General features: G+C 46.9%; 2 protein-coding genes and 1 long non-coding RNA gene across 4 annotated transcripts; 2 read left to right on the forward strand and 1 right to left on the reverse strand.

The window, feature by feature from the left end:
• Positions 1 to 22879: 22879 nt before the first annotated feature.
• Positions 22880 to 23370, reverse strand: LOC133073695 (non-histone chromosomal protein HMG-14-like). Its single transcript, XM_061167555.1, has one exon. It carries the CDS (start codon positions 23281 to 23283, stop codon positions 22978 to 22980), a length of 306 nt encoding a protein of 101 aa, XP_061023538.1. The 5' UTR covers positions 23284 to 23370; the 3' UTR covers positions 22880 to 22977.
• Positions 23371 to 35496: 12126 nt separating this feature from the next.
• Positions 35497 to 51937, forward strand: LOC133073698 (uncharacterized). The gene is made up of 4 exons (XR_009697034.1): positions 35497 to 36605; positions 39249 to 39417; positions 45804 to 45993; positions 51359 to 51937. It is a non-coding gene; the product is annotated as an uncharacterized LOC133073698 (long non-coding RNA).
• An 18931-nt stretch (positions 51938 to 70868) lies between these two features.
• On the forward strand, positions 70869 to 114694 carry TMPRSS2 (transmembrane serine protease 2). 2 transcript variants are annotated; one of them, XM_061167549.1, is made up of 15 exons: positions 70869 to 71074; positions 81268 to 81338; positions 83944 to 84166; positions 90161 to 90247; positions 90936 to 91049; positions 93539 to 93665; positions 94772 to 94882; positions 103138 to 103181; positions 104514 to 104685; positions 106237 to 106412; positions 107077 to 107172; positions 110967 to 111109; positions 111303 to 111455; positions 112663 to 112769; positions 113181 to 114694. In XM_061167549.1, the coding sequence occupies exons 2-15, from the start codon at positions 81324 to 81326 to the stop codon at positions 113233 to 113235; spliced, it is 1623 nt and encodes a 540-aa protein (XP_061023532.1). In that variant the 5' UTR covers positions 70869 to 71074; positions 81268 to 81323; the 3' UTR covers positions 113236 to 114694. The 2 variants fall into 2 exon arrangements, with proteins under 2 accessions (XP_061023532.1, XP_061023533.1); XM_061167550.1 differs by lacking the exon at positions 112663 to 112769 and having other exon boundaries at positions 70875 to 71074; positions 113181 to 114693.
• The last annotated feature ends 3026 nt before the right edge of the window (positions 114695 to 117720 follow it).

The raw sequence follows: 117720 nt of genomic DNA on the forward strand, positions 1-117720 counted from the left end.
TTGACAGCTATTTTCTCAGTACTTGGATGCTGTTGGCCATCTCTATGTCTTCTTTGGAAAAATGTCTATTCTGGTCCTCTGTCCATTTATTAAACTAATAATTTGCTTTTTTAATGCTGAGCTGTATGTATCCTTCTATATTCTGGATATTAATCCCTTTTCAGTTATTTTGTTTGCAAATATCTTCTCAGTACTTGGATGATATTCTTGCATTTTCTTCTGAGTTTCATTGCTATTTTTAAAGAGCACCTGCCAGTCCAGTTGGCATTCACTATCTACTTTTTCCATCCACTGTTTTTGCTTTTAAACGGAACTATAATGTACATAGAGTGGATCAGTTTGATGCTATAGTTTGGCGTGTGTAACAGATTCTATACATTTTATATTTTGATATTTGACTACTGACAGCTCCCAAGCCTCATGCCTCCCTCTTCTCTTTCTGCCCCACATCTGGTCTCCTGATGAGAAAGTCTGGTCTCCTGCTCCCGCCTTTGACACCAGCAAGAGCTTCAAGCCACACAAGCCCAGTTCACATACAGGAACCATCACATGGGTTCTACTCCCTAATCATAGCAAACAAACAAAAAAGAACTTCATAGCAAACTGAATTCAGCAATACATCAAAAGAATCATACATCATGATTAAAGAAGAGATTTACCCTAAGATGCAAGGATGGATCAATATCTGGATATCAACCAATGTGATGCAATGTGCTGAGAATAAAGAATAAACATCATATGGTCATTTCAATAAATGTGAAAAAAGGTTTTGACACAAAATTCAATATTCACTTATAATAAAAATGTCAACAAAGTGGGCAGAAAGAGAACATACTTCAGCAATAATAAAAGACATATATGACAAGCCCACAGCTAACATCATACCTTATGATGAAAAACTGAAAGCATTTCTTCTAAAATGAGGGAACAAGACAAGATGCCCACTCTCATTTCTTTTATTCAATATAGTATTGAAAGTCCTAGTCACCACAGAGAAGAAAAAAAAGAAATCCAAATAGGAAAAGAAGAAATAAAACTGTCACTGTTTGCAGATGACATGATACTATACATAGAAAATCCTAAAAACACCACAAAAAATAAATATACTAGAACTCACCAATAAATTCAGTAAAGTTGTAGGATGCAAAGTTAATATATGGAAATCTGTTATGATTCTATACACTAACAGTTAATGATCAGAAAGAGAAATTAAGAAAAACAAATTTACAATTGCATCAAAAGAATAAATATCTAGGAATAAGTCTCACTAAGGAAGTAAAAGACATGTACTCATGATGTACATCTAAGACACTGATGAAAGAAACTGGAGGTGACACAGATGGAAAGATATATCATGCTCATGGATTGGAAGAATTAAATTGACCAAACTACCCAAGGCAATCTATAGATTCATTGCGATCTCCATCAAAGTACCAATGGCATTTTTCACACAAATAGAACAAATAATTCTAAAAGTTGTATGGGAACACAAAAGACCCCAAAGAGTCAAACATTCTTGAGAAAGAATAAAGCTGGAGCTACCATTCTCCCTGATTTCAGACTATACTACAAAGCAACAGACATCAAAGCAAAGTGCTGTTGGCACAAAAATAGACACACATCAGTGGAACAGAACAAAGAGCCCAAAATGAGCCAGCACTTATACGGTCAATTCATCTATGAAAAAGTAGGCAAGAACGTGCAGTCAGGAAAAGACAACCTCTTCAGTAAATGCTGTGGGGAAAACTGGACAGCTACATGCAGAAGAATCAACCTAGACTACTCTCTCACACCATACACAATAATAAACTAAAAAAGAATTAAAGACTTAAATGTAAGACCTGACAACAAAACTTCTAGATGAAAACATAAGCAGTATGTGCCTTGACATTGGTTTTAGTAATACTTTTTTGGACTTGTCTTCTCAGGCAATGAAAACAAAAGTAAAAATAAGGAAATTGTGCTATATCAAAGTAAAAGGTTTTTTTGCACAGGGAAGAAAGCTATCAATAAGATGAAAAGAACACCAACTGAATGGGAGAAGATATTTGCAAACAAAATAACTGAAAAGGGATTAATATCCAGAATATAGAAGGATACATACAGCTCAGCATTAAAAAAGCAAATTATTAGTTTAATAAATGGACAGAGGACCAGAATAGACATTTTTCCAAAGAAGACATAGAGATGGCCAACAGCATCACTAATGCTCAGCATCACTAATCATCAGCGAAACTCAAATCAAAACCACAATGAGATGTCACCTCACATCTGTTAGAACGGCCATCATCAGAAAGACAATAAATGACAGGTGTTGGTGGGGATGTGGTGTGAAGGGAATCCCATGCAATTTATCAGAAATGTAAATTGGTACAGCCGCTGTGAAAGACTGTATGGCGATTCCTCAAAAAATTAAAAATAGAACTACCGTATGGTCCAGCAATTCCATTCCTGGATACTTATCCAAATAAAATGAAAACACTAATGTGAAAAGATATTTGCACCCCTATGTTCACAGTAACATTATTTAAAATTGCCAAGATATGGAAGCAACCTAAGTGCCCATCAATAGATGAATGGATAAAAGATGTGACATACACACACACACACACACACACACACACACACACACACACACACGGACTTCCCAGATGGCTCAGTGGTAAAGAATCCACCTGCAATGCAGGAAATACGGGTTTAATCCCTGGGTCAGGAAGACCTCCTGGAGAAGGAAAAGGCAACCCACTCCAATATTATTGTCTGGGAGATCTCATGGACAGTAGAGCCTGGCAGGCTATACTCCGTGGGGTCTCAAAAGAGTCAGGCATGACTTAGCAAATAAACAACAACAGCAATATATATACATATGCACATATATAGAAATACTATTTACCATAAAGAAGAATGAAATCTTGCCATTTGTGACAACATGGATGAAGCTGGAGAGTTTTATGCTATGATGTAAGCAGAAAGATAAACACTGTATGATGTCACTTATACGTGGAATTAAAAAAAACCAAATAAAACAGGGTCATAGATACAAAGAACAAAAAGGTGGTTGCCAGAGGGGACGGGCACTGAGGAAGGAGAGAAATAGGTGAGGGAGATTAAGATACGAACTTTCAGTTACAAAATAAATGACTCATGGGTATGAAGTACACAGCGTGGGGAACATAGTCAATAAGTAAGTAAACTCTTTATATGGTAACAGATTGTTACCAGATCTACCATGGTGATCATTTTGGAATGCATAGAAATATTGAATCACTATGTTGTGTAACAAGAACTAACAAAATGCTGTAGGTCAATTACACTTCAAAAATCAAACAAATTCGTAGAAAAAGAGATCAGATTTGCGGTCACCAGAGGCAGGTGCATATGGGGAGGGGAACTGGAAGAAGGAAGTCAAAAGGTACAAACACCCTGTTATAAGGTAAACAAATGCTAGGGATGAAACGTACAACATGATAAATACAATTGAAACTGCTGTGCATTACATGTGAAAGCTATTAAGAGGGAAAACCCTCAGTTCTCATCACAAGCAGAAAAGATTTTTTTCTATTTCTTTTAGTTTATATCTCTATGAGGTGATGGATGTTCACTACACTTATTATAAAAATTGTTTTATGATGTGTGTATGTCAAATTATTATGCTGTCCTTAAACTTACACGTAATTATATAAGGTGAATTATAGCTCAGTGAAACTGGAAGAAAAATAAACTCTGTCCCGTCTGCAGACTTTGCTCTCTCCAGACATTGTGGACCTGACTGAAGGCCTGTCCTACCCAGGGACCTTGATTTTGTAGGCAATGAACTCTTTCACACCCTCTTTTGGTGGGTACATGTGGCATCGTCAGTCTTGACATCCACACCAAATTCTGGGTGGGAGTCCACTGTGTTTCTTCAGCAAGCCTGCCCCATGCATTCTGACAACAGTCTTACACTGTGAAATTCACATGCCATCAAAAATAGGATGTTTGCATCAAGCCAGAGAGGTTCCTTGTGCCCCTTGCCAGGCCATCTTCACCACACCACACGTGTGGTAGCCACCACACATACTTTTAGGACTGCTTTAATTTTTTCATAGTGGTTCTTTATGGGCTAAAGACTTGTGGGTAATTGTTTTCTTAATTTTTATTATAGTTGCTTTTGCAATGCTGTGTTAGTTTCTGCTGTATAGCAAAGTGAATAAGCCATATGTATTCCCTCATTTTTGGACTTCCTTCCCATTTGGATCACCGTGGAGCGTTGAGTAGCATTCCTGGAACTCTACAGTAGGTTCTTGTTAGTCATCTACTTTATACATAGGGTTTAGTCGCTCAGTCCTGACTCTTTGTGACTCTTTGAACCAAAGACCCCCAGGCTCCTCTGTCCATAGGATTATTTAAGCAAGAATACAGGAGTGGGTTGTCATTTCCTTCTCCAGAGGGTCTTCTCAACCCAGGGAGTGAACATGCACCTCCTGCATTGCAGGCAGATTCTTTGCCTGCTGAGCCATCAGGGAAGTATTTTGTATATAGTAGTGTACACGTGTCAGTTAGGACATCAAAGGAGCAGGCTTTCACAGTTCGTATTCTTTGACTTCTGGCTTCTTCCACTCACTGAAACGTTTTTGATACCTCTCCATGTTGTTGGTTGTCTTGATCGTGTGTTCCTCTTTATTTCTGAGTGATATTGCTTTGTACAGTTATTTCATATTTGTTTATTCACTCTTATACTGCTAGACAATTGGATTGGCTCCAATTTCTGGCTACTATGCTTAAGCTTCTATGAATATTATATTATATATAAATCTTTTGTGGACATCAGTTTTTCTTTGAGGAAAAAACCTGATGTCCGTGTAGGAGTGCAACTACTGGGTATATACGTGTTCAACTGACTCATTGGAAAAGACCTTGATGCTGAGAAAGATTAAAGGCAGGAGGAGAAGGGGACAACAAAGGATGAGATGATTGGATGGCATCACCAACTCAGTTGACATGAATCTGAGCAAATTCTGGGAGATGGTGAAGGACAGGGAAGCTTGGTGTGCTATAGTCCATAGGGTTGAAAAGAGTCACACATGACTTAGAGACTGAACACCACCAAAAATATTCGTATAGTGACTTCATGGTGGTGTTAATTTGAATTTTCCTGATGACTGAGGATGCTGAGCACTTTCTCAAGTGTTTTTTGGCCATTTCTATACTTTCTCATGTAAAATATTTTTCCAGATTTTGGCCTATAATTTTAAGGGGTCTTTTGTCTTCTTAATTTTGCATTACTTCATTCTATTACCACATTGCAGCAACTTTTTATTCATTTGGATACAAATCTTTTGTAGTTGTATGTGTTGCAAATATTTCTTTCCAGGGTGGCTGGTTCATTTCCTCAGTAATTTTTAGTTTCTATGAAATCTGATGATTGATTTTTTCCTATGTCTAGTGCTTTTTGTGTCCTGCCTAAAATTTTTTTTGCCTAGTCAAACATAGAAGTTTATACTTTAAGTTATCACATTTGAGTTAATAATCCACTGTGAGTTGATTTTTATGTTTCGTTCGGTTCATTTTTCTGATGTAAACATCATTCGTTCCAGCTTCCTGGCTTTCCTTTCCCACTGATATGTGTCAGTTCTTTTGTCAAAAGTCAGTTGACCAAGTCTGGGTCTGTTTCTGGATTCTATTGTCTCATTGATCTACTTGTCTGTTTTCAGGACCACTGTCCTGATTATTGTAGGTTTAAAGTCCATCTTGAAATCAAATAGTGTTAAGTCCCCCAATTTTGCTTTTTTTTTTTTCTTTCAAAAAACACTTGGTTATTCTAGATATATTGCATTTCCGTGTGAATTTGAGAATTAAAATTTATTTACCATTGTTTTTTCCAGTCACCCAGAGACACGACAAACCCACTTTAGAAAAAATATTTATTTATTTTCTATTGCACTGGGTCTTCCTTGCGGTACCTGGGCTTTTGATTGCTACACACAAGCTTTCTCTAGTTGCGGTGCACGGGCTTCTCATTGCAGTGACTTCTCTTGTTGCAGAGCACCGGCTCTAGAGCTCAGACTCAGGAGTTGCAGTGCGTGAGCTTACTTGTCCCATGGCATGTGGGGTCCTCCCAAACCAGGGGATCGAAACTGTGACCCCTGCATTGCCAGGCAGAGTCTTAATCACTGGACCATCAGAGAACTCCACAAACCTACTTTAAATTCAATTTTTTGCTGGAAGATTTTGTGGCCACACACACAGAGACCTTGGGCCATGGTGGTTATGAATTCACATAAAAGACTTTTTCCCCTCTGCCCAGAACAAGCCCATGGCAGGAGCCCTGGCTGGCTGTCCCCTCCTCACAGTGGGTTCACTGTTCATTCACCCAAGGGCATAGTCTTTCAAGACACCAGCTTTTCTGCCCAGGCCTCCCATCAGCCTCCTCTCCTTGGAGGACCTGTTACTGTATCTCTGCCTGGTGGCTCCAAGATGCTCCATCTATACTTAAACACAGAGTTCCTGTCCCACGGAGAGGGACAGTCCCCAGGGCTCCCCATTCCCTCTGCAGGAGAGATACACCATTTCCCACTAGGCTCAGATGCCCCCAGGCTGTGTGTCCATGATTGAGTGGACTCTAGGACCAGAGAGCCCCTCTGTTGTCCGGGTGACCATTAGAGGTGATTAGGAGAGGGGAGAGAATGGCAGTGCGGGTGGTTTGTGTGGAGGTGATGGATGGAGTGTGTGAGTAGCCCACCTTGCTCAGAGAGGAGCAAGACCAAGGAGCCCCTGAAGAGACTTCTCCCTGCAGCTAGGTGCCTCTGAGTGCCTCCCAGGTGGGGCTCCCAGCAAGCGTTTCCCCTCCTCCACAGTCCCCCCACTCCCCCTCCGTCCCATCAACTCCACCTATTCCTCCTCACCCGGGCTTCCTCATTCCCCTTTTCTGGAACCCCCATCGCAGGCGGGGCCCAGAGGTGGCACCTGCACCCGGGAGGGGCAGGGATAAAGCCCAGGTCCCGCCTGGAGCAGGCTGTCCCCTGGGCTTTGCCGACACTTTGGGAGCCGGCAGTTCTGGAATTTACATCTCTGCCTAGTTGCTGACTGGCTGTGTGACCATGATCTGGAGCCAGTGTTTGCTCAGTTCACTCTGTAAAATGAAAATAGCACTCTTGTCTCCAATACAAGAATGGTGTGAAATGAGTCCAGTGTTTTAAAGCCTTGTAAAATGGCCCGGAAGTCTCAGATACAATTAAAATCCTGCTAAATATAACGTCATTTTGCAAGAGCTGTCGTGATCCACCCAGAAAGTGCTAGTGAGGCAGAGGCCCTCCTCCACGTAGCTCTGTCCTCCTTCCTTGCTGGGAATCTCTCTCCAGCCCCAGCGGACCTGCACAGCTGCCCTCTGCCCTCAGCAACCCCTGCCTCCCTCACCTCACCAGGAGGAGATCCACCAACCCACCTGAACAGGTTCTAACCTCCTGGAAGCCTCCCACCACAGGCTTTATCCTCTCCTGGCTCCTGTCCTCCAGGCTTTCCCAGTGCCCCCCAACATTTACAACTGGCTTAGGGGACTTAGGGGCTTCCCTGTGGCTCAGATGGTAAGGAATCTGCCTGCAATGCAGGAGACATGGGTTCGTTCCCTGGGTCAGGAAGATTCCCTGGAGAAGAGAATTGCAACCCACTCCAGTATTCTTGCCTGGAGAATCCCAAGGATGGAGGAGCCTGATGGGCTACAGTCCATGGGATCACAGTCAGAAACAACTGAGCAAATTTCACTTTCTCTTCAAGGGGCATACAGAATACCCCAAATCAGGACCAATTGCTATACACAGAGGAGGTCAACATGTTAATGAAGTGTTTGCTCTCAAAGCTTAGTTCAAGGTAATTTATAGTCAAGTTAGGATGACACAGGCTGGCAGCAATGTCTGTGCAAAGCCTCACAGACGACTGAGAAGTGGCACTGGGATTCAGAACCTGCAGCTGTGATGGCAGAAGGGGACCCTCAGGCTGGAGGAGCTAGACTCACTCACGGGAGTCCCCACAACGTCGAGGTCCAGGCCCACAGCCTCACGGGCGATCCTGGCCTGGTAACCCAGCACGCGTTCTCTGAACAGCACTGGACTGCTTCTGAAATACATGCACACTCCCTCAAGTCCTCAGATGGTCTTCAGGACGGGTCACTCCCTATTGCGACATTCTGGTCCCAACACAGGGCCTGGCACATCAGCAAGTGCTGAGAGACCCTAACCACTTGCCAGGAGGAGATGGGACTCTGGGCCAGGCCACAGGAGCCAGAGTGGCCCTGGGCAGCAGAAGCGCTCCTGTTCTCTCTGGGGCTGGGACCTTGGAGCAGGTGGATTGTGGGCTTGCGTGGAGCCTCTTGGGGTCCCCAGAGGGCCAAGGGCGTGCACACCATGGCCCAGGGGCCAGGCTCACAGCAGCTTACTGTCATCTGTCCCCAGAGGACAGAGTATACAGGCGTGAATTGATCCTAAAACCAGACTAGGTCTTCCTACGGTCCCCACTCTTGGTTCTTAGGTACCAAAGAGCATCTCTAGGACTTACAAGGGAAGTAGGGCCAGTCCAGCAAAAGACTGGAAGTTGGACAAAGATGGTATCAGGACTGTTCCTTTCCTTCCTGGCAATTTAAATCCCTCAGCCTTTAGGAACTCAGGTGATCCACCAACCCTTCTCTTTTCTACACAGCCAGCTGTCAGTGGGTTGGAGGAGGGCAAGTTAAAACTAAACTCTAACCAGGGTCTCCCACATTGCAGGCAGATTCTTTACCATCTGAGCCACTAGGGAAGCCCCAAACATACTGGAGTGAGTTGCCGTTCTCTTCTCCAGCGGATCTTCCCGACCCAGGGATTGAACCCGGTTCTCTGCATTAGCAGATACTTTACCATCTGAGCCACCAGGGAAATCCAAAACTAATTCTCACTCAAGTGTAAAAGACTGATAAGGATTGTATGAAGTTGTGTTTCAAGAGGAATCCCCTTTAATCTCTGAAAGTGGCCACCATGTTGTTATCAGCATTGCTGATAGAATTCATGCACTCATTCATCCATTCATTTAGTTTTGCTGGAGAAGCAGAGGGAATCCTCATCCCCTCATGGCAGGACACAGGACAGGTTTTACCTCTGCTTGGGACAGTGATGTCTACTACCTCTGCTTCCAACGAGGTTCCCAGGGATGGGACCCTTTTAACTATTTTCTTGGTCCCTCCCTTCCAGAGAGCCCCACGCAGGTAACTGAATAAAAGATGGGAGACAGCTCATGGGCTGCCTATTACACCCAGGCATAGTCTGGAAGGACTGGAAGGGCTATCTCTTGCCCTTTTGCCCTTTGGGTTATAAATCGAGGTCCAAGGGGCTCTGAGGGAAGTCAATTATAGAATGATTGTCTGGATAAGTCAGTCAAAGCGAGACATAATTGAAGAAGAAGTTGGGGACTCTTTAGCTCAATAGAGAAAAGTCACTGGAATTCGGACTCTGCCCCTCACCAACCACTGGCCTTTAAAAATTTTATTTATTTATTTAATTTTGGCTATGATCTTCTTTGCATTGTGTGGGCTTTCTCTAGTTGCAGCAAGTGAGAAATACTCTTCCTTGCAGTGCGTGGACTCTTCATTGCAGTGGCTTCTCTTGCTACAGAGCACAGGCTCCAGGTGTATGGGCTCAGTACTTCTGGCACATGGGCTTAGTTGCTGCATGGTGTGTGGGATCTTCCCGGACCAGGGATCGAACCTGTGTCCTCTGCCTTGGCCGGCAGATTCTTATCCACTGTGCCACCAGAGATGTCCCAGCCATTGACTGGGATAAACTATCCGTAAGCCTCAACCTCCTCATCCATAAAATGGTATGGCGGTGGGTCCTCCGTACAGATTTATTGCACAAACTGACTGGGAGAAACTTAGGATGGCACTTAGGATGGTGAGGATGCCTTGTTCAGGATGCTCGACCTCTGCATGGTCTGTGCGGCTCACCTGAGCAGGAGCAGGTGGCGGAGAGAAGGCAGAAGACAGATGTCACCCGGCCCCACAGACCACCCGCAGGAGGCAGGGTGGCTGCTGCGTGAACTCTGGGGAGCTGAGTCCGTGGGGAGGGCAGAGAAAGCTTCACGGAGGAAGGCGGGCTCTGAGGCCAGAGCGGAGGTTGACTCAGCGGTGTCAGTTAGGCAAAGAGGAGGGAAGAGTGTCCAGGTAGAAGGAACAGCACACACAGGATCCCTGAGACTAGAGGGAGACACGATCAGCATAGGGGGTGGGGAGGTGCCAGGGAGAGCAGGCTTTGGACTGGAGGTGGGAGAAGCCTCCTTGGGGGTTTTATCCTCATTCTAAACCACGGATGGGCTTTATCAGGAAGTGAATGTGCTCAGACATCAGGGTTTATTCATTTTCTCCTTTCTCCCCGTATGTCTCCACGCGTTGAATTGAAAAGTCCATCCAGAATCGTTTTTCAATTATTCTTTGTTGGCTCATGGTGATCACCTTTATTACACTGAAATACATTTATTAATGTATAAATCATAACTTAATAAAGTTATGGGCTTCCTGGGTGGTTCAGTGGTAAAGAATCTGCCTCCTGCCAATGCAGGAGACATGAGCTCAAACCCTGGGTCAGGAATATCTCCTGGAGAAGGGAACGGCAACCCACTCCAATATTCTTGCCTGGGAAATGCCATGGACAAAGGAGCCTGGCGGGTTACAGTCCACGGGGTCACAAAGACTCGGGCACAGCTGAGCAACTAGAACAATGACCAAGTTCAGTTAGAGCAAGTGGGTCCCACACTGAACTTTGTGTCCTTTGAAGGGGGTCCCAATGACAAGCACTGAACGCTGCCAGCTCATTTTTTAATGAATTGGAATATTAATATAATTGCTTTACGATGTTGTGTTAGTTTCTGCAGCACAATAAAGTGAACCAACTGTACGTATACATATATCCCCTCCTTCACGGACCTCCCTCCCACCCACCACCATCCCACCCCTCTAGGTCATCACGGAGCACTGAGCTGAGCCGCCTGCGATTTAACACAGGGTCGTGTATATATGTCAATGCGCCTCTCCCAAATTGTCCCACCCTCGCCTTGGCCCTGTGTGGACATGTCAAATCTCTGTCTCTGTCTCTATTCCTGCCTTAGAAATAGGTTCATCTGTACCATTTTTCTAAATCCCACATACCATTGGATACATAATTTAAAAGAAGCAGTGGCAATTGTTTGAAAGACAACCAGAGATATCATACCAAGAAAATCTGCTTGCTTCTTTTTTCAGACTAACAGGCTGCAGGTCCCAAAACCAACATTTGAATGATGTTCTCAGAGGATCTAGTCCATGGCAGAATTTGGGGAAAGGAAAAAGATCATGAGAAATGAACGGTAGATGACAGTTCTAGAAGGAAACCTGCTGTGTGTCATGGGTGACTTTGCAACACTAGGAAGTACAGTTAAGTTGGCTTCGAGCTTCTGGGGATGATGAATCACGAGAGAGGCAGACGTGGGGAAGGAAAGAGGGGACACTCCAAGGAAGTTTACGCAACACTAAATACCCATTGAAAGCCATCAAAGAGAAAACTGTAAAAAAAAAAAAAAAACAACAAAAAACCCCAGCAGATTTAGCAATGAGGAAACAACCAGGCATCTGGGGACTATTCTTTGCTCTGGTTTTTAGGGACAAGTGATTCATGAGCCACACCAGTCAGCCCCGGAAACTAAGCTTTTCACTACACTGTGATGAAGAAATACAAAAAGGCATCATGGATGCATCTAGGCATTTCCGGTGATAGGATGACAATTATTCTAGTGTGGCTCAGTGAGAAACAGACTGGGAGAGGTGAAGGTGCCCGTGGTCACCTGCTGGAAAAGCCAGACGCAGAGTTCACGCTGAGGTCAGGTCTGATTGCAAACCTCGTGCACCTGGCTGGTGTGGTTTCTGAATTTCTGAATGCAGGTCACGAGCCCAACCCAGGATGCATCGAAATGTAGATTTGTAAATATTCACTGAACAGAAAGCCATGATCCTCAAACTGAAAATATATATCAAGTGTGCAATCAAAGAAAATATTACCTAGTATCTGCTGCTTTCCAGAAGGTACATAAAATGAAGTATAGTGGAAAAAGAAAATTTGGCATTGTCACTTTCCCCTAATCTTTCATCTCAGGAGAGAGAGAGAGAAAGAGGGGGAAGGGGCAGGTGTGTGTCTCAAATATTCTTGAGTGAACTCCCCCCAACCGCCCTGTGTACCTCTCTTCCTCTGTCACTGCCCTGTTTTGCCTTGCTTCTCCACGAGGCTACCGTCTTCCCTTCCTCCTTCTTCCTACCTTGGTGGAGCAAGCATGTACCTACAGGATTCTCCATCTTTGAGGCTCTTTTCTGACCTGGCTCCCTCTGGTTCTCAGAGCATCTCTTTCCTACCTTTCCATCAGATTTCTCAAGCCTGCAGCTTCTCCTTATCCCTGCTCCCTACGTCTGGCAAGACACTAGAACTTTCTGGAGGGTGAAAAGCTGACAAGACTCCTTCCTTCCAGAGCCACATCCTCCCCACCAGTTGGAATCCCCACGACTTATGAGGGTCCTTGAAACCTGGGAGCTGAATATCTACCAGAGTGGACGCCCAGGACCCGCTGCTGAGGCAGCAAGGAGGCCTGGCTGCCTGGACCCCAGGGCTGATGGAGGCAAAGCGAGGATGGAGAAGAGAGAAGAGACAGGCAGAAGGGAGATGGTGGCTCCTGGTACCATCATCAGGGATGAAGCTGGGATGAGTGGTCCCAGGAACAGTCTTCTACTGTCTCTCCTGAGCCCCTTGGAAGGTGTTGTCCAGCTCTCCTCCAGGCTGTCCCCTCTCTCTCTGATGAGCCTGGGTGACTTCCCACAGAGGATGGAGCAGGTGAGCTTCCTGGTCCCAAGGCTGCCTGAGAGACAGAGCTTGGGCAAAGAATGGGTGGATGGTCAGTGGTCCAGAACCAGAACGGGCCAGATGCCAATGAGCAGAGAATGCAAGAGGAGGAGTGAGGGGCAGAGAACCAAAACCTTTCCGGGTGCGCACTGTGCGGGCCTGAAGGAGCAATGACAGACTAGTTGGAAGGAGGGGGTGGGAGTGCAGACAGTCGAGGAGCTGCAGGTCTGGAAGGACGCAAACCATACAACAGTCAGTAAACTGAAGCTGGGTCCCGGGGCCAGCTTAGAGCAGTTTCCAGAGTTCTGGGTAGACACTGGGTGGCAAGGCATGAGAGCAGGAGGCTGGTGAGACGCTGTAGGGGTAGGTGCTATTCCAAGAAGTCTGCCCAGGAAGAAAGGAAGTGGGTGGTGAGAGACAGGGTCTGCCTTAGCTCAGGTTGCTATGACGAAACGCCAGAGATGGGGCAACTCATAATCAGCTGACAGTTATCTGTCACGAGTCTGGAGGCTGGAATTCCAAGGACAAGTTGCTGGTCTTGAGCAACGTCTGGCGAGGTCCGTCTCCCAGGTTCATAGACTGTGTCTTCTTGTTCTGTCCTCACCCAGAGGAAGGTGTCAGGGAGCCCTCTGGGGTTGTTTTTGAAAAGACCCTGATCCCATTCGTGAGTGTCCTATTCTCACGGCCTAATCACCTCCCAGAGGACCCACCTCCTAACACCAACAACTTGAGGGCAGGATTTAATGTGTGAATCTGGGGGACAGACACTCAGACCATAGCAGAGTCAGGGTGGACACAGTGGGCAGTGTCTTCCGCCTGCAGGTACCATGGCCTCATGTTGGTGACCCACAGAGGCAGTATTTCTTTGAATAAACCATCTGGGTATATTTCCAGGAGTGAGGGAGTTTGAGGTTAGTATTAAGAGATGCAAACTATTATATATAGGATGAATAAACAACAAGGACCTGCTATATAGCACAGGGAATCATATTCAATATCCTGGGATAAACCATAATGGAAAAGAATACAAATAAGAATGTATGTTTATGTATAACTGAGTCTCTTTACTGTCGAGAAGAAATTAACACAACATTGTAAATCAATTATATTTCAATAAAGACTTAAAAATAAACAAAGTAGAAATTAGTTTTTAAAACTTGGCCAGCTTGTATTTTATTTTAGTGAAAAAGTCTCACTTAATTCAGCCCAGAAATGCCATTGGTGTAGACAGCTGTGTTCATGAAGGCCTTGTTTTCAAGTCCCCAGTAAACAACACCCTCCTATCAGCTCGCTTTCTGAATTCCCATAGTATGATTGTCTGGGGTCTTGGACATTTATGTCTGCAATTTTCGTTCCAAAAATGGTTATTTGAGACAGAGCTCAAGTTTCACAGCTGGGATGTTCTCTTTCCCCTCCTGGGCTCATTTATGTCAGGGCAACAGGCTGGATACAACAGATACTCTGTGTAAATACCTGTGGAAATGAATTAAAACGAAGTGCTTGGACAAAGGTCAGCAGGCTTCCATGGAAGGCCCAGATAATCACCTTATCTGCCATAGGCACCTTGATCAAATTATTTTATAACCACACATACACGTGAGATTGGTCAGGCCTCCCCAGGAAGTAACCTCACCGAATACTGAACAATGAACTGATCTGTTCAAAGTCCTCCAAGTGAAACCACAGCTGAGATAAGAGTTCTAAACCACCTTCCAGGGCCGACAATAGTTCCAGTTGGGAGAAGCAGAAAATAGGCTCAGGAAAAAAAAAAAACACCAAGATTAGGCAAATCTTTAAATTGAGTTCTCTAGACAGTTCTGAAGTTCAGAGAGCATTCATGTGGCTAATGCACATTTTCTATTCAAGATAATTGGGGAAATAAGCCATATTTGCACCTTCTAAAGGACTCAGCAACCTGCTATTCCTAAGAGAACAGCTCAATGAACTCAATGCTTCTTTCTGGCTTCTTTTGTTTCTTTGGGTCTTCTTGGCCCATAGAATCCTTAATTCAGTGGCTCTCAAACTTGGCTGCCTGGCAGAGATTTGAAAGCTCCCTTCAGAGAGGTCTCACCCCTTATCGATTAAAGCAGAACCCCATCTTGCCTGGGAAATCCCATGGACAGAGGAGCCTGGCGGGCTACGGTCAGCGGGGTCGCAAAGAGTCAGACACGACTGAGGGAGGGGCAGGCGCTCGCCAGAGGCCCCAGAGCTTTTGATGGCAGAGCCAGGACTGTGGCTGAGGACTCCCAGCTCCCAGGCCTCCCCCACCAGATAGGAGCGTGGAAAACCAGGATCTAAAATACGCCTGAGGGCTTTCCCCGAGGCTCAGTGGTAAAGAAGCGCTCCCCTGCCAAAGCAGGGGACGCGAGTTCCACCCCTGGCCTGGGAAGACCCCTCGTGGCAGAGCAGTTGAGCCCGTGCATCACAGCCCCTGGTCCGGGGCTCTGGAGCCCGGGAGCCGCAGTACTGAGGTCTGTGGGCACCAGAACCCGTGCTCTGCAACAAGAGGAGCCACCGCTGTGAGAAGCCCATGGCCCCCACTGGAGAGCAGCCCCTGCTCGCCGCAGCTAGAGAAAAGCCCATGCAGCATGAAGACCCTGCACAACCACAGATAAATAAAATCATTTAAAAAACATAAAAAATAAAAAAATAAAGCAGAACCCCAGGGAGTGGACTCAGGTGTTAACAGTGGGGTTACACACTCCCTCCACCCACCACCCCAGTGTTATCTAGTTAGCAAGATCGCAATCCATTGCCTTCATAAGACCATACCGCCAAACCAGACTCTCTCCTCCAAACAAACCTTATTTACTTGACACATGAGAAAAATTCATTTGGGATAGAACAAACCAAATGAAATTCAAATTGTCCAACAACTGCTCACTGGAATCAATGAAATTATTGCCAGATTTTTTTATTTCACCAAAAGCAATAGTTACATTAACTGATGTCATTTACTGATCTCTGTGGTCTTGTTAACCTCTTCTATATTTGCTTTTCTTCTTTCTGAAGTTATTAGATAGCACAGTGACTTTAACCCTGTTGAACATCAGAATGACCCAGGGAGATAAAAAATAACCAATGCCTTGTTCTGGGGTGTGTGTTGGGCACTGGCATTTGAAATTTTTGCCCAGGTACTATAATGGGTGATATCCATGTTTGGGAGCCACTGATTCTGTAGTTCTTTCATCAAAAGACTGTTAACACTGCTATATTCAAAACGGATAACCAACAAGGACCTATTGTATAGCACATGGAACTCTGCTTAATGTTATGTGGCAGCCTGGTTGGGAGCGGAGTTTGGGGGAGAATGGGTACATGTATTGTATACGTATGGCTGAGTGCCTTGGCTGTTCACCTGATTAACGTATTAATCGGCTATACTGCAATATAACATAAAAAGTTACAAAAAAGTCTGGGTTAAACACTTTGGTCTTTTTAAGTGAGTATTTCTTCTGCATTCAGTCTTGAGAATCATTTCATTGTTCATAGGATTCCAGGTTGAGAGGCATTTTCCTTTCCTTTTTCAGTTTCCACTCACCACCTTCTCTCCTTAAGATTGAAAAGCCAGCTTTTAGTCTAATTATCATCGCTTTGTATAGCTCACCTCCCATTTTTTGCTCTGCTACCCTTTGGATTTTCTCTTTGTCCCTGTAATGTATTTTTACTGAAATGCGTCTGACAGCGGATTTATTTTTATGTATATTGCTTGCTCCTCTGTGTTATGTTTCGATTTGAAAACTCATGTTTTTCTTCAATTTTGGAAACTTACCTTCTAGTATAAGTTGGATATTGCCTCCAATTTTTCCTATATCCTCTAGTCCTAGAACACCTATCAGATGCAAGTTGGAAGGTCTCATTTTATTTTCCGTATTATTTAAGTCTGGACTTCTCTGGTGGCTCAGATATAAAGAATCTGCCTGCAATGCAGGAGATCTGGGTTTGATCCCTGGATCAGGAAGATTCCCTAGAAAAGGGAGTGGCAACCCACTCCGGTATTCTTGCCTGGATAGTTCCATGGACAGAGGAGTCTGGTGGGCTATAGTCCATGAGGTCATAGTCAGACAGTACTAAGTGACTGACCACACAGACACACACACACACACGCACACATATCATCTAAGTCTCTTTCATATTTTTCCTTTTTTAAAAAATCTCTCTGCCTGTTAGCATTAATGCTTTCATAAATCTTCTATTTCACTAATTGTCTTTTTAACTACATCTGTGTTAGGGCTGGGTTCGAGCCCTGAGTTGGGAAGATCCCCTGGAGGAGGGCATGCAACCCACTCCAGTCTTCTAGCCTGGAGAATCCCCATGGACAGAGGAACCTGGTGGGTCCATAGGGTCACAAAGAGTCGGACATGACAGAGCAACTAAGAACAGCACAGCACTTTAGGGCTTATCCAGTTTATTAATTGTTTATCTCAATAGATATTTAAAATGTTTTCTATTGTGATAAAAGTCACACAATGTAAAACATACTATTTTAGCTATATTTAACTGTACAGTTCAGTGTCACTGAGTAGGTTCACACTGGTTTGCAACCCTCACCATCATTCATCCCCCAAATTTTTCACCTTCTTAAACTGAAGCTTTGTTCCCATCAAACACTAACCCCATCCCACTCCCCACCCTCTGGCCCCTGGCATCTACCAATGTACCTTCTTTTTTTGTTTTATATTTTTAGGATGTTTAAAGATTATGCTTTCTAATACTTCAAACATTTAAAAATCTCATAAAAAAATGTATCACCTTAATAGTACTTTGCACATGTGGAATTTCATACCTAAATTTGATACTATTTTGGTTTATTTATCACTACTTACAAGAAGACTCAGTATTAATGTCCATTCATTGGAGTCTTTTTCTTTGTTTGAAACTATCGGAACCGGATTGATGAATTACTTTATGCAAAGGAAATGGTCAAATTCATGGCAATATGAATTATAAGCGTTCTCATTTAATGGCAATGAAACTTAAAAGGAATTTCCATATTTTATCCCCATTGTGTTTTTGGAAGCTAATATCCTATTCAGAGGTTAAAGAGTGTGAATAGCTCATACAATCCTGTAAAAATTTTAACTGGCTGCCCTTTAATAAATAAAGTCATTGTAAAGAATGACTTTACAAAGTAAAAAATTTCACTTACAATAGTGAAAAATGAATACATGGCGTTTCAAATTCAATTTTGGAAGTACTAATAAGTACTGACCCGTAACAATATACACTAGCTACCTTTTAAACTGTCCTTCATTAGCAACAACAAAGAATCAACAAAATTACCTTTATTCTCACATCTCAAAACAATTCTGCAAATTCTTAGTGAAGTTTAAGTATAGTCACTACCAATGCATTTTCTGGCTCTTATGAATTTGACTGTTCTCAGTACCTTGTATAAATGGAATCAAATGGTATTTGTCTGTACCCAATGGGTACTGGAATGCATTCTTAAGGTTAAGTTAATTTTTAATTTCCAGGATCTCCAATCAGACTGTTTTTAAATCTAATTCTTCTTGATTCACAGCTGCTTGTTTCATGTTGACATTGTTGTCATTTAGTCGCTAAGTTGTGTCTGACTGTTTGCGACCCCATGGACTGTAGCCCGCCAGGTTCCTTCTGTCCATGGGATTTTCCAGGCAACAATCTTGGAGTGGGTTGCCATTTCCTCTTCAGGGGGTCTTCCTGACCCAGGGATGGAACTGACATCTCCTGCCTTTGACAGGCAGGTTCTTTACTGCTGAGACACCAGGGAAGCCCACTTGTTTCATGGAATCCCATTTCGCGTGTGTGTGTTTCTAGTGTTATTCTTTCCTCTGTTGCTTTGAAGAGCACACACAGCATGTTAAAGTTCTCCAATAATTGATCTGTTACTTAGATTTCCTCAGGAGCATTCTTCCATTTGTTGCACTTGTGGGAAATGTTTTCTAGGCATTTGTTTTTTTCCCATGGTCTGAAACATCATCTTACAGCTCTTGTTGTTTTGCTTGTTAGCTCTCTACTTCCTTCTCTCATCCTGGTATGGCTGACAGACTCAGCGTTAACTCACCTGTCACTCCACCCCATCCAAGGTCAGGCAAACAACCCTCAGAAGCAGTCCAGCTTTTTGTGTGTGGGCGGGAAGGCATGCCCTGCTCTTCATTTCCTAGAGTGAGCTGGCTCCAGGCTTCATGCACACGGTGGGTGCCTTTGGTGTCCTTTCCCAGTTAGGATGTGTAATCCTGGTGGCACTGCCCGAGTCTGGTCCTGGACACCAATAAGCTGGCAATTTTTGCCTCTTCTCTGAGTATCCTCAATCACTTTTAAGCCCGTAATATGAAAAAAAAAAACCTGTGTAAATAAAATATTTTGTATATATGCTTTGAGCTTCTCTGGTGGTGGCTCAGACTATAAAGAGTCTGCCTGCAATGCAGGAGACCCAGGTTCGATTGATAGGTGGGGACTATCCCCTGGAGAAAGGAATGGTAACGCACTCCAGTATTCTTGCCTGAGAAATCCCATGGTCAGAGGACCCTCGCGGGCTATAGTCCATGGGGTTGCAAAAAGCTGGACATGACTGAGAGACTGACATACACACATGTATAATGACATACACGTATGATGTTTGGGTGGCAAGAAACAGAAAACCCAACTCAAAGTGGTTTTAAAACAAAGAATTACTGTGTCCTGCACTTGCATAGGTCAGGAAGCAACAGTTAGAACCGGACATAGAGCAACAGACTGGTTCCAAATAGGAAAAGGAGTACGTCAAGGCTGTATATTGTCACCCTGCTTATTTAACTTATATGCAGAGAACATTATGAGAAACGCTGGGCTGGAAGAAACACAAGCTGGAATCAAGATTGCTGGGAGAAATAACAATAACCTCAGATATGCAGATGACACCACACTTATGGCAGAAAGTGAAGAGGAACTAAAAGTCCTCTTGATGAAAGTGAAAAAGGAGAGTGAAAAAGTTGACTTAAAGCTCAACATTCAGAAAACTAAGATCATGACACCTGGTCCCATCACTTCGTGGGAAATAGATGGAGAAACAGTGGAAACAGTGTCAGACTTTATTTTTTTGGACTCCAAAATCACTGCAGATGGTGATTGAAGCCATGAAATTAAAAGATGCTTGCTCCTTGGAAGGAAAGTTATGACCAACCTAGATAGCATATTAAAAAGCAGAGACATTACTTTGCCAACAAAGGTCCGTCTAGTCAAGGCTATGGTTTTTTCAGTGGTCTTGTATGGATGTGAGAGTTGGACTGTGAAGAAAGTTTTTCAGTTGATGCGTTCAATTGATGCGTTTGAAATGTGGTGTTGGAGAAGACTCTTGAGAGTCCCTTGGACTGCAAGGAGATCCAACCAGTCCATCCTAAAGGAGATCAGTCCTGGGTGTTCATTGGAAGGACTGATGTTGAAGCTGAAACTTCAATACTTTGGCCATCTCATGCAAAGAGTTGACTCCTTGGAAAAGACCCTGATCCTGGGAGGGATTGGGGGCAGAAGGAGAAGGGGATGACAGAGGATGAGATGGTTGGATGGCATCACTGACTCAATGGACATGAGTTTGAGCAAACTCCAGGAGATGGTGAAGGACAGGGAAGAGTGCTGCAATTCATAGGGTTGCAAAGAGTTGGACATAACTGAGCAACTGAAGAACAATAAAAAGCCTAAAAAAAATGAAAGCTTACCCACTTTCCCTGGGGAAATCTTGACCCAGAGGATAGAACTGCTAAAAATAAAACAAAGAATGGCAGATGTGTGTGTGTGTGTGTGTGTGTGTGTGTGTGCATGTGTGATATCATGCTTGAGAAAATGTACACGTGTAAAATTAAGTGCATGGGTGTGTACATACATGTGGGTGTACAGGTGTGAGGGCATGAACATGCACCTGCATATGCATGTAGGCATGTGGGCATGTGTGTGAACAGGTGTGCATGTGTGTGTTCATATACAACTGCACTCTCCACCATGCATAGATATCTGGGGCTCCTAGAAACCAAAAGTAAAATGTAAAGATCAGCTCACTCACAATCTCTTTCGATCCCAATCTGGACTTAGAGCAAAAGACCCAGAGGTCTACCAACATCTACACATTTTTATTCTGCAGCAGAAAAAAAACTTGGTGACAACAACAACAAAAATAGAGAGAGGTAAATATTCAATTTGCCCCAGAAATGTCAAAGAACCACCTATTTACACCTGAGAAATGGAACCCTTCCTGCCATATCAGTAAACAAGGATGCCACAGTCATCAGCAATCACAGTCCTCCAATGTGAGCCAGGGAGTCCTAAAGAAGCTCAGAAATACGAATACCCACTATCTTTGTTCGGTCGTGAGTCGATGTTGTTCAGTGTTGAGTCCATGATGCCATCCAACCATCTCGTTCTCTGTCACTCCCTTCTCTTCCTGCCCTCAGTCTTTCCCAGCATCAGGGTCTTTTCCGTCTAGTAGCCATCAGACTACAGCCACTGCCTGCAGTGAGCCCCAAGGGAGCTCAGGATGTGAAAATATAGGATACTGGCTACAGGTAGGTGAAGTGCATACGAAAGGAACGATTTCAATGAGCCCAGACTCTTGCATCTTCCCATATATTGAAAAGTGCTAAATTCCTTAACTTGAGATAGCTGGTTTTCTTTAATTAACAATAATCTTTTGATGTTCAGACTACCTGTCCTTTGTTGCAAAATTTCTATGTAACTTGGCTCCTCCCCTTGCCTCCTCAGATCAGTTATCTCAGGGTTACTTGAGGTGCTGTCTCCTGGACTTGGAGTCCTAAAATTTCCCACTGAATAAAACATAACTCTCAACTTTTAGGTTTTGCATAATTTTTCAGTCGATACGTCTCCCTTAAAAAAAGAAAGTCAACTTTCATGTTACTTGATATTATGCATCAGCAACCCAATGGTCATGAGTTTGAGCAAACTCTGGGAGATGGTGAAGGACAGAGAAGCCTGGCATGCTGCAGTCCATGGGGTCACAAAGAGTTGGACCCGATGGAGCAACTGAAAAACAACAACAAATAAAATTTCAAACAATCCAATAGTTTCAGTGCACTGAACTTGAGAGAATTTTGCAGGTATTTTCATCTGTGCAGACTCACAGTCAGCACGCCGTCATGGCCCCTTCGAGCTCTCTGGGCCCTCCATCCACCCCTGCTCATCAAGAAGCATTCAGGTAACACATGAACCTCAGGGCACAGGTTTTAATTATTAGAAAATTCCAGACCAAAAATCCTATGGATGCATTACTCTTTAAATAACCAAACAACCCCAAACAAGTTCAGTTGATACTGAAAAGTCTACCAAAACAGTAATTTTTTTTTCTTTTATAACTGAGATTTTATTGGTTGTTTTGAGGATCACTACACAGACATTTCAATTTGTACACAATTCTTCACATACGTACCAGAAATCTAAAACATCATGTAGCTGTGATTCTTAACAGTTATTCCAGTGACCTTCCAGCTTAAAATTTGGAGCAAACTTTCCTTAACAGGATATCAAGTACCAATATCTTCAAATATTGGTATGTTGTTACATCATAAGTCCCACTGATTCACAATTTAATATCATATACACTACATACCCAAACTGTCAATTGTTCACAGCACATTAACCAAGTTACTAGGAAAACTGGACTACTATGACCAAAAATGTTATAGTATAGTGCACAAAATTCTGACCAGGTGACCCAAGATCAAAAAGTGGTTTGCTGTAGGAAATAATTCTACCAAAACAAAATGGGAAGAGAAGTAATTTAAAGTGTTCAAGACATTAAATGCACAACTGACTCCAAACTGCCATTTAGTATGCTTTTGTATTATAGGATATAAAAGCTACCCCCCATCTATGGAATGCTAAGCTGACATCCAAGACAATCAAAGCCTCCTGTATCCAATATCCCACTATTTTTTGGTTGTACCAAAAAAATAAACAACCAGCAAATGATTTCACCTCTTAAAAAGAGCATTTACACTTAAAAAATGGAATGAGGTGGGATTCCCTCCTTTTTAAAAATGTTTCCAGAGCTACTAAAAAACTTGCATTTACAAAATAGTTCATAAAAATATTCCTCTGGATTGTACAAGAAGGGAAACAGGGACCACTGACAGGACTGAGTGTGTGGTTATTAATCAGACTTGGCTTCTTTCTCTTCTGCTTCATCAGAGGCTGGGCTCTCCTCGTTTTTAGTCTCTCCATTTTCTGCAGGCAAGTCTTCTTTAGTTTCTTGGTTGGCCACTTCCGCCTGTTTTCCCTTTGCTCCTCTTTTCCCTTTTGTTTGCACTTTTTTGTCTGAAGATTTATCCTTTCCCGCCGCCTTTTTTGGCTTCGTTTCCACTTTCGCGGGAGCCGGTTTAGCTGACAACCTCGCCGATCTCCTCCTGGGCTCCTCCTTCGCCGCCCCCTCGGCGGAGCGGACCCTCCTCTTGGGCATCGTGGCCGCGGCGCGCCGAGAGCCTTCGCGAAGCCGAGTAGCCTGACCGCTGCCGCTCCTCCCGCCGCCCGAGCTGCTGGGACCCGCGGCGGGGGTCCAAAACAGTCATTTATAAGCAGACAGAATTACAGCCGCAACCGAAAGCCACAGCCAACTCAAAACACCTCTAAAGATGCCAAGAAAGAAAAATTTTCGGATATCACTGCACAGATCCCTAAATAAAGTGCTTTTCCTAAAAAACTCATCCCCCAATAAAGATAAGGTTGCTTCGGTTTAAGTTCTCATACTGTTTCTTTTGTTATTAATACAAGGTACTCATATTTGCTTTTTAAATTAATGTTTTTATTGTGAAATATATCACCGTTTTTTTTTTTTTTCCTGTTTTTGTTTTGTTTTGGTTTTACAAAAAGCAAGCTTCTTTCTCCTGAAAGTACAATAGCCTGAAATGACCTCGCTCAGGGCTTGGTTGCTGTGCTTCGAGTAACCACCTGGTTGAATCACTCACAAAAGATAAAGAAGAAAAGGCATTTAACAGGGATTGAATTATTCTGGAAGGAATGATCTCACACACAGAGACTGACCGAGGGTGTTAAAACAAGCCTTTTAAAAATCACATTAAAAGCAATAGGGTATCTATGTTATGTAAATTTGCTTACAAAAGGAATGAAAGAGAAGCAATGTTCTGATGTAAACAGATAGTTACCGTTTGGGATAAAGTTTCTAGTGACAGCATCCTGTTTGAGTTGACTGGCTGGATGGAGCTGAAGGAATTGAGACAAAACTGAAAACTATACAATATGCCCCGAAAAACTATGAGCTCAAAAGTCACAAGGAAACTGCATGACAAACAGGCAGGTAATGAATTTGAATGAAATGCTTCATTGAACAGGAGCATGGAAAATCAGCATGATGGTCATTTGAAATTGATATAGATAATACCAGGTATTTTAATATAAGTAAGGAAATAAATAAATTTTGTATTTCAGGGAAAGATTTGACTATTTAATCTGAGTTATTCATTTTTTTTTTTTTTTTTTGAGTTATTCATCTTTGACAGATTTTCTCCTCTGAAAACAACTTTAATGGTCAGGGTCACCATCTTCAAGGACATAAGGCAGCTTCCTGAATTTAGGTGAAGAAGGAGATCCAACCAGTCCACCCTAAAGGAAATCTGTCCTGAATATCCATTGGAAGGAAGCTCCAATACTTTGGCCACCTGATGTGAAGAACTGACTCATTGGAAAAGACCCTGATGCTGGGAAAGATTGAAGGCAGGAGGAGAAGGGGACAACAGAGGATGAGATAGTTGGATGGCATCACTGACTCAATGGACATGAGTTTGAGTAAACTCTGGGAGTTGGCGATGGACAGGGAGGCCTGGTGTGCTGCAGTCCATGGGGTCACAGAGAGTTGGACATGACTGAGCGACTGTGTGAACTGAGGGGACACTCAGGGGTATAACATCAACACTACTTTTGCAATTTTAGTAAACTAGCAATATGCTAATTTTATCCAGATGAGCTTCTCCAGTGGCTCAGTAGTGAAGAACTCACCTGCCAAGTAGGAGACACGGGTTCGATCCCTGGGTTGGAAAGATGCCCTGGAGGAGGAAATGGCAACCCTCCAGTATCCTTGCCTGGAGAATCCCATAATCCCATGGACAGAGGAGCCTGGCGGGCTACAGTCCATGGGGTCGCAAAGAGCTGGACATGAATTAGCAGCTGGACAGCAACAAAAACACAGATAAAGAAAAAAACTGTGCTGTGCTGTGATAAGTCACTCAGTCATGTCCGACTCTGCAACTCTACGGGCTGTAGCTGGCCAGGCTCCTCTGTCCATGGGGATTCTCCAGGCAAGATTATCGGAATGGGTTGCCATGTCTTCCTCTAGGGGATCTTCCCAACCCAAGGATCAAACGTAGGTCTCCTGCATTGCAGGTGGATTCTTCACCATCTGAGCCATCAGGAAAGCCCAGAAAACTAGTGGTTACCAAAAGAGAGATGGAAGGGTGGTGGGGCAAATTAGGTGTATGGGGTTAAAAGATACAAACTACTGTATATAAAATAGATAAGCAACAAATTTATATTGTATAGGACAAGGAATTATAGGCATTATTATATAATAACATTTAATGGAGTGTAATCCTTAAAAATAGTGAACCACTGTGCTGTACCCCTGAAACTAGTATAATATTATAAATCTACTATATTGCAATTAAAAATAAAAAATTTCAAAATTAGGAATAAATGAAAAATAAGCAGGCGAATTTTCTGCAGATAATTGATAAAGACTGTATTTTCTGGATGGTACAAACCATCAGACATTTAATAAAGTGAACTTCTATGAAGAGAAAAATTGTTTTAAGTTCATTTCATAGGCTATGAGTAAACAGCCTATTATTTTACACAAACACAAAAGTCGACATAATTAGATTTCTTTTTCTGGTTAGGACCCAAAAGAAGCCAATTCTTTCTGCCCACTTCAGCCTCCAGAGAAGGACAAAGTGAGATAAGGGGATAGAAGGGCTCACAGGTAGGGAGCAGAGAGAGGCCAGGGGGAGGGACAGAAACCACTGCAGGATGATCAAGGGCCCGCATCTGAGTGGTGGAGACAGCAGAGGTGGGTCTTCAGGGCTGGGGTCCCTTTAATAACCGAAAACTCACACTGCGTCTTTCTCACACAGTTTGCTCTTGATACAGCAGATCCCTTTGGGCAGAGGCACTCCAGTGGGCTCCCCTGGGAACCTCCTGGCAGAAGAAAATCCTCCGGAGCCCCAGGCCCTGCCCCCAGTGGTTCGGACCTGAGTGGCCCAAGTGTGGCCTGAGCACTCCTGGTTTCCCTGGAGCCTCTGGTGAGTGCAAGGTGTGGCCAGAGCTGAGCACCGCCTGGGGTGGGATATTGCTTCCCTTAGGGATGCAGAGGGAAGGTGGACGCTAGGCCAGTCTGTCCAGAAGAATTGCCAGCAGCTTGCAGGTCAGAGGGCTGACTCCCAGACTGACAGACCCGTCCCACTGACAGCCCCACACCCTCTCCTAAACTGAGGGGCTCCCCTCTTGACAGTGGGAAATCCACACCTCCCCACCCCCACCCCACTACTGGAGGCCTTTGAAAGTCACCTTTAAGACTCAAATCCCATCCACTCTTGGCAATGGTCTTCAAATTTTTACTTCTCTAACTTCTAAAATATTTTTGAGAGACCAGGTGCCCCCTTGCACTGCCTAAGCTGCCATAGAAACAACTGTAATACATCTAATGAGTGAAGCATGGAATCCACCATATTTTTAATAACAACATTTTAAATATACATTTTTTTTAATCACCTAAAACTCGACATTCAGAAAACTAAGATCATGGCATCCAGTCCCATCACTCCATGGAGGCTTCAAAATCACTGCAGATGGTGAGTGCAGCCATGAAATTAAAAGATGCTTGCTCCTTGGAAGAAAAGCTATGATCAACATAGACAGCATATTAAAAAGCAGAGACATTACTTTGCCAACAAAGATCCGTCTAGTCAAGGCTATGGTTTTTCCAGTAGTCATGTATAGATGTGAGAGTTGGACTATAAAGAAAGCTAAGTGTCAAAGCATTGATGCTTTTGAACTGTGGTGCTGGAGAAGACTCTTGAGAATCCCTTGGACTGCAAGGAGATCCATCCAGTCAATCCTAAAGGAAATCAGTCCTGAATATTCATTGGAAAGACTGATGCTGAAGCTGAAGTTCCAGTACTTTGGCCACCTGATGCAAAGTACTGACTCGTTGGAAAAGACCCTGATGCTGGGAAAGATTGAAGGCAGAAGGAGAAGGGGACAACAGAGGATGAGATGGTTGGATGGCATCACTGCCTCGATGGACATGAGTTTGAGTAAGCTCTGGGAGTTAGTGACCGTAAAGCCTGGCATGCTGCAATCCATGCGGTCGCAAAGTGTTGGACATGACCGAGCGATTGGACTGAACTGAAAATGTATCCAATTGAATCTAAATAACCTAAGGATCTGACCCCGACTGCTGACCACCCAGAAAGGACAAGAACCAGCTTTTCTTTTATAGTCAGGAATTTCATGTGGATTTTTTTTTCTCCTTGAACTTGCATTTCCATCCTACTGACCCTCTCAGATCCATCCCAAATAATCTGTTTAGTGATAATGTTGAATTCTGCCTGAAGGTTTAGACACCCCCTGACCCTTTCGTGTTCCAGTAAATGGCTTATTGCAAGGAACCCCCTCCCTTCTTCAAAAGACTTAATAAAACACCTAGGGCATGTGTGTGCTTGGTCGTGTCTGACCCTTTGCAACCCCGTGGACTGTAGCCCGCCAGGCTCTTCTGTCCATGGGATTTCCCAGGCTAGAATACTGGAGTGGGTTGCCATTTCCTTCTCCAGGGGATCTTCCCAATCCAGGGATCGAACCCACATCTCCTGTGTCTCCTGCATTGGCAGGAGGATTCTTTACCACTGAGACACATGGGAAGCAAGACACCTAGAGGCCTCTGTTGCTTACCTGGATAACGCTGTGTAAAGAACCCCCCACATTCCCATTCTTTGCCTCATAAATGACTACCTCAACCACTCGTCCCCACTGATCATGGGGACAAAACACTGGTGACCCAGAGTGCAGCTCCTCTCCACCCAAGCTCCTGAACTTGGTCCATGCTGTCAGGCAGCGCCCCCTGAGGACCCCCGCCAGAGCCCCTGTCTTTCATCTGTTTTGCTTCCCAGCCCCCTGTTCTTTTCTAGTTTTGTTCCCGCCACTCTAGGCAAGAAACCCCTTTTTGCATCATGAGATGTCTGTACATCTTTGCTCAGAGCAGCCCACCTATTGCAAGAGGCCCCTTTCCTTCCTTGCAGTAGCCTTTCGAATATAGTCTCTCCTTGCTAAGTCTGGATTTAATTTGTTTTTGATTTGACAATACGTATTTATGGCTTTTTGGATTAACCTGTCACACTTCCTTGGAAGAAAGTGTAATTTTTAAATTACCTGAGGCGTAGGGCTGCTGCTGCTGCTGCTGCTGCTAAATCACGTCAGTCGGGTCCGACTCTGTGCGACCCCATAGACGGTAGCCCACCAGTCTCCCCTGTCCCTGGGATTCTCCAGGCAAGAACACTGGAGTGGGTTGTTGTTTCCTTCTCCAATGCATGAAAGTGAAAAGTGAAAGTGAAGTCGCTCAGTCTTGTCTGGCTCTTTGTGACCCCATGGACTGCAGCCTACCAGGGCCCTCGGTCCATGGGATTCTCCAGGCAGGAGTACTGGAGTGGGGTGCCATTGCCTTCCATTGCCTGGGAGGCGTAGGGCACCGAGTGTCAAAAAAATCCTGAATTGTAAGTTTTGGTCACAATGCTTAATGCGATGTCACTGATGAGGACAACGTAAGTATATAGTATAGACTTTGATGTGATTGTAACTTCTATGTCTAATAGCTGCTTGTTGGAAATGCAACTATTAATGAGATGATCTGATTTGAGAATGGAAACGCATGCACCCACAGCTCCAACTACAGAAACCTTACAAACCCGCTGTCTTCATAGCACAATTTTGTCCCTCCTGGTGTCTGCTCCCAGGCAGAAGGCTCCATCTTTTCATTCAGGAAACTCTCCAGAAGCTCATCAACATGTCAATGGCAAGTGTCCACAGACAGCCGAAGATCGTTTTGAACCCCTCACCTCAAAATCGTCTCCTGGCTGTTTCTGCCCACCCTACCATCTTGCCCAGTTCTAATCAAACCCCTCTCCCTCCCACCAGCCCGACTTCCACACAAAATCCCGACCTTGCCTCCCGCTACACTCCAGTGACTCTCCGTCACTCCTGACTCTGGAGCCCATCTCCCCAAGCTTCTCCTGGACTTCTTCTGGCCCCATGGGGGCAGCCTTGCTCTGAGGCCCCTTTCTCCTTTGGAGGCAACAAAGGATGTCTGCATTCAAATACAGGTCCTTTCCCCAGATGGTAAAGAATCTGTCTGTAATGCAGGAGATGCAGGTTTAATCCCTGGGTTGGGGCAATCCCTGGAGAAAGGAATGGCAACCCACTCCAGTATGCTTGCCTGGGAAATCCCATGGACAGAGGAGCCTGGTGGGCTACAGTCCATGAGATCACAAAGAGTCAGACACGACAGATCGACTAACACTTTCACTTTTTCCCCAGAGCTGACTCCTCCCTGAAAACCTCCCCAACTTCTGAGACAGCCTGTCAGTTGTTTTCTCTTCTCGGCAGTGACCTGGGAGATGCCTGCTTGTTGTACATGTGAAGGCAGCCACTTAAATGGGGTGCGTCAAGGGATGTGTTTCCTGATCTGTCCTGTTGGAGGCATGGAGACCTAAAGAGCCCCTAGTGCCCTCAGTTCAGACCCCAGCCTGGCCACTTATAAGGTGTGCAGCAACCCAAGCTGCTTAGCATATTTGAGTTAAGTAAAATTGCTTGGTAAAATAAACATTCCACTGACCTCTTCAGAGCAAGACCTAGGCAGAACAGATACTCAGCTAGGTCTCAGATTGGGACCTGGCCACTGAACGAGGAAGCAGCTCAGTAAATGTGCCTGGATGAGATTCCCTGCCCATCACTGGCCAGACCTTCTTGTAGGTACCCCAGATGTGGAAACAGGTGTCCCCCACCGCCAACTCCCCCCAACCCCGAGCCTCTGCCCAGCCCTGGGCCCCCTGCCGCTATTCCTGTAGAGCTGTGAGTGAACAAGTTATTGCCTGCCATATCAGTAAACAAAGGAGGTTGTGGCCATCAAGCCATCACATTGCAGCCACCCGGACCTGTGCACCCTGAGGGAAGTCAGGATGGAACCAGGATGCGCCCCCCCGCCCCCACCATCCAGCAGTCAACTGCTGCAGCCACTCCCAATGGTGTACCCTGAGGAGACTCAGGATGAGAAAACAGGATTCTGGCCCCAGGTAGAACAGGTGCTCATCAAAGGAATGACTGCAGTGAGTCCAGACTCTTGCATCTTCCCACACCTAGAAAAGTGCTAAATTTATTATCTTGGTATGTCTAGTTTTCTTTAACAGCCATCTTCTGATCTTCAGACTATCTGGTCTTTGTTGTAAACACTCCTATATATCCTGGCTCCTCCTTGACCTTTTTGGGGCAGTCTGTCAGAGTGATCTGAGAGGCTGTGTCCTGGACTTATGTCCTCAGACTGTTCACTGAATAAAACATAACTCTCAACTTTCAGGTTGTGCTACTTTTCAGTTGACAGAGTCATGCCTGTCAGTCCAGAATGAGCTTGCTCTTAAGGAGTGGGGAGTTTTGAGGGTGAGCAAACCAATAGCTTTCTTCTGCTGCAGTTCAAGTGGTTCCAGCTATCAAAACCCACTGTCTCCCCAGCCCATTCCCCTCCCCAGGCCAGTCCCAGGGCTACTGATGAAATGATCCCTCAATCCCAGCTGTTGTCAGGACACCTCTAACCTATATCAATTGCCCACCAATGTGTGGGGGCAGTTCTCTTGTATTCTGTTCTATTACACTGGTCTGTCTGTGGTTCTCCGAACAGTCCCAAAGTGATGTAACTACTAGACCTTTAGCAATAGTCTTTTTTTAAACATACAGACATGAGTACACATTTCCTTTAAAATATAAAGAACACCAACTTTTCTATTCCAACCCTGCAGGAGATGTGGACACTCTGACGCCCAGCCTCCAATGATTACTGTGGTCACCTACAGCTTACCCAGTTTTAAACACACAACAAAAGTGTGTATGTGAGTGTGTGTGTGTGCCCACACATGCCTCTCTCTCCTTTTCAGTCTTTTCCTCTATTGTGGCTCTAACAAATGACCACACACTTGGCTGGTTAAATGTTGTACCTTTGTTATATGAGAGTTCTGGAAATCAGAAGTCAGACATGGGTCTCGCTGAGCTAAAACCAAGGTGTCAGCAGGATCATGCTCCTTTCTGGAGATTCTAGGACGGAATCTGTTTTCTTATCTTTTCCAGCGTCTTGGCATGTGTGGCCCTTTTCTGCATCTTCGAAGCCAGCCACCTGTGTCTCTCTGATCCTCCTCCATACTAACAACTTTCTCTTATCTGGCTTGGAAAGATTCTTTCATGATTAGGCTGGGTTCACATGGATAACTCCCCATCGCAAATTGGGAAGGAGGCAGGTTTCGGGCTCTCAGCTGACTTGACCCTTGGTGACATTGCACCCACTGATCATCACTGATCTCACCCCCACAGTGCACAATTTCTCCTGGGTCTCCAGGACCCCACCTGGAGCAGTGCAATCAGGGCACAATTTCTCCTGGGTCTCTGGGACCCCACCTGGAGCAGTGTGATCAGGCCACAAAAGACCGCAAACCGGGCCGCTTAAACAACAGAAATGTATTTTCTCATTGTTCTGAAAGTCAGAGATCAAGGTGTGGGCAGCGTGGGCTTCCCCTGCAGCCTCTCTCCCTGGTTTGCAGACAGTCGTCTTCTCCCTGTGTCCCCACATGGTTGGAGGGAAGCAGAACACAGCCCCACAAAATATGCCTGTTTAACCATGTGGATTATTTCAAGTGGAAGGCAATCAAGACCCAGTTGACTTATGAAAAACTTCTACCTCTCCCTGAACTGCCTGAAAGATGTTGACAGAGGGTCTGATTTGGGCTTCCTGGATGGCGCAGTGGTAAAGAACCTGCCTGCCAATGCAGGAGACATGGGTTCAATCCCTGGGTCAGGAAGATCCCCTGGAGTCAAGCAAGAATCACAGATTTGACTTGTTCAAACCCAAGACTTCATTTCCCCATCAACTGACCCCTTCTCAGCTCAGTAGATGACAACTCTGTCCTTCCAGCAGGTCAGATCAAGCAAGAACCCTGAGGCATAAGACAGGTCTTCTCACTAATTGGTAGGGCACAGCAATGAGCTTGAATATCTTTCTTCTAAACTAACCACTTGAGCCTGCAGATAAATCAAGGCCCAGAGACATGCTGCCTGCTGATTTGTCTGGGCGTGGTGCCGTCTCTCCATCACTGGCAGAAGCAGAGGCAGGAGGGCTTGAGCATCCAGGTGATGCTTCTGGCAGGCCTGGGCCAGCTCAGCATCTGTCCTCTGGCAAAAGCTTAGCACTTGACAGCCCTACACAGAGGCCAGGCTTACTTCCAGAGCTTCACCTTGGAGCACAGAGAAGGATTTACCTGGACACTAATGAGGTGGAAATCCCATGTCTTCATTGGAAGGACTGTTGCTGAACCTGAAGCTCCAATACTTTGGCCACCTAATGCGAATAGCTGACTCACTGGAAAAAACCCTGATGCAGGAGGAAAAGGGGACGACAGAGGATGAGATGGTTGGGTGACATCACTGACTCAATGCAAATGAGTTTGAGCAAACTCCGGGAGATAGTGAAGGACAGGGGAGCCTGGCATGCTAAGTCCGTGGGGTCACAGAGAGTCCGTCACGACTGAGTGATTGAACAACAAATCAGGTGGAAGCCTTGGGGCTCTGGGAGGGTGGTGCTCTTATGACTAGGATGTTTTGCACGAGAAAGATTTGATAGCTGCCATGGTGAGCTGCTCTGCTCACTCTCACACCCAGTCCCATTTTCCTGGTGATACTGCAGCTGCCATGGGCATGTTTGGATGGATGCTCAGGGGAGGCTGAGCTGGGGATATGTTTCAGTTGGGATGAATACATTTCATGTTGTCTGCCTTGTGTGTGGGTAATTTGCTGTTGACTGTGAGGTGTGGAAACGGCTTCCAGGATGCTCCTGCCACCCATAGGGCCGGCTAAGATACCAGGATACAGGACAGGTGTCTCCTCATCATATGAGTGCAGCATGTCCTGGGGTGTCCAGCCCCTTCTTGTGGGAAGTGGAACAGAGCAAAGGTTCTAGATCTATGGAGCCAGAGGCTGCCCTGCTAGAGAAAGGCAGAGGCGTCTTCCCCTTCTCCATAAAAGTGCTGTTTTCAGGAACTTCTCTGGTGGTCTACTGGTTAGGACTCTGTGCTCCCAAAGCGTGGGGCCTGGGTTCAATCTCTGGTCAGGGAACGAGATCCCACAGGCCACAACTAAGACCCGGCACAGACAAACAAATGAACAAATACACAAAATATTTTTTAAAAAGAAATGCTATTTTATGTATACTATCTATGGTGAAACAGATCACCAGCCCAGGTGGGATGCATGAGACAAGTGCTCGGGCCTGGTGCACTGGGAAGATCCAGAGGAATCGGGTGGAGAGGGAGGTGGGAGGGGGGATCGGGATGGAGAATACGTGTAAATCTATGGCTGATTCATATCAATGTATGACAAAACCCACTGAAATGTTGTGAAGTAATTAGCCTCCAACTAATAAAAAAAAAAAAAGAAAGAAATGCTATTTTAAATTGCTTTCATAAGAAGTAAGCAAAGAATAACCCCCAAAATGTAGTTTAAAAGATATTATAGAGTAAATAAAACCCTTAGTCTGTTCTTCTGAATTATGCTATCATGGTACTGTTTGTTAGAATTTGCAGTTTATTGTGGTTACTCATTTTATTCTTTTGAAATGAAACACTTTAATCATATCTCTAAATACTTTTGCTCTATGTTTGATTGTATTAAAAAATGAACTCATGCCATGTAGTATAAAAATGAAGCAGCACAGAAGGAATGAAAAGCCAATAACTATATCTCCAGTCCTTTTATTGTAGAACAGATTCTTACAAGCAATGCAATTACTCTTAAATATTTCTAGTATCAGTATTTCATGGTTATCTTCAGACTACAAAAATACCACTACTGATGTGCACATATTCTTGTTCCAATAGACAAGAACTTTATTTATTCGAACGCTTCAATTACTCCTCCCTCTCTTTTGTTATTGGAGAAGGAAATGGCAACCTACTCCAGTGTTCTCGCCTGGAGAGTCCCATGGACAGAGAAGCCTGGTGGGCTGCTGTCCATGGGGTTGGACAGAGTTGGACACAACTGAAGAGCCTTAGTATGCGTGCGTGCTTTGGAGAAGGAAATGGCAACCTACTCCAGCGTTCTTGCCTGGAGAATCCCAGGGATGGGGGCGTCTGGTGGGCTGCCATCTATGGGGTCGCACAGAATAGGACACGACTGAAGTGACTTAGCAGCAGCACCAGCTCTTTTGTTATTCAGTTGCTCAGTCGTTTCCAAATCTTTGCGACCCCATATGGACTGCAGCACGCCAGGCTTCCCTGTCCATCATGAACTCCCGGAGCTTGCTCAAACTCATGTCCGTTGAGTTGGTGATGCCATCCAACCATCTCATCCTCTGTCGCTCCCTTCTCCTCCTGCCTTCAATCTTTCCCAGCATCAGGGTCTTTTCCAACGAGTTGGCTCTTTCTATTATGTGGCCAAAGTATTGGAGTTTCAGCTTCAGCATCATAATTTTGATTGTTACATCGCTGATTTTACTTCCTTTAATGAGTATCTTTGCAATATGGATTCTCATTTTAAATAGACATCTGCCCTTGATCTGCTTTTGGATTTAGGATTTTGGATTTTACTCCTTCCAGGGGATCTTTTCAAATCAGAGAAGATCCACCCCCCATGTGTTGTGGGTCTGGCCCTAGTAGTCTCTTACAAACATGCATCCCCCTCCACGCAGCACTGGGTTCCCAGAGCTGTGTAAACAGCGGGTTTGTTGACACAGAAGGTTAGCTGGAACAAGCTGATGCCAAAAAAAGCCAGGCTTCCCTCCTTTTCTAGGTGCTGGTCTCCACCGGCTGGGGTGGCGGTTTTGTTTGGTTCTGCGCAATAGCACATGCGTGGAGTGCTGCTGTCCATGGGGTCACAAAGAGTTGGACACAACTGAGCGTCTGAACTGAATTGAACTGTGCAATGGTTTGCTCTTTCTTGTCTTTTCAAACCCTGTTCAGATCCATCATTTCCTGGAACTGCTGGCACCATGGGCAGGGACAGGCTCACCCCTAAGTCCCTACGTTACAGAGCAGGACAAGGTCGCTGGCCAACAGCTGTACCCCTGAAATCTAGGAGAGTGGAACCCAAACCCAGGTATTCTTCACTACACTCCCAGCTTGGACACGTTCACGTCCAATGAGGGACGCTGCCTGAGGTTTCCAGTCACGGCAGAGCCTGCTCAGGGAGCCATTCTCTCCTCTAGACCCAGAGAAAGAACCCCAGGGGCCCCAGGGGTTAATCGCCTCTGCAGCCGGCTGTTTCTGGTCCAACTGGAAAAACCAGGCAGGCTGGGCTCTGGGTGACTGGCCAGTGGAAGAGGGAAAGTGTTTCCTTGTGCAGCTAGTGAGAGAGGGGAGAAGCAGAGAAGGCGAACATTCAGCAAGCAGCGAGTCTGCTGGGGGAAGGACAGAGGCCCGTCCTGGGGGCAGGCAGGGCCCCCAACCCCAACTGTGGATACGGCCACACAGGCCCTGCCGAGGAAGGGTCAGGACTCACTTCAGTCTCTGGCTGAGTCTCCATTTCTACCAGTCCCAGCTCCCACCCTGTCTCCTAGCTGTCAGCCCCTCTTCTAAACAGGACAGGGGACCACACTTCTAACAACCTGGCCAGCACTTGCTCTGTGGCCTAGAAGTAAACTTGGAATGTAGAACCTGCCCATCCACCGTGCTGGGCCACCTGGGGGCGGGAGGATGGCTTGGTACAGTGCTGGCCTGGTACTCTTCTTGACCACAGCCCCCTGGGACATGAGTGTGTAACTGGGAAGGGTTAATTCATGCTGGATCTGCTTCTGAGACTTTTAACCCTCATCTTGCCACGTTTGTTATTATAAACATACAGAATGGGCTGCAAGGAGATCAAACCAGTTAATCCTGAAGGAAACCTGTCCTGAATATTCATTGGAAGGACTGATGCTGAAGCTGAATCTCCAGTACTTATGGCCACCTGATGCGAAGAACTGACTCACTGGAAAAGACCCTGATAGTAGCAAAGATTGAAGGCAGGAGGAGAAGGGGACGACAGAGGATGAGATGGTTGGATGGCATCACCAACTCAATGGATATGAGTTTGAGCAAGCTCTGGGAGTTGGTGATAGACAGGGAGCCTGGCATGCTGCAGTCCATGGAGTTGGAAAGAGTCAGACAGGACTGAGCAACTGAACTGAACTGAATGGCCGGCCTCAGGGAGACAGCCCGAGCCACCCACCTGTGGAGGACTGTAGGGAAGTGAAACGAACACATTCCCCTGCCTGAGGCTTGTTATTCTAGGGGACATTTACAAGGATCGAATAGCCTTTTTCATTTGTTTCCTTACCTCCCCCCATCTCTGATCCATAAAAGAACCTGGCATTCAGGTCCAGACTAGACGGATATTTTGCAGTGCTAGCCTGCTGTCTTCTTCATCAGCCATCTCCCGAATAAAGTCCCTTCCTGATCCCAACACTTCCTCTTGGATTCATGGACTTATCTTGCGGTGAGCAGAGAGGACTTGGGGTAACAATTTGAAGCACCAGTGCAGGAGCCTTGCTGTCCGTAGCTAGCCAGCCCTGGTCAAGGGGTATTGACACCAATATCAGGAGCTGCCAGGACCCTTTGTTTTGGGGATCTTTCCTTCAAGATTCCTTGAAAGCAGTGATGGCTACCCCCAGCATTTGGCCGTTGGGACCAGGAACTGACTTAATTTGTAGGGTGAATTGAAAGTGAAAGTGTTACTCTCTCAGTTGTATCCAACTCTTTGTGACCCCATGGACTGTAGTCTGCCAGGCTCCTCTGTCCATGGAATTCTTCTGGCAAGAATACTGGGGTGGGTAACCATTCCCTTAGTCTACATAATCCGATAACTGGTTTGTAGTTTGCATGTGCTCTCGTGTTACAAGTTGATGGGCTCAATTTCTGTGGGATAGATCACTCCGGTGTGCATCCTGAGAATATATTTCCTTTATAGAACAAACTAATTTGGTTGGGGTACCCTGTTGGAGGGGGAAGGTGTTTTTTGGACTATCCGAGTGGGAACTGGCTCGTTTGGGAACTAATTATTGTAGGGTAGGATGCCTAGTTGAAATTGGCTTTTCTGTTCTGTAGCATATTTGGAATGTGTTAGTTGCTTAGTTGTGTCCAACTCTTTGCAACCTCATGGACTGTAGTCTGCCATGCTCTTCTGTCCATGGAATTTCCCAGGCAAGAATGCTGGAGTGGATTGCCATTTCTTTCTCTGGGGGATATTCCTGACCCAGGAATCGAACCCGGGTCTCCTGCATTGTAGGTAAGATGCTTGACCATCTGAGCCACCAGCAAAAGCCCTCTGTTCTATAGGGTAAAGCCTATTTACCCGAGTGGGAATCAGAATCAGTTCATTTGGGGAGCTAATTCTTGTGGGGGTAAGCTATCTAGGCAAAATTGGTTCATTTGTTCTGTAGGGTGAAGCCTACTCACCTGATCTGAGCACTGGCTCATCTGTGCATTGATGTTGAAATTTGTGCCACTTTTGTTGAAATATGTGTAGGTCTTTTGTATTTTGATATTATGAGGCTTATAAAAGTGGAGAATACTCTGTCCATCCCAGAGGAAAGCATTCTCAGGCATGTATTAGATAAATGGGCAAAATAGACCCATGGCCTCTGTGGTCAGCTCCCCTCCTTCACACTTGAGAGCTTCCTGGCACCACAGTGGTCTGTTGGGTACACCCCACAGTGTCCGGGGCAGGGCTGGTCCCATGCACATGATGGGGAATCCATGATGGTGGGGCCAAGTCTGGCCCTCTTTTGATGCTCTACCTTCACCAGTGTCCCTGCGCCTGGCTGGCCCCCTCTGAGTCTCCCTCCCCACCAGGTATCCAGGTCTGCACCCACTCTGACCCCCTTGCTTCACTTTGTTGGGGCCAGTGGCTTGTGTGAGGCCTGAGTCACGTTCACGGTCATGCCCCAGGTTGGCATGGCCCAGCAGCAACCCATGGGGCACCAGGACTCCATCTACCGCTGCATAAGAGGGAAGAGGGAAAAACAATCTAAATAAACAACAGTGGGGATTCAGTAAAGCAAAACGGAGAGACCCTAGAGGGAAATGTACATTTCTGTGTATCTGTGAGATGCAGATGTCCTATCTGGTTTCCTCTCTGATGGTTTGGAATGTGATTTTAGAATAGGAAAAATAAAAATCTGCTGATAACCCAGTTTTAATCCAAGCTTTTTGCAAACTAATGGGTTTTATAGTACTGCATCTGACTCAGGATTGAAACCAAAATAAGAACTGAGGTCTCACTGTGTGTCTGTATATGTCTTTTTTTTTTATTACATTGCCACAGTTAATTTGAATTTCAGGTTCACGTGAACTGGGAAATATTTGATATTAAATTAGTACATGGTATAATGTTTAAGTTTGTTGACCTAATAATAATAATAATATAGACATGTCTTGAGTCATCAACACATTAAATTTAATATTAAGTGTAATACTTTCATTGTGCCTAAGTTTAGCATAAACGAGGCATTATATCTATTAAAAATTTGTGAGCCAAAATGTACCTCAATGTGGAAAAAACTTTAAGAAAACTAAGATATGTGCTTTAGTAGAAGGTGTGAGAAATAAAAAAATGCTGAAGAGTTATGTATGATCAGGACCTCCTAAGACTGAATTGAATTTGGTTGGGCAAATGAGTCTTTTTTGGGAGTAAGCTGGGAGTGGATTTGATTTTTCTTTCTGTTCAGAGGAAAGCTTTCCTGGAGTGTCATTTTGATGATGGATTATGTGAGATTTTTGCCTTTGTATGAGTTAGTTCCTCAGTCGTGTCCAGCTCTTTGTGACCCCACGGACTATAGCCCACCAGGCTCTTCTGTCCTATGGATTTCCCAGGCAAGAATACAGGAGTGGGTTGTCATTCTCTTCTCCAGAGGATCTTCCTGACCCAGGGATTGAACCTGGGTCTCCTGCATTGCAGGCAGATTCTTTACCATCTGAGCCACCGGGGAAGCCCAAGAAAATATGTTTCTGCCTGGTTAAGTGATATGTATTTGTTTTTGAGATCTCTGGTTACTTTGGTTAAGAATTAAGTTTTATTCAAATCCCTTTGTCAATTGATCAGATGTTTAACCGTGACTTTGATGTCTTTTGTCATTTATAGATACCTTTGTACTCTGATGCTCTATAGTAAGGGCTTCATTATCCAGGAGATTCACAAAGAGGTCATGGAAGCAGCTGCAGCCATTCCACATGAAAATGATGACTGTTGTGAGGATTCCAGCCCACATAGATGAAAACAAGTCTGTCCTGCCCCTGGGTCCCTAGACCAGGTATTCTGAGATTTTTGCTCCGTGACAGGCAGGGTCAAAGCTTCACTCTGCCTTAAAGCAATTACAGAAGGTAGACCTTCACCCTTTTACTTTTCTTAAGAATATGGGAATAAAATCTCTGAGCAGGGGGAATGAAACAGAAGGAAAGGGGGCAGGGCACAGTCTGAAAGAATGACATAACCCAAGGACATTACAGAGGCTGAATATAAGCAAATAGGTCCAGGATGGTGGACTAGTCAATTTCCACTGGACCTTGAACCTCAACCCACACTCTTTGTGCCACATAAGCAAGCTAAGTGATACACCTACAAGTGGGTGGAGGCCCAATTAAACATAAAGGAACTTTTAGAAATAAGGTTTTAGAACCTCTTTGGATATTCTACATCTTAAAAGTTAAAATTGTGCTAAAATAATGATATAATGGTCTTGCACATGATCAGTCAGGTTGACTAAGGTTTAGACAAGTTTTATTGAGTAAATGAAACTTTAAGCTAATGTGAAAAATAAATTTCACTTTTCTTTCTCTTAAAATGGACAAATTTTCTGAAGATGTTAAACTGCCTTTTGATAACAGAGTTTTAGTTACCTTTTAAATAATCTGTGTTTGCCTTTGAAATCTTCTATTATCGCTTTAGCTAAGTTTCGTGGTGACCCATGGTCTGGTCGTGTTTTAAAATGTTACTTGGTGCTCCTTTGACAAGGCTTCCCAAATCAAATTATAATAAAGTTCCTTTGACCTCCAGCTAACTCTGGGGTGCTTCAGAGGTCCTCTGAGGGACCCCAAAGGGAGATATTAAATAAGGTTCTTTTGGTATGTTAAACTACAAGGGAAGTGTTGTCAAATGAATAATAAACTTCAAGCTTTGTGGTAGATGGTACAGATATTCTAGAACCTAAGAATCTGATATGTCCTGGTAGAATGTTATCAGTCATATTTTTAGTTATCTGAAAGATTGCTGGGAGAAATATCAATAACCTCAGATATGCAGATGACACCACTCTTATGGCAGAAAGTGAAGAGGAACTAAAAATCCTCTTGATGAAAGTGAAAGAAGAGAGTGAAAAAGTTGGCTTAAAGCTCAATATTCACAAAACTAAGATCATGGCATCTGGTCCCATCACTTCATGGGAAGTAGATGGGGAAACAGTGGAAACAGTGTCAGACTTTATTTTTGGGGGCTCCAAAATCACTGCAGATGGTGATTGCAGCCATGAAATTAAAAGATGCTTGCTCCTTGGAAGGAAAGTTATGACCAACTTAGATAGCATATTAAAAAGCAGACACATTACTTTGCCAACAAAGGTCCATCTAGTCAAGGCTATGGTTCTTCCAGCGGTCATGTATGGATGTGAGAGTTGGACTGTGAAGAAAGCTGAGTGCCGAAAAATTGATGCTTTTGAACTATGGTGTTGAAGAAGACTCTTGAGAGTCCCTTGGACTGCAAGGAGATCCAACCAGTCCATCCTGAAGGAGATCACTCCTGGGTTTCATTGGAAGGACTGATGCTGAAGCTGAAACTCCAGTACTTTGGCCACCTCATGTGAAGAGTTGACTCATTGGAAAAGACCCTGATGCTGGGAGGGATTGGGGGCAGGAGGAGAAGGGGACGACAGAGGATGAGACGGCTGGATGGCATCATCGACTCGATGGACATGAGTTTGAGTAAACTCCCGGAATAGGTGATGGACAGGGAGGCCTGGAGTGCTGCGATTCATGGGGTCACAAAGAGTCAGACACAACTGAGTGACTGAACTGAACTGAAGATGTTATATATCATAACAGTAATCAGGTTGCTTTGCCAATTGCATTTTAATCAAATTTAAACTTCTTTAATTTTTTGTTAATATAAACAGTTATGGTTTCACTCTGAGGCCTTTGTAAAAATGCCTCCTCTTTAAGATTTAAGGAAAGGACTTTCAGATAAAAACAAGTTTCTAACTTTCAGACCATTATACTTAACTGAATTTAAAAAAAAATTGAATTCTAATGAGAAACTTGATGACTTCATAAAGCAAAACAAAAAGGATTGGTTACAGAGAACTAAATAAACTGGTAAATATGGTTGCAATTTTTATGGTTTCTATCTCAAAGGATCACCAGTTTAAATCTGTGTTTTTCAGATGTAAGAAAAAAACTTCTTCAACTAATTATGACTTGCAACAGTTTGGCAGATTATGCCGTTTGGAACATTTTCCCTTTTCTCTCTACCTGGTTGATCCTGCCAGTAATATATGCTTGTCTCAAAGATTAAGCCATGCATAAGTGTGCATGGCCAGTACAATGAAACTGCAGATAGCTCATTAAATCAGTCATGGTTCCTTTTGTCCCTTGATTATTGTAACTGGATTACAACTAGTTATAATAATCATTAAAAATTTGTTTTCAGAACATGCTTGGTGTCTCTGTGCTACACTATGTCACAGTCTACATTACTTATATCCTGTTCAATTTGTAAGACTGTTGTCTCTTGCAGTAAACAATGTGTAAATCAGGCCTCCATCATAACTTTGATGACTAAACGTTTTTGAGGAAACAATTGTAGCACTGTGATTCTAGGTATGGGGAGAAACAACAAGGGGTAGTGCTTCCTGGGTAATATTAACACTTAGAATCCAGAGAATTTTAATTATTGGTGGGGCTTGGTCCAAAACTTAACCCCTAGAGTGGCATATCAAGAATTTTGCCTGAACTGGGATGAGCCTCCCAGTGCCTTGGGACAAAAGTTGATCATAAAATGTCTCCCAAGAGGGGAAGACCTGAGAAATGGGATCAGCAACTGCAGCCCTGGCAATGTGAGCTAGCAAGCCCCGAGGAAGGGGAATCCCTGCCACCTGGCAGTCAGCAGACTGCAGCCACTCCCTATGGTGAGTCCTGAGAAGAACTGAGAATGCAGGAGGATTACAGGCCCCAGGTAGCTAAGATATATAAAATATGACTTAATGAGCCCTGGATCTTGTATCTTCCCATACATTGTCATTGTTGTTCAGTGGCTCAGTCATGTCTGACTCTTTGTGACTCCATGGACTGCAACACACCAGGCTTCCCTGTCCTTCACCATCTCCCAGAGCTTGCTCAAACTCATGTCTGTTGAGTTTGTGATGCCATCCAACCATCTCATTCTCTGTCGTCCCCTTCTCCTCCAGCCTTCAGTCTTTCCCAGCATCAGGATCTTTTCCAGGATCTTTTCTTCCCAGGCATAGAAAATGGGTAGATTTCTTAACTTGAGATGCTGCTTCTTAAGTTTGAAGTTCATTATTTCTAAGTCTACAGGTGTACAGTAGGCATTTTTCCAAGAGGAACAAAAGAAGACAAGCCTCAACATTTAAAACTCCAGCACCAATGGCAGGCACTCCCAGGAAGATCCATCTGACAAGCAAAATGGTCCACCCCTTCTCCCACAAGATTTTGGATGTGCATTGAGAGGGGGGAATTTTAACTGGGAAGGGTTAATTTTGAATTTACACTGGAGCTGCTGTGATTTTAATCCACATCTTGCCACTTTTGTAAGCATACATAATGGCCTGCCTGAGGGAGATAAGGAGGTGAAACTAGTATATCCCCCTGCCTGAGGCTTGCCATTCTAGGGGACTTTTGCAAGGATTGAACAGTCTTTTACTTTGTTTCCTCACCTCCTCCCCCATCTCTGATCCATAAAAGAACCTGGGAACCAGGCCCCGACAAGATGGTTATTTTGAGGAGCTAGCCTGCCATCTTCTCCATCAGCCGGTTCCTGAACAAAGTCCCTTCCTGATCCCAACACCTGGTCTCAGATTCCTTGACTTATGTGGTGAGCAGAGGGAGCTTGGACTTGGTAACAGGTGCCCAGCCTGACAACACAACTACACTGAAGGATTCGCAGTGGGCATGGACTCCAGCCCCTCCCTGCCACAGCCTGGACCACCTTGGTACTCTGAACAAGATGCTCCAACTCTGGGCCTCATCAGTTAAGCAGGCTAGTGACACCTAACTTCTTCACATTCAGGAGGCACCACAGACATACAGAGCACATGGTGGATCCTTCAAACTTAAGAAAATTAAGCCTATTGTCTTAGTCCGTTTAGGCTGCTATAACATAAATACCGTAGACTGGGTGGCTCACGCGGCAAGCAACTCTCACAGTTCTGGCTGCTGGGGCAAGGGAAACCAAGATCAGCTTGCCAGCATGTTCAGTGTGGTCAGGAGGGCCTCCTTTGTCCGTGGATGCCTGACTTCTCACTGGGTCCTCAGCTCACCCAGATCTCTTCCATAAAGACACTGACTGTATTCATGAAGACTTCATCCTCGTGACCTAGTCACCCAGAGTCCCCACTCCTAATACCATCACACTGGGAGTCAGGATTTGTGTATGAAGAATGTAACCTACCAATTGTTGTTGTTCAGTTGCTAAGTTGTGTCCAACTCTTTGTGACCCCATGGACTGCAGCACACCAGGCTTCCCTGTCCTTCACCATCTCCCACAGTTTGCTCAAACTCATGTCCATTGATTCAATGACGGCTGGAACAGATGGTAAAGAATCTGCCTGCAGTTCAGGAGACCTGGGTTCAATCCCTGGGTTGGGAAAATCCTCTGGAGAAGGGAATGGCTACCCAGTCCAGTATTCTTGCCTGGAGAATTCCATGGACAGAGGAGCCTGGTGGGCTACAGCCCATGGGCTCGCAAAGAGTTGGATAGGACTGAGTGACTAACAATTTCAAACAAATCTATAGCACCTATGTGATTACAATTTCATTATACATAATGAAAAATTTTAATCTGAAATAGAAATTTGAATATTTATGTCATTACTTTGTACCATTGGTACAAAAGATTGTTGTTTCCAAAAATATTGACCATGGGGACTTCCCTAGTGGTCCAGCGGTTAAAAATTCACCTTGCAGGGAACGCTGGTTTGATCTCTGGTCAGGGGACTAAGATCACACATGAGGTAACTAGAGAGAACCCCACATACCACAATGAAGACCCAGGGCAGCCACAAGAATACATAAATAAATATTTTCTAAAATAAATTATTTTTCAATATTTTAAAACCCCTCCCTTTTATAATACTTTCCCCTTTGCTTTGGGTGGCCTTTGTTTGCTATCACCGAATAAGAACCAACACGGAAATTCACTTATTCTCCCAAAATCCAGCCTGATAAAATGATGCTTAGTTAATGCCTTCCTACAGGAAATTACATTAGTCCAGCTTTGCCAGAAACCATAACATGTGTGGTCCTTCTCTCACTTCTTTTGGTTAAATTTCAGTACGAAGGAAGATACTTTATACATGGAAGTCAAACTATCATTAGGTAGGAGCTCTGGTCTGTGTTCACATCACCAATGTTGTGGGTGAAACGATGAGTTTAACGCTGATGAACAACCAGACAAAAATACCCAGGCCTTGAGAACTGGACCACAGGCTTCTTTCCTGAGACCTGGCCTTTGGTGTTTCGATTTCTCAGGCTCGTACCCCACATGCTCCTATCCTTTCGTTCTGCATCAAACCATCATCACTGCTCTTTCCTCAAGGCAGTAAGACCCTTTTCTTGTGGCTCCATCCTCTTAGGTGACCTGAGAATGGGGTGAAAGAATTGTCAGATGCTGTCCACGTCCAGGAATAACAGGCTGCTTGTGCAAAACCCAGCAAGCACAGTGCCACGGCTGCTAAAGCTTGTGTCTTTCAGACTTTCCCACAACCCCATGGTGGCAGATGCTGCTTATCCCATATCATGGGTGAGATAACTGAGGCTTAGAGGTTTCAGCAGCTTTTCCAGATTACATATGTTGAGATATTAACTCATATTTTCTTACACCTCCCCTTTCCCACCTCATCCCGGCTAGAGCTGGCTGTGGACTTTTATTTCCTGGACAAGGAGGTGGCAGAAGAAGAGAAGTGACCAGAAGTGGTTCTTTCGGGTTTCTTTAGTCCCAAAATCTAAACCCCTAAGAGAACTACTTACTGAGCATTCTTTTAAAAGGCTGTAAACTGAAAGGAGGAGAGAATTTGATGAGAAGGAGAAGAGAGGACTGGGGTGCAGTGCTTCGTGTCTATACTCTGCCCTTTTCTAAGTAGAAAGGAGGGTTTCAGCTTCCTCTTTATAGACCTCTGGTCACCTTCTCCACGGGGATCTGGGTTCCTGTTTGAAACGGTTACACAGTCGGGCATCCTGAGTAGTAAGGGCTGTGGTTCTGCTGGTTTTGCCTTTTCCCCAGATGGGGTGTCTCCCGGTACCATGGGGCCCATAGAGGCATCTACCAGCAGTGATTCCTTATCTCCAACTGCTCTTTACCTTTGTACCTTTCTTTCTATGGGGTTGCACGGTATCTATTTTTATTTATTTAAAAAATATTATTATCATTTTGAGTCTTTATTGAATTCATTACAATATTGCTTCTGTTTTACAGGTTGTTTCATTTTTGGCCACAAGGAATGTGGGATCTTAGCTGCCCAACCAGGGATCGAACCTGCACCCCCTGCACCACCTGCGTAGGAAGACAAAGTCTTAACCAATGGACCCCCAGGGAAGAGGATGCTACTGAGAGCTGGGGTCTAGACAGGCCCCTAGGAAGAGAATGGCCATCATGGATGGTGCAGGTGTGTTGGGGGGAACCCGGGGGGCAGCATAAGACGGCAGAGCCTGTGATTGGGGGCAGGAGGGACCTGGAATCTATTTTTAAAGTTTTATATTGAAATAAGTAGATTCATTTGGTTTGAAAATTTGAGAATTTAATGTAGTCATCTTGATAATGAAACATATCCTGAAAAGAAGACCCAGGATTCAGAGTCCCTCTAAGGGGACCTGGGTGGACTGGACAGGTGTTCCATTTCCTGGGATCAGTTTATATGCCACCTATCGCCAAAGTCTGATGCAAGGTTGCTAAAGAGAATAAAAAGACCTGAGCAATAAGGAAGTTAAACAAGCAAACTAGAAGGATGAAGAGGAAGCAGAGCACGCCGACTGTAGAGGTTAACACAGCAAGTTTGTTTCTGAGCTTCCTGGAAACCAAGGGTGATGGGGGCAGCCCAGCAGTTCTTGGGAGCTGACGGTCCTTCCCAGAAGAACCAGATTAGATACATCCTTCCACCAGACACAGACAGGACTGTGTGTGATGAGGGGTCCATGCCCACAGGGAGAGCCCACAGCAATGCCCATTCCTAGGCTGGGTTTTCCTTCTGTAAATAAGATAGAAGAAAACCCTCCAATAGTGAATGGGCCTTAAGATTGTGCCTCTAAAGGACTTGAGGTGTCACTGAAATCACCCTCACTGTGGTCCCTGGATCAAGCTGGGGTCCAGTCTGGTCCGCCTCACATCACAGGCCAGCTGCTCCTTCTGCCTGGAACCCCTTCTTTGTTCTGCCTCCCGGGACCTCTCTCTGCTTGGTCCCTCCTGCCCCCATCTCAGGCTCTGCCCTCTTATCCTCCTTCCCCTGAGGATCCCCTGCCCCACACCAGCTCCATTCATGGGGGTCACGCCTTGCCCGGGGGTCCATCGAGACCTGGGGTCTCAGTAGCATCATCCTCTGCTGGTGACTGCAGCCTTGAGTGTCCTTTCCCTCAGCTCTGACAGAGTGACCGTCTCCACTTAGAGGCTCAGTTGGCAGCCGTGTCAATTTCCTGGGACCCGTCACGAAATACCATGTGCTGTGAGGAGTTGAACAACACAGCTCCTTACAGCCTGGAGGCCAGAAACCTGAGTTCAAGGTGTCGGCAGGTCTGGTTTCTCTTGGAGCTCTCTCCTTGGCTTGTGGGTGGCTGTTTTCTATCTGCGTCCTCAGCGGTCTTCTCTCTATCCCATCCCTGTTCTCTGTATGCAGATTCTCCTTCTTGTGAGGATGCCAATCAGATGGGATTAGAGTCATCTTCACTGAATCAGCTCTTTAAAGGCCCAACCTCCAAATGCAGGACATGCAAAGTCCTGGGGGTTAGGGCTTCACCATGTGAATTGAGAATGGACACAATTCAACCCATAAAAGCATCTAAAACTCAATCTTCCCAAGACCACATTCTTAACCATCCCCAAATCTGCTTCTTTGTCTCAGTAAATGGCCCCTCCCTTCCAGGGGTTGTTTTCAGGGTCCTCTCTGACTCCCCACTTGCCTCTCGCCCACATCCACTCACTAAGGCTGATCCCATCGCTCTGTCACTGTCCCATCCTCCAGGATTTTTGGCCCCACCAAACGCGGAGTCTCTGTGCACCTCCCTCATCCACGTGGCTCACCAGCAATTTATTCTGAACATAGCAGAGAGCAGAGTGCGCCTTCCAAGTGTAAACCAAGCCCTGTGATGTCTCAGCTCCCATCCAACTCAGAATGTAACCTGCATTCTTCCCGAGGCCCCAAGAGCTCCCACCACCTGCCTCAATCTCCCATCTCTTATCTCATCTTTCATGGTTCCTATTTTTTCTCCCATGCAGCCCCTAGGGCTGCTCTCTGAGCCTCTACCTGGAAAGCTATTACCCTACAGAGGGGCACCCGTTCCTCTCCAGCCTCTCGTCAGGGCCTCCCTGACTCCCTTGTGAGAAGGAGCCTCTCTCTGCCTCCTTGCCCTGGTTTAATTTTTCTTTTTTGCTCTTAGCTCCACTCCACACTATGTGTTTATTGTTTGCAAATTTCGACCTTTTCTGGTGGAACAACAGTTGCACACAGACAAGCCCACCCTTAGCCTCCAGCACAGGCCTGGCCCGCAGCAGATGATCAGTAATTGTGGGGGTGTCCGAGAGCAGAAGCAGGCATGGGGGGGGGGACCCTCCTCTGTTCTCCTCGTCCCACTAAGTAAGGACATGAGGAGCAGGGAGGCCGCACAGAAGAAGATGGGAGTGTTGGCAGCAGCTTCTGGTCTCAGGCTGCAGGGAGATGGGTATCCGAAGCTCAGCGCTGTATGTTCAGCACTGCCCGGACCCCGGAGCTTCTGGAACAGGTGGTCCAGTGGTCCCAAGGGTCCTCCGTGCCAGGAGCAGCCACACAGATGCCCACATGCACAGAGGAGAGCGAAGACTGCTCAGCACTCAGTTCTACAAGGGAGGAGCTGCAACAACGGCAGGGTCCGCCGACTGGGCGCTGAGAGGAAGGAAGGTACCCGTGGGAGGAGGTGCCCTGTGCTGTGGACGAGCCGCCCCTAGACAGCTCCACGCGTGTCTCAGGGAGAACGCCAGTGACCCCAGGTTCCCGCATCTTCCCGTATATAGCAAAGTACTAACATCACTTACTCTAAATATCTCTTCTTTGTGACCAGCAGTGGATAACCTTTTACCGAGATGTATGATTGACTGCAGGTATTTTCCAGCCAAAAAATAATGTATAAACCAGCTTCTCCCCAACCTCTTGGGGGCAGTTCCCTCAGAGCTGCTATAGGCTGGCTCCTGGACTCAGGAAGTCCCTGGATAAACTCAGCTCTGCTCTGTTGCATTTTTTTTCTTTCTTTTTAAAAAGAGATTTATTTGTTCATTTTTGGCTGTGCCGGGTCTTTGTTGCTGCACACTGGCTTTTCTCTTTTTTCAGCCCATGGGGGCTGCTCTTGTTTTCTCTTGTTTTGGGGTGCGGGTGAACCGGCTTCTCACTGCAGTGGCTTCTCTTGTCGAGGAACACAGCCTCTAGGCATGCGGGCTTCAGTATTTGCAGCTCCCGGGTTCTAAAGCACAAGCTCAGTAGTTGTAGCACTCGGGCTTTCTTGCTCTGTGGCATGTGGGATCTTCCTGGAGCAGAAGTCAAACCTGTGTCCCCTGCATTGGCAGGCAGATTTTTAACCACTAGACCACATGGGGAGCCCTGCATTTTTTTTCTTTAAGTTGACAGGTTCAGGGTAGCTGGGGCCACCCCTGCTCCATCTAAAAGGTATGGAGCCTGAGCAGCCAGATCTCTCAAGAAAAGATAGAGAACTGGATTTCTGTGAAGTCTCCTTATTTTAAAATGTTGTTTCAAAATGGTTTTAGAATTCTGTGTTTCTGGAAGGATGGACTCATACCTGGATTGACCACTACACTTAGGAGCTTGGTTCTAGATCAGTCTAAAGTGACTTGATATAGTTTTAAAGTGATTGATGGTTTTCCTTCTGGCCCCTAGCCTTATAGTTAAGTCATAGAACAGTTAAGACACTAAAACAGTGATTTAACTTTGCAAACCTTGTAGAGGAGAATACTGCCATTGGGTTCGTTCCTCCCATCTTACAAGATGCTGCTGGACAGGCAACCTCAACCCAAGCTTGCTCAGCACTTTCACATGAATTAGAGTAAATCATCCTTTCCGGCATTTGCTGGATGCTGTCATGTTAAAGGTATGCATCTCGCATGACTACAGATGTGAAACACACCCCTGTAGTTGTGCAGTCCACAACCTGAACAACCATACATGACACCCTAGGTATGGATGCCTCTGTCCAGCCCATCCCAGGAGTACACCAGTTTGGAAAAGATGAACCCTTGGATTTGCCTAGCTCTTCCTAGTTTGCAAAGTCTCTCCTCATTCACTGGTTAATCTAATGTTCCATGATGGAGAAATATGCTATTATGTCAATTTTGTGAATAAAGGAACTAGGTAAGCAATTTGCCTATGAGATTACAGAAGGAGTAAGAAGCAGAGGGAGTGCAGACCTCAGTGCTCTGACCACAGGGATCCCTGGAGGCCTGGGAGGGGCCACTCTGGTGTCTCTGGGCCTCCTCTTCCATCTCTTGGGCAGTTGGTTCTCTCAGTCCCGTTCTGACACCCAGAATGCACTGGGGGCCATCTCCAGTCCCTCCCAGGGCACTGCCTGGGGGTGACTAGCGGAACTGGGAGCCGTTCCTTCTAGAAGGCCATAGTTGGTAAAGGAGAAAAGAGATTGCTGTCTTCTTCCATCTTAAAAAAATATATAGGCAGAACTGGGAGGAGGCTGTGGAGGCCGGAGGGAGCCCGCGCGCGGGGCGGTGGCTGAAGGCAGCACAAAGTATTTAAAAAAAAAAAATATATATATATATATATATATTTATATTTATTGATGTGGCTGCCCTAGGTCTTTGTTTCAGCACGTGGGATCTAGCTTCCTGACCAGGGATCAAACCCAGGCCGCCTGCATTGGGAGCGTGGAGTCTTGGCTGCTGGACCACTAGGGAGGTCCCCTCTTTCATCTTCAATGTGCAGGAACTTACTGTTTCACAGCAGACGATTTGTACCCAAACTGAAAGATCTTTACAACCAGGAACATGACTGCTGTTTAATTTTCCTTATTAACTCTATTGAATAATTTATCTCTGTCCAACTACGGAAAACTGGTCCATTAATGTCAGGTTCAGGCTCCTCAACACCACTCACTCACCAAAACAGAGCCCAGCTCGCTCGCTAGTCCTGGCAGTAAGGCAGAGCTCACCTCTGTGGCAGAGGGAGGCAGGTGAGATTTGCCCTGGAATGGAAATTGGGGGCTCTTAGGAGGTGGGGGGCTGGGGGGCACAGGTATGATTAGGGTTAGGTGTAGATCATGCTGCCAGAGCCACACTGGTGGGAAGAGCCAGGCAGGGAGTTTAAGGCAGGGGTTCATAGAACTTCAGGGCACGAACTGTGTGTTGACACTTCCCACTGAAAGTGGACCTTTTGGGAGGTTTCTGGAATGAATGACCAAGTCGTTTGCCTGAGCCTCCTGGAATAGCAGCCACGCTAACAAAGGTGTTGGGTAAAATCTTATTAATGTAGACAGGCAGGGGCATGGGGCATGGGGGGTTTCAGTTTTCATATTTTAAAGGAGTCACTGAAGCAGCTACAGTTTCTAAAAATCAGTGAGAAAAAAGGCATATCTTTGTATTTTCGTCTTTAAATATATCTACACACATTGCCTATATATACTATATAGATGTGTATGTTTGCACTTGTATGGGTTTATATACACATACATACGTATACACATGACAAGGCTATGTGTGTACACAATGACAGGGCTTCGTGTGTGCTCAATCATGTTCAACTCATTGTGACCCCATGAACTGTGGCCTGCCAGGCTTCTCTGTCCATAGGATTCTCCAGGCAAGAATACTGCAGTGGGTTGCCATTTCCTCCAGGGGATCTTCCCCATCCAGGGATCGAACCCACGTCTCTTACATCTCCTGCATTGACAGTCGGGTTCTTTACCACTGAGCCACCTAGCGCAGCCCCGTGAGTACACATACGTGCATAGATATTGAACTTGTGTTCAGCGAGGTCACACAGCTCAACTGAACTGAACTAGAGGCATTTGAGTCCAGATGAACCATGCGGCATATTGATCGGTTACAGCTCACTTCTTGAGCAGAGGTAGCCACACTTGGAGCATCCCTGAGCCTGAAGAAGTGGGAGAAGGACTAGGCAGTCCTGAAGCTGCTGGCCTCCCCAGGTTGCACCCCAGGTGCACCTCTTGTTCTGCTTTGTAGCCTGTGGCCCCCAACCCAACAGAGCAGCTGTCTCTCTCACATTCTGCATAGACTCACGACTAGACATTGTGTTCCCCTGGGGAGAAAGAGGTTGAAGAGTTTTATGAACCTTTGAACCAGCCATTACCAGGAAAAAAAAATTAGATGCAGGTTGCTAAGCTGCCTTCCTGACTCAGGGCATCAGGGATCAGGTAGAGGGAGGGAACTGGGAGACGTAAATTCAGCCAGTGCCAAGGTCTGACCATGGAAGCTTGGGGAACCCCTATGTCTCCTCAAAGTCTGAAAGGGCATTTAAACGTGAGTACCAAAAAGAGTACGTGTAGCATCACTGGCCAGGCTTAATCTTTTGCCAAAGTTACTTGCCTGGATTTGAGCTAGAAGAGAGAAATCAGGTGTAACATGAAAAAATCAAGCTTTTTTTTTAATCCCCATGTTTTTGTTTTTCTGATGTGGATCATTTTTAAAGTCTTAATTAGATTTGTTACAACATTGCTTCTGTTTTGTGTTTTGGCTTTTGGCCTTGAGGTATGTAGGATCTCAGCTCCCCAGTAAGGGATCAAACCTGGACCCCCTGCATTGGAAAGCAAAGTCCTAACCACTGGACTGCCAGGGAAGTCACATCCAGCATGTTTTAGAATGAGGAATACTTGTGAAAAACAAAACCTCTGATTTTTAGATCTTTAAGAACTTACTATGAATGGAATAACATTTCTAATTTTTCTCTTTTTCAGAGAAGAGAACTATCCAGATCAGTGATACCCCTCTTTGTAGTGTGGGGGTGTCAGCAGGGTGAAGACCCAGGGCTCACACAGAGGTTCAGTGGGGCTGGTTTCATCAGAGCAATCTTCCTGCAAATACGTCGCATTTGGTAATAAAAACATTTTGATTTCCCTTGACATTAAGCTGCTTCCTGCGAAGATAATAAAAACTGTATTGCTCATTTAGAAACAAATTTTAATAAAATGCTAAAAGTAAGAGGGGAGGAATAATATTTGCTAAGCAAATGAAACTTATCAGGAGTCTCCAGGGTATCTGATCTCACTGAGCACCCTGCCCCCACAAGCATCTTCCTCTTCCTGCCACATACCTGGTGGGGCAGGGGTGGTGGCAGAAACCAGGGGCACAAATCCGTCTCATCTCCCATCTTAAACTCTTCAAGGATGCCCCTGCACTGAGGTCCAACTAAGTTCTTTGAACAGGTCTGCGAGGTCTCTGAGGTCTGACCCAGCCCACTGTTTAAAAATTTCACATTTATTTGTTTTTGGCTGTGCTGGGTCTTTGTGACTGCACACGGTTTCTCTGGTTGCAATGTGCGGGCTTCTCGTTGCAGTGTCTTCTCTTGTTGCCAAGCACAGGTTCTAGGCTCGAGGGCTTCAGTAGTTGGCAGCACATGGGCTTTAGCTGTTCTGGGGCATGTGGGATCTTCCCGGACCAGGGATCGAACTCATGTCCCCTGCGTTGGCACAGGCAGATTCTTATCCACGGTACCACCAGGGAAGTCTGACCCAGCCCACCTTTAAAGGTTTCTCAAGCAGTAGCACATTTCCAGTGAAATCTTGCACATGCTGCAAGATGGACCCAGCAGACCTAGCGGATGAAAAGGAGAGTTCAGATCACCCCTCCTTGGCCCCCACGCCCCATGGGACCTGGTCCTCTCCTAGCATATGTGGTGGCCCCAGGCCTCCCTGCCAGGAGAAGGGGAGAAGCAGCTCCTGCGTGCAGTCTCTGTCCCCCACTGGAGCCACTCACTGGTCCCCACCTCCCCCACCTTGCCAAGGCTGTCAGCCTTAGTCCTGGTCCCCGTAGGGAACTCCCAGCCTCTGGACAGCCTCCAAGAGATGAGCTGGCCAGCAGGTGTGCTGGTCTCACTTTCCTGAAAGCATGCAGCTTGAAAGAAAAGGATCTGTGACCACGACCTCCCCGAAAACTGTCCCGCCCTTTAATGCCTCAGCACCTTGCCTTTTATTCAGCTCTGAGGTTTTCAGAAAGTCCAGGATGTGAGCTTGAAACCAACTCTGATGGCTGACCTTTAAGAAAGTTTGTTTAACAATAAATCGTTATTCTGAGAGCAGGGGGTCATCTACTAAAATGCTTTAACCTGTGCGCTGGCATTTGTATTTTAACCTGCACTTCTGCTCCGGTTTCTTGTCTGAAAGTGTTGGCATTCAACAATATGATGGAAATATTAGTTTTGACCTGATGAAAAAACTTCTAGTCCCTAAGGCAGAGTGAACACAGTTCATTGGGCTCCTGACAGAAGGTCCATATAGGGGGCTCTGATGATAACAGGATTTTTGGTGCTCCAAGTTGGAAATGTGGTTGGATGAGAGACAGAGCTTGAAACTTCCCAGACTGGGGTTGAAGGTTCCTCCATCAGGGGGTTAACTCCACAGTCGATTAATGGGAAATGGATGAGTTCACATATGTAAGCAGTGAACATCCTTAACTTATGGTTCTTAGCTGCATGGGTACACCTTGAGCATCTAGAACACGTCGCCATGAGGATGTGGGTTTGAGTCAGGCTGGGGGTTTTGCTAGAGCTTTAGGAGGCAGTGGTGTGTCCTGAGTATTATGAGCAGTACTACCAATAGTACACGCATGCTTAGTTGCTCAGTTGGGTCTGACTTTGTAGCTCGCCAGGATCCTCTGTCCATGAGATTCTCCAGGTAAGAATGCTGGAGTGGGTTGCCATTTCCTCCTCCTTGGGATCTTCCCGAACCAGAGATGGAACCTGCATCTCTTGTGTCTTTACCACAAGCACCACATGCAAAGCCAGTTAGCACCAGTGGTAATAACTGAGTAATAGTGATATTTTTTCTAAACCTTTTACGTGCCATTACTCATTTAAACCCAACTTTTCTCTCTATGGCTTTTCCACTGCAGCCCTAAGAGATTAGATGACTTCTGTCCTGTCAGCTTCCCTGGAGACAGGAAGTTTCTTAAGGAGTGTTAAACATTTTGAGGGTGAAAGAAGCAGCTTTGGATAGAGGGAAGGGCTGAGCTGTGGTGCCATCACCCCAGAGGCCTGGGCCACCCCCAGGGAGTCGGGGCTACTACCCACTGGTCACTGGTGCAGACGCTGTCCTGGGAGAGGGGGGTCCTGGGAGGGGATCTGGCGTCCCAGCCTGGAGATGGGCATTTGGTCAGGAGCCGCCTAGGACCCGGTGGAAGAACCAGTGTGTTCTGAGGCACTGCGGTTAGAGGGTTACAGGGCTGTCTCTTCATGGCTGTGAGAGGAGACAGTCAGTGGTGAATAAACCTCTCAGCGCAGGAGTTCATCTTCTCCAGAGGAAAAAGAACATTAAGCAAGAGAAAGTCACGGAATCATGGAAAGAGCCAGACTGTGGCTCAGGCACTGGGTCTGGCTGGCTCAGGGGAGGCCCCGGGAGGTGGTGGGACCCCTCCCCAGCACTCTTCCCTCTGTGCACCAGGATAGTGGCAGGTCAGAGCCAAGGACCAGGCCTGAATCTAGCCTGTCTGACCAGAACTGACTGATGGAAATTGAAGCCCGGCAAGCCAGCCATAGACCTGGAGTCTGCACCTCCAGTGATGTCCCATCCAGCATGGAAAAATCGTAAAACCTCCACCTGAACTGGCAAAAGGAAGTGGGTCCAGGGCAGAATTGGGACCACCAGCACCTCCAGGAGAGCAGGGCAGGGACAGCGGTAAGGGACAGCCAGGTGGCTGCCAAATAAAATGCTGCTTCTTCTCCTCCCCTTTCTAAGTGGCTTTTCTTTTCTTTTTTTTTTTTAAATTTCCACTGTCCGGTATTTGCTCCACTGTTATGAATCTGGTGCCTCTGGGGACAGAGTGGGAACTTAGCCCCCGGAGCCAAGGAAGCTTGCTCTCCTGAGTGAATGCACATCGTCCAGTGCTCCGGCCTAGGTCCCTGGATGCAGGGTGATTCCTCATGGAGGCGGGAGGACCAGGGCAGGAGGCGGAGGACCCAGGGCCCAGGAGGAGGCTGACGGAGGGCTGCTCCTCCTTCACTGCGGCTGCTGTGTGCGTTCCCCCCTCTCCCACCCCTCCCCCTGCCCGCCTGCCGGCCCACCCACCCGCCCCACACACCCTTGCCCCTGCAATTGCCTCCCTCTGGGTTCTGGGGCAAAGGGACCCCAGAGACCCGGAATAGACTGGGAACACAGGCCCCACCCACATCCAGGTACCAGGAGCTCTGGGCCCTTACCTGATGCTGCCTCCCAGGAGATGGCTGAGCCCAGAGACCCAGTTCTGGCCTTAGCCCCACCTATGTGCTGAAGCAGGGTCTGGTGCATCCCCTCTCCCAGAGCCTCAGGACCCTCAGTTGTAAAAATGGGGAAATCAATGCCCCTCTCTCAAAATGAGGTAGCGTAAACCCCAGCGTGATGACTGGCGCAGAAAATGTTGAATGAAAGGTAATTGTTTTTACGGGCCAGAGGCCCAGGACTTGCTGAGCCTTGGTGCAAAGCCTTACTACTGGCTTCAGTCACGAGAAACAACAACTACCGAAAACTTTTTCCTTGTGTGAACAAGTGGGACCTGGGCTCACCCAAAGAACTTGGTGAAAGCATGGAGACCATCCCAAGCAGCCGCTAGAGATGCTGTTTGCTCAGGAGTGGGGTTTGATGAGGGGCCTCATTAACTCTGGAAGGACCGGCCATAAGTCCTGAGCTCACCGGGCATGGCATCATATGGCTTCCGCACAGTCCTCCTCCTCATTTTGGTTCGGAATAAATCCTGTGTGTCCTGCATCCTTGTTTTTCAAGGGACTTGATTCCTTCTTACTCTTTCTGACTCTGGGCACCCATGGGACTCTGGTGAGCGTCAAAACCACAACACAGAATTATCCTCTCCATCTGAAGCACCATGGGGCCAAGATGGTCTTATTACTGCCAGACGGTGAGCAGTTCCATCCTTCTCATCAAGGCATTCATGTTCAGGGACATGGTACAGCAGTTAAACCTCTGCGCTCCCAATGCAGGGGGCTTGGGTTTGATCCCTGGTCAGGGGACTAGATCCCACATGCTGCAACTAAAGAACCAGCGTGTCACAACTAAGACCCAGCACAGCTTAATAAATAGAAATAAATATTTTAAAAAGGCATACATGTTCAGCTACACACATTATAAAAAAAAAAGTTTAATGACACGTGCATCATTTGTAAAATTATTAAATACTCCATATGTACAATAGCATATGTGTGCGTGCATGCTAAGTCACTTCAGTCGTATCCAATTCTTTGCTAGTCTATGGACTGTAGCCCACCAGGCTCCTCTGTCCATGGGGTTTTCCAGGCAAGAATACTGGAGTGGGGTGCCTTGCCCTCCTCCAGGAGATCTTCCCCACCCAGGGATTGAACCTGCATCTCTTGTGTCTCCTGCATTGGCGTCAGGTTCTTTACCACTGAGCCACCTGGGAAGCCCCAACAATAACATACTGCTGTTCAGTTGCTCAGTCGTGTCCAACTCTGAGACCCCTAGACTGCAGCATGCCAGGCTTCCCTGTCCTTTGCTGTCTCCCAGAGTTTGCTCAAAATCATGTCCTTTGAGTCAGTGAGGCCATCCAACCATCTCAACGTCTGTTTCCCCTTCTCCTCCCGCCTTCAATCTTTCCCAGCATCAGGGTCTTTTCCAGTGAGTCAGCTCTTTGCATCAGGTGGCCAAAGTATTGGAGCTTCAACTTCAGCATCAGTCCTTCCAATAAATATTCAGTGTTGATTTCCTTTAGGATGGACTGGTTTGATCTCCTTGCTGTCCAAAAGACTCTCAAGAGTCTTCTCCAGCACCATAGACCAAAGGCATCAATTCTTTAGCACTTAGCCTTTTTAAAAAATATGTATATATAAATAATACAAAATGCTATAAAGAACATATAAAGGGAACACCTATGTCTTCATCAACCAGGCTTAGAGACATATTATCATCAATACATTATGCGTGATGTCCAGTCTCCCCAGCTTACATCTCTCCTCATTGAATCTCATCCATTCCCACTGGGGAAAAACTGCAGTACGGAGTTGGTGTTAATCCACTTCTTTCTCTTTTACACAGTTCACCATATATGTAAATACCTCTAAAAACATTGTTTAACACTGAATGTTCAGAACTTTACATGAAGGGAATCCTCTGTATTTTGTTCTCCTGAAGCTCACCTTTTGGCTCCACGTTTTGTGAGATTCATTTGTGGTAAAGCACACCCCTATCATTTGCCCAGTTTCACTGCATCATGTGAATTAGACCAACACATACTTATTTCTTTACCCACGAGAAGAACTGACAGGACTTTCCTGTCAATATTTAGGTTGTTTCCAGGCTTTTGCAATAGCAATTGTGCCTCTGTAAACATTTCTATAGAAACTTCACAGGAATATTTCAGGCCACATACTTGGGAGTGAGATTGCTGGGTGAAGAGCTTTCAACAACTTCAGTGTTACTGCAGAATTCTGAAAAGGCTTCCAGTTACACACTCCCCCTTTACCCTCCCCTCCCCTCCAGCTGACTCAGTTTGGGCCACACATGGTACTGAGTAACTTTAATTTTTGCTGATCTGGCATCTTTGTTTTTGTGGTGAAATATACTACACTCTTGATGAAAGTGAAAGAGGAAAGTGAAAAAGTTGGCTTAAAGCTCAACATTCACAAAACTAAGATCATGGCATCCAGTCCCATCACTTCATGGCAAATAGATTGGGAAACAGTGGCTGACTTTATTTTTGGGGGCTCCAAAATCACTGCAGATGGTGATTGCAGCCATGAAATTAAAAGATGCTTACTCCTTGGAAGGAAAGTTATGACCAACCTAGATAGTATATTAAAAAGCAGAGACATTACTTTGCCAACAAAGGTCCATCTAGTCAAGGCTATGGTTTTTCCAGTGGTCATGTATGGATGTGCGAGTTGGACTGTGAAGAAATTGAGTGCCGATAAATTGATGGTTTTGAACTGTGGTGTTGGAGAAGACTCTTGAGATTCCCTTGAACCGCAAGGAGATCCAACCAGTCCATCCTGAAGGAGATCACTCCTGGGTGTTCATTGGAAGGACTGATGCTGAAGCTGAAACACCAATACTTTGCCTACCTCATGTGAAGAGTTGACTCATTGGAAAAGACCCTGATGCTGGGAGGGATTGGGGGCAGGAGGAAAAGGGGATGACAGAGGATGAGATGGTTGGATGGCATCACCCACTCGATGGACATGAGTTTGAGTAAACTCCAGGAGTTCGTGATGGACAGGGAGGCGTGGTGTGCTGTGATTCATGGGGTTGCAAAGAGTTGGACACGGCTGAGTGACTGAACTGAACTGAACTGATCTGGTATCTTTGTTTTTGTGGTGAAATAGACATTACATAAAAATTCACATGTTAACCATTTTTAAGTGTGCAGTTCAACAGCATTAAGGACATTCACAGTGTGGTGCAACCATCATCTTTTCCAGAATGTTCCATCTCCCCAACTGAAACTCAGTCCCCCTGAACACTCACCCTGTTCCCCACCCCCAGCCCCTGTGAGCTGCCATCTACTCTCTGTCTAGGAATTTGACTCCTCTGGGGACCTCATAGGAGCAGAATCCCATAGCGTTTGTGTTTTTGTCTGGCTTATTTCATTCCGCAATAATGTCCTCAAGCTTCCTCCACATTGGAGCCCTCACTCAGTTTTAATTTGTGTTCCGTGTTCTACAATGATATGTCTCTGTGTTTTCAAAAGGGGTTGGTTAGAGGACTTGACCTTGCACTTGAGGAAGCTGTCTAAGCAGTCTCTGTGTGGCCCTCGTGTTCTCCTTTAGTGCCAGAGCTTGCATTCCACGGGGCAATGAGTGACGGCATATCAGTCTGCTCAGGTTGCCATAACAAAACATCACAGACATTTACTCCTTTCAGTTCTAGAGGCTGAAAGTCCAAATCAGGGTGCTAGCCTGTTTGGTTCCTGGTGAGGACCCTCCTCCTGGCTCATAGACGGCTACCTTCTTGCTGTGTCTTCACATGGCCTTTCCTCAACGTGTGTACAAAGTGAGAGAGATCTTTCCACAAGGAGCATCAATCTTACCAATCACCAGTCTACCCATGACCTCACTAAACCTTCATTACCTGAAAGCTTTATCTCCAAATCCGATCACATTGGGATGGGGCTTCAGCATCTGCATTTGAGGTTCATAATTCAGTCCACAACAGGTGTGAAATGGGGGACAAGCTGGAGCCCACGCAGTTGGATTGTTGCCCCTGACCTTGATGGGAGTGTCCTGCAGAAGCTGGGGTGGGACTCATCATCACAGAGGTAAACATACACGGCCTGGAGTCTCAGAAGCGAGAGGGTCAGGGGAAAGGGCCTGGACATTGCCCTGTGCGAAGAAGTGAGCCAGCTGGCCAGCAATGAATGTGGGAGCAAAACCTTTAATTCCTGCTTCACCTCTGCTCCCCAGATCTCCCAAGATCTCGTGGCCCAGTGTAACGAGAGGCACATAGGAAAGGAAATCCTAGCAAGGCTGTCCCGTACTAACTACTGCAGCTTCTAAATACGCAAGCCCTTCGTTCTCATGTTCTCATATGGTCTTTAAATCATCTGAGTTGATTTACATATATGATGTGATGCAAGGTTCTAACTCCATCGTTTTCCATGTGGATAATGGATTATCCCATGAGATTTCTCCCCTGGCCTGTATCCCTGTAACATTTCATGTCTCCAGGTAGATATGGCTGTGTCTTGCTCCTTGTTCTTTTCCATTCATGATTTCCTCCTCTCCTTACACCAATATCATCACACAGCTTTCTAGAATGAAGTTAGGAGACTTGATCTCCTACATTTAGCCTTCTGACCGGGACAGTTGGTTTGGGAATAAGCTTGTCATGTCTTTGCTTTTCTTTGGGTGTCTTAACTTTTTCTGGTCTTTTGTTCTTTCTTGCTCACAAGTATATATTAGACTGATTTCATCAGTGAACTCCAAAAGATGTGTTAGAATTTTGGTTGCAATTGCATTCAGTCTAATATGTCAACTTGAGGAGATAATTAGTATCCTTGAAGTTGTATCTTCCATACACAAATTATTTATGTCTCCATCAATATAGTCTTTAATACCTTCCAATAAGGGTTTATAATTTTCTCCATAAGAAAGTTCATATATTTTAGTATATTTATCTCAAGGTAACTAATTTGTGTTGCCACTTACGTGGTTTATCCTTGTGATTTTTTTCCTCAATTTTTTATGAAGACACATTTCAAAGATGCAGAAAATAGGAAAGATTAGTAGAATAAATAGATGTACACCCTCCTCCTAGATCCATTGATTTTTTAAAATTTCCTGTATGTGGCTGGCTTTTTTTTTTTTTTTTGATGCACTGTTTGAAATTAAGTTGTAGGCATCATGACACTTCACCTCTAAATATTTTTCCATGCCTCTTGAAAAAAATGGATTTCCCTGGTGGCTCAGACAGTAAAGAATCCACCTGCAATGCAGGAGACCTGGGTTCGATCCCTGTGTTGGGAAGATCCCCTGGAGGAAGGCATGGCAACCCACTCCAGTATTCTTGCCTGGAGAATCCCCAAGGACAGAGGACCCTGGCGGGCTACAGTTCACGGGGTCACAAACAGTCAGACATAACTGAGTGACTAAGCACTTGAAAAAATGATATTCTCCTACAAAATCACACTGCCAGTGTCAGTAAATGATACATTTAAAAACTACATTTCCATTCTATTTTTGTACCACATCTTCTTTATCCATTCACCTGTCGATGGACATTTAGTTTCCTTCCATGTTCTGGCTATTGTAAATAGTGCTACAATGAACACTTGGGTTCATGTGTCTTTTTGGATTATGGTTTTCTCAGGGTATATGCCCAGTAGTGGAATTGCTCGGTCATACAGTAGTTTTACTTTTAGTTTTTTAAGGAACTGCCACATTATTCTCCATTATTCAGCCATAAAAAGAAATGAAATTGGGTCATTCATAGAGATGTGGATGGACCTAGTTTGTCATACAGAGTAAAGTAAATCAGAAAGAGAAAAAACAATTATTGTATATTAATACATATATGTGGAATCTAGAAAAATGGTGCAGATGAAACTATTAGCAGGGCAGGAACAGAGATGCATGTGTAGAGAACAGACACGTGGGGAAAGGAGAGGGTGGGATGAATTGGGAGATTAGGATTGCCATATATACACCACCATGTGTGAAATAGCCAGCGGGAAGCTGCTTTGTAGCACAGACGGCTCAGCTCATGCTCTGTGGTGACCTAGAGGGGTGGGATGGGGGGCGTGGGGAATCCCAGGAGGGAGGGGATACGTGTATACGTGTAGCTGGTTCATCCCACTCTACAGCAGAGGCTAACACGACACGGTAAAGCAATGATGTGCTCAGTGTCCCAGTCATGTCTGACTCTTTGCGACCTCACGGTCTGCAGACCGCCAGGCTCCTCTGTCCATGGGATTCTCCAGGCAAGAATACTGGAGGGGGTTGCAATTTCCTTCGCCAGATCTTCCCAACTCAGAGACTGAAACTGCATCTCCTGTGTCTTCTGCACTGAAGGTGGATTCTTTACTGCTGGGCCATTGGGAAAGCCCATAAACCAGTTATGTGCTGTGCTAAGGCGCTTTAGTCTTGTCCATTTCTTTATGGCCCTATGGATCATAGCCTGCCAGACCCCTCTGTCCATGAGGTTTCCCAGGCAAGAATACTGGAGTTGCCACTTCCTCCTCCAGGGGATCTTTCTAATCCAGTGACCGAACCTGCATCTCCTGCATTACAAGTGGATTCTTTGCTGCTGAGCCATCAGGGAAGCCCATAAAGCAATTACACTCCAATTTAAAAAATCCTAACAAGGAAAACCGTTGCATCTCCAATGGTTAGTCGGTGACATTCAGTTCAGTTCGGTTGCTCAGTTGTGTCCTATTGTTTGTGACCCCATGAAATGCAGCACACCAGGCTCCCTTGTCCATCACCAATTCCCTGAGTTGCTCAAACTCAGGTCCATTGAGTTGGTGATGCCATCCAGCCATCTCATCCTCTGTTGTCCCTTTTTCATCCTGCCTTCAATCTTTCCCAACACCAGGGGTTTTTTTTGCAGTGAGTCAGCTCTTTGCATCAGGTGGCCAAAGTATTTGAGCTTCAGCATCAGTCCTTCCAGTGAATTTAGGACTGATTTCCTTTAGGATTGACTGGTTTGATTTCCTTGCTATCCAAGGGACTCTCAAGAGTCTTCTCCAACACCAGTTCAAAAGCATCAATTCTTCGGCATTCAGCTATCTTTATAGTTCAAATCTCACATCCATACATGACTACTGGAAAAACCTTAGTTTTGCCTAGATGGACCTTTGTTGGCAAAGTAATGTCTCTGCTTTTTAATATGCTCTTTGGGTTGGTCATAGCTTTTGTTAAAGATATGTAGCTGATCCAGGACTCCAAGGTTGCTATCTACCTGTAAGCACAGGTTCCTTCCACTGCGCCACAAGTGCGGGGAGTTTCATCAGACTGTACATGGACAGTTCTTCCATATATATGTAAGGTTGGTCTTGAACAGCTTGAGATGAGTAGATCTCCAAAATTTATGCCAGAATCTTAAATGTTTCCTTAGAGACTCTCACAGGGTTCAATCATGTTTACAGTCTAGATGATCCTCTCAAGGTGAAGTGGCTCCTTGCTTCTTTAACTTCTATGCAGAGTGAAGTGAAGTGAAGTGAAGTCAGTTAGTCGTGTCCAACTCTTTGCAACACCATGAACTGTAGCCTACCAGGCTCCTCCCACGGGATTTTTCAGGCAAGAGTACTGGAGTGGGTTGCCATTTCCTTCTCCAGAGGATCTTCCCCACCCAGGGATCGAACCCGGGTCTCCCGCATTGTAGGCAGACACTTAACCATCTGAGCCACCAGGGAAGTCACATGATGCAGGGTACATCATGTGAAATGCTGTACTGGATGAAGCACAAGATGGACTCAAGATTGCAGGGATATATAACCTGATATATGGTTGATATATGATAATAACCTCATTATATGCAGGTTATTAATATATGATATATGATAATAACCTCAGATATGCAGATGACACCATCCTTATGGCTGAAAGCAAAGAGGAACTAAAAAGCCTCTGGATGAAAGTGAAAGAGGAGAGTGAAAAAACAGTGACAGACTTTGTTTTCTTGGTCTCCAAAATCACTGCAGATGGTGACTGCAGCCATGAAATTAAAAGATGCTTGTTCCTTGGAATAAAAGCTGGGTTTCCCTCATAGATCAATCGGTAAAGAATCTGCCTGCATTGCAGGAGACCTGGATTTGATCCCTGGGTTGGGAAGATCCCCTGGAGAAGGAAATGGCTACCCACTCCAGTATTCTTGCCTGGAAAAATCCCAAGGACAGAGGAGCCTGGTGGGCTGCAGTCCATGGGGTCGCAAAGAGTCGGACACAATTGAGCAACTAACATTTCATTTACTATGTGCAGTAAATGAAAATGAGTGTCCAGGAGTCTCCAGTGGAGGTGTGGGTTGACAGTGGCCTGCCATGGGATTAGGGGGACTGAATACAACAGTCCTGGCATAAGTCTTTTTGAAGGAGTTCACCATTACAGCCATTACCCCTACCATAGTTTGGCCTGAGGCCGAGGAGGGAACACAGCCCCACTTATCAACAGAAAATTGGATTAAAGATTTACTGAGCATGGCTCCCCCCATCAGAGTTGGTAGTGTAGAAGGATGCAAATTATTTTTGTATACTGCCTCTGTATTTATCAAATGTAAATATAGATAACCAAACTTTCTTAATAATTCTAATAATTTTCTTTGCTTCTTTGAGGGCTTATAGGTACACAATCAATATCATCTTCAATAATGACTTGAGTTCTTTTATAATTCTTTATTAGTTTAATTTTGTTTTCCTTATCTAGTACTCTGGCTAAAGCATTCAGTATGAGGTTGAGCAGAAACGGTGCTAACCATAATTCTTTTACCATTGAGGATACCTTTTGACACTTATAAATATCCTTTTTTAAAAAAATCTGAGCCACCGGGGACTCAGACTCTGTCTGTAATGCAGGAGATCCAGGTTCGATCCCTGGGTCAGGAAGATCCCCTGGAGAAGGGAATGGCAACCTACTCCAATATTCTTGCCTGGAGAATCCTATGGACAGAGGAGCCTGATGGGCTACACTCCATGGGATCGCAAAGAGTTGGACACGACTGAGCTACGAACACAGACACACAGACACACACACACACATATATCCTTTATCAGGTAAGAAAGCTTCCTTTTATTTCATCTTTGCAGAGGACTTTTATTATGAGTGCATTTTAGTTTTATTGAATAAAATTTTTTTATCATTTAACATGTTAGACAATTTTTCTGTCTAATGTGCTATTGTGTTGAATTATAAGAACAGCTTTTCTAATGTTAAATCAGTATTATTGTTCCTAGGATAAACCCAACTTAGTCATAATCTTTTTTATACACTGTTGGATTCTTTTCCCTAATTTTTAAAAAGGATTTTCACATTTATATTCATGAAGTAGATTGGTTTATAACTTTTCTTGAACTTTCTTTGCTGGTTTAGGCACTGATGAGTTGGAGAGTATTTTCTATATACCTATTCCTTGGGAAAAAGCATTTGAAAGACTGGAATATTGTGTTTCTTAACTGTTTCAAAGAATTAACCTGGAAAAGCCTCTGGCCAAATATTTGGTGTAGGCATCTACAAGTGAGTGTTAGTCGCTCAGTTGTGTCCAACTCTTTGCAATGCCTTGAATAATAGCCCACCAGGCTCCTCTGTCTATGAATCTATATATGTCCATTAATAAAGCTTGCTCAAATCTTTATTTTTCAAATCTATATTTTTACTAAATTTTTGTTTGTCTGGCTGGCTGACCTGTCATTACTGAGAGAGATGATGGTGGATTTGAAAAGATCTTTTCCCTCTTCTATAAAATTTTCTTTGTACATTTTTGGGGGACTGTGTTTTTAGGTACAGGCAAGTTCACAAGTGTTATATTTCTCAGGTGACTTGTTTCTTTTACCATGACAAAGTCATTCGTCATTCTCCTTATTCCCAATAAAGCCCTTTCTTCAAAAATCTATTTTATCAACTATTAATTTAACCAAGTCAGCTTTCCTTTTCGTATGTCCATTCTACATAGTTCTCACAAATTACACGTTTCTATCTTTAAAAATTAAACTATCTGATAATTTATATCTTTCAAAAACCTATTCATATTATGATGACAGTTTGGAGAACATATGTACTATGATTACTGATGCACCTGTATATATATTTAGGTTATATTTTGTGCTTCTTTTTGTCTTCTTTCTGGGTCTGATTTTGCTTCTCTTCCTTCCCTATCTTTCTTTGCTTTATTTTGTTAAATTTCACTGAGTTTTTTTTTCCTTCTTATCTCATTGTCTCTTTGTTAGGTTTGGACTAGGTCAACATACACTCTATTTTTATTCTTTTTCAATTTTCCTTTTAACTCAGTGAAGTCTCATGTTAATCCATGTGTTTATGCTCCTCCAGAAGATTGTATTGATTATAACGTTGTATTTCTGTTTCTCCTACCTGGAGCAGCAGAATTAAAACATTTTCCAATATCTTTGTTCTACTTTTTCCTGTTGTTGTCACTTTGCCTTCATATAGTCACCATTATCAGTGGGGCCTTTTTGATGCTGTCAATATTTGTTGAGACATATTTGCATTTTTACCATTTTCTTGCCTCACCATTTCCTTTTGCATGTCAGACTTTCCTTCTGGAATTATTTTTCTTCTTCCTGGATTTCATAATTTTCAAATTTCTATTTGTGATCAACACTGTCTTAGTTTGTCTATAAATGTCATTTCCCTCTTTCTTGAAGGATACTTTACAGGATATAAAATTTTAGGTTAACAGTCATTTTTTTGTCCAAACACTTTGAATATTTTATTCCACCATATTCTTCCTTCCATTTGGGGGCTAGGTCTGTTGCTTCAGGATGTTTTTTAGATCTTTTCTGTAAGAGTTCTGCAGTTTCACTATATTATAATTTAACTCTGGATTCCTCATTTTTTTCTGCTCAGAATTTGTTGTGCTTCAGTAATCTAAGGATTCATGACTTATCAATTTTGGGGAAAAAAATTAATCACTATTGCTTTTAACTTTTTTTCTCCATTATCACATTTTGGAGGTCTAATCAGATGTACATTAGATCTTCTGACCCTCCATACCACTTAGCTTCTTATAATTTTATATTTTTAAAAATAATTTCATCCTTCTATGTGAATTTTGGATAATTTCTTCAGGGATATATTCCAAGTCACTAATTCCCTCTTTAGCTATTGAAAAAGTATATTGTGGTTTGTTTCTAGAAGTTTTACTTAGTATTTTACCCCCAATTCTCTTAATTTTAAACAATCCTTGTTTCTTATTCATTTTTAGAGTCTCTGCTTTATTTTTTCATATAGCAAATATACTTATTTTTTCATTTGTGTCTAATAATGCCTGTATCTATGGTCTGATTCTGCTATTGTTATGCTTGTTGATTTTTTGCATGCTCATTTGAATTATTTTTAATTAAATTAACCTCATTTTAATTGACCAGGAATTTTTCCTGGGTTGGAGAATATATTAGCTCTCCAGAACCAGTAAAAGATATATGTTATGTATGAATGTGTATGCGTGTGTGAGCTTATTATTATAGGAATTAGCTCACCAGATTAGGGAGGACAAGTCTTACGACACGCTGTTTGAAACCTGGAAAACCAGGAAAACCAGTGGCATAATTTAGTCCAGGTCCTAAGGTCTAAGAATCAGAAACATTGATGCTGGTAGGCAGAAGATGGATGCCCCAGGTTGGGCAGAGAGAGAAAACTGGCCCCTCCTTTGTCTTTTTTATTTTACGCCCTCAAAGAATTGAATGATGCCCACCAGCACTGGTGAGGACAGATCTTTACTTAATCTATGATTTAAATGCTAATCTCTTCCAGAAACACCCTCACCAAGGTGTTATTGCACCAAGCAGTAGTATTTTATCAGTTACCTGGGAATCCTTTAGCCTAGTGAAGTTGACACATAAAATTATTCATCACAAGTGGCATTCCCCTAGAAAGGCTTGCTTCTGCCATTTGCCTGGGGCATTACCTACCTGGGATGGCTTTTCATTAAATTCTTGACTTGATGTTTCTCTGACTGCAAGGTTGGTGGGAGTTAGGGTTCAAAACTTGAATTCTCATAAGAGGTCTTGCTGGTACTTGTAAATTCTCAGGAGAGCATTAGTCCCCTTCCATTAAGCAACCCTGAATATTCATTGGAAGGACTGATGCTAAAGCTGAAGTTCCAATACTTTGGCCACATAATGCGAAGAGCCGACTCCTTGGAAAAGACTCTGATGCTGGGAAAGATTGAGAGCAAGAGGAGAAGGGGATGGCAGAGGATGAAATGATTGGATCATCGAGTTGGCATCACCAACTCAATGGACATGAATTTGAGCAAACTCCGGGAGACAGTGAAGGACAGGAAGCCTGGTGTGATGCAGTCCGTGGGGTTGCAAAGAGTCAGACACGACCTAGGGACTAAGCACAGTGCATTTTTAACATAGAAGAATATAGTTTTGTTTTATTGTATATGGCTACTCCCCTTGGTTGATAATTGTGATTTCTATTTGTACTCATGGAAGATGTGGTAAAGGAGGCTTAACTTCAGTGGTTGGATGCAGTGTTTCAATGATATTAAGAATTAGGCTTTACTGTCATCTCTATACTGTGCTTTTTTTTTTTAAACTGAAGTATAGTTAAAGACCCTGATGCTGGGAAAGACTGAAGGCAGGAGGAGGACGGGGGCTGACAGTGGATGAGATGGTTGGATGGCATCACTGACTGGATAGACATGAGTTTGAGTAAGCTCTGGGTGTTGGTGATGGACAGGGAAGCCTGGTGTGCTGCAGTCCATGGGGTCACAAAGAGTCAGACACAACTGAGTGACTGAACTGAACTGATATTAATTTACAATGTTACAATTTACAATGTTACAATTAATTTACAATTTACAATGTTAGTTTCAAGTGTACAGCAAAGTGACTCAGTTATATACATATTCTTTTTCAGATTCTTTTCCATCATAGGTTATCACAAAATACTGAGTATAGTTCTCTGTATGATATACATAGCAGGTTCTTGTTGTTTATCTATTTTATATAATAGTCTGTATATGTTAATCCCAGACTCTTAATTTATCTCCCCTCCTCTATCTCCTTTTCATAACCATAAGTTTGTTTTCTTGGTCTGTGAATCTATTTCTGTTTTGTAAATAAGTTCATTTGTATCATTTTTTTTAATATCCCACATATAAGTGATAGCATATGATATTTGTCTTCCTCTCTCTGACTTATTTCACCAGATATGATAATCCCTAGATCCATCTGTATTGCTGCAAATGACATTAATTAATTCATTTTTATGCCTGAGTAATATTCCATTATATATATGTACCATATCTTCTTTATCTATTTCTATGTTAATGGACATTTAGGTTGATTCCATATCTTGGCCATTTTAAGTAGAGCTAGAGTGAACATTGGATGCACATATATTTTCAGATTAGACTTTTCTCCACCTATATGCCCAAGAGTGGGAATGCTGGATCACATGGTAGCTCTATCTTTACTTTTTTAAGGAACCTCCATGCTGTTCTCCACAGTGGCTGCAGTAATTTATGTTCCCACTAGTGGCATAGGAGCATTCCTTTTTCCCCACACCCTCTCCAGCCTCTGTTACTTGTACTTTGTAATGATGGCCATTCTGGCTGGTGTGAGGTGTATGCTGTGGTTCTTGGTGGAGAAGCTATCTTTGTTGTGATACTAGCTCCCTGGTGATGGAAAGACAGATATCAACAATTCCTGTTGACTACTTGCTTTTTCCTGCAAGCACAAGGAAGAGGGTCTCTGAAGGCTCCAGTAGAAGAGAAAAAAAATCCCAGCTTCCCCAGGCTGACCCTAGACCCAGGTGCAAAGGTGGGTTGTGTGTTCATCCCTGAAACACGAAGCCAGGCAAGGATGGGATTTAGCTGCTAAGCCGAACACTGGCCATGTGCTTACCTCCAGAACTGAGGTGGTTCCCCAAGCTAGTCATTTGCTCCTGGGAACAAACGTTCCAGAAAGTTGCCAAAAGAAGAGGATATGGACAGTGAGAAAACAACCACTAAAGGGATGAAGGTGCAGACACACATAGTGCCTGGTGTGTGGTGGACACTGAGGTCTGGTGAACGATGATGCCATTCCCAGCAGACTCCAAATACACTGCTCAAAACAGCAATAGACAAGCCACCACCAGAAGGCCACCTAACCTGTCAGTGACCTGACACTGACCTTGAGGCAGTCCTCGAGGGTCTTCTACTTGGACAACCTGCACACGGTGAAGGATGAGAGATGAGATGGGCCAAAGGGTGGGAGCCAAAGCAGAGGCTGGGAAGAACTTACTAGGAAAGTCCAGTCCCAGGACACCTGCCCAGGAAGGAATGCTGTGCCAAGGCAGCACATCACTTGGAATGAATCGGGCTTTCTTCTGCCTCTACCTGATTCTAAAGCAATCCAGATTCATTTGTGTATTGCAAAGGACGTTGGGAAGAGCCTATTAAAAGGAGGCAGAAAGCTAAGCTTTATCTCACCCTTTTCCCTCACGCTCTGCCTTAGTGGGGGCAGGAAGACCTCAAGCCACTCCTGGGGACGTTCTGAGGGCAGGGGAGGGACTTGGGACCTGAGGGCAGAGAAGGGCCCCCCAAGAGGACTGGGGAGGGTCCTTGGGCTCTAGCGCCCGGGCCAGCGGCCCCTGGAAGCAGATTCCTGGGTCCTCGCCGAGGGCACAGAGATCAGGCGGATCCCCTGCGCCAGGGCTCGGCCGGTTCACAGGAGACTCGGTCGGCGCTCCCCAGAATCCCCTTGCCGAATCCAAACTTGAGTGTTCGGGCACAACCCGAACGACCCGCCGGCGACCGGCCGGGTCCCAGGGAATGCGGGAGGGAGACGCGCTCCTCCCCAACGCTAGACTGCCCTCAGGGGATGGAAGCGTCCCCCGAACTCCCTCTGGGTCTCTCCGGGAGCGCGTGCCGGGCTTTCCCTGGAGGAAACTCCTCCTCTCGCCGCCTTCGGCCCGACCAGCCCCGCCCGGGACAGCCGTTCCGGTCCGTCCCCTCCCTCTGTCCGAGGTGACCTGGGACCGGCGCTTGGGGGTGTTGCCCTGGGCGCTCGGACACCGCCTCCCAGGATTAAAGCGAGAGCCGGGGAGGGTCGCGGACTCCGAGCTGGGCCGAGGAAGAAGCGAACTCCAGAGGAGGCGGAGGAGAAGCAGGAGGAAGAAGGGGTGAGGGGAGGGGAGCTGCCCCGGAGCGCAGCAGGTAAGTGGCGCGCGCGACGGGTTCTCTGTGCTGGAGATCCCGGGAGCAAGGGAGGACCTGGGCGCCCGGGCTGGGTTGGGAGTAGCGGGAGGTGAAGCCAGGTGTGAGCAGCTCCGGCCTCGTGGGTCCGTCCTCCCGCCGTCGGGACGCAAGGGGCTGAGCCCGGCAAAGCGACCTGCGTGAGGTCGGGCGGGTTCCGGGAGCCTGGGACGCCTTGGCGCGGGGGTCAGAGGCTCGCCGACTGCTCCGTTGGCATCACTGGGCTGGTGCAGGCTACTCTGAGGTCCCTTAGCCAATTGGTAGGCGAAAAGGTGCCTCGGGGTGGGTCCTCTTGGCTGAAATCGGCTCATGCTCCCTTGGCCCCTTAAGCTCCGAGTTGGGGACGAGGGGTGCGCCTTTTCCCTTCGGGGACGAGGAGAGAGGGAGGGTTGTCCATCCGCTTCTTTGTTTCGGGAAAATCTCTGCAGCCTCGCGGTGTTACCTGAACTCCCGCTTCTTGGCTCCCTCCCAAAGTGGGGAGAAACTGGAAACTCTCGGAGATGCCGGGAGCGATAACGCCGGCGCGGCGGGGACTGGCCTGGAGGGCCTCCGGGCGAGGTGCGAACCGCTCGGTGGCCCCAGACGGCGACCCCGAGGCCACGGTCAGGGTTGGGCCGCCTGGACAGCCGGCAACGCCCCCCGCCCCCGCTCCCGTCCCCTGCGCTTCCATTGCGGGAAGGAGCGGTCCTGATCTCTCGGCTCACACTCCATGCCAGGGACAAGTCCCGACGCCTGGGCGCTTCGGCCCACCGCACGCCATCCGGCAGGACCCCGGGCTGTGACCCCGCGGCTGAACGCACCAGCTTGGCAGCGGGCACCGCTCAGAACTGCCTTATGGCCCCAAATTTCGCGCTTCCAGGCCTCAAGAGGGGAAGCACGGGTTGCGGGCGGCCGCCGGCCCTGGCGTGCGCCCCGGCTTTTGGGAAGGGCCCACCCCGCCGGTGATCCCAAATCCGGAATTCCTTTTCGGACGCACAAGTGGCTGCGGGCCAGTCGGGTGGATTCCCAATGGATCGTTTGGGAGGGAAAAGATAGCGACTCGAGATCTGCCTATCGGGCAGGGGTCACCTGGGGCTCTGCCTCGAGCCTGCGAATCCCGCCGGGTTCAAACTCGCGCGGTAGTACTAGGACCACGGCAGGTTTGGGGCACACAGCAGGCGCCCTGGGCTCCCGGCGCTCCGGGCTGTAGAGAGCCAATCAACTGATGGAAAATTACCAAGGCTGCTAAGGAGAGCTTCAAGGTGTTTAGAAAATCTGAAGTGAGGGGAGGGTTGTTGACTTAGCCTGGGAGGTCTCCGAAGGATCTCCAGGAAGTGGGGACGGAGCCAATCTCCGATGCAGGAGGGTGGGGGCTGGGAGTGGGAGCCGGGCTTACTTGACCCAGCTTCCTGGGGGCGCAGGCGCGGCTGCTGATGAGTAAGGTGCAGGGGTTGGGGAACCCAGGGAGGCAATGGAGGTTTGTTTCCGTCTTCCACAGCTTTTCCAGAAGTAGGCCTGCTTGCACCCCCACCACAGCCGACTTTACTGGACCCCTGAGGTCAACGTGAGAGGCCAGGGCAGCACCAGCAAGCCCATACCACAGGAGTCAGGGACCTGCGGTGGGGGCTCTGCCTTGAGATTGGCATGGACACCTCCCTCTCTGCTTTTAAGGCCTTCAGCAGGGCAGCAGCAGGAGCCTTTTGTTCTTGACTGGGAGGTTTGTTTGTTTGATCCCCAGCCATGCCTTTCTTATTGACTCCTCCAAGGTCAGTCTTTTTCCTACAAGGTTGTGTAGTCGCCTGGAGCCTACAGTGCTCAGGATTGCTTGGTGGTTGGCCTCCGCTCACCCTGGACTGTTCCACCCTGGACTCCTGCTTTAATTGTAGGAGAACATTGGGTTGTACCCCTGTTATCATAGGAACAGCCCATGTGGATATGGCCTTTACTTCCAGCTGGGCATCCTTCCAGGCTCTTTATGATGCATGTAACTCAGTTGTGAGGAACTAAGGCAGACAGGGGAAATAACTTGCCCCAGGCGACCCCATGACCTGTAGGGAGGCCAGGGGGTGCAGGCAGGCCAGCTGGCTCGAGGGAAGCTTCGTGAGGCCTGGAATCCTCGTGGGAAAGGGGGTGGCTCTAGGGGCAGGCTGACTTCCTCATGATCCAAGAGCAGAGCTTCTTCCCTTCCCCCTCCCCCCCACCCCCGCCCCACTGGCTCGGAGCTGCCCACTTGCAGGGTAACCAGGCCAGGACAGCCTGCCCCTTTATGGGGCAGGGCAGAGGGCTGACCATCTCTGGTGCTGGGGCGGATGGTACAAATGTCCTGTAGGCGATGAAGCCTAGACACGCGAAGGACACTATGATGGTTGTTGCAGAGACTTGGCCCAGCCTGGGACACAGGGTCTACCAGGATGTGTAAACCAGGGCTCCAGGCTGCTGCCTCTCACTTCTTTCCACCTAGGTCTGTGGCAGGAGTCCTGGGGGCCTCAATGACCACTGGGGGTCATTGCCCTGGTTTCAGTTGCTGCATCAGATTCTGATGGAATAGGAAATCTATTTTTCGAAGCCCTCCAGAATTATGCAATCCTTAGGCGTTGAGGTAGAAAAAGGAAAGGCGACTGGGTCAAAGCAGTGTCTGGTCAGCTTTGCTTACTTAAGGAGGGGAAGCCTAGGGGTGGGGGCACACTCAAGGCTCCTCCACCCTCTGCTGCTCTCTCAGCTCTGGGTCTGCTGGGTGGTCTTGCTTCCCACAATTGCTCAGTCTTTGCTGCCCTTCCTGGCACCCCCTAGGGGACCCCCAAGATGAGCTAAGGGGCCTTTGGGGGGGGGAATGGCAAGTGTCACACACCTGGGTGCTGAGATGTGAATTGGGCCAGGCTTGGTGAGTCCTTTCCTAACTTGAGGTTGGGGACTCCTATGTATAGGCTATTTTGGAGGATCTGGCTTGCAAGCCGCTCAGGATGGTGGGCCTGGATGTGGGGGAGGGGACTCCCAGAGCCCCCGCCTCCACCATGCCGATGCCCAGCCTGGTCCCAAATGCAGTAGCAGAGGGCTCAGCTGATCACACAGCCGGGTCTGAGGAACAACTCAGAGGCAGGACTTGAGATCAGGAGGAAGGGGAGGTGACCTCGGACTTGGTCTGCCCCAGCCACTGGACAGAGGTCCAGCGAAGAGGAACCAGGGGCGTGAAAAATGTCATGGGCAGTCTTAGAGACATCCAGGGAGAACGGCAGACCCTGATTTTATGGTGGGCGTGTGGGCAGCTCCTTGAACTGTGAATAGTGTGAATCTTGAAGAGGGCAGGTGACCCAAAGCAGAACATTATGCTCTTGTTAGAGGTCAGTTAAGGAGAAGGTGGGAAGGACTTGCCTTGAGTGGAAACTCCAGGCATTTATGTTGTGTGTAGAGGGGGTGGTGCAGTAGGGTCGAGGGTGCAGAAATGTGATAAGGAAGCAGGAAATGTTTGAAAGGCTTGGAGAAGGAAATGGCAACCCGCTCCAGTATTCTTGGAATACCGGAGAGAGGAGCCTGGTGGGCTACAGTTCATGGGGTTGCAAGGAGTTGGACGTGACTTAGCAAGTGCTGCGCTTAGTCAGTCAGTTGTGTCCGACTCTGTGTGACCCCACGGACTGCAGCCCACCAGGCTCCTCTGTCCATGGGGATTCTCCAGGCAAGAATACTGGAGTGGGTTGCCATGCCTTCTTCAGGGGATCTTCCCAACCCAGGGATTGAACCCAGGCCTCCCACACTGCAATCGGATTCTTACCATCTGAGCCACTAGGGAAATCCTGCAATTCACATTAATTCTTGCAGCTAGCTGCAAGTAAACAGCAACAAAAGCTTAAGTCTGGAAGCTTCTGAAAAGGCAGAGTGGACGGAATCATTGGGAGCTCCATTGGACTTCTAGTGGACAGCCATTAGAGAATTATTTTCTAGGGAGCTCTGATCTGGAAGGTGATGAAGCCCATTCAGAGATGAAGCCCAGGCTTTTATGGTGGTTTGTTTGGATGTCACCTCACGTCAGCATCGCTTTAAGCTCCCTGCTTTCGGAGGGGCCCTCTTGGCAGGGCTAGCACCTGGCCTCATCTGAGACTTGATCTGAACACTGGGCATGTGAAGCCTGTGTTTTCTAGGGATAGATTTGTGTTTCTGATCACAAAAAATAAAAGATCATCATGTCTGGCCTCTCAGCTAAAGCCCAGTTTGGTTCTAGAATGTGCTGTAGACACAGCCTTCCAACGTTGGATCAAACGTTTTTTTGGGGGGTTTGAGGAACTGCTTCTCACAAGGGAACCCAGTGGATACTGAAACTTCCTCATTGTTGGAACTTGGTTTCCCTGGATTGAGTTAAATCTGCCTTCCTGATACTTCTGACCTTTTTGATCCTGACTTCTGCCTTTGGATCTTCACACAAAAAAATCGAGTCCTTTTCCCATACATCAGTGCCTTAGCTACTGTCATTATGCTATTCTGGAGGGCTCATCGTGTGATGGGCATGGTGTTAGGCCACGAACACACTTAATCTGGACAAAACCCCATTTATCTGCTATCCTTGGGTCAGGAAGATCCCCCGGAGAAGGAAATGGCAACCCACTCTGGTATTCTTGCCTGGGAAATCCCATAGACAGAGGAACCTGGAGGGCTAGAGTTCATGGGTTTGCCAAGAGTTGGACATGACTGAAGTGACTCGGCAAGCATGCCCATTTCACAGATGGACTCAGGCAAGTTCTTCGAACGTTAGACAGTGGCTTTTGTACTTTATCGAGGGACTGGCCACCTCTCCAGCCTGCCTGCTGGCATTCGGTCAGCCCTGTGCACCGGGACCTGTGAGGTCACTCACATCCTCAATTTGGCATCTGCTTTGTCCACCTGCAGGCTTTCTGGCTCTCTCTGTCTTAAATTTCATTTTACTCATTTGGCCTTTGGGATGTAAAAAAAAAAAAAAAAAAAATTGGAACATTTTCTGTGTACGGTACAAAACTAGACTGGAAAAAAAAGGACCAGATTCAATTCCTGCCCTAAAAAGTTTGCAATCTCGTTTGGACAATGAGGCATTCATAGAAAAAGAAGCTTGGATGATGCAGGCAGTACCTCTCCCGAGCTGCTCTCTCCCTCCCTCTGTCTTTCTCATCCCTGGGTCAGCCACTGTGTGTGCCTTTTCTCTGATAGCCTTATGTTTGTTTACGTTGAGCTGTTAATTAAATCCACCACCGTCTCTGTTAACTTCCCTCTCGCGGTGCATTTTGTCCCCATTGGCACCCGAGAACCTCTCCACGCGTAAGGTGATTGTATGCAGTGGCTGAGACATAAGGGGCTCCATTGGTCATGGACCCTCAGATAATCTGTTGGTGGTGTTTGCTTTGGAGTTTGAAGAAGGCACGCTGAATCCGAGGTCAGGAAGGTGGGGTTTCTTCCACCCGTCACACCTCATCACACGACCGGCGTCTGGAAGGCATTAGAGGGGGCCCGGTGCAGGCGCCCATGCATGAATGATGTGTCAGTGGCGCCTTCATAATAGGGAAAACCCCTGACTCCTGCGTGGGCATCAGTATCTACCTCTCTGACCTCATTTCCGTCGGTTTGGTAGTTTTTGAAATAAATCTCCAGCAAATGTGTTTTGAGGTCCAGAGTAAAGATACTGTAAGGAGGAACCCTCCTTGTCTAGAAATAGCTTCATCACCTCATGGGAGGCTGGTAGCGTTCCACAACACCATCCTGTCGAGTGGTGGGCAGGGAGGTGACGTGAGGCTTGAGTCAGTCCCCTGAAAGGAGAGCCCAGGGTGGCCCGGGACAGTCACGCTTTGCCGTGTGACTCAAGTGGGCGACGTTGAAGTGGACGTGTGCCAGGAGCAAGCAGCAGGGCAGAGCTTCGCCACATGTGAGTCTTGGTCACTTTGGGGAAAAGTGCTTCCCCGAGGCTGGCTTTCCGGAATCAAGAGCACTCACGGGTGTCCTCTGATGCCCGGAGAGAACATTCGAGAGGCAGTGTTGTCTCTGCCATCTGGGTTGTCTTGTTCCTTTCAGAAACCAGCTAAAGAGAGGGGCTACCTCGTACGGGAGTGGAATTGCCTGTTTTGGAAATTAATCGCACAGAACGTGATCCCCTGGTCCTTTTGGACACAGTGCGTCCCCATGAGATCCAGGTCCCAGGGGAGACCTTTCTTCCTTTGTGTCTGGCCACGGAGAGTTAGGCTTCCCTGGTAGTTCAGATGGTAAAGAATCTGCCTGCAATGCAGGAGAGTTGGGTTCAATCCCTGGGTCAGGAAGATCCCCTGGAGGAGGAAACGGCAACCTACTCCAGTATCCCCTGCTGCAGAATTCCATAGACAGAGGAGTCTGGCAAGCTACAGTTCATGGGGTTTCGAAGAGTTGGACGTGACTGAGTTACTAACACACCCCCCCCCGACGGTTAGGGGCACTCCGACTCGTCTTCCCTTGCAGAGCCCGTGGCAGCCCATCTGGGCACATTTGGTGTCCTGGGTCCTCAGGGTCTGCCGGCCGTGGGGTCTCTGGGTGAGAGAGGATTGTGCTGCAGTCATTTCTGGGTCCTGGGCTTTTAGGGGACAGTTCACGGCTGCGGCTCCCGGTGCCCCTGGGCTCCTGGCTTCCTGGTCTCACTGTTTGGGATCTTGAATGACTAGGGAGTGTGGATTTCGGGCACTGATTCATCAGTCCTTTCAGAGGGCTCTTAAACTGGGAGAGCCGCCAGTGAGATCAGATTTTCATTTCCTGAAACTCCAACCAAACCTATAACTGGTAAGATAGCTCAGAGGCCCAGGGAGTGCCTGCCACTGCGGGCAGAGAAACCAGGGGCAAGAACCTTGGCCAGGGCAGGACTCACTTGAAACTAATCCAAGGAAGGTGCCAGCTTTTCCTGCTTAGATGAGAGGATTCTGTACTGCTGTCAAGTCTCAGAAACGTCTCTCGTTACAGAGCATAAGTAGGAAAGGTTATTATTATGTGATCATCACACCCACGTAAAGATGTAAACATCGTGTATATTCTACATGCTGATCCCCTCCTCCTGGGTATGGGTCAGGTTTTTTCCCTCATACCTGGAATCATGTTGACTCTTTATTTTTTTAATCTTAAAAAAATCTCAAAGCTGTCAGCACGAACTGGTTCTTTTATTTTATCTTTACATGAAAAGCAAATGAAAGATCTGGTACATCTTCCTTGTGACTTGTTCAGCAAATTTTCCCGAGATTAAACACACTGACTTATATTTTTATTTATCCAAGTTAATGTTTGAGGTTTTTTTTTTTTTAATGTGTAACGAGTCAAATAATAATTTTGCTTGGGACTCGGAGAGGCAGTGCCAGCTTGAGCTCCAGTGGGTTTTTCAGAGCTGGTGGATTTCATGTTGGTATCTTGGGCATTCTTTCCAGATGCAGATCTGCGAATCTATAAATGCTGCCAATCAGGCCCATCCTGCCTCTACGGGCTGTTCAACATTTATCAGCTTTATGGTCAGTTTTAGGAGCTTCCCATGTGGTGCTAGTGGTAAAGAATCTGCCTGTCAATGCAGGAGACTCAAGAAATATAGGTCCTATCCCTGGGTCAGGAAGGTCCCCTGGAGTAGAAATGGCAACCCTCTCCAATAGTCTTGCATGGAAAATTTCATGGACAGGGGACCCTGGTGGGCTACAAAGTCAGTTCTGTATGTACAGCCTTGATGTACTCCTTTCCCAGTTTTGAACCAGCTTGTTGTTCCATGTCTGGTTCTAACTGTTGCTTCTTGACCTGCATACAGGTTTCACAGGAGGCAGGTAAAGTGGTCTGATATCCCCTCTGTTTAAGAATTTTCCCCAGTTTGCCTCCTTAGGTAGGTTTATTCCTTAGATATTTTATTCTTTTCGTTGCAATGGTAAATGGGATTATTTCCTTAATTTCTCTTTTTGATCTTTCATTGTTAGTGTGTCGGACTGCAAGAGATTTCTGTGTATTAATTTTGTATCCTGCGACTTTACTGAATTCATTGAGTAGTTCTAATAGTTTTCTGGTGGCATCTTTAGGGTTTTCTGTGTATAGTAAGTATCATGCCATCTGCCAACAGACAGTTTTTCTTCTTCTTTGCCAATTTGGATTCCTTTTATTTCTTTTTCAACCCTGTATTGGGTGCCACTGTTATCCCCTCCCCCTCTTTTTTTTTTTTAAAAACAGGTTTGTAAGCACTATGTTTGTTACTCTGTGCAAAAACCTGTTATACTAAGTAAACAGCGAACTACATTCTTCGGAAAGATGCTTCTAGTATGTCCTAGATAACTTCTGTATCATGTGCAGTGAAACCACTTTTAAAAAGCAGTGACTTAGGCAAACCAACCCTAATGATTCGTTAAACCATTTCCCTGTTTTACAGACAAGGAAACCGAGGCCCGGAAGCATTATTAGACTTGCCCCCAGGTCATGGCTAGTGTGAGTGCGTTTGGTTTGGATCCAGAGTGTGGTCCCAGGAGTCATGGGCGCAACCACCCTACCTTGCTGCCTGCATCGGCTATGCACCAGGCACTCTACAGATGAAAGATGCTCTGACCAGATCTGCCAGCTTTGAAGCCCAGAGCTTTCTCACCCAGGACAGGGCCTGTGGGTGGGTGATTGTGAAGGCCGTTTCTTGGAATTACTGTTTGATCAATTCAAGGCAGCCAGGAGTGGTGGACAAAAGCCATTATTTGCTTATGATGGAAAGAGTGACGTCAGATGGGCTGTTACCATAAAGCTTTTTATGTTGATGGTCTTCCGAGACACCACTGTTCAAAAACGTCTGCAAACAAGATGACCAAGGGCTTTATTTTTCGTGACCAATTTCCTTATATGTTGATAAGTGTATTGTATAGGGCTTCCCAGGTGGCTCAGTGCTAAAGAATCCACCTGCCAATGTAGGAGACACAGGAGACAGTGGGTTCAATCCCTGGGCCGGGAAGATCCCCTGGAAGAGGAAATGGCAACCCACTCCAGTATTCTTGCTTGAAAAGTCTCTTGGACCGATATCTTTAGAAACCACTCAAGTGGTTAGTCCTGAATTTCCTTCTTTGCTGGATTTGGGAATAGTAAGTGGAGCATCGAGTGAGTCTAAATGTGTTTTATAGAATTTTTACACGTTTGTGTTGATTAAGGTTACAGCGACTCCGTGTGGCTTGTTTGTATGTGTATGTGTTGGGTTTTTTTCTTCCTCTGCTTTTTAAGATTTATTTATTTTTAGTTGAAGGATAATTGCTTTACAATATTGTGTTGGTTTCTGCCATACATCAGCATGAATCAGCCATACGTATACATCTGTCTCCTCCCTCTTGAACCTCCCTCTCACCTCATACAGCTTGTTTTTTTTAAAGAATATTTTATTTATTTATTTGGCTGCACAGAGTCTTGGTTGCAGCACACAGGATCTTTAGTTGCGGAATGTGGGATCTAGTACCCTGACCAGGGGTCCAACCTGGGCCCCCTGCATTGGGAGCATGGAGTCTTTGCCACTGCACCACCAGGAAAGCCCCTGATGGGTTATTTGAAAAGTCAGGTGTGGCCTCCCTCTGGGTCTAAGCTCTAGACCACTAGCTCCATGGCGGAAGGGTGGGGGGGTGGGGGTGGGAGGGTGGGGGGTGGACTGCTGCTCATTCTCCCCGAGGATGCTCTGGAGGGAAGAGCCACAACCTCTCATCACACCTGCCACTGCCGGGGCACGTGAGGTGTCTGCTTGCACCCTCAAGTTAAATCCTCATCCAAACAAGCCCGTGTGATGGCTGCGTTTGCTTCTGCCCGGCATCCAGAGAGGTCACTCGCCCAAGGGCATCAGGGGACATGGCACTGTCAGGAGCTGACCCAGGGCTTTGCTTTGCATCACCTCTGCCGAACTGTTGGCTGAAAATTCCCCAAGCCCATTTCTTTTTTACTGGATTCTCGTTTTGGTGGATGTAATGTCTGGGAAGTCTGGGCCTCCCGGTGGGAGCAGGGTGAGTGAGGCAGGCCCTGAATGTAAGTTACAAGTGAGCAGGTCCCCGGCTGCTTCGGGGTGGGCAGCTGTGGGTACAGTGATGAGGTGAATGTGAAGGTGAGCAGGCAGAACTGCCGTGGTTGTGGCGAGAGGTGACTGTTGCCCAGAACGTCTTCTGGTTCTTTCCCGTCTCATCTCCCGCAAACTCACCAGTATGGAAACAAAACAGTCCTGTTGTTCTTTCCTCTAGGTCAACGCGAACGTTCCAAATACCTCCCTTGACCCGATGCTGCTGATAACATCAGGATGGCTTTAAACTCAGTAAGTGGTTAATCATTACCTCCCTGGCCTTGCCCCGTCCTGGGTTCCTTCTGCTGTTTCCAGCAGCAGCCCGTGCTGGTCCGTGCTGTCAGAACTGTCTGCTGGATGCTTGCTGGATGCTGTCAAGGCATTCCGGGGGTCAGGGGTGAGCAGGAGTGGGGTGGCGGGAGTTGCGTGGCCGTTGTGCAGTTGTAGGGGGTGTGGTGGTGATGAGGTTCTTCCTGCTCGGATCAGGATGGAACAGAGGGCAGGGGTGAGATGTGGGGACAGACAGAGGCAGGATGGTGGAGAGAGGGAATGTGTGTGTGTGTGTGTATGTGTTAGTCGCACAATCATGTCTGACTCTTCGTAGTCCCATGGACTGTGGCCCACCAGGATCCTCTGTCCATTGGATTCTCCAGGCAAGAATACTGGAGTGGGTTGACGTTTCCTTCTCTAGGGAATCTTTCTTCCCCAGAGATTGAACACGGGTCTCCCACATTGCAGGAAGATTCCTTCCCAGTTAAAAGAGAGTGCCCGGGACACCAGTGGCCAGCAGAGCAGTGTAGCCTCTTACTGGTAGCCTGGGAGAGGCCAGGGCTGAAGCAAAGGGCTGGCCACCCCCTCTCTGAAACACCCCCCCGCCCCCTCCCCACACTTTGGATACAAATGTACCTTACATTTGAGCCTCTTGATGAAAGTGAAAGAGGAGAGTGAAAAAGCTGGCTTAAAACTCAACATTCAAAAAACAAAGATCGTGGCATCCAGTCTCGTCACTTCATGACAAACAGATGGGGAAACAATGGAAACAGTGACAGACTTTGTTTTCTTGGACTCTAAAATCACTGCAGATGGTGACTGCAGCCATGAATTTAAAAGACTCTTGCTCCTTGGACGAAAAACTATGACCAACCTAGATAGCATATTAAAAAACAGAGACATTACTTTGCCAACAAAGGTACATCTAGTCAAAGCTATGGTTTTTCCAGTAGTCATGTATGGATGTGAGAGTTGGACTATAAAGAAAGCTGAGCACTGAAGAATTGATACTTTTGAACTGTGGTGCTGGAGAAGACTCTTGAGAGTCCCTTGCACTGCAAGGATATCAAACCAGGCAACCCTAAAAGAAATTAGTCCTGAATATTCACTGGAAGGACTGGTGCTGAAGCTGAAACTCTAATATTTTGGCCACCTGATGCAAAGAACTGACTCATTGGAAGAGACCCTGATGCTGGGAAAGATTGAAGGCGGGAGGAGAAGGGGACAACAGAGGATGAGACGGCTGGATGGTATCACCGACTTGATGGACTTGAGTTTAGCAACTCCAGGAGTTGGTGATGAAGAGGGAAGCCTGGCATACTGCAGTCCATGGGATCGCAAAGAATCAGACACCACTGAGAGACTGAACTGACTGACTGGCTGTACCTTCTGCATCGCATCTCACTTATCATCTTACATTTAGGTTACTACAAGTTGTGGTTGACTGCAGAGATCTCTCTTCTATCTGGAAAGCAGACTTTTTCCTGCCCCGTTCCTGTATTTGGTAGTTTTCACTGGATCCTTTTAAAATTCCAAACCCACGTTACAGGAACTCACAGCGTCAGACCGCCGTGCCCGCTGCCACCTTTCCTGGGAAGGTCAGCGAGTTCTCAGATGCTTCAGATGGAGACCAGACGCCTGTACTGTTTCAACCTCTGGCTTCCTCATTTAGATGAGAGATTACCTTCTGTTTTCCCTTTCTGTTATTGCTCTGGTCTTGGGTGCAAGCTTCAGACTCTGGAAAGGGCATGTTGGTGAGTTATTAAACTCAAGATTGGCTCACTGCTTTCTAACCACACTGCCCTGGAGGTCTCATTTAAAATTCTCAGCATTGAGTCGCCTCTGTTCAGGATACTAGTCCCCTCTGAGCTCTCAGTCAGTAAGGAACAAGGGGAGGAATTACTGAGTGGGGAGGAGTGTTGCAAGTGGGCACTTAGATAAGAGGGAAGGTGCAGCTCTCAGGGTGGCCTAGCGAGTGGGTGGTCTGTGGGGGCAGGAGTGGGCCTGAAGCACAGCAAATTCACAAGCTCCTGGGGTCCCCAGTGGCCTTGGGGGGTCGGGGTTTGGAAAGGACAGATTTTAAGTAGGCATAAGGGGAGGAGAGAAGTGCAAAAAAAAAAAAAAGAAAAAGAAAAGAAAAACAACGACAAGTAAAACCAAAATTAAAAAGCAAATGACAAGCTAGAAAACACATTTTTAAGAAAAGATTTACCACTCTCTACATAGTGTTCACAAAAAATTGGTAGAATACTAAGATTCCAATGGGCTTCCCTGGTGGCCCAGGGGTAAAGAATCCACCTGCAATGCAGGAGACATGGGTTTGATCCCTGGGTCAGGAAGATCCCCTGGAGAAGGGATTGGCTACCCACTCCAGTATTCTTACCTGGAAAATTCCATGAATACCAGCCTGGCGGGCTACAGTCATGGGGTTACGAAGACTCAGACATGACTGAGTAACTGAGAGTTTCACTTTCACATAGGAATCTGCAGTGCTGTCCCCGTGAACTGACTGAGTGCCATGGAATGTTTCTTTCAGCTTTGGAATAAATACAGCTCTGTATCATTCATCTTCTTTTTAATCGTTTAGGGATCATCACCAGGTGTCGGGCCTTACTATGAGAACCATGGATACCAGCCGGAAAGCTTGTACCCTCAGCAGCTGCCCACGGCTCCCCCTGCTTACGAGGTGTTCCCAGCTCAGTACTACCCGCCCGCGGTGCCCCAGTACAGCCCAAGGGTTCAGACGCACGCCTCGACACCTGTCATCTACAGGCAGCCCAAACCTCCGTCCAGGACAGCGTGCACCTCAAGTAGGACCCTTTTTGCTTTTATTTTCTCTAATGGAACCGAATTTTGGGTCTGCCTTCTCCAGTGTGCCCTCTGCCCCCACCAGCCCGGTGCCAGCTCTCCTCCGTCTGCAAGGCTGATGTGCATGCCTCTCCCTTTCCCATCTCTGTGTCAAAGTTGTGGACCCTGGTTCTCACCCCTCGGGGGCCTTTGGGGGCCTCTTAGCTAGGTGGCGCTAGTGTTAAAGAATCTGCCTGCCAATGCAGGATATGCCAGAGTGGTGAATTCGATCCCTAGGTCAGAAAGATCCCCTGGTGGAGGAAATGGCTACCCACTCCAGTACTCTTGCCTGGAGAATCCCATGGACAGAGGAGCCTGGCGGGCTACAGTCCATGGGGTTGCAAAGAGCTGGACACGACTGAGCGCACAGCACACATACACAGCTGCTAAGACCTTCATCTCCCACTAACGCTCCTGTCCCAGCTTGGCCTGGACCACCCAGGGTGGTCTTTCCAGCCCAGCCTCTCTGAACTGCTTCTTGTCTGCGTGGTTTACTACTGTATTATCTTGAGTAGATGGTAAGCCCCCAGCCCCCAGTGCAGGACGAAACAACCTTTCTCCATGTACCCATTTCCTGGATGCTACAAGTCATGGTCAAGGTGCTTGATGAGTATTCTGTATTCAGTGAAGGAAGTGGCTGGTGAGGTTGTCACCCAGAAGCATCTGCAACATTTTCTCATAGCTTGAAGGATCTTGTAGGCAGACCTGAGTGGGCCATGGAGCGGGTGAGGGACTGCAGGTGATGTGTCTTCTGCCCATCAACTTAATTCCATGTCTTTCATGTCCTCTCATTTGTCTGCTTTCTTTTTTAATAGTTCAAACTTTTAATTAATTAATTAATCATTTTGGCCCCCTTATGCTGCATGCAGGATCTTAGTTCTGCGACCCGTGCCCCTTGCATTGGAAGCACGGAGTCTTAGCCTCTGGACCACCAGGGAAGCCCTTGTCTGCTCTCCTTACATTTCATTTTATCTTCTTTCCCTCCAGATCCCTTCCTTTTGTGCCCGCTCACCTAGCTTGTAACGCAGGCAAGTTGATGTGGTAAGCACTGCCTAGGCAGGACTAGTACAGCCAGTTACTTATATGAGCACAGAGCTAGTACAGGGGCTGGCCCAAGGGACATTTTCATTGATAACATTTTATTTTGTGAGATACACATACCCTCATACACAACTCACACAGTTAAAGATCTATGACAGGGTGAATTTCCATGTGCCAACAAGCCACCATAAAGAGTGGCATCAGGTAATATCTGTACCCTTTGAAGATTCCTCTCCTCAGACCTCCCTAGCTCTTCACAACTGCCGTCACTTGTATTTCTGTCTCTGTCCTTTCCTTTGTCTCCCTCATGCTTCACAGATATCTGGCTCTTCCATCCTTCCTTCTCCCCACCGCTACTCTCTTCCATTCCTACGTTTTCTACCCCTTGGTGATCCCTTCTCCTTAATTACTCCTACTCCTTTCCTATGTGATTCTCTTTCCCTCCATCAGTTCATCGTGGTTCAAGAAATTACTTGTCTCTGCACTGATGTCTTTCTGGTGGTGGCTGTTCGATTGCGACCGGTGGCTCCTAACAGGGTGATGTTGACCCTCAGGGGCATTTGGCAATGTCCGGAGACAGTTTTGGTTGCTCTAACTGGGGTGGGGTTGCTACTAGCATCTGTTCGTTAGGTGCCAGTGATGACACTAAACATCCTCCAGTGCACAGAATGACCACCACCAAGGATGACCCCGCCAAGATGTCCATGGTACCCAGGCTGAGGACCGCTGGTCTTAGCCCCTCATGGTCTTAGCTCATCCTTCCCTAACTCTTGGCAACCACTGATTTGTCTCTGTAATTTTGTCTTTTTTAGAATATAGAGTTGGAGTCATGCAGCAGTATATAGCCTGTCAGAGCCTGACAGTATTTTGCAAGTCACTTAAATAGCACAAAGTCAAGAGATCCTCAGAGTACAAGGGACATTTTATCTTCCCGGCTCTGTTTATTTTAGCAAGAGATCTTTCACATTGAACCTTAATGCATGTGTTAGCATTCGGGTTTTGGAGGCCTGAAGGTCAACAATCCTGTGAGGCAAATAGTTGACACTGGTCACAGAAGGGCTACATCAACAATTAATAACAATGAAGGTAAGAGGAGAGTGAAAAGGCTGGCTTGAAACTCAACATTAAAAAAACTAAGACATGGCATCTGGTCCCATCACTTCTTGGTGGATAGAAGGGGAAAAAAGTGGAAGCAGTGACAAGATTTTATTTTTGGGGGGTTCCAGAATCACCTCGGATGGTGACTGCAACCATGAAATTAGAAGATGCTTGCTCTAGGAAAGCCTAGACAGTGTATTAAAAAGCAGAGACATCACTTTGCTGACAGAGGTCCATATGGTCAGAAGCTGCCCTGGTGGCTCAGACGGTAAAAAAATCTGCCTGTAAAGTGGGAGACCCAGGTCCAGTCTCTGGGTCAGGAAGATCCCCTGGAGAAGGAAATGGCAACCCACTCCAGTACGCTTGCCTGGAGAATCCCACGGACAGTGGAGCCTGGAGGGTTACAGTCCATGGGGTCGCAAAGAGTTGGACACGACTGAGCGACTAACACATACACACGGTTTTTCCAGTGGTCATGTACAGATGTGAGAGTTGGGCCATAAAGAAGGCTAAGCACCAAAGAATTGATTCTTTCAAATTGTGCTGGAGAAGACTCTTGAGAGAGTCCCTTGTACTGCAAGGAGATCAAACCAGTCAATCCTAAAGGAATTCAACCCTGAATATTCACTGGGAGGATTGATGCTGAAGCTGAAGCTCCAGTACTTTGGCCACCTGATGCAAAGTGCCGACTCATTGGAAAAGACCCTGATGCTGCGAAAGATTAAAGGCAGGAGGAGAAGAAAGTGGCAGAGGATGAGATGGTTCGATAGCATCACCAACTCTGTGAACATGAGTCTGAGCAAACTCCAGAAGATTGAGGGACTGGGAAGCCTGGCGTGCTGCAGTCCATGGAATTGCAAAGAATCGGACATGACTTAGGGACTGAACAACAATAACAAGGGCAAATGATTAGTCAGTTGTACCTACACCCAAATAGGTACAATTGCAAACCAGCACCCATTCCAGTCTGACTGGCCAGACTCTGATCCCGAAATAGCTGTCCACCAGCAGTGAGATCTGGGGCCCCCGCTGCCCACACTCCTGGAGAGAGCCGAGCGGGTTGCCACCCTGTCCAGGAGAGGTTCAAGACGCCTAGTTCAGGACACCCTCTCAACGAGAGGTTCGGGACGCCTGGTTTAACATCCTTCTACTCACCAGGCATGGTGTCTTATCTTGGATACTATGACACACAGGAAAGTCACCCAAAGGAAGAAATCACCCTTTACTGATGGATCAAATTGACCATTTGGAATTTCCCCTGGGCCTCCTTGGCGACCCCACCTTGCCTGCTGCCAGACACATTGACCGTGAACCAAGTCCTGATAACACGTGGCTGGTGTCACACGGCACTCTTCAGACCAGTGGCCGTGACCTCACCCAGGAGCCTGTAGGTCTGAGACTTGCCTCCTCTCCCCTAGCTGAGTCAGAATCTCTGGGTAACAGGCTGCCCAGGTGATTCCTAAGCTGGTTTGAGCACAGACTGTGGAATCTGCAGAATGTGGTAACAGAATGAGGGCTGAGGGTTCATGCTCAGATCCAGTGGTTCAACTGACTCCAGGAACTGGACGTCTTGGTCTGGTGGACTTCTGGAAGGAAAAATGTGCACAGGTGGGGTGCAGGGCCTCCCCATGGGCTCCACCGCTGCTGCCCGATGTCCTCCTGTAGCAGCTAAGGAGTAGTAGGTTGTATAAGAGCCTCCACCCTGGCTCTCCTCTCCTCTGCCCGTCCACCCATCTCCCGAGGGAAGCACCGGCTCTGGGGCGCTCTCTGCACAGGAACTGCTGGGGGTGGCGGTGGTGGGCGTCTTACTCGGAAGCTTCGCAGGACTTGTGGCTTACGCTCTGACCAATAGCGGCGTGTCGGTTTGTTTCCAAATGGCACCCCGCTCCAGGACTCTCGCCTGGAAAATCCCGTGGACGGAGGAGCCTGGTAGGCTGCAGTCCATGGGGTTGCGAAGAGTCAGACACGACTGAGCGACTTCACTTTCACTTTTCACTTTCATGCATTGGAGAAGGAAATGACAACCCACTCCAGTGTTCTTGCCTGGAGAATCCCAGGGACGGGGGAGCCTGGTGGGCTGCCGTCTGTGGGGTCGCACAGAGTCGGACACGACTGAAGTGACTTAGCAGCAGCAGCAGCAGCAAACACTGGTGACCTTGTCCTATAACTTGTCTTCTTGGCAGAAATGTGAGCCCAGAGCTCCTGTCCTCAGACCTGGGGAGTGACCCTAGCACTGCCCTGTAGATACTCCCACAGTGATAGATCATCCTTCCTCTTCACAGTCCAGCGCGGCAGCCACTGGCCATGTGGGACTATCGAGCAGTTGAATTTGCAGAATGACTTAATATCATTTAACATGAGGATTAATTAAAGTGAAAATAGCCACATGAGTCCAGTGACTGTGAGTCAGTGAGTCAGTGTGACTCTGGCCCACCCATTCCCTAAACTGCCGTCAGGAAGAGGCTTTTTTCTCCTGCCTCGAGTACCACTGACATGGAGATGAGAGAATGGCTGTGCTTTGCGGCTTGCAGGATCTTAGCTCCCCAACCAGGGGCCAAACCTGGGCCCCCTGCACTGGAAACTTGGAGTCTTAACCTTTGGACAGCCAGGGACATCCCTGGAGATGACAGTTTGCGGAGTGTTATTATTGTTTTGCTTATGGAGCAAGGTATATTTCCTTTATTCAACCAATTTTTTACATTCATCATTTTTTGGACTATCTTAAGACCCAAAGACTATCTTACTTTCTTAAGAGCTTAACTTCAGTCTATGTTTGCTTTATATCACGGCTTCCTGCTTTGGTTCTCCAAAAAGTTAACTTTAGTTCAACTCTCTGGAAGAAATAAGGCCTCACAGGATATGCTCTTAAAGAGAAAAGTCACTGTTAAAAAATGGAAATATAATTACTTGACAATGTCGTGCTAGTTTCCGCTGTACGGACACTGAGAATCAGCCACAAGCATACATAGGTCCCCTCCCTCTTGAGCCTCCCTCTCACCGAGCCCCCCATCCCGCCCCTCGAGGCCATCACAGAGCGCCGAGCTGAGCCCCTGTGTTGACCAGCAGCTTCCCACGGGCTGTTTTACACCCGGTGGTGTGTACGTGTCAACGACACTCTCTCCGTTTGTCCCGCCCTCTCCTTCCCCCACTGTGTCCACAAGGCTGTTCTGTGTCTGCCTCTTTATTCCTGCCTTGCAGATCGTTTCATCAGTACCATTCTTCTAGATTCCATATGTATGTTTTAAAACATGATATTTGCTTTCCTCTTTCTGACTTACTTCACTCTTGTATGATAGGCTCTAGGTTCATCTGCCTCACTAGAGCTGACTCAGTTTCATTCTTTTTATGGCTGAATAATATTTAAGTGTATAAGTAAGTAAGTAAGTAACTGAAAGTCGCTCAGTTGTTTCCGACTCTTTGCGACCCCATGGACTATATAGTCCATGGAATTCTCCAGGCCAGAATACTGGAGTGGGTAGCCTTTTCCTTCTCCAGGGACTCTTCCCATCCCAGGGATTGAACCCAGGCCTCCTACATTGCAGAAGGATTCTTTACCAGCTGAGCCACGAGAGAAGCCCAAGAATACTGCAGTGGGTAGCCTATCCCTTCCCCCAGGGTCTTCTTCCCGACCCAGGAATCAAACTGGTGTCTCCTGCATTGCAGGCAGATTCTTTACCAACTGAGCTATCAGAAAAGCCCTGTTTAAGTGTAAACAAAATTATTATTCCTTGATAAGATATACCATAAAAGTACTGCATGAAATTTGAGAGTCTAAGAAACCAGGTGACTAAGTTGTGTACTCACTTCTTTTCCTGCAGAGACTAAGAAAGTCCTGTGCGTCACCTTCACCCTGGCGGCCCTGCTGGCAGGAGCAATCCTTGCCGCCGTCCTCCTCTGGAAGTACAGTAAGTGCCGTCCAGGGCAGAGTTGCGTTGTGCTGGCCCTTCAGCAGCCCTGCTGTCTGGACCAGGGGCCCACCCGCAGCCCCTCAGGAAGTTTCCCATCTCTTTCCTCCTGTTTGACTACCAGATGCTTGGATAACCTTTCTTGGAAGCTGCCAGTCTCGTTGGCGTACTTCCTCCTCGCCTGTGGGTTGTCAACATCCCATGTCCTTCGTGTGGTATTGGCACATGGGGGACAAGCATGCTGAGTTCGCCCTGTGCTTTAGGACACTGGGTGGGGCCTGGCACTCATGAGCACCCGCAGCTCGGGGGCACACCCGTCTCCTGCATTTCAGTGTACACGGTGGTGGCTGGAAGCCTACCCTCCCCGGGGGGCTCTTGCACCCACAGCCAGGCCTCCTCCACCAGCCTGGGGCAGGGATCATGGGTCACAGGACTCACCCATGTGGCGGGGGCTCGGGGAACGGCTGTCTAGATCCCAGGTTAGGGATCCACTTCTGACCGGAAGTAAAAAACCTGGGGGATTCACCATTGCTGTGGTCAGCCCCGCTTCCTTTGGCATACGTTGTCGGCAAGGACCCATCCCCTCCTTTTAACATAGAAGGGGACGGCTTGCTGTCTCTTGTCCCGAGGGCTGGGGGTTTCCTTGGGTTCTCAGCCTGATGGGCGTCTCCCTCTGCTTCTCTGCAAGTGGAGGACGGGTGCTCAGGGTTGGAGTGCGGCTCCTCCGGGACTTGCGTGAGCCCCTCTCTCTGGTGCGATGGCATCCTGCACTGCCCCAGTGGCGAGGACGAGAACCGCTGCGGTGAGTGGCGGGGCTGCTGGTGGGAGGGGGCCCCCACAGAGGCCACAGCAAGGCAGGCGCACGGCACGGTGCCAGGCCCGTATCCCGCATGTCAATCACTCCATCACCGACTCCATTCCTGGAGGCTGAACCTTGCTTCCAAGCCCAGTTTTCAAGTGAGGAGACAGGCTCAGAGGGGGCGAGCTCCCGCTTGGAGTCACACAGCCAGCGGATGGGAGACCACAGCCTAGGGCCAGGCCACATTCATGCCCCAGCTGCCACAGGACATGACTAAAACAGCAAACTGTTTAAAATATCAGGTTGGGAGTGGGCTCTGTGGTTTCTAAGCAAGCTGCCTTTCGGGTGGTCTATGTCCGTTGTCCCAGGGTGGACACTGCTTCTGCTTTTATTTTCAATGAATTTTTCAGTAGCTATGGGCTTCCCAAGTGGCGCTAGTGGTAAAGAATTCACCTCCCCGTGCAGGAGATGCAAGAGACATGCATTCGGTCTCTGGTTCGGGAAGATCCCCTGGAGAAGGAAAAGGCAACCCACTCCAGTATTTGTGCCTAGAGAATCCCATGGACAGAGGAGCCTGGTGGGTTATAGTCCAAGGGGTCACACAGAGTCAGACACGACTGAGCAACTGAACACAAAGTAGGTGTGGCAGGGAAAATGATGCCTGAGGATGAGGGTTGCGCTGATATCCGCTGAAGGCCCTACCCAAAGCCTGAAGCCTGCTGCGTGCTCTGGGAGCCATTAACGTTGAGTGCAAGTGATGCAGACAGAGGCTGTGCTCCACCCCAAAGCTGTCCATCCTTCTGTGGCTGTCCTGGGGAGATGGTTCTCTTTTCCACCCCAAGTCCAGGTCAGGGCACCTGTGTGAGACACTGTTGTCCTGTCCGTGGGTTCCTCTGCACTGGGAGTTCCTGGAGTTCTCGCCTACAGGAGAGGACTTACACTTGGCAGACTCACTCACTCTGCAGACTGTCCACATAGTGCTTTGCCTTCATGGGTGATAGTATATTTGTCACCATTTTCTTAAGTAAAGTGGAGAGTTTCTGAGGTTGAGCAGACGTGGTTACTCTGTTGGATGGAATGGTGTTTGATGTTTTAATACCTGTGTCCACGCACGTTTGGATAACTCTAGCAAGACCAACTCATGATGTTGCCTGGAGAGACTTTCTTTTCTTAATGTTGAAGTTGTATTTATTTAAATACTGTGAGAATTAATGTCCTCAAGTAGATCAAAACTCAGGAAGTAGCTAAGGGTATGCAGTGAAAAATCCCACCTACCACTTCCCTTACACTCTCATATAACACACTCACACACAGTCTCATGCTCACAGATACTAATACATACACTCATACACTGTGAGGTTAAATAGAGGACAGGTGCTGGTCTCTGACCCCAGTTCCCAGCACAGGGCTCCTGAGACCATGGTGATTTTCAAGTGATGAGACCACCTGGTGCATCTTTTGTTCTGGTATTTGGTCCCCGACCCCAGCTCCTGACAACGAGCTCCTAAGGCCCTTGTCATTTCCTGGGTGATGGAAGGGTCTTTTGTTCAATGAGGCGATTCTGGGTGGCTCCTGAATGGCTTCTGTGAGCACTGGTCCCCACAAAGACTGAGCCATGGATAGAAGCTTGGGCCTGTCAGCCCCTCACCTCCCTGTCTTGAAACCACTTTCTCATCAGAAAACCACTGATCCTTTTATTCTCTCCATGGTTTTGCCTTTTCCCAAGTATCATAGAGTTGGAATCCTACAGGATGTGTGTAGCCTTTTCAGATTGGCTTCTTTCATCACTGACTGATGTGCACTTAAGGTTCCTCCATGTCTCTTCACAGCCTGATGGCTCATTTCTCTTCAAGGTTGAATCATATTCCACTGTCTGGATGCCCCTACAGTTGGTTTATCCACTCACATGGTGGATGAAATCGCTCATCACGGAAGCATCAGGAAATCGAGGCTGGTTGCTCCATGGCGGCCTGAGCCCAGATGTCAGGCCCTAAGCAACAACTAACCTGCTTTCTGTCTCCATAGATTTCTTCCTCCAGATGTTTCATAGAAATGGGGTCCTACAGTGTGTGGACCTGGCCTCTTTCAGTCAGGAGAATATCAATCGTGTGAACATTCATGCCTGTTGTATCGTGTCAGTGTTTCATCCCCTTTCATGGACTAGTAATGTTCCACTGTGTGCAAGGACTGCATTCTGTGTGTTCCTCCATCGATAAACGTTTGGATGTTACCCACTTTCGCTCCTGTGAATAATGCTGTCATGAACACGTGTGCACGATGTTCATTTTTATCTGAATACCTGTTTTCAGCTCTGTAGGCTGAAAGGCGCATTTTGAGAGGAAAGGCTAGATTCGGGGCATCTCCTGTGTGTAGCTGGGGAGAGGGAGCGCAGCTCCACCCCCTGGAAGCTTTGTGTCCGGGGAGGATGCGGTCCACGTGAGGACAGGATGAAGGTCACGGTCTGGGACTCACTGGAGCCTCCCTTCCCGCAGTTCGCCTCTATGGACCGAACTTCATCCTTCAGGTGTACTCGGCACAGAGGAAGTCCTGGCATCCCGTGTGCCAGGACGACTGGAGTGAGAGCTACGGGAGGGTGGCCTGCCAGGACATGGGCTACCGGTGAGTTCTGGGACCCTCGTCCTCCCCGGTGATGGTGACAGGCACAGAAGCATAGAATCGGTGCTTCTCTCTGCCCCTCCCCGGAAGTGCCAGCCGACGGACACCATACACGTCTCCTTCTTCCCAAAGCTGCCCCAGGGAGCCAGCAGGGGAGTGTGTGCCCCACACCCCCAGCCCCACCTCCCCCTGGGGGTCCATCTGCTCCTGGGGCTATCCAGCGCCGAGGTCACCAGGGTCCCGGGTGCTGGCTAAGGGCCTTGAGAGACTCATTTCTGGAGGAGACTCCAGTGCAAGGTGGAAGCCTTGACTCAGCTCGTCTCCTGGGTGGGGGTTGAAGGTGGGGGCCAGTGGGGAGGACTGCGGGGGAGGTCGGAGGGAACAGATCTGTGAGAGCTTCACTACAGGCATGCAGGAGGCACTGGGGGCTTTTGAACAGAGAGAGCTGATCACTGGATTTACCGGTAAGAGAATACATCCCTCATGCGGCTGCCAGAGAAGGTTCCAGCCAGGGGCTCATCAGAGCAAGCCTGCCAGTCCAGCCTCCCGGGGGGAGGCTGTGCCATTTTACTGCCACCTTCTCTTCCTTGGGAGTGTTCCCATGTGACTTCTCTGCAGTTCTAGCCTATTCCCCCTATGCCAGTTTTCAAAATGAATTACCACTTGGTAAGAAAGTCGCCATCTTAGCTAGGGAACTACTTCCAAATGCCACTCTCCCCCTAGTTGCAGTCTGTGTCATGATGAATGACATAGGGATGTCTCATCATGGTTCAGGGTCTACATTTTATCACTGGGAGCATTTTGATGTGTGGTTACAGTATACGTTCAGGTACACTATACGTCCTCACACATCTATATTCTTAATGCTTTTTTATCCCGATCTAGATTAGATTCGAAACACGACTGATAGAGGACTTTCCCCTGACACTTCGGGGTTATTGGATGCTTATGATGTGTGTCACTTAATTAGAAGTTGTGTTTTTGTTTTCCAAAATGCTCTTAACCTGCACTTCATATGAGAGAAGTACTGTGATATAGCGATAGCATAGGATTTGCAAATGCTCGCAGCAAAGCTATTATTTTAAGTAAGACCTTCTGTCTTTTTTTAGGAATAGTTTCTATTCTAGCCAAGGAATAGCCGATAACAGCGGAGCCACAAGCTTTATGAAGCTGAACACAAGTGCCAGCAATGTCGATCTCTACAAAAAACTCTACCACAGGTATTCGATTTGCTGCTTTCTTTTTCTAAAAATGTGTTTTCTTGAAGTATAGGTGATGTACAATGTTGTGTTCATTTCCAACAAACAGCAAAGTGATTCAGTTATACAAATATATGCATTCTTTTTCACATTCTTTTCCATATGGTTTATCACAAGATATTGAATATAGTTCCCTGTGGTAGACAGTAGGACATTATTGTTTATATCCATCCCATATGTAATAGTTTGCATCTGCTAATCCCCAAATTCCAGTCCATCTGCTTTTCCCTCCCCTTGGCAACCACAAGCCTGTTTCTATGTCTGTGAGTCTGTCTGTTTCATTGGTAAATTCATTTGTTTCATATTTTAGACTCCACAAATAAGTGATATCATATGACATTTGTTTTTCTCTGTCTGGCTTACTTCATTTAGTATGATCATTTCTAGGTCCATCCATGTTCCTGCAAAAGGAATTATTTCATTTTTTCTTATGGTTGAGTAGTATTCCATTGTATATGTGTACCTCATCTTTATACATTCATCGATAAGTGGATATTTAGGTTGCTTTCATGTCTTGACACTGTAAATAATGCTGCAGTGAACACTGGGGTGCATGTATCTTTTTGAATTATACTTTGTCTGGGTATATGCCCAGGAGTAGGATTGCAGGATAATATGGCACTTTTATTTTTAGTCTTTTGAGGAATCTCAAAATTAATCAAACTAATCACATGGACCACAGCCTTGTCAAACTCAATGAAACTATGAGGCATGCCATGTAGGGCCACCCAAGATGGACGGGTCATGGTGGAGAGTTCTGACAAAATGTGGGCCACTGGAGAAGGGAATGGCAAACCATTTCAGTATTCTTGCCTTGAGAACCCCATGAACAGTATGAAATGGCAAAAAGATAGGACACTGAAAGATGAACTCCTCAGGTCAGTAGGTGCCCAATATGCTACTGGAGAAGAGTGAAGAAATAACTCCAGAAAGAATGAAGAGACAGAGTCAAAGCAAAAACAATGCCCAGTTGAGGATGTGACTGGTGATGGAAGTAAAGTCCGATGCTGTAAAGAACACTATTGCATAGGAACCTGGAATGTTAGGTCCATGAATCACGGTAAATTGGAAGTGGTCAAACAGGAGATGGCAAGAGTGAACATCGACATTTTAGGAATCCGTGAACTAAAATGGACTGGAATGGGTGAATTTAACTCAGATGACCACTACTGTGGGCAAGAATCCCTTAGAAGAAATGGAGTAGCCCTCCTAGTCAACAAAAGAGTCCAAAATGCAGTACCTGGATGCAATCTCAAAAAGGACAGAATGGTCTCTGTTCGTTTCCAAGGCAAACCATTCAATATCATAGTATTCCAAGTCTATGACTCAACCAGTAAAACTGAAGTTGAATGGTTCTATAAGTTCTTCTAGAACTAACACCCAAAAAAGATGTCCTTTTCATTATAGGGGACTGGAATGCAAAAGTAGGAAGTCAAGAGATACCTGGAGTAACAGGCAAATTTGGTCTTGGAGTACAAAATGAAGCAGGACAAAGGCTAACAGAATTTTGCCAAGAGAACACACTGGTCATAGCAAACACCCTCTTCCAACAACACAAGAGAAGACTCTACACATGGACATCAACAGATGGTCAATACTGAAATCAGATTGATCATATTCTTTGCAGTCAAAGATGAAGAAACTCTACACAGTCAGCAAAAACAAGACTGGGAGCTGACTGTAGGTCAGATCATGAACTCCTTATTGCCAAATTCAGACTTAATTGAAGAAAGTAGGGAAAACCACTGGACCATTCAGGTCTGACCTAAATCAAATCCTTTACGATTATACAGTGGAAGTGACAAACAGATTCAAGGGATTAGGCCTGATAGACAGAGTGCCTGAAGAACTATGGATGGAGGTTTGTGAAATTGACATTGTACAGGAGGCAGTGATCAAGACCATCCCCAAGAAAAAGAAACGCAAAAAAGGAAAAACTGTTGTCTGAAGAGGCCTCACAAATAGCTGAAGAAAGAAGAGAAGCTAAAGGCAAAGGACAAAAGGAAAGATATACCCATGTGAATGCAGAGTTCCAAAGAATAGCAAGGAGAGATAAGAAAGCCTTCCTCAGTGATCAATGCAAAGAAATATAGGAAAACAATAGAATGGGAAAGACTAGAGATCTCTTCAAGAAAATTAGAGATACCAAGGGAATATTTCATGCAAAGATGGGCACAATAGAGGACGGAAATGGTATGGACTTAACAGAAGCAGAGGATACTAAGAAGAGGTGGCAAGAATACACAGAAGAACTGTACAAAAAAGATCTTCACGACCGAGATGACCACAATGGTGTGATCACCCAGGCAGACATCCTGGAATGTGAAGTCAAGTGGGCCTTAGAAAGCATCACTACAAAGAAAGCTAGTGGATGTGATGGAATTCCAGTTGAGCTATTTCAAATCCTAAAAGCTGATGCTGTGAAAGTGCTGCACTCAATATGCCAGCAAGTTTGGAAAACTCAGCAGTGGCCACAGGACTGGAAAAGGTCAGTTTTCATTCTAATCCCAAAGAAACGCAATCCCAAAGAATGTTCAAACTATCATACAATTGCACTCATCTCACAGGCTAGCAAAGTAATGCTCAAAATTCTCCAAGCCAGGCTTTAACAATACATGAACCGTGAACTTGCAGATGTTCAAGTTGGATTCAGAAAAGGCAGAGGAACCAGAAATCAAATTGCCAACATCCACTGGATCATTGAAAAAGCAAGTGATTCCAGAAAATCATCTACTTCTGCTTTATTCACTACGCCAAAACCTTTGACTGAGTGGATCACAGCAAACTGTGGAAAATTCTTAAAGAAATGGGAATACCAGACCACCTTCCCTGCCTCCTGAGAAATCTGTATGCAGGTCAAGAAGAAACAGTTAGAACTGGACATGGAACAACAGACTGGTTACAAATAGGGAAAGGAGTGCGTCAAAGGCTGTATATTGTCACTCTGCTTATTTAACTTATATACAGACTCCATCATGCAAAATGTCAGGCTGGATGAAGCACAAGCTGGAATCAGGACTGTTGAGAGAAATATCGATAAACTTAGATATGCAGATGACACCACCCTTATGGCAGAAAGTGAAGAAGAACTAAAGAGCCTCTTGAGGAAAGTGAAAGAGGAGAGTGAAAATTTGGCTTAAAACTCAATATTCAGAAAACTAAGATCATGGCATCTGGTCCTATCATTTCATGGCAAGCAGATGGGGAAACAGTGAGAGACTTTATTTCTTTGGGCTCCAAAATCACTGCAGATGGTGAGTGCAGCCATGAAATTAAAAGATGCTTGCTCCTTGGACGAAAAGCTATGACCACCCTAGACAGCATATTAAAAAGCAGAGACATTACTTTGCCAACAAAGGTCCAGCTAGTCAAAGCCATGGTTTTTCCAGTAGTTATGTGTGGATGTGTGATTTGGACTATAAAGAAAGCTGAGCACTGAAGAATTGATGCTTTTGAACGGTGGTGTTGGAGAAAACTCTTCAGAGTCCCTTGCACTGCAAGGAGATCCAACCAGTCCATTCTAAAGGAAATCAGTCCTGAATATTCATTGGAAGGACTGATGCTGAAGCTGAAACTCCAATACTTTGGCCACCTGATGGGAAGAACTGACTCACTGGGAGAGACCCTGATGCTGGGAAAGGTTGAAGATGGGAGGAGAAGGGGACGACAGAGGATGAGATGATTGGATGGCATCACCTACTCAGTGGACATTAATTTGAGCAAGCTCCAGGAGTTGGTGATGGACAGGGAAGCTTGGCGTGCTGTAGGCCATGGGGTCACAAACAGTCAAACATGACTGAACAACTGAACTAAATGGAACAGAGGAATCTCCACACTGTTCTCCATAGTGGCTGCACCAACTTGCATTCCCCCTGACAGTGTAGGAAGGTTTCCTTTTCTCCACAACCCTTCCAGCATTTGTTATTTGTAGACTTTTTAATGATGGCCCTTCTGACCAGTGTGAGGTGATACCTCATTGTTTTGATTTGCATTTCTCTAATAATTAGTGATGTTGATCATCTTTTCATGGGTGTGTTGGGCATGGTTATTTCTTTTTTCCTTTCAAAAACTGCAAATGAGTAGGAGGAGTCTGGGAAAATCACCGTTAAGTGTTTGATTTCTCTGTTGCTGGTGAGAGTTTGTCTGAGGTTCTGACGGGGAGGAGATTGGACTCTAAGTAGGACCTGTCACTCTGAGCAGCTCTGGGTTCATTGTAGGGAGGTGTTCGTGCTTCAGTCATGTTTGATTCTTTGTAGCCCACAAGGCTCCTCTGTCCATGGGATTCTCTAGGCAAGAATACTAGAGTGGGTTGTCATTTCTTCCCCCATGGAATCTTTTCGACCCAGGGATCAAACCCACATCTCCTGCATTGCCGGCAGGTTCTTTACCATTAGCGCCACCTTGGGAAGCGGCTATGGTCTATTGGCCACCTGTTTGTGCCCTCTGCCCTCCGTGGTGTTGGATAACATTACAAAATGAAGATTCTTCTTTCCCGATTTTCTTCTCTCTGCAGACACCAGAGATGCATCTTAATATGTGTTAGGGTGTGTGTCTAGGAGTCCAGAAGAATGTCCCGTGGTCCCCACTGGGGTGTCCAACTCATCCTGGTCACCCTGCTGGTTCCACACTGGAAACTCTGCTTCCCAGAGGTCCTCTCAGCCCAGGCAGTGGGGAAGGTTGGTCCCCCAGCCCCAGCCGTAGAGTCAGAGGATGCTGTGAGGGATGGGCCTGGGAGCTAGCAGCTACTCCAGTCTACCAGTGTTTCCCGTACCTGGAGGCCAACTTGCAGTGCTGGGAAGGTCGCAGTGTGTCCAGTGGGTGGACGTGAACCTGAGTTGGTCCCACAGTTGATGGTTTGACTAGTTAGGAGGGTGGGGGAGAGGGCTAGGCTTAAACTACTCAGTTTGCGTTGCTTATGTTTAAAATGTTCGCAGTCTGCCTAGAATCATTCGTGCTGGTGTTATTTAGTCGCTAAGTCATGTCTGACTCTTTGGCGACCGCATGGACTGTAGCCCTCCAGTCTCCTCTGTCTATGGGATTTTCCAGGCAAGAATACTGGAGAGGGTTTCCATGCCCTCCTCCAGGGGTATCTTCTTGGTCCAGGGACCAAACCTGGGTCTCCCACATTGCAGGCAGATTCTTTACCACTGACCCACCATGGAGTATAGAATACTGTTATCCAAATGGAATGTTCTTTCACGTAAAAGACACACAGCATAGAGCTTCCTCAGCTCCCAGTCCTCCATCACTGATCCAAACCATGTCGTCCCTCCCTGCTGGCCAGGTGCCAGGTGCTGTATTTAGGGAAAGAAAGACGAGTCAAGCTTCCCCCTCCTCTGTGAGTGGGAGACTGAAGCAGATTTGTGTTCCTGGCGGCCCAGGGGGCTGACTTCTGCCTGGGGCACCTGAGCCTGGCCATCCCCAAGAATGTGACAGGCTGAGCCTAGGAGGAAGGGTGCCCATTGCCTGGTGTGGCCATCAAAACAGCAGGCCATGGTTTGCTCCCCTGAGAAGCTCAACATAGCTGCCTGGGCTCTCTGTAAAGACTGTCTCTGTCTTGCTGGGTTACTTGGAACTAGGGCTGAGCAAGGGAGGGAAGGCTGCCCCCTCGTGGTAACTCGAAAGATGTCTTCAGACTTTTGAGGAAAGGTCATTGCTTGGCTCATGGCGTCCTGTATGCTTGTCAGGGGCTGGGAGGACTTCTTTCCTGTTTGCTTTCAGATGTAGCACTTTGCTACTTGAACCTCAGGCTCCTCGTAGGGCTCGTCTGAGTGTCTGCTTCATGCCCTGATGCTGTGTTCTTCAGTCACTTAGTTGTGTCTGACTCTTTCCCATGGACTGCAGCACGCCAGGCTGCCCTGTCCTTCATCTCATTCTCTGTCGCTCTTCTCCTCCTAACCTCAATCCTTCCCAGCATCAGGGTCAGGTGGCTGCACAGTATGCCACCACACAGGGAGAATGACCTGATGATCCTTAGAAAACATCCGCTCTCAACAGGGGCATGTCTTCTCTTGGCATCCAGTGCCACCCAGCCAGAGACCACCAGGACACACTTTGTCTTGGAACCATGGGTGTCTCAGTGGGAGGGTGTTAGAAGGGACTTATAATGGGATGTGGGCTTGTATTGAGTCATTTGGGGAAGGTTCCAGGAAGCTAAGCTTGGCCATGGGTTGGATGCTGTCCAGAAATGAGGGTGATTCTATAGTTGGTACCTTAATGCTTTTTTGTCAGAAGGTGAGTGTCATGAAGCCAGGCCACTGCTGGGATTGGCAAAGAAGTGCAGTCACTCGTGCCAGCCAGCATAGGGGGCTGTTGGTCACTGTGAGGTTTGGACCAGGTTCATGGGATGAATTACAAGCTGGAATCAAGAATGCAGGGAGAAATATCAACAACCTCAGATATGCAGATGATATGACTCTAATGGCAGAAAGCGAACAAGAACTAAAGAGCCTCTTGATGAGGGTGACAGAGGAGATTGAAAAAGCTGGCTTAAAACCCAACTTTCAAAAAACGAAGATCATGGCATCTGGCCCCATCACTTCATGGCAAATAGATGGGGGAAAACTGGAAACAATGACAGATTTTATTTTCTTGGGCTCCAAAGTCACTATGGATGGTGACTGCAGCCTTGAAATTCAAAGACGCTTGCTCCTTTGAAGGAAAGCTATGACCAATCTAGATAGCATATTAAAAAGCAGAGGCATCATTTTGCTGACAAAGGTCCATATAGTCAAAGCTATGCTTTTTCCAGTAGTCATATACAGATATGAAAGCTGGACCATAAAGAAGGCTGAGTGCCAAAGAATTGATGCTTTTGAATTGTGGCACTAAGAAGTGCCTGAGAAGACTCTTGAGAGTCCCTTGGACAGCAAGAGCAAACCAGTCAATCCTAAAGGAAATCAACCCTGCGTATTCACTGGAAGGACTGATGCTAAAGCTGTAATATTTTGGCCAGCTGATGCAAAAAGCCAACTCATTGGAAAAGACTCAGCAGAGGAAAGATTGAGGGCAGGAGCAGAAGGAGGGACAGGATGAGATGGTTGGATGACATCATCAACACAATGGACATGAGTCTGGGCAAACTCCAGGAAACAGTGAAGGACAGGGAAGCCTGGCACGCTCTAGTCCATGGAATCGCAAAGAGTTGGATGTGACTAAGTGATTGAACAACTACATGGGATTGTGTGATGGGTGTGCCTCTGTCCTGCTCTACCGTGTAACAGTTATCTGGCCCCACATGACCTGTCTATGTTCAAAAGAATCCCGCCAGCTTCAAACACCTGGGTGTCAGTAACTGCTTTTCTTCTCAGCATGTCAGGAGAACATTCAGTACATAGTGTTTTTCAGGTCTATTATATCTTTCTAATTTTCTATTCATTCTGTTAATTTTTGAGAGTTTGATATTGAAATTCCAACTGAAAATCTTTATCTACTTAAAAATAATTGTAGTATATAGTGGAACTGTATGTAACTGTGTTCTCTATTTTCCAAATCTGCTGTAAATGTGTTATCATAGTTCCATAATTTAAAAAAAAAAAAAAAAAGGAACACTGCCAGCTTCAAATACCTAGGCGTCAATGCTGCTTCTCTTTTTAGCACATTAGGAGAAAATTCAGTGTACAGTGGAATGCATTGGTTAGTTCTTTTTCATCTGTAACCTGGAATGTTTGCCTCCCAAGGAGTAACTCTTCTTCTGTTCCCAGGCAAATAGTTGTATAGTGTTTTGTGCAGTTCATATAAAGCAGTTACAAGAAGCTGGAAGTTTACAAAAGTCTTCCTTACAAAATTAAAGGATGATTTTAAACTTCAAGAAAAAAATAACAGCTGATATGATGTGTGATTTGACTTGACACGACTGAATGACTAACATATACACACACACACACAATGTGTGATTATCTTCACAATCACCTTTGGTACTATTATTAGCCCATTCTGCTGATGGGGAAATTGAGGCACAGAGAGGTTAAGTGCCTTGCCCAAGGTCACACAGCTTGGATTTGAACCCTGCAGTTTGACTTGGTGTCTACTCTTTACTACTGTCCCCCTATGTATGTAGATTTACTTCCTCTACTCATGTCTTCAATTGCAAACTCTTCTATATCTAAAGAGGCAAGGAGTGAGAACATTGGAAGAAAATATTTGTTTCTAAGTATTTTGAGAATCAAGTGTCTTGCTTGTTATCGTGACCAGAATTTCCCCCTCTTCTTTTGTAGCGATGTCTGCTCTTCAAAAACAGTGGTTTCTTTACGTTGTATAGGTAAGTGATTCTTGGTTTTCTGTTTTGTGTTTCTAAAATGGAATACATTTTGGTATCCCATTTGATACCAAAATCAAATGGTATCAAATTTGATACCTTACTGAACTGTATCCCAGTGTGTCTTTGGGGGACTTGGAGATAGAAGGTGGAGTAATGGGTCAGGGCATGCCCAGCACCCTGCCCAAGGATTCCCGTTCTTGAATCTGGATACACTTTAGATACCCACTGCTTTGGTCCAAGAACCAGCTGTTCCCTGAGGACAGACAAGCTCCAGAGACGGACGGGCCCTCTCTGTGGTGTCCACATTGTGGGGCTGGAGACCCATGGGTGTCCCCATTCAAGTGTTGGGACTACTTATAGTTTCCAACCTTTTTGGGCTTCCCTGTTGGCTCAGACAGTAAAGAATCTGCCTGCAATGCGGAAGACCTGAGTTCAAGCCCTCTGTCAGGAAGATCCCTTGGAGAAGGAAATGGCAACCCACTCCAGTATTCTTGCCTGGAAAAGTCCAAGGACAGAGGAACCTGATGGGCTACAATCCATGGAGTCGAAAGAGTTAGACATGACTGAGCAACTACCACTTTCACATTTTCCAAACCTTTTATGGGTATGGAGGACACTGTCCTTGAGCTCCCTTCTCTGGTATGGCCCCATCCTCTTCCCGTATGGGTCTCGGGCCTGAAGCTTGGACTCCCAGTTTGAACAGGTGAAGCTAGCAGTCGCTCCGGGGTGAACACCATTCCCCAGTGGTCCTGGCAGTAACTTCCCACACAGGTTGGTTCAAGCTTCTTTAGGTGACCGGAGAGCATGGTGCCTGCCCTGCCCTCCTGCCCACGCCGTCCACCTTGTGATGGTTTGAGAGCAGTGCATAGGAGAAAAGCCCTCCTTCGCTTTGTTCAGGAATCTTGGGGTCTCTGAGCATTCAAGGGGGTCCCTGAGCCTTTGTTAGCTGCCTGCTACATGCGTACTTGGGAGATGCTGATGGAATCACACAAGTGCCAAGCAACAAGCGGCATCCAGGGCTATCAGAAGTGGTGCTTCCTGCGGGTGGCTGCGGATGTGGGGGAGCAGGTGGGGAGTGTCCTTTGGCCCCCCACCCCAGCCAGAAGAGACCAGGCCGCCTATTCTAAAGTCAGAGCCCAGAGAAACAGGAACCAGAGGAGATAATGGTCACCCTGCAGCCAGGCCGGAACCTTGGGATGGGAAGTGTCTGGGCACACAGCGTGGCAGGTGTCCGGGGGAGGCGGGAAGGGGACAGCAAGGGGCGCAGTGGGATTGGGCGGGGGCGGCCCTGCTTTGCTCACGGGCCGGCTTCGCTGTGCTTGTTACTCTCAGAGTGCGGCGTCTCCGTGAAGGCGAGCCGCCAGAGCCGGATCGTGGGGGGATCGAATGCTTACTCGGGGGAATGGCCCTGGCAGGTTAGCCTGCACGTGCAGGGCATCCATGTCTGCGGCGGCTCCATCATCACCCCGGAGTGGATCGTGACGGCCGCGCACTGTGTGGAGGAGTAAGTCTCCAGGAGGTGGGGCCTGAGAGAGGGGGCGGGGCCTGAGGGAAGGGGCGGGGCCGGGGAGTAGGGGGCGGGGCCTGGGCTTCCGAGGTGGCTCTGCCAGAGGCCTTGAGCAAAGTCGCTGACTCCTGCAGGCTCCGGTTTCTTTGCGGACAACTGGGGCTTCTAAGGGCGCCTCCCTGGCGTCACAGGGAGGGTCAGACGACTTGAGAAGCACGTGAAACTGTGGCCAACACATCCCATAGCATGTGTCCATCGCTTTGAGTCAGCACAGGATGCAGTATAGGGCTGGGGTGATGCTGTGATCAGAAGGAATTCCAGTCCACAGTCCTCTCAGCTCGGTCCTATCACTTCCTGAGGCCGCTGCCCTCTCGACAGGTTTGGGCTCCCTGGGTGCTCGTCCCCAGAGAGACACTCAGAGAAACTTGGAGACACTCAAACCTCAGGCTGTCCTGCTGGAAGGTTCTCTGTGACCCAGTAAGCAGCCTGGGCCCCAGAGTTTCCCATGCAGATGGGTGGGGAGGGGTGAGGATGGCCATCATTTGTAGTGTTAGCTTTTGTAGAAGATACTGTTCTTCCTCCTTTTTTCTTCAACAAGGAATTTTTTTGGTCACATGGATATTTTGAAAAAGCCACACTCATGGGAGCTGTTTGTCGTCTTTAGAGTGATGCTGGGCCTGACTTGGCTGTTCCCTGGCTGAGTAGCCTCAGACAATTCACTCCAGGTGTCTGACAGTAGCGTCTGCACCTGTAAGACAGATGTGCTGCTTCAAGGGTTGTTGTGAGGGTTGAAGGAAGGAGTGTATATAACTCACGCGTGTCCACCAGATTCCATGGGCTCTACGATTTGGGATTTTCTTAGAAGGGAAGCACCCAAAAGAAGGTAGTGCTAGAGTGGTTATTAGACTCAGAGTCTACTCCCCGGTACACATTTATTAAGCACCTACTGTGTGCCAGGAGATGTTCTCGCATATAAAGATAAGTAAGACCAAGTCATGCGGGAAAAGGGGTTTCAAACCTCAGGGAGGCATTTAGATTCAAGAATAAGTGTTGTTGGGCTTCCCAGGTGGTGCTAGTAGTAAAGAACCTGCCTGCCGATGCAGGAAACGTGAGAGACATGGGTTTGATCCCTGGGTCAGGAAGATCCCCTGGAGGAGGGCAGGGCAACCCACTCCAATATGCTTGCCTGGAGAATTCCATGGACAGAGGAGCATTGCAGGCTATAGTCTATAGGGTCACAAAGAGTCAGACATGACTGAAGTGACTTAGCACACGTGCATAAGTGTTCTTGGAATTGTGAGGGTTTGCAGGCTGGTTCAGAAATACAGGAGGAACATGATTCACTGATGAAGTAAAGGAGAGGGGTATGGGAGGGTGAGGCTGCGTAAGATAGGGAGAGAGAAGAGCCTGAGACCACCTGGCCTTTGCATGGTGTGGCTTCTGACAAGTCATGTCACCTCGGAGGCTGATGACTTTTGAGAACTGTGGGATGTGTGTTGTGTGTTTGCCGTTCTTACACGCTGAGCGGTGTTCGTCTCTGTCTTCCAGACCCCTTAACAATCCCAAGATCTGGGTGGCCTTTGCGGGAATCTTGAAACAATCTTACATGCTCTATGGAAGTGGATACCGAGTAGCAAAAGTGATTTCCCACCCAAATTATGATTCCAAGACCAAGAACTATGACATCGCTCTAATGAAGCTGCAGACGCCTCTGACTTTCAACGGTGTGTACCTGTGTTCTGCAGCCCAGGGAGTTTTGACCAAATCTTAAGAGGCTGACTGGAATTAAAGCATGCTATGAAGACTGGATGAAGGAAATGTGCATTGAGTTACAGTGTGCAGGTCTGGGGGAGGCATTGACTGCTAGAAGAGGGTTTGCCAGAGGCTGAGCCACCCCAAAATGTGCCTGTGGCCACTGAGCAATGCGGTCATCACCACGTCTTCCCTCCACCACACAGTGACGACTTAGCACACATGCACGTCTACACAAGTCCTTTCATAATCAGGGTCTGGCCAGTGACAGCTGACACTGTGCCTTTAATTATAGTACACTGATCATTTACCTTCTTTGTCATCAGTTTAGTCTGTCGTTGATGCAGCCACGCCATGGAAAGTGTCAACTATTTGCATCACAGGACTGTTGACTGTGGACCTTCAGTTTTCCCAAACCCTAACTTCCAGAGGGGAACTTCTTGTCTCTTAGAAAAAGGGTCCTGGCAGGGAGAGGAAGAGGATGCTAGGGCACATTGGAATCTAGAAGTCTCCTTGGGCCGCAGGGTGGTGGTCCCAGGCCCAGTGCATGCACATGGGAAGGTCCAGGTGCAGACCATCACCCGAAGCCTTCAGTTAGACCAGACCTGCTCATGGTGTTTTCTCTTCATGAAACAGACAAAGTGAAACCAGTGTGTCTGCCCAATCCAGGCATGATGCTGGAGCCAACTCAGTCCTGCTGGATTTCCGGGTGGGGGGCCACCTACGAGAAAGGTGAGTCTCCTGGCACAGGGTCTGCAGGTCCCATGAATCAGAGCATGGGTTCAGATGTGGGAGATCTAGGTTTTGATCCTGGTTCTACCACTGAATGATTGGATGACTTTTGCGTGATTCACCCAGGCTATTTGCCTCAGTTTCTCTACATGCTAGATGGGAAAATCCTACCTGCCCTACCTACTACAGTGCCCTGATTAAGATTAAATTCAAAGACTTCCCTGGTGGTCCAATGGTTAAAACTTCACTTTCCAGCACAGTGGGTGTGGGTTCAATCCCTCGTCAGGTAGCGGAGATCCCACATGCCTCGTGGTCAAAAAACCAAGATATAAAGCAGAAACAATACTGTGACAAATTCAACAGACTTTTTTTTTACAATGGTCCACATCAAAAAATTAATTAAAAAAACAAATGGAACAGTGAGTGAAAACTGCTTTTTGGAGTGTAGAAGCCATCTAAACATGAGAGGCACATGGCCCACTGCGTTCAAGTCACGTAGTCATTAACGGGCTGCCTGGAAGTCTGCCAGCCTTTGATGCTGAGGATAACGGTCTTGGTGAGGATGGGCCTGTGTGACTGGCGGCAGGTCATCAAAGCCTAGTCCTCCTGCCCTGACCACACAGAGGGGAAGAGGCTCTAGACTCTCCTGACGCAGGCTGGCCTTGCTGCCTTCAGTTATAATTTGGTTTCATCTCTGATAACACTTTTCAAATGAAGAGATCGTGGCTGTTTCCTTTATATGGAGCATTGGATGTGCTTCAGTTCTGTTCAGTCGCTCAGTGGGGTCTGACTCCTTTCGATCCCATGGACTGTAGCACACCAGGCTTCCCTGTCCATCACCAATTCCCAGGGCTTGCTCAAACTCATGAAAATCGAGTCAGTGATGCCATCCAACCATCTCATCTTCGGTCGTCCCTTCTCCTCCTGCTCTCAATCTTTCTCAGCATCAGAGTCTTTTCTAAGGAGTCAGTTCTTCGCATCAGATGGCCAAAGTATTGGAGCTTCAGCTTCAGCATCAGTCCTTCCAATGAATATTCAGGACTGATTTCCTTTAGAATGGACTGGTTTGATTGACTCTCAAGAGTCTTCTCCAACACCACTCTTCCAAAGCATCAGTTCTTCCGTGCTCAGCTTTCTTTATAGTCCAACTATCACATCCATACATGACTACTGGAAAAACCATAGCTTTGACTAGATGGACCTTTGTTGGCAAAGTAACGTCTCTGCTTTTTAATGTGCTGTCTAGGGTGGTCATAGCGTTTCTTCCAAAGAGCAAGCATCTTTTAATTTCATGGTTGCATTCACCATCTGCAGTGATTTTGAAGCCCCCCAAAATAGTCTCTCACTGTTTCCATTGTTTCTCCATCTATTTGCCATGAAGTGATGGATCGAATGCCATGATCTTAGTTTTGTGAATGTTGAGCTTTAAGCCAACTTTTTCACTCTCCTTTTTCACTTTCATCAAGAGGCTTTTTAGTTCTTCACTTTCTGCCATGAGGGTGGTATCATCTGCATATCTGAGGTTTTTGATATTTCTCCTGGCAATCTTGATTCCAGCTTGTGCTTCATCCAGCCCAGCATTTCTCATGATGTACTCTGCATATAAGTTAAATAAACAGGGTAACAATATACAGCTTTGCCTTTTCTGATTTGTAACCAATCTGTTGTTCCATGTCTGGTTCTAACTGTTTCTTCTTGGCTTGCATACAGATTTCTCAGGAGGCAGGTAAGGTGGTTTGGTATTCCCATCTCTTTAAGAATTTTCTGCAGTTTGTTGTGATCCATACAGCCAAAGGCTTTGGCGTAGTCAACAAAGCAGAAGTAAATGTTTTTCTGGAACTCTCTTGCTTTTTCAATGATCCAAAGAAGGTTGGCAATTTGATCTCTGGTTCTTTTGCCTTTTCTAAATCCAGCTTAAACATCTGCAAGTTCATGGTTCATGCACTGTTTAAACTTGGCTTGGAGAATTTTGAGCGTTACTTTGCTAGCGTGTGAGATGAGTGCAACTGTGTGATAGTTTGGACATTCTTTGGCATTGCCTTTCTTTGGGATTGGAGTGAAAACTGACCTTTTCCAGTCCCGTGGCCACTGCTGAGTGTGTAGATGTGCTTAGTGGTACGTTTATATTAATATATTGTTTACATCCTTCCAGAAGTGTTTAGGGCACACCTACAAGGAATTCTTTAAAGCAGGGGTCTCAAACCCTAGGCTGTGGACTGGTGCTAGTCAGTGATCTGTTAGGAACCAGGCCACACAGGAGGAGGTGAGCGGCGGGTGAGCAAGCAAAGCTTCATTGTATTTATAGCTGCTCCCCATTGCTTTCATTACCACATTATCACAATGTAGTAATAATAGAAATGAAGTGCACAATAAATGTGATGCACTTGAATCATCCTGAAACCATCCCCCCACCTCCCTGGTCCATGGAAAAATTGTCTTCTACGAAACTGATCCCTGGTGCCAGGAAGGCTGGCAAGGAAAATAGTACATGGGCAGAGTGACTTAGAGGGAGAAGGGAGAGACGGCAGCTGGGCTGCGTATCCTGGCATCTGGGCTAGAGAAGCTCCTGGGTTGATCCTTCCAGTTGTGAGCAAGTTTCCCGAGCAGCCAAGACCGAAGGGAAAGTCAGCCATGATCTGTGGGGCACCTTCCAAGGGCTGGGAAAGCAACAGTGAGCAAACTAAGACAAAACCTCTGCCTGCAGAAGCTTCACATTCTCCTATGGGTGCTGGGGCGGGGGCAGGCAGATTGTGCTCAGATAGGAAATGAGAAACTAGGTGCTTTCAAACAGTGGAGGCTTGTCATAGTGCGGGGTGGTCAGGGAGGGCTTCCTGGAAGAGGGAACATTTGAGCTGAAATCAACATAACAAGAATGTCTTAGGAACAGTGTGGGCAGGGCATGATGAACCAGGAGTGAGAGGGCAGTCTGGAGTCAGGTTGCATAGGGTATTGTAGGCTATGATGATAGCACTGGTTTCTAATCCAAGTGGGACAGGGAGCTGCTAGGGAGTGACATGGTTGGACGGCTATGTAAGGACTCACAGAAAAGGTAGGCGGCATGGTGAGGAGACCACTGCCACATCCTGCAAGACAAGAAGGTGGCTCAGACCAGGGAGGTGGGTGTGGGGGTAGGGCAGAGCCACCAAATCTGCTGATGGGTGGAGTGTCACGGGAGAGTGAGAAGTCTCGGGGGTCCTGCTTCGTGCTCGTGATCTAAGCCCCATGGTGGGGCATGGGGCCGCTTCCCGGCTTCAGGAGGATGAAGTGGTGTGGCTTAGGGCGGGGAAGCACTGCAGGAGAGGCCCTGCTTCAGCCCCCAAGCCCGCAGAGACTCGCAAACATCTATGCAGCAGGTGGGTGCCAGAGACAGCACAGACCTGCAAGTGGTTGGAGGTCTCCCCGTGCAGGGAGCTGAGGGCAGGCAGTCAGGGGTGGAGGATCGCGTGGGGCTGAGAAAGGTCGGGGTGCTTGAGATGGAAACACAGGAGCTCCTGGTGCCGCCCTGGGAACTGTCCAGAGAAGAGAGAGCGGTGGAGGAGGAAAAGTGATCCCAGGGAACCACGTGGTTGGGCGATGCGCAGGTGACTCTAGGACACAGTTGGAGCTTGGTCCACAGCCCAGAGGCAGGTAGTCCTCCCCAAACACAATCTAGAGCCGCTTTAAACACATGCCCCAGCAGTTGAAAGGTGCCCGGGTTCCCCAGGAGTCAGCTTTGGAGGAGAGGCGTGGTCACATGTCCACGTGTCCAGGAGGGAGACCAGGCTTCCTGTGAGCTGTGCTGTCCTCTGTTGCAGGGAAGACCTCGGATGACCTGAACGCGGCCAAGGTGCACCTCATTGAGCCCTGGCAGTGCAACAACAAGTACATGTACAACAACCTCATCACGTCCGCCATGATCTGTGCCGGCTACCTGCAGGGCACCGTCGACTCCTGCCAGGTGATGGCCAGCAGGGCCTTGCCCAGCTCCCACTGGGCCCATGAGGTGCACCCCTCCCCTACCTGGGACCCGGGGTTGGAGGAGACCCGGGGACTCTCCCTTCACCCCGCTGAGCCCTCATCCCATCTTCTTGCCCTCTGGCCTGTGCGGCTTGTGGATTGACTTCTGCTCTGTAACCTGCTGTGTCCCCCAGGGAGACAGTGGAGGTCCTCTGGTCACTCTGAAGAGCAGCGTCTGGTGGCTGATCGGAGACACGAGCTGGGGGTCGGGCTGTGCCAAGGCGTACCGACCGGGAGTGTACGGGAACATGACCATGTTCACAGACTGGATCTATCAACAAATGAGGGTAACCTTTCCATCCTCCTGATCGGCTCCCCACTTCACTGTGTCAGAGCCCGGAGGTCTCGGAGGTGTGGGCCTGTGACAGGTGGCACCCCTCCCCGTATGCATTTGGATGCAAACTTCTGGGGCCCAGCTTTGTAGGGTCCAGGGCTCCCTGTGATGGGCTTGCTTCTGGCTCTAATAGCTTCATTCACCTACTCAGATGTCATTGCATCAAACTTCTGGTGACAGGCAGAGAGCAGAGGGAGGCAGGTCTGCCAGCCGTGACCCGGCCCTGTCCTTCTCTGGGCTCTCACGGGCACCCAAGGGAGCAGCTGGTGTCTCTGGTACAAGCAGAGGGTGTGAGAAGGGAACGATCCCAGGGGTTCCTGGCGCCCCTGCTGCCTCTGGCTTCTGGCCGGGTGCATGATACTCAGCGGAGCCCAGTCTTGGGTTCTTTCCAGATCCTGGGTGAGGACCAGATGTCTGTCCATCACTGGGGCCTTGGGACTGGGCAGTGCTCACAGATTTTGGCTCGTTCCAGGGCTAGGTTCTAGGTGAAAGTCCTATCTCCCTCAAGTCTCCAAAGGTGCCCAGGTGCCAGGAGATGGGGCAGAAGCCGAGGGCACTGCCTGGTGAGGCCTGGCCTGCTTCTCCCCTGAGCGAAAACCTAAGACCTATCACCTTCAAGTAACTCAGGGCCCAGCCAGTCCCCACCCTGCAAAGGGCCGAGTACTGGAAATACATGACCCCCACTGTCCCACTGAGGACTGCATGATAGAGGGAAGCTGGGAGGGGGTCCTGGGGAGACTGGGGGGGGAGGTGAGGCAGGCCAAGGGGTGACTGTCCCTCCAGGATGAGAGAGCAAACAGGCACTGTTTGTCTAGGCAATGCTGGTGGCTCAGCAGTGGGAAGTGGGGGGGCTGGATGATGACAGAGGAGGTGGGGTAGAAAGCAAGACTAAGTAGACCCCGGATGACTTTCAGAGGCTAAGGTCATGCTTGGTTGGCCCAGAGACGCCTGTGTCCCAGCGGTGCTGAGTGATTGGACCCCTCCCCCCTCACCCCCCCCACATCTCAGCCTTCCTGTCCCCGGGCATTTGCACATACCGTTCTCCTCCTCTGTCAGTCTAACCCAACCTTCATGCTGTAGAAAAAAATATCCCTTTGTCTTATTCTTTAAATAATTTATTTATTTAATTCTTGGCTGTGCTGGGTCTTTATTCTGCACAGACGTTCTCTCGTGATGTACGCAGGCCTCTCGTTGCAGTGGCTTCTCTTATGGGGCGTTTCCCAGGTGACGCTAGTGGTAAAGAACCCACCTGCCAGTGCAGAGAGACGTAAGAGACTCGAGTTCGATCCCTGGGTTGGGAAGATCCCCTGGAGGAGGGCACAGCAACCCACCCCAGTATTCTTGCCTGGAGAGTCCCATGGATAGAGGAGCCTGGTGGGCTTCGGTCCATGAGGTCACAAAGAATCCGGCGCGACTGAAGCAGTGTAGCTTGCACTCTTGTTGTGGAGCACAGGCTCTCCATCCCAGCCTCCGCAGTTGTGGTGCATGGGCTTAATTGCTCCGAAGCACGTGGTATCTTCCTGGATCAGGGATGGAACCCGTGTCTCCTGGGTTGGCAGGTGGACTCTTTACCACTGAGCCACCAGGGAAGCCCTCCCTGTCAATGTAGGGGAAAAATAATTTTCTACCTTTGTTTGTCTTAAGAAAATAACATCATTTCTTTTTCCTTTTTGAACAGGCAAACAGCTAATCTGTACGGCCTGGGTCCTTGGCAACATTCCACAAGAAAATGAAGGGGCTGATTTTTAACCTCCATACACTACGTATATTTTGAAGTGATTCCAGGTCCTTTTGTTTTTATTTGATCATGATCCTGTATGTCTTGGCCCTTTCCACAGTTCTGTGCAGACCTGTGGCTCCACTACCCCTGGGCCCACCCTTCCAGAACCCTCGTCTGATTGGGGAGGCTGGCTGGACGTGGACAGCAGAGCCGGTGCAGAGCAAGGGGATGGGGTCTGCCCCACGGGGACCTTCCCTCGGGCCCCATTCCAGGGACCCCTCTTGGATGCACATGGGGCTGGCGACTTCTCAGCTGCTGGATGGCTTGAGAAAGGAAGGGGAAAAGCCTGGCAGGACCTGCAGGGGCCAGCCTCTGGGGCTACTGCTGGTGAGGCCACTTGGGGTAGCCCCAGGGCCTGTCTCCCCATGAGAGAATTTGATGAACATTCTTGAGTGCCTTCTTAGCAGCCCAGAGTGCTGGCTGGAAATAAAGGGACCAGCTCTTCATGGGTGATGACTTGATAGCCACTTGAAAGGGGACCCAAACCTTTTTCTTTTGGGGGGTGTGTAGACAGAGCCCTGGGAACATATGTGATCACCCCCAGCATTGCTGGGGGCCCTCCACCCAGGGAGACCTGCCTTATTCTCCAGTCTCTCCCTGGCCTCCCTTGAAGATGGTGCAATGCCCTGGGTCCCCACTGAGGTCTTCACCCCGAGTGGGGTGCCTGCTGACCCTCTTAAAGCCTGCTAATCATTCACCTGGAAATTGAGCTCCCCCAGGGAAATCAGGGATACTAATTAAAGAAACACTGTTTCCTGTAAAGCGTCTACCTGTTACTACCTCAGTGCCCATGAAACCGGGCCGTAGTCCTACTCTTAGCTTTTTGAAACTACTGTTGCCTTTGCTTGTGTGAGCAGTAGCCGACGTGAGCTGCTTTCACAAAGTGACTGCTCCCAATTTAATGTTCTGGAAATGTTGTCCTGAAGCCCAGCATCTGGGCTTGTGAGAAAGGAGAGAGGGGTGTGCGAGGGCCTCCCCGTGGCCCCTTCCAGCCACTCCTCAAGTTCCCCTGCAGGGGAGAGTCAGGCTTCAGTGACCAAGTGTGAAGCGTAAACACGGGTGTGACCAAGTGTGAAGCGTAAACACGGGTGCTGTGAGGTCCTGCCTCCTCTCTGACACAGTGGTTTCGCAGAACGACTTGAATGATTCTGCACTAGGACTTGACCTTGGAGTGGAAGTCAGGACAATCCGCTAGCAGGATGCTCGGGCGGCAGCATCCCCAGGGGCCATCCTGACCTGCCTGCTCCCGAGCCAGATTTTAAAAAGCGTCAAGATGGTGAGCAAGCATGCCTTCTTTAGTGCTTCTTTTAATTTATGTGACCACTGTTTGTTCGTTGTTTTGTATCTTTTTTAAACTGTAAAATTCAATTGTGAAAAACTGTACCAATAAATTATGCATTTTTTTGTTTTTCAAACATGTGCAAGCAGAACCAGTCTGCATTTCCGTGTGGGGCCTAGATGTCAAGGCAGCCGCTGCATGGTGGCTTGGCAGGGGGTGAGGTCAGGTGGGGTGGGGCAGATGTGGTCTCCTGGCTGCCCTGCTGGCCCTCACAGCTTGTCCTGTAGGACAGCAAAGTGCAAGTGTGAGAGTGTTAATTGTTCAGTCATGTCCAACTCTTTGTGACCCCATGAACTGTAGCCTGCCAAGCTCCTGTGTCCATGGGATTCTCCAGTCAAGAATATTGGGGTGGGTAGCCATTCCCTTCTCCAGGGTATCTTCCCAACCCAGGGATTGAATCCAGGTCTCCTGCATTCCCGGCAGATTCTTTATCGTTTGAGCCACCAGGGAAGACAGCAGCCCCCGACTGTTTGGCACCAAGGGTCAGTTTCATGGAAGACAATTTTCTCATGAGCTGGGATGGTTCAGGTGGAGCGATGGGAAGCGGCCGATGAAGTTTCCCATCACCGCTCACCTCCTGCTGTGCAGCCTGGACCAGAACTGATCCTAGGGCCTGGGGACCCCTGCTGGAAGAGGTAACCAAGCTCCTTAAGGAGCATCACCTGTACCTCCCATTTCTCCCAGATACAGAACCTGAGACCCAACTCCCTTCTAGAACTCTCTGTGACCCCAGAGTCCTCAGATTCTGCCTTCTCAAATTTGAGTCTAGCATCTCCTCCCCTAAAATTCCTGTGAGCTCACAGCAGCAGAGCTTCTTCCTTAACATGTGTCTCAGCCCCCCAGCGTTGTGACCACAGGTAGGAGAGAGAGAGAGAGGGTAAATGTTTTCCTCCCTGGAAGAGAACTCCACGCATATTCTTCAAATAGCCCAAATCTGGCAGGTCCCAACGTGTAACAGGTGATTGGAGAGAATTGTCTGCGTTATGTCAGTTTGTGTTAAAATTATGGTAAAAGTTGTAACACAAAAAGTAAAGAAAACACGTGTTTTGTTAGATAATATTTTTTTAAGGATTTTTTTTTTTTTTTATGTGGGCCATCTTTAAAATCTTTTATGCTACAGCTCCAATACTTTCTCCACCTGATGCTAAGAGCTGACTCATTGGAAAAGACCCTGATGCTGGGAAAGATTGAAGGCAGGAGGAGAAGGGGCGGGCAGGAGGAGAAGGGAATGACAGAGGACGAGATGACATGGTTGGATGGCATCACCAACTCAATGGACATGAGTTTGATCCCTCTGGGAGATGGTGAAGGACAGGGAAGCCTGGCGTGCTGCAGTCTGTGGGGTCACACAGAGTCGGACATGACTTAGCGACTGAACAGCAACGACAAAAGGGGACAAGTGGGGGGCAGGGGCCTGCCACCCACCAGCCTTTGTCACCTGATCGCCATAGAGCTTTGTTTACTGTGTGTTTGCTTAAAGACACCTTATTGGTAGATACTGTCAGTTCATTAACATTGAACATGGCCAGCAATCCCACAACTCACTCCTAAAGGACGCTTCTCTAGCACACGTGTTTTGTCTGGAGGGCACAGCCAGCCTTCCTGCACTTAGGAGATTAGACAGCACTTCCCATCCTGCTTGGGGCCATTTCAACATTGGCATCACCATCCAAAAATACAAAAATGCTAAACAACATGGCACTAAATAAACCGAAAAGGATACTTGTTCACAGTCTGAGCTGAAACGGGAAGGCAGGGTAGCCATATTCAAACTCAGTCAGCAGCTCAATATTTTTGCTCCTCTGCTGGGTCCATGAAAGCGCTGCTCGAGTTCATTTGGGGTAACAAATCAACTTTAATGAGTAGGTGGATCTACCGGTAAGGAATCTGTGAATAATGAAGATGGACCGTGTCCTAAATGTGTCCATGTGGCAGGGTAGCTGACATCTTTTTCAGTTGTATTTCTTATTTTGGAGTCTTCCTCCTGTGAGTGGCTTTAACTTTGAACGAAGCTGATTTCACTTAAAAGATCCAGCCAGGGGACTTTCCTGGTGGTCCAGTAGCTAACAGTCTACATTCCCAATGCAGGGGGACTGGGTTTAATCCCAGGGTGGAACTAGATCCCACATGCTACAACGAAGATCAAAGATCCTGCGTGCGGCAACTAAAACCTAGCGTAGCCAAATGAATAAATATAAACAAACAAAAGAGAAAGATCCAGCCTGAATGCTGATACTAGGGAAATAGATATTTCTGTAGTTAAACCTTTACAAGAGACATACATTAATTTGCTTAATATAAACTAACCCAAAATACTAAAGTGGACACATGAGTATTAAAGGTGTGGAATCTGTGTTGATCACTTTGTGGCTTCTTGCAGCTGGGGAAGTGAGTGAGTTTCCAGGGTGGAGAATGAATTAACTTTGATTCAATTCTCACTAAGCTGTTATGAGGGGCGGGGACGGGGCGGGGGGCAGTCCTGCCTTAAACTCAGGTACCTGGTCTGTCTTAAGCTCCTCTCTGGTACTCCTGGGGTTGCCCTGATCTGGCTCGAAATTCAGACTTTATTCTTCTGACCAAGACTTCACCCTGGACCTGATTTTGTGAAGAGGACCCCCCACACACATATACTCCGGTTTAGAGTCCTGTCCCATGGCCACAGTCTTTTTCTGCTTTGGACACAGAGAGGGTGATGTATGATGTGGTGCAGGCCAGAGCTCTTCTCCCAGGGTGCCCAGTGTTTTAAGAAAAATGTGCAATTTATGCTACTTCCAAAGTAGTTCAGTTCAGTTCAGTCGCTCAGTCATGTCCAACTCTTTATGACCCCGTGGACTGCAGCACGCCAGGCCTCCCTGTCCATCACCAACTCCCGGAGCTTGCTCAAACTCATGAAAATCGAGTTGGTGATGCCATCCAACCATCTCATCCTCTGTCGTCCCCTTCTCCTGCCTTCAATCTTTCCCAGCATCAGGGTCTTTTCCAATGAGTCAGTTCTTTGCATCAGATGGCCAGAGTATTGGAGCTTCAGCTTCAGCATCAGTCCTTCCAATGAGTATTCAAGACTGATTTCCTTTAGGATTGACTGGTTTGATCTCCTTG

Source organism: Dama dama, chromosome 19 (genome assembly GCF_033118175.1).
Source record: "Dama dama isolate Ldn47 chromosome 19, ASM3311817v1, whole genome shotgun sequence".
In the NCBI taxonomy this organism is placed as follows: domain Eukaryota; kingdom Metazoa; phylum Chordata; class Mammalia; order Artiodactyla; family Cervidae; genus Dama; species Dama dama.

Bases quoted from the DNA above. Each gene is read 5' to 3' on its own strand.
- TMPRSS2 (XM_061167549.1), top strand. The intron at 93,666-94,771 runs GTGAGTTCTGGG...GTCTTTTTTTAG, and splicing joins TGCCAGGACATGGGCTACCG to GAATAGTTTCTATTCTAGCC. The intron at 94,883-103,137 runs GTATTCGATTTG...CTTCTTTTGTAG, and splicing joins TACAAAAAACTCTACCACAG to CGATGTCTGCTCTTCAAAAA.
- LOC133073695 (XM_061167555.1), bottom strand. From the start codon at position 23,283: ATGCCCAAGAGGAGGGTCCGCTCCGCCGAGGGGGCGGCGAAGGAGGAG.